Genomic DNA, 144179 nt, shown 5'->3' on the forward strand with positions numbered 1-144179 from the left:
TTATATCCTATTTCACAGATCCAAGACTTAGTTGATTATTACCTGTCAGTTTATGTATGCAGTGCTTTTTGATTTCTTTTTCTGTTTTTTTTGAACTACTCCTCCAAGTGTAAATAGTTCATTGGTTGTTTTATTCAATATTTCTACTCTCCTACTAACTGAATTTTTGCACTCCAACAATATTCTAGGTGGAGCCTTCAAACACATACTTATTTGGTTCACCTTCAAAAGGGCACATCAAAAAGTTCATGGAAAATAGTATTTTTGGTTAAAGAAATTTTGAAATCCATTATTTTTCAAGTAATATGCATTTTCCATTATTTTTTCACCATCCTTAAATGTCTCAATTTGCAGGAAACTTTTGAAGTACTCCATAATTATGAACCTGTCTATGTGGACCTCAGATATCATCCAGTAATAAAGTCTGAAACAATAATTAAATTTTACCATATATAAAGTGCTAATATTAGGCCAAAACTAATACATAAATTTCTCCCTAAGAGGCTAATGCTTTGTCAATATTGGACTTTGCCTTAATGTAGGAGGATCTGTTTGGAAAGTTATTTGCAGTCAGATTGGGGGTATCCAAATAAAAGCATGTTTAAAAATTAGGAAAAAAATCTTAATCTTATTTATTTTAAGAACAATATGATATTTACTGTATAGACTTAAGTTACTTCCATATTATGCATCTCAGAATTATTTAATAAGTGTATTTTGTAGAAATAAATAATAAAAATAGGCCACGTTATTATAAAGCTTATTTCTTTACCGTAGGCTAAGTTCAGTTAACTCAAAAGCCCAATGGCAGGAAACTAGAACATTTATATATCCAACTATTTTCAAAATAGCACTGACAAGCAGATTTTTAGCCAATATAGTCTGCTTGCTTTGCATACTCCATGAAGTCAACATCTGCCTGCCATCCTTAAGACAGCCTCGTGATTCAGTGTTGTTCTCCCTTGGAATCCTCTAACCCAGATCCCATACACGCTGTTGAGAAATGTTGGCTGAGCAGGTAAAGCCCATCACCAGTTCCCCTTCTCTGTGTACTGATGTTGCCCTCCCTGACTGCAGAGCAGCAAGCCTGCACCCAAGCCCCAGCACAGACTTGAGAGACGCCCACACCCTGCTTTCACATTCAAACCAATCAAAGCCCCATCCAAGAAAGTTTGTGCAGGTAACTGCTACTTGTTGGCCTCTGGGTCATACATTTTCCTGTTAGCCTCCAAATTTCTCAAACACCCTTGTATTTTATATTCATGGTCTTATTCCCTGACAAAGTCATTACACTATGCTACAGAATAATGGAATGTTTCTGATGGCTTATCTCTAAGGTTAATGTGAGGATTGAGTTTATAAAAGTAATATATTCAGTAGGCTTTCTAGGACATGTATGCATTTCACGATGGCCACTTGAATTACTATTATTACAGAAATCATCAACTATCCTGTTCTGATGTTTGCCCCAATTTTAGTTTTTCTCAGACCCTGCCCTAGAAGAGACTAAGGAGAGTAAACACAGATAAGACAGGGAAACTCATTCTTCCAAGGGAAGCATGTTCTAGGGTAACTAGTTAAGAAAAAAACCAAGTTCATTAACTAAAACACAGAGTGATTTACCCCAGGAAGTGATAAAGTAGTTTTGCATTCTATGTTTAACCTACATTATGGATTAAGTTTGAACCATGGATAATCTTGGTATTTCTAAGTAAGTTACAGATGGCATTTTGGATCCGTTTCTGAGCCAGAATTTCATTTGTAGTAATAATAATAGTAACAGGGAGTGACTGTTTTGCCTGGCAATTAAGACTCCTGTATCTCTAACCTGAGTATTTGGATTCAACACCTGGCTCTGCCCCCCAACTCCAGCCTCTCGCTGGGTGCCTGCCATACACAGGGCAAGTGTGAATTGTGTTCCTGACCCTGGGCTTCAGCCTCAGCCAAGTGAGAGGAATGAACCAGTAGATGAGAGCTCTCCCTTTCTCTTTGTGTCCCTCTTTCTCTCTCTCTCTCTCTCTCTCTCTCTCTCTGTGTGTGTGTGTGTGTGTGTGCTTGTGTGTGTGTATCTATCTCTCCCTCCTTCTCTGTTTCTGCATCTCAATTAAGAAACAAAAATTGAGGGGCCAGTGCAAGGCTCACTTGGTTAATCCTCCACCTGTGGCGCCAGCATCCCATATGGTCGCCGGGTTCTAGTCCCAGTTGTTCCTCTTCCAGTCCAGCTCTCTGCTGTGGCCTGGGAGGGCAGTGGAGGATGGCACAAGTGTTTGGGCCCCTGTACCCGCATGGGAGACCAGGAGGAAGCACCGGGCTCCTGGCTTCAGATCGGCGCAGTGCGGGCCGTAGTGGCCATTTGGGGAGTGAGCCAACGGAAGGAAGACCTTTCTCTCTGTCTCTCTCACTGTCTATAACTCTACCTGTCAAATAAAAAAAAAAAAAAAAAAAAAAAAAAAACAATAATTGAAGCATATAATAAGGTCATCTCTCAACCTTTTTATTTCAAATTCAATATACAACTACCATCATAGGTGTGAAGTTACAGGCATTTTCCCTTTCAGTGACATTGTTGTCTCTCTCTCACACATACAAACAAACACATACACACACACACACACACACACACACACACACGTCTTTCTTCCCTGAATCACTGTAGCTTCTACATTTAGGAATCACTGTTTTCAGCCAAATCACACTGATGAAGAATGTCAGCTCTCCTAGAACCTGGAACTTGACTTTGAAAAAATCAACAGTTCTGTCAGTTGCCTTGACAGAGACTTTATATTAACTGTCACTTGCATTAAGACTTTTATTCTTGTACTAGATCAATTGCTGAGGGTTTGAAAATATAGGATAATGTAGTTTCCCTTTTAGTGTCAGCTTATCAGTGTCTTCATAGTTTGGAGCAAGACTGATTTTTGGTTAGCAGGGTTTTTTTTTCTATTTTTTTTTTTTTATTTTTTAGACAGGCAGAGGGACAGTGAGAGAGAGAGACAGAGAGAAAGGTCTTCCTTTTGCCATTGGTTCACCCTCCAATGGCTGCCGCGGCTGGCGCACTGTGGCCGGTGCACGGCGCTGATCTGAAGGCAGGAGCCAGGTGCCTCTCCTGGTCTCCCATGGGGTACAGGGCCCAAGTACTTGGGCCATCCTCCACTGCACTCCCTGGCCACAGCAGAGAGCTGGCCTGGAAGAGGGGCAACCAGGACAGAATCCAGCGCCCCGACCAGGGCACCGCAAGGTGGAGGATTAGCCTATTGAGCCGCGGCGCCGGCCTAGCAGGGTTTTTAAAAAGCTTTATTTGAAAGGCAGTGCGTGTGTGTGTGTGTGTGTGTGTGAGAGAGAGAGAGAGGGAGAGAGAGAGAGAATCTTCTACCTGCTGATTCACTCTCCAAATGGCCTCAATACCCGGAGCATGCTCCACAAGGAAGCCAGGAGCCTAAAACTCTGTGAAGGTCTCAGTGTCAGTGGCAGGGACCTAAGTAATTGGGCCATCTTCTGCTGCTGTCTCAGGCACGTTTGTATGGAGCTGGAGTTGAAGCAAACAGAATTGGACCTAAGGTTGTGGCTTAACTTGCTGTGCCACAATGTCTGCCCTTAGGAGATTTTTTAAGATGTTAAAATGTAAATGCTTCTTTTTCACTTTAGTGAAGACATTTTTCCTAAAATAGCATTCAAATAACATTCTTAAAACAAGTGAACTTGGCTTTGCAATCTATGTAAATGTTTCCGAGGAAACACAGGTAGAGTGAGACCATTGATACAGTGAGAAGGTAAAATTGGGTCTTTTAAAACTTTAAAGCATTTTCATTAAGACATTTATACCTCCAATTCCTATGTTTGGTAAGGGAGGTTGCTATAACAGTTTTATTCAACACACCTATTAGTATATTTCCTTAGTGTTTTCATTTCCTTGGGCTGCCATTGAAAGTATAGAGGTGGCCAGTGTCATGGCACAGCAGGTTAGGCAATCATTTGTGATGCCCAGAATCCCATATGAGCACCAGTTGGAGTCCCAGCTGGTCCACTTCCAATCCAGCTCCCTGCAAATTTGCCTGGGAAAGCATCAGAAAATGGCTCAAATACTTGGACCCCTGCCACGCACATGGGGGACCTGGAGGGAGTCTCTGGCTTCTGGCTTCATCCTGTTCCAGCCCAGACCACTGTGGTCATTTGGGGACCGAACTGGTGGACGGAAGAACTTTTCTTACAGTCTCTTCTCTCTTTCACTCTGCCTTTCAGATAGATAAAATCAATCTAAAAAAAAAGAAAAAGAACAATAGTGTTCTTTCTGTTGTAGTGCAGGAGCATTCTGAATTCCAGGTGTCAGGAAGACTGGCTCCTGGGATGCTGAATGGGAACTGTTTCATGCCTCTCTCTGAGCTGCAGGGGAAGACTGGTGGTTCTTGGCATTGGTTGACCTTGCAACTGTCACTCCAATCTCTGCTTCCGTTTACAGGGCTCCCTCTATCTGTGTTTGTATGTATAAATTCTCTTCTTAAAAGGATACTGGGCAACTCTTAAAATAATAATATAGCATTTTAACTGATTATGTCTGTAAAGAAAAGCCATTTTAAAAATAAGATCACATTCTGAAGTGTTGTGTGAATATGAATTTTGTGAGGACACCACACAACTCCTCGTACTCAGACTTTCCATAAAAGAATTTTACAATGTTGATGGTATAATCCTCATGGAACTCAGGGCTCAATTAGTTGATTATGTTATTCTGTTTTCTGAGATATAGTTAATTTTTGTGATTTGCTGTTTCAATTTATAAAATGTAGAATATAATATTCATATCTGTCATAGATTTTAATTAAGGTAGGCAAACTGGAAATTTATAAGTATTTTGGAATAAGGAAGCTCAATAACTTAATTACATTATTAAAATAAGAACAATTCTCATTTCTTCCAACAATCTAAGGTGTGACCTTGGAGAAGTCATGTGCTCACCAAAAAAAAAATGTATGGCTTATTCACAAACTAATGAAACTGAATTACAATTGTACTCTAAATATCATAGTCCATGGGTCACTTTTTTCTTTGTGAATATTTTCTTTTGCCAGCAAAGTAAATTAAAGCAATGACTTTTTATTGCCTTTTGGCTTATATTCTCCAGATACTCACTGTGCTTGCCTCTTCTTAAAATGTTACCAGCACTACTTCATATGTAGAACTTCAGCAACTCCTGAAATCATTGTGTTGGTGGCCCTGGAGTTTTCTGCCTGTGTAGTCTCCAGATTCCTAAATCAGAGATTTCTCTCAGAACGACAAAGTCACGTTCTGTGACTAGTTTATCACATTTGAAAATGGTATAAATTCCTCTGACTCCTTAAAGGACAGCTATTTAATAGGTATAAAATACTATTATGCGGCAATCTCTTTCTTATTGCTTGAAGTACCACTATGTATTAAGTGGACATCTGCATTTGGCTTTTCATTATGACTTCCAGATTATTTCTTTGAGAGGTTAAAACTAATTCAACTCCTATCAGTGGATATGAGTAGTCACAATTGCCTCTGCCCAAGGACACTCATGTAAATCAAATGTTAATTTCATCTCTGCAAGGTGCCATTAAAACAGCAATAAGCTGTCTGCCCACATTTCAGCTTTGTGAAGACAACATGCATTTAAATACTCTTTTATATCCTTGGCCTTCTGCTCACTAGAGAAATTTCCATTCAGTAGCATTTTTGCTGCCAATGTGTGTCCATCTCCTCTTTCTTCAAAGTAATATTCAGTCCTGGGAAAAGTCTTAATTTGTGAACACATACAGTTGTGGTTGGATGTCTATATTCTAAATGCTAATATATTGCATATTCTACTTACAATTGCATTTTAATATACAAAGTCCTTCTATGCTGCAGAGTTCTTTAAGAATGGAATGATCCCTACATGTCACAATAGATGCTTGGAGATTAGATGAAGAGAAAAATGGTAATAAAAATGTTTATTAAATTACAGTTTGGATAAGTAAAAAATTGTTATTCATGGGAGGACCTTTTCAAAGCAGAGTATGTGAAAGAAGTTTCCTGCAAAAGGACACTAACTTTTTAAAGCCTTGCTTAAATAGAGTGTTCAAGTCCAATGCAAGGATAAGGAATCTGGGGAGTCATTTTCAATATCCCTGGCTTCTGCTTCACTGAGCCCCTTGATTGTCTGTATCCTTGAAATTGTTGGTAAAACTTGACACTATTTAAGAAACTGGTAGTGATAATGATCAAGATGATCTGTCCTCTATCAGTGTTTAAATAAAGCTAACTACAGAAATTCTTCCAATATTTCATAAACAATGTCTAGCATTCAAACAAAAATTTTAAGCATGATAGGAGACAGAAAAAAAATGACTGAGGGGAAACTATTTGAAATAGAACCATAAGAAATACAGAGGTGCACTTTATACAACAGCAACTTTGAAATAAAGGTGCTGAATATGTTCAAGAAAACACAGAACAAGATGTAGTATTTCACAATAGGAAAAAGTACTGAATTCATTGCTGAATGTATGGACTTTACGACAGGATAGACAGGAAAACGCAAGTGTACATGAAGTATGTAGAGAAAACATGCTTGAGGGCCAACACTGTGGCACAGAAGGTTAAGTCTTGCCTGTGGAGCCAGTATCCCAAATGGGTGCCAGTTCATGTCCTAGTCCCTCCTGTCCTGATCCAGTTCTCTGCTAACAGCCTGGGAAAGCAGTGGAAGATGGCCTAAGTGCTTGGGCCCCTGCACGCATGTGGAAGATCCAGAAGAAGCTCCTGGCTCCTGGCTGTGGATGGGCTCAGCACTGGCCATTGTGATCATCTGGGGAGTGAACCAGCAGATGGAAGACTTCTCTCTGTCTCTCCTTCTCTCTAGCTGTAATTCTACCTCTCAAATAAATAAATAAATAACGAATCCTTTAAAAATCACTTATTTTCCTGCTATTTTTAATATTCCTGCATAATTTTTCAAGATACACATTTTTTGAGGACCCCTCATTTGATGGTAAAAGTTACTAAGACAGGAGTGAGAAAAATATGTAAATCTCAGAAGTAAACAGAACAGACGTAGAATTCATGGACTAATGTACACACACAACACTCTTACTAAATGTAAATAGAGTGGAAAACTAGGCACATGGTAAGAACTGGCTGAACTGAAGAAAAAGAGAAAATCATAATAGTAGCTAAAAAGAAAAGACAATGAAACTTTAAAGATATGACATGAAAACTGGTTAAGTAGGTATTTCCACAAATCTAAAATGGAGGGAAGTGGCTTATCTTTTAGTGTTCTAAAAGAAGATAACCACTAAAATAGAATCCTGTGTTGAGTGAAACATTCTTTAAAGATCAAGATAAAACTGAAATAGTTCCTGAAAAACAACACATAGGAGAGTTTGTCACTAGCAATTAGTACTGAGGGGACAAGGAAGCAGTTATACTTTAGGTAGAGGGAATATACTTTTTGAAAGATGCATGATAATGCAAAATGAAATCAACCACCTTACAAATGCTCAACAAGAGTATGAATTATCAAAAACACTGATAGAATAAAAGATAATGTAAATATCCTGTGAGGCTTCAAATATGTGGGCCATCAGTTCATTATTTCCTGCTAAAATGAAAATGGTAAACAGATGTAGGAAGTCCTAATATGTTTGCATTGTCTTACATATGGTAAAGTTCTTACTATAAGTAAGGCCCAAACTGATGAGAAATAAAATAAAATTTTATTAATCCAAAAAAGCCATAATGGAAGAAACCAGAAAAAAGAACAACTAGAAGAAACAAAAAACAAATAGAAACAATGATAGTAATGAAATCAATAATTAACAAATTCATCAAATTTGCCAATAAAACAAAAATATTATTAATCTTCTAATATTACGCTACTAATAAAAATTAGATAATTTTGAGATTCAGAATATATTTAATAATAGGAAAGAAAAACATTGATAATATAATCAAAAATGAAAGTTGGTATAATTATACTAACTTAAGATAAGCTAAACATCAAAGGCAAAAGAATAGATAACTCTAATAAAGATTAAAAAGATTGACTCATCTAATACAAATACAACTACAATTACAATTAGAGAGAGTGAGCTGAGAGTATCTGTTGAGGAAAGAACCAGGAGGTTCTAAGCAGGATCTTTAAATTAAATAGCTGTGTTCAATACCTTTAGGGTGGATCAAAGTTCTGGCCAGTCCATGTAGAAGGCCCTAATAGTTACTTGACCAGCTCCCTCCAATCCACACTCAGTATCTCACCGTGCTTGTGGGGCTGGGACTTAAGGCAACTGGAGTGTGACACGTGTTGCCTGTGGAAGGTAAAAACAGCAGGCAAACCAGTCTAATCTTGCTATCATGAGTATTATACCTGCAGGGAAATTACCAAGTAACTTTTATGAAGTAGTATTTTATCTATAAAATGTTCTTAACAGATATCCTTACATAGACATTGCTTATACTAATTAAAACCCAGAATCTGTGGTTTCTTGAAGCATAGCACATTCTGGAAAAAGTCATGGCAATACAGTATAAAATATTTTTCATGAACTGATCCTTATATTATGGGTTAGATTGTACGCAATAGACTTAGTGACTTTGTCTACAGCAGCCCAGAGAGTGCTTGTGCGATGCAGACATGCAGAATTTGGGGAGCTCCCCTCAATGTTCCAGATATCTCTGGCAATTTACATGCTCAAAAATGTTGGTGAAGCTGTATAGTGGCTAAGATCTTTGACTATGAGAATTATGTAATGAAATAATCCATTATGTTAGCTTCTTGCCTTTTACTCATTCCTTCCAGGCATTATTAACACTTGAGATATATTGTTGATTTTATCTGCTCTGTTAGTGAATTTATGTCATTGAAACAAAAGACAGCAACATTGATATCTTTGCTTTTAAAGATTTATTTATCCAAAAAACAGAGTTACCACAACAGAGGGAGAGAGACTGAGAGAGAGACATCCTCCATCTGCTGGTTCATTTCCCAAAATGTAATCAATGGCCAAGGTTGGTCAAGAAGGTTGGTCAGGAGCCAGAACTCCTGGCTCTCCCACATTGGTGGCAGGGTCCAAGGACTTGGGCCATCTTCCTCTCCCTTGCCAGAGAGCTGGATCAGAAGTGGAGTAGCTGGGACTAAAAGTAGCTCTCCATTTGGATGCAGACATCACACCACACAGAACAACAGCATCAATCAGTCTTTGATCTAGAGAGATTGTTATAAAATGGTAAAATTAGGTAGTGTTAAATAGTAGCAGACTTAGTGAGACTTTTGTGCTAAGGAATATGTTCAATGGAGAGGACAATTAATTTCAAATGACCTCTGAACAGAGATGCCAGTGATTTGTATTTGAGAAACTTAAGGTGAATGAGAGATGGGAAAGGCAAGACTTATAGGCAAAGAAGATACAGGAATAAAGCTCATGATATCATAATAAGAATGCTATCTAATTGACTAGTAGGAAAGCCAGGGGGTAGGAGAAGAGAAAACGAGAGTAGGAATGGATGGAGATGAATCCAGGCACACAGAGAACACAGGAGTTTACAGGTTGTGATATGGAGCTTCGTTTTATTCTAGGTGTGAGGCAAAGCTTAGAAAGTTGTCATTTGCTGTCATTTTTTAATGATCTAGCTATTGTATGAAGAAAAAATTGTAAGGCAACAAAGGTAGAATATTCTTAGTAAAGAACTAAAGACATTTTTCAAATAATGAAGATGGTCCCATGTGGTTCCATTGAAAAATATGCTTTAAGGAGACTAGCCAAAATCCTCTAAGGAATTAAATATGAATTCAAGGTCAATTTCTTTAGTTAAGGCTGAGGAAGTGGACAAATGATAAGATTATTAACTGAAATGAGTAGGCTGAGAGGGAAAAAAGTGTTGTAGAGGTGGAACTGAAGGAGGAATCCTAAATTATTAATTGAGATATTAAATTTGAGGTGTCTGACATACAAGAGGAGAACCTGAGTAGGAAGCTGGACATATGTGGCTTCAGTTCAGAGAAGAGTTCTGATCTGAAGACTATGGTACCCAGACCAGGTTCGTTGGCACAGTTACCAATACAAATTGACAAGAGGCCAATTGGCAACCAAAGCAAGATTTACTGGAGACTTATGCTCTAGTGGGTAGAGGTTCCACCACTTGACCCAGAGCAGGGGGGTTTAATAGCTGGGGAGATCTGTCCCTTCCTTCCTGCAGCACAGCACTTCAGTTTGCACTTAGCTCCGAGTTCTGCCCAAGGGGTGTGTCGTTTTTGCAAATGACACACCCAACATGGCGGTTTTGCTCACTACTGCCACCTCTCTGGAAGGTTACTCTGCGCACGTGTGAAGGTTGGGAGAAGTCCCTATGTGGGCAATAAGAGGTCTTTGCCATTAGCATTTGGATGACCCTTGCTCCTGATTGGTTGGGAGCTAGAATGGATAGATAGGTGTTTGGAGGAGGGAGAGGCTTGGATTTCCGAGTCCTGTTTCCATCCTGTCTGGTTTCCACTCCCCACCTCCTTCCCCGAAGATTTTATCCTTATTCTTAAGGACAGCGAACTAGAGGTACTGTCTTCAGCAATGCTTCCTGCTGAGAAGGGACAGGTTTTACCCTAACTCCAGGAGACATAAAGCTTTTGGAATCATCAATGTGTAGATATAATTTAAAGCAACAGGGCTGGATAAAATTTACCAGGAAGGGTGATGAACAAAAGAAGAGTGCCAGAGACTGAGTCCTTGGTCATTCAAATATGAAAAATATAGTAGAAAACAACAGCTAGTCTTAGAAGGACTGACTGTTGCTATAGCTGGAAGACAAATAAGAGCTAATATTTAAGACAGTGCAAAATCAAACATGAGGCGTCTTGCTGAAAATTTAAGGTGAGGACAGGGGATAATTGGATTTTGTAAATTAAAACTTGGTGGATCTTGCATTGAATACTTTTAGAAGAGTGCTGGGGAAAATACCTAATTAGCATACAATGAAGAGTACATGGGAGGGGGCCCGCATTGTGGCATAGTAGGCTAAGCCTCCGCCTGTGGTGCTGGCAATCCATATGTGTGCAGGTTCATGTTCTGGCTGCTCCTCTTCTGATCCAGCTCTCTACTGTGGCCTAGAAAAGCAGTGGAATATGACCCAAGTGCTTGGGCCCCTGCACCTGCGTGGAGACCCAGAAAAAGCTCCTGGCTCCTGGCTTTGGATCAGCCCAGCTCCAGCTGTTGTGGCCCTGGAGAGTGAACCAGTGGATGGAAGACTTTTTTGTCTGTCTCTCCCTCTCTGTATAACTCTACCTCTCAAATATATAAACAAAATCTTTTTTAAAAAGTACATGGGAGATGTTTTGTTATAAAAGACTGCAAGAAAGTGAGGTAGCAGATGAGAGAGCACTGGTATTTGTGATTATTAACGGAAATGATCCAGCAGAATAGAAACTGTTACTAGATTAGAGAAGGCACATGTTAGGAGAGTGAGGGACTTTTCATTAAGACTAATGGGAGGCTGGCGCCGTGGCTCACTAGGTTACTCCTCTGCCTGCGGCACTGGCATCCCATATGGGCACCAGGTTCTAGTCCCAGCTGCTCCTCTTCCAGTCCAGCTCTCTGCTTTGGCCTCGTGTAGTAGTGGAGGACAACCCAAGTCCTTGGGCCCCTGCACCCGTGTGGGAGACCAGGAAGAGACTCCTGGCTCCTGGCTTCGGATCAGCGTAGCTCTGGCCGTTGCGGCCATTTGGAGTGTGAACCAACGAAAGGAAGATCTTTCTCTCTGTCTCTCTCTCTCACTGTTTATAAAATCTACCTGTCAAATAAGTAAATAAATAAATAAATCTTAAAAAAGGCTAATTGGAGTCAGAATCAGTATATGGACAGAATTTGGCTGTGGGGAGAGAAAGAACTGTTGATCAATTTTAAACAACGAAAAAAACTCAGATGTTTCCAAGAAGGAAGAAAAATAAAGTAGATCTCTTATGATCACCTTCATTTTCTAAGATAGTAAATAAAATCACCATTTGGTAAAAGAAAGGAGACACTAGGGGGTTGAGAGCTTCACAAGAGAATAAAAGAACTGAAAAAACTGTTTGGTGACAGTGTTGTGGTACAGCAGATTAAGCCATGGCTTGTGGTGCCCACATCCTATGTCTAAGTGACAGAGTCCCAACTCTTCTGCTTCTGAACCAGCTTCCTGCTAATGGGGCTGCGGAGAATCGTGTAATGGTTCAAGTACATGAGTCCTTGCCACCCACAGGGAAGAACCCGATGGAGTTCCTGGGTCCTGGTTTTGCCCTGGGCCAGTCCTGGCTGGGAGGGCATTGGCGAGTAAAATCATGGGTGGATGTTCTCTCTATTCTCTCTCTCACACTCTCTCTCTCTCCCTCTCCCTCCCCCTCCTCCTCTCTGTCTCTCTCCCCTTTTCTATCACTCTACATTATAAATAAACAAATATTTTCTAAAAGTTCTTTGGTTTGTCTTGTTGTTTCTAAGAGAACCCTCCTAGTTCTGAGAAATAATATGAGATTTGAAGCATAAAATAATATGATCCTTTATTTGCTTAGTCCTCTGAATCCACATCCCGTTTAATAGCTTTAGTGCAGATGGAGAATCTGAGAAAATCTGGTAAAATCATAATTGACTTGGGCCACTAGAGTATAATTGAGAGCACAATGGCCAGCATGCTGTGAAAAATCACTCCAAAGGTTTTCGAGTAAATGTATGTAGAATGATTGACTCTATCTGCCTTGCCTTACTTCTAAGTCTGGCTGCATATGTCACACACAGCTTTTGTGAATTATGGCAATTTTTCTCAGGCAAGAATTTAATAGCTGTAAAAGTTTTCTCCTGAATATTCTAAAGAAGTTCTTTCTCATCTATTTACCTGGTATGAAAGTTGAAGTCTGTCTTAATATGTGGTATCTATTGAATGGGAAGAACACATATTTTCTTTCTCAAATTTATATCATGCTGTATCTTAAAGTCAGTGCTCTTTCATTCATTATCTGCATGGCCACTATAGGGAACTGAGTTTGGGATTCTTGATAATAATCCAGTCTAATATTTTCAGTGTGGACAGTACTTAAATTAAACTGAAAGGTATAAATATACATTGTGGAAATACAGTAAAAACTGGTTGTGAATAATATCCATTTGATTTTTTTACAAATAGATAAATCTCTGGCATATAAAATACTATTACTTAAATTCCAGATGCATAAAGATGTGTGCTTAATTAAAAACATCAAAATATTGTATCACAGTTCACAATGCTTATACCTATACTTATTTTTATATTTTAAGTGTATAGCCCCCAATTACACATATTAGATATGCAGTAGAGACATTCAGTTAGCTACAGTTCACTTTAAAAAGAATAAATACTAATATATTGAATGTACTTTAAAATTCCCATGATCTGGAATAACCTGCATTTTCAGCACCTATTACGTTGAACTTTCCCAACTTTGTTTCACGTTAGCAGGCTGCTACTAGGATCTTCTTGCTGATTTCTACTTAGCTCCAAAAGTACGACTTATGTAAAATGTGAAAATAAAAGCAACTTGCATAGCCACATCTCCTGGTAGGCTCATCCAACTAGTAATTTATTTTTTGCAACATCATCACAGCAATGTTACTTAAAACACAACTGATAATGTAAGAAAAGGTGAGAAATGAAATGGAAGACTGAAAGAAGACTGATTGGCTTTACCTTGACTTCACACGGTGTTTTATTTTCACTCACTTCAGAGTAAAGAAAACTTACCCATCCAGTAGGCAATAAATTTATGTTTAGCATAACCAAGTTCACAGGTGTTAAATTATCCACAAAACGACTCTTGGGAGTAATCCAAACTTAATAAGAATGGACGGGAATGTTATTTTAAAAAGAACATGAAGCCAAACATCTGACATGTATCTTGGATTCAGTTCACAATAATGTGTCAGTGTTTCTCTGCTATTTTTATAGATAGGAAATGTATTTTTGCTTCTATTCTCAGTTCTCTTTCTTTCCCAAAGAAAGCCAAATATTAGGAGAACTGGACTAGTTTTTTTTTTTTTTTTTTTTTGTAACCTCTTTATAAAGACCGAGTTATTTTTAGGCCCTTGCTATTTCTACCATTAAGCCCGTGTGACAAAGCATATTTTGAAAGGGACCTTGGCTGATAAAATGCTTTCACAATGCAAGTAGGTGAGTATTTCTTTATTTCTGGTATAATACAACTATCAAATTTCAAAAACCTCTAGAAATGGCTGCCTGCCAGTCTTCAGTACTCAGTCCCTTAACGTCCCTTGATAGTTAGGGTTTGCTGTCTGCCATTACACTGGGTTCTTGGCCGAGGCCTCTTCCAATTCCTGGGGCTTTGGGAGTCACAGCCTTGGGCTCTGTTGGAGCTCTCGTTGAGCATCTGCCATGCCAGAAAGCTCAGAGTTGCCACAGGCAGCAGTGGATCCCTGCCTAGGCTAGTGTTGTGAGATGCGTGAGATCCAGAGTGCCACAGGGCTGGAGGCACAAACTCTGGTTGCCAAGCTGACAAGTGCAGCTGTTTATTAATTTCTATGACTATCTGTGCTACCAGCACCTTTGTAGCATCAAGTGAAATGCATGGAACCTCTGAGTTACTAAGAGTCAGTTGAGCACTGGAGAAACCAAAATCCTCAGTATCAGGTTTAGAGAAGAACCAGTCCTACACACTAGAGCACAGATGACTATCTTGGTTCCATTACTTCTCATATCAGTTATCGTTACTCAACATGCGTCAAAGATCCAGACATGCTTTATGCATATATTTTGCATTCTGCATAACAACTTATGGATAGCTATAGAAAAACAGTTTAAAAGTTGTGAAATTGAAGGAAAGATACCTTTAAGACATTTGCTTTGTGTCAAGGGTTGTGGGTGAGAGAACTGGAATTGGAACGTAGGTACTTATGACACCATAACTCCTGTGTCATCCTACTTTTCCAGTGACATCAAATGTTTATTCTGACTCCCAGGGATCATTAGAGCAGAGAGGATTTAGGTCTCCACTCTTCTAGAACCTAGGGTGTGGGTTTTTTTAAAGGACCTGGATTAGAATCAGAATTAGTTCTGATCAAATCTTCAGTAATAATTATAACACCATGGATTTGAAGCTTGTATTACTCAGAATTACTTTCTTTTAACTCTTTCACTGAAGTTTTTCTATCAGTGCCTCCACATTGCACTATGGGCCAGGATTAGGCATTAGAAAAATCGATTACTTAAAAGAGGGACTTAGAAAAGGAAGGTGCATTAAAAATAACTGACCAGGGGCCCTAACCACTGATATGAATGAGACCTTTGGAATCAACATTATTTGTGTAATACCGTTCGGCCATTGAGAATATTTATGCATTCAAATATTTGCTACATAAGCCATGGCAAAATTTGCACTAGGAATATATATGGATGTACAATTTTCATTGATAGGCATGTCACATGTCATTGTGTTAACTAGACACATGGCTGAGAAGCCTTATTAAAACACACACACACAAACACACACATACACACACATTCACACACACACACACACACACACAGGGGCAGGCTCAGTTAGGACCCAGGAATGTTTCTTGTTTTCTATTCCATACCACTAGGTAAAGTAGACACAAGTATTTTCAAGAAAGTCTTTTGATTATGGAAGAGCTCACTTCTAAGAATGACAGTTCATCATTTGGTCACTTCTTGGGCTGAATGTTATTATGGTAAAATGATCTTATTTCCCTCTCTCTCTCTCTCTCTCTCTCTCTCTCTTTCTCTCCCTCTTTCTCACTCTGCCTTTCAAATGGATAAAATTAAATGAACACTAAGCTAGGAAAATCATGACTATAATACATATTTATTTGTTTAAAGACCCAACACAAAGGGAGACGCTAAATAAATATATCTTGAGCATACATTCTACCATCTTCAAGAACCAATTGTTAATGTAATAACGGCAGGACATTTTTAAATAAAGGCAAAAGAATGCTTAATGTAAGAATGATCTTTTCTGACAATCCAGAGATCATGTTGCATGCCACTGAAAGGGAAAAAAATATGAGAATAAGACAGCAAAGCCCATGAACTAGACAATCTCTTCTTTGCTCTCCCATACCATGTCATATATAATCATTTCTAATTCCTGTGGATTTCAGATAGATATTCATATCTACTTAAAATCTTTCCTACCCTCTAGTTAACTCTTACCAATACTTACTTGAAGTGTCATTTCTTTGGGAAAGTTATGTCTCCTGTCCCAGGTGCATGAACCTCTCTGTTATACATTCTCAAAGAGCTGAGATCATTCCCTTGCAAGCAAGCCCTCTTCTCAATCTGTAATTGGATGTTCAATGATGTAGTTACTTGATTGTTTCCCTAGGTAGTCAGAGAAAAAGGAACATGTCTATTTACTTCTCCACACTGGATAGCACGTTGTCAATCAACCATCCTTGATTGATTGAATGAATAAATTATAGAATGAAAGTTTAAATCAGATGTCTGTTAAAAATCAAAGAATACCATTCCAATAATATGATATCATTGATATATTTCTGGTTTGTAATAGAATTTTCTCTATTTCATAAATGTTACTATATTCATATTTTTAAAATTTAAGGCATAAAACTTGGTTTTATATTCATATATAGGGAAATGATTAGTATATGTAAACAGTTTAGCATATTCATCATGTCACATATGAACCTTTTATTTATTCACTTATTTATTTGAGAGGAGGTAAAGAGCAGATTTCCCATTCCATTTCAATCAATAGATGTCTACATGGCCGGAGCAGAGGCAGGGATGAAATTGGGAGAGCTCAATCCACATCCCCTACATGGGGCGTGCAAACCCAGTTACTTTGGTCATCACCACTGGCTCACATTCCCAGGGTGTGCATTTGAAGGAAGTTGGAGTCAGGAGATGGAATTGGAGCCCTGAATACCAACCAGCTACTCCAACATGGCACGTGGGCATCTTAACCAACAAATCAATCACTAGAATTGACTCCCACCCTTAGATACCTTGTGTGTGTCTGTGTGTGAGTGTGTGTGTGTGTGTGTGTGTGTAAGGAGGGAGAAATAAGAACACCTAGAACCTACTCTCAGAAAATGCCTAATATACAAAATCATTAACTATAGTCCTGTTATTTTATTTTAGATCTGTAAATTTATTGATTCTATATCATTGTAACTTTGTACATTTTGACCTACATCTCCCCCTTATTCTTCCCTCTCAAGCCTCTAGTAATCACCATTCTATTCCTTACTTCTATGTATTCTAATACAAATATCCGCATTTAAGACAGATTATTAAACATTCATCTTTCAGCGTGTGGCTTATTATCCTTATCATAACATTCATCATTTAATATTCAGAAGAAGTATTATATTTTTCCAACACCCAGGGAATGTTGGTCCTCTTTCCCCAAGTACTTATGTTGTGGGTGACCCCTGGGGTGCTTCTGGCATCCTCTTTTAGAAAAATCCCTGGTGTCAGAATGAAGGACATGCAGGGAAGACCTGATCCAACCCGCAGCTTGAAGCTAATCTATCAAGCAATACAGGGAAGAGAACACTCATCACTTGCTCTCAGAGAATCACTGGAACTTTGGAGTTGTTTATTAAACAAATTTTTTTTTTCCACAAATTGCTGACCGGTAGAGCTATGTATGCTTTCTCTCAAATGTATCACCAAAGGGTCAAAGACATGATTTGGTTTGTAATTATACTAAGTGTATGTGAGTAGTTATTTGCTCATATCTCAGCTGTAGTATTTTACTATATGTAATAGTATGTGTTCTGAAGTTAATTTTTTTAAAATACATTCAAGGGCCGGCGCCGTGGCTAAGTAGGCTAATCCTCCGCCTTGCGGCGCTTGCACACTGGGTTCTATCCCGGTCAGGGCGCCGGATTCTGTCCCGGTTGCCCCTCTTCCAGGCCAGCTCTCTGTTGTGGCCAGGGAGTGCAGTGGAGGATGGCCCAAGTGCTTGGGCCCTGCACCCCATGGGAGACCAGGAGAAGCACCTGACTCCTGCCATCGGATCAGCGCGGTGCGAAGGCCACAGTGCGCCAGCCGCGGCGGCCATTGGAGGGTGCACGGCAAAGGAAGACCTTTCTCTCTGTCTCTCTCTCTCACTGTCTACTCTGCCTGTCAAAAAATAAATAAATAAAATGCATTCAAAAGAGAGAGAGATAAACAGACAGATATTCAGAAAGAGAGCTTTCTATCCACCGGTTCACTCCGCAATTGCCTGAAATAACCAGAGCTGTGCCAGACTGAATCCAGGAGCTTAGACCTGAACACGGGACTCCCACACGGGTACCAGGACCCAGCTGCTTCAGCCATCATCTGCAGCCTCCCAGGGTTTGCTTTGGCGGGAAGCTGGAGAGAGGAGTCAGAGCCTGGAATCAGACCCAGGGTTACTAATGTGGGCACAGGTGTCTCAACCAGCATCTTAACTGCTAGGCCAGACACCTGCCCCTGAACTTGTTTTACAATGAATAACATAAATAGAACAACTAGAAGGGTTTTTAAAAATTTTTTTTAAAAAAGATGTATTTGAGATGCAGAGTGACAGTTTTTGAAAAGTGAGTAAATGGCACTCATTTGTCACTCAAAGTAACTTCAAAAAGAATTTTCCAACCCAATTCTTAAACTGAAGAACAAAAAGAAATAATTGCATTGATAAGCTTTTATAGTTTATTTTTAGTGATTTGATAGGCTTAATGAGAGACTTCTTCAGAATTATTAGTCACTTTGTATTTGATATCTGCTTGATAGCATATATTATTCAACGTTCTGTTAACTTAGATTCTACGTTCTTTAGGCTTTGTATGACAAACATTTCTCTGTACTAATCCAGTTAATTGTTTCTCTGCATAAAATGGAAATTGAATCTAAACCAAAAACTTGCTTATAAAATAGGTTCAGGGGTCTATGACTAGTGCAAAGGTTCACATTTCAACTAACAGTCAAAACAGTTTTGTTAGAAATACCTGCATTCTTTATAGCTGTTGAATTGCCATGACATTATGAAAAAAACATCAGGCCATGTGGATATGAGTGAGAAGACAGTGAAGGGAAAGCCCAGGGACCACATATCCCCCACTCTGCCTTCACTGCAAGGGGACGTGTCCTCCTGCCAGTCCTGGAGTCACTAACTAGGACTCCCTTGCCATCAGCATTCATAAGAAAGTTTGCCTGGGCTAAGGGTCCTTCGGCCGAGACACTTAGGCTCTGTCTACATTGCACAACCTTTTAATGACTTGTTCATTTTTTGTAGCCCTGGCCTTTGGCACGATGGCTAATGGCCACTGTATTGTGCCTTGTGTCTGCCACATTAATGTTTGTCATCAGCAGGGGTTGGATTTGAAAAGGAATTAGAACTCTTTTAATCGTAATGCTTTTGAGGGTATGATAGTCTGATTTTTCTATTATTATCATCAATCTGAGATGAAGAAAAGATTGCATGGAAGTAACATTAGCATTTCCTTCCATAATCAAAGTTCAGTTGTTAGAAAAAGATTTTTAAATTCAAATTGGTACTTAGTGCCCTCTTCACAACTGAGGAATGAGGAAATCAAAACATCAAGAGAGAAACACTGAGTTAGCTATGCTGACATTCTTATGTTCACCTGCAAGAAGGCTGGGGCTTAGGGCCAAGCTACAAGTGTAGTGTGTGGTGGTAAGCACAGGGCAGTTTGGAGGGAGATAAAAGGAAACTGAAATAGTGAATGACTTTCTCAGTCCTTCTGCAAGCATTTTCCATAGTGTCTTCAGGAACTGTACCTGGTATAGATTTCTTTTTGGTTGGTCAGTTCCCCATTGCCATGTATATTGTTGCCAGTAAGCAGTTCATGCACAGTTGAAAGATGTCTGCGAAAGACTTGTCTAAGTGTCTTTACTGTGTCTTCCTTGTCCCTCCATTCCTTTGCTAGAACTCACAGAAATACCACACAGCCTGCATCCTTCCCCTAAGGACAGAATTATTTCCAGCTTTCTCTTCCTCTCTCACCTCTAATGTAGTTTCTTAGAAAACCCTAGTGAGTATACCTACAAATTATCCCCTGAGGAATTATTATTCCTTCCTAGACCTGATTGATCATCTCTTCCTGGGATTGTTAAAATAGAACCCCACTTAATCTCCCTGGCATTTGTTCACTTGTTGCTTCTGCTGTCTAAAATCCACACAGAAATCAGATTATGTATCAAGTATCAAAGTGCACATTGCATCATATGTTTTTGTGCAAGATCTTACAGTTTGTCATATTTTTCTCTGATTAAGGGCCAAAACCCTTATAATGGTCCATATTGTCTCTATGATATGCCCAGAACCCTGAAAGTAGACAAAATTTTGTTTTTTTTCCCCTTTACTGATATATCCATATTGCCCTAATGTGAGCACAAGATAGGCACTCTATAAGTGTCGATCTATGAATAAATGTTTAAGATGCTGATGAGCCCAGATCTGTCCTAAAACGCTGTAACGAGTGGCTAACATTGGAGCATCTCATGGGTGGAGTTGTCTGACTACCTTCATGACCTCTCTTGGGACAAAAATGAAGGAACCCAAAGCATGCACAGTCTGAACATCCATATATTATTAGAGTTAGTGATCCTAGTGCCAATTAAGTCCTATTTTGCTATCTCATTTGAAACACTGAAGACACCTACGTTTGATTTCCAACAGAGATGTAATAGAACCCCTTTCCCCCTCCTTCTCTTTCCCTTCCCCCTCCTCTCTCTCTCCTGCCTTCTTCTTTATTAAATAATCAACTTACAAGATTAAGCTGTGTTACATTTTCCTAAGGAAAGACGTGTATTCACCAGAAACAACTACTTTATTCAATTTATCCAAGCATATTCCAAAGTGAATTTGCTGAGCAAATTTACTATTGCTTTTTGGCTATGAAAATTTTGCATTACTGTGACAAAAGTTGCCTCATGATACCAAACCAAGGAAATGGAATATATTGTAATAGAATTTAATACAATAGGAAATAAATTTATGCTACTATAAATATCACAACATTGTACTATCCCTATATTATTCCTAAGCAGTGAAAGGCAGTGGGGAAATTTAAAAAAAAAAACTGGAAATTATGAAAGTCTTTAGGATATGATGAATTTATTACTATATCAAACAATCTTCCACTTGCTCCCAAACTATATGACTTAAAGGGCAAATGATTACAAGGAAAGAAGTTGAGCATCAGTCATTTCTTTTTTTTATTTTTTTATTTTTTTTTTTTTATTTTTTAAAGATTTATTTATTTGAAAAGCAGAGTTACAGAGAGACAAAGGGATATAAAGATCTTCCATCCACTGGTTCACTCCCCACTGGCTGCAACATCAGGGACTGTGCCAATCCGAAGCCAGGAGCCAGGAGCTTCCTCCAGGCCCCCCACGCAGGTGCAGAAGCCCAAGGACTTGGGCCATCTTCTATCACTTTCCCAGGCCATAGCCGTGAGCTGGATCGAAAGTGGAGCAGCCGGGTCTGAAACCGGCGCCTATAAGGGATGCTGATGCTTCACGCCAGGGTGTTAACTCACTGTGCCACAGCGCCGGCCCCAGATTTATTGAATTTCAAGTCCCACCTGCAGTTGCCTTCACAGGGCTGGAGCAAATGATTTTGTGGTCTGGACATTTCCCACCACTACTAGCATGTGCTGTGCTGCTAAGCTATGATGTTAGGGAGGTTAGGTATATTAAATGCATTTTTTTTTGACAGGCAGAGTGGACAGGGAGAGAGAGAGAGACAGAGAGAAAGGTCTTCCTTTGCCGTTGGTTCACCCTCCAATGGCCACCGCAACCGAAGGCAGGAACCAGGTACTTATCCTGGTCTCCCATGTGGTGCAGGGCCCAAGCACTTGGGCCATCCTCCACTGCCTTCCCGGGCCACAGCAGAGAGCTGGCCTGGAAGAGGGGCAACTGGGACAGAATCCGGCGCCCCGACTGGTACTAGAACCCGGTGTGCTGGCGCCTCAAGGTGGAGGATTAGCCTACTGAGCCACGGCGCTGGCCAAAATGCATATTCAATTCATGATAAGTTCAACTTACCATGGGTTATTGGGACATAACTCCATGGTAGATCAAGGAACATCTGTATAACAAGTGATACATTACAAAAAGGGACAGAATCAGAAGACAAAATCTGACACAATGCCAACAACCGTGCTAGACTCTAGCTCGCCTGCATCAAAAATTGATCTGTCAGTCAAAAACCTTAAGAGTTAGGTGCACAAGTGATTTTTCCTACAGCTCTAGGCAGAGCAGCCACGGTAGGCCAGATCTGGTGCTGGGCACCCCCTGGCTGGGTGACAGGGGTGCGTCTCCTCCAGGTGATGGTGGCAAAGGGAGCTCGCACCACTGTGGCCGTGTGGGCAGCCAGGATTTCATAAGCTGGACCAGGGACTCCACCCAACCAGCCATGTAGTCCCTGTGATACTGGGAACACCTCCTGCCCGTCCTCTCCCATGCTGCATATACTATTAACTGGGCTGAAGCAAAAGGAACAGAGATGGGACTTGAACTTAGGCACTTGGGCATGGGATGTGGGAGTCCCAAGTGGCATCTTAACTGCTAGACCAAATGCCTGCCCTTAAGTTCACCATTTAAAAGTACAAAGTTCAGGTATGTTCAATAAATTTACAGAATTGCTCAACCATCACAACTAACTAACCACAACACATTTTCATCAAACCAAAAAATGATCCCATACCGATGAGCCATCACTCCCCACTCTCTTTTTTTTTTTTTTTTTTTTTTTTTATCTTTTATTTAATGAATATAAATTTCCAAAGTACGTCTCATGGGTTACAATGGCTTTTCCCCCCATACCGTCCCTCCCACCCACCACCCTCCCCTTTCCCACTCCCTCTCCCCTTCCATTCACATCAAGATTCATTTTCGATTATCTTAGTATACAGAAGATCAGCTTAGTATACCTTAAGTAAGGATTTCAACAGTTTGTTCCCACACAGAAACATAAAGTGAAAAATAATGGATGATTTTTTTTAAATAATGATGTAATCAGATCAGACCTATTGTCATGTTTAATCCCAGTGAGAGTCAAGTTGGGAATTGATAGTTTCTTTTTTTTTTTTTTTTTTTTTTTTAACAGAAGATCAGTTTAGTGTACATTAAGTAAAGATTTCAACAGTTTGCACCCCCATAGAAACACAAAGTGAAATATACTGTTTGAGTACTCGTTATAGCATTAAGCCTCAGTGTATAGCACATTAAGGACAGAGATCCTACGTGAGGAGTAAGTGCACAGTGACTCCTGTTGTTGACTTTACAAATTGACACTCCTGTTTATGGCATCAGTAATCTCCCTATGCACCAGTCATGAGTTTCCAAGGCTATGGAAGCCCCTTGAGTTCTCCGACTCTTATCTTGTTTAGACAAGGTCATAGTCAAAGTGGAGGTTCTCTCCTCCCTTCAGAGAAAGGCACCTCCCTCTTTGAAGACCTGTTCTTTCCACTGGGATCTCACTCACAGAGATCTTTTGCCAGAGTGTCTTGGCTTTCCATGCCTGAAATACTCTCATGGGCTTTTCAGCCAGATCCGAGTGCCTTTAGGGCTGATTCTGAGGCCAGAGTGCTATTTAGGACATCCGCCATTCTATGAGTCTGCTGAGTATCTCACTTCCCATGTTGGATCACTCTCCCCTTTATTTATTCTATCGGTTAGTGTTAGCAGATACTAGACTTGTTTATGTGCTCCCTTTGACTCTTCGTCCTTTCATTATGATCAATTGTGAACTGAAATTGATCACTTGGAATAGTGAGATGGCATTGGCACATGCCACCTTGATGGGATTGAATTGGAATCCCCTAGTATGTTTCCAACTCTACCAATTGGGGCAAGTCAGCCCGAGCATGCCCCAAATTATACATCTCTTCCCTCTCTTATTCCCACTTTTATGTTTAACAGGGATCACATTTCAGTTAATTTTCAACACTTAAGAATAACTGTGTGATAATTACAGAATTAAACCAGTCATATTAAGTAGAACAGATAAAAAAAAATACTATGAGGGATAATGTATTAAGTTGTCCATTAGCAGTCAGGGCTATGCTGATCAAGTCACCATTTCTCATAGTGTCCATTTCACTTCAGGAGGTTTCCTTTTTGGTGTTCAGTCAGTTGTCACCGATCAGGGAGAACATATGGTATTTGTCCCTTTGGGACTGGCTTACTTCACTCAGCATGATGTGTTCCAGATTCCTCCATTTTGTTGCAAATGACTGGATTTCGTTGTTTCTTACTGCGGTATAGTATTCTAAAGAATACATATCCCATAATTTCTTTATCCAGTCTACCATTGATGGGCATTTAGGTTGGTTCCAGGTCTTGGCTATTGTGAATTGTGCTGCAATAAACATTAGGGTGCAGACCGCTTTTTTCTTTATCACTTTAAACTCCTTTGGGTAAATTCCAAGGAGTGGGATGGCTGGGTCGAACGGTAGGGTTATATTCAGGTTTCTGAGGAATCTCCAGACTGATTTCCATAGTGGCTTGACCAGTTTGCATTCCCACCAACAGTGGGTTAGTGTCCCTTTTTCCCCACATCCTCGCCAGCATCTGTTGTTGGTAGATTTCTGTATGTGAGCCATTCTAACCGGGGTGAGGTGAAACCTCATTGTGCTTTTGATTTGCATTTCCCTGATTGCTAGTGACCTTGAACATTTTTTCATGTGCCTGTTGGCCATTTGGATTTCCTCTTTTGAAAAATGTCTATTGAAGTCCTTGGCCCATCTCTTAAGTGGGTTGTTGGTTTTGTTTTTGTGGAGTTTCTTGATCTCTTTGTAGATTCTGGTTATTAACCCTTTATCTGTTGCATAGTTTGCAAATATTTTTTCCCATTCTGTTGGTTGTCTCTTCACTCTCCTGACTGTTTCTTTTGCAGTACAGAAACTTCTCAATTTGATGCAATCCCAATAGTTGATTTTGGCTTTGACTGTCTGTGCCTCCCGGGTCTTTTCCAGAAATTCTTTGCCTGTGCCAATATCTTGAAGGGTTTCTCCAATGTTCTCTAATAACTTAATGGTGTCAGGACGTAGATTTAGGTCTTTAATCCACGTTGAGTGGATTTTTGTGTAAGGTGTAAGGTAGGGGTCTTGCTTCATGCTTCTGCACGTGGAAATCCAGTTTTCCCAGCACCATTTATTGAATAGACTGTCCTTGCTCCAGGAATTAGTTTTAGATCCTTGATCAAATATAAGTTGGCTGTAGATGTTTGGATTGATTTCTGGTGTTTCAGTTCTGTTCCATTGGTCTATGCATCTGTTTCTGTACCAGTACCATGCTGTTTTGATTACAACTGCCCTGTAGTATGTCCTGAAATCTGGTATTGTGATGCCTCCGGCTTTGTTTTTGTTGTACAAGATTGCTTTAGCTATTCGAGGTCTCTTGTGCCTCCATATGAATTTCAGCATCATTTTTTCTAGATCTGCGAAGAATGTCTTTGGTATCTTGATTGGGATTGCATTGAATCTATAAATTGCTTTTGGGAGAATGGACATTTTGATGATGTTGATTCTTCCAATCCATGAGCATGGAAGATTTTTCCATTTTTTGGTATCCTCTTCTATTTCTTTCTTTAAGGTTTTGTAATTTTCATCGTAGAGATCTTGAACGTCCTTGGTTAAGTTTATTCCAAGGTATTTGATTGTTTTTGTAGCTATTGTGAATGGGATTGATCTTAGCAGTTCTTTCTCAGTCATGGCATTGCTTGTGTATACAAAGGCTGTTGATTTTTGTGCATTGATTTTATATCCTGCCACTTTGCCAAACTCCTCTATGAGTTCCAATAGTCTCTTAGTAGAGTTCTTTGGATCCTCTAAGTACAGAATCATATCGTCTGCAAAGAGGGATAGTTTGACTTCTTCCTTCTTGATTTGTATTCCTTTGATTTCTTTTTCTTGTCTGATGGCTCTGGCTAAAACTTCCAGAACTATGTTAAATAGCAGTGGTGAGAGTGGGCATCCCTGCCTGGTGCCAGATTTCAGTGGAAATGCTTCCAACTTTTCCCCATTCAATAGGATGCTGGCTGTGGGTTTTTTATAAATTGCTTTGATTATATTGAGGAATGTTCCTTCTATACCCAATTTGCTTAGAGTTTTCATCATGAAAGGGTGTTGAATTTTATCAAATGCTTTCTCTGCATCAATTGAGATAATCATATGGTTTTTCTTCTGCAGTCTGTTAATGTGGTGAATCACATTGATTGATTTGCGAATGTTGAACCATCCCTGCATACCAGGGATGAATCCCACTTGGTCTGGGTGGATGATTTTCCTGATGTGTTGTTGTATTCTATTGGCCAGAATTTTATTGAGGATTTTTGCATCTATGTTCATCAGGGATATTGGTCTGTAATTTTCTTTCAGTGCTGCATCTTTCTCTGGCTTAGGGATTAAGATGATGCTGGCTTCATAGAAAGAATTTGGGAGGATTCCCTCTTCTTCGATTGTTCTGAATAGTTTGAGAAGAAATGGGATTAGTTCTTCTTTAAATGTCTGGTAGAATTCAGCAGTGAATCCATCTGGTCCTGGGCTTTTCTTTGTTGGGAGGGCCTTTATTACTGTTTCAATTTCTGTTTCAGTTATGGGTCTATTTAGGTTTTCGATGTCTTCATGGTTCAATTTTGGTAGATTGCATGTGTCCAGGAATCTATCCATTTCTGATAGGTTTTCCTGTTTGCTGGCATACAGGTCCTTGTAGTAATTTCTGATGATTCTTTTTATTTCTGTGGTGTCTGTTGTTACGTTTCCTTTTTCATCTCTGATTTTATTGATTTGGGTCTTTTCTCTTCTTTTTTTAGTTAGTTGGGCCAATGGGGTGTCAATTTTGTTTATTTTTTCATAAAACCAGCTTCTCGCTTGGCTGATTTTTTGTAATGTTTTTTTGGATTCAATCCTGTTAATTTCTTCTCTGGTTTTAATTATTTCTCTTCTCCTACTAGATTTGGGTTTGGTTTGCTGCAGTTTTTCTAGGTCCTTGAGGTGCGCTGAAAGCTCATTTATTTGGTACCTTTCCAATTTCTTGATATAGGCACCTATTGCTATAAATTTGCCTCTCAATACTGCTTTTGCTGTATCCCATAAGTTTTGATATGTTGTGTTGTTGTCTTCATTTACTTCCAGAAAGTTTTTGATTTCTCTTTTGATTTCTTGAATGACCCAGTGTTCATTCAGGAGCATGTTGTTCAGTCTCCATGTGTTTGCATACTTTCTGGGGTTTCCTGAGTTGCTAATTTCCAGCTTCATCCCGCTGTGGTCTGAGAAGCTGCATGGTATGATTCTAATTCTTTTAAATTTGCTGAGATTTGCTTTATGTCCTAGTATGTGATCAATCCTAGAGAAGGTTCCATGCGCTGCTGAGAAGAATGTGAAGTCTGTAGATGTAGGGTTGAAAGTTCTGTAGATATCTGTTAGATCCATTTGGGCAATAGTGTCAATTAAATCTGCTGTTTCCTTGTTGATCTTCTGTCCGGATGATCTGTCTATTTCTGAGAGTGGAGTATTGAAGTCCCCCAGTACTATTGTATTGGAATCTAAATCTCCCTTTAAGTCCCTTAACATATCTTTTAAATAGACCGGTGCCCTGTAATTAGGTGCATATACATTTATAATAGTTACATCTTCCTGTTGAATTGAACCCTTAATCATTATATAGTGTCCCTCTTTGTCTCTCTTAACAGTTTGTGTATTAAAGTTTATTTTGTCTGATATTAATATGGCTACACCTGCTTTTTTTTGGTTTCTGTTGGCATGGAATATCTTTTTCCAACCTTTCACTTTCAGTCTGCATGCCTCTTTGTTAGAGAGATGTGTTTCTTGTAGGCAACAAATAGTTGGGTTGTGTTCTGTGAGCCAGTCAGCTAAACGGTGTCTTTTAACTGAAGAATTCAGACCATTAATGTTCAATGTGACAATTGATACGTAGTGACTTTGCCCTGCCATTTTCCCGGAAATATTTTCTAGTATATGCTTTGAGCTTCCCATGCTCTTTTACTGGTAGGTGTTCTTCCTTTCCCTTCTTTCATATTGATGGCCGTGTTTCTGTGTTTCTGAGTGTAGCACATCTTTAAGTATCTTTTGCAGGGCCGGACGAGTGGCCACAAAGTCTTTCAATTTCTGTTTGCTATGAAAGGTCTTTATTTCACCTTCATTCACAAATGAGAGCTTGGCAGGATATAATATTCTGGGCTGGCAATTTTTCTCTCTTAGCACCTGTGCTATGTCTCGCCATTCCCTCCTAGCTTGTAGGGTTTCTGATGAGAAGTCAGCTGTGAGTCTGATTGGAGATCCTCTGAGAGTAATCTGACGTTTCTCTCTTGCACATTTTAGGATCTTTTCTTTATGTTTCACTGTGGTAAGTTTAATTACCACGTGTCGTGGTGAGGATCTCTTTTGGTCATGTTTATTGGGGGTTCTATGAGCTTCCTGTACTAGGATATCTCTGTCCTTCTCCAAACCTGGAAAGTTCTCTGCTAGTATCTCACTAAAAAGGCCTTCCAATCCTTTCTCTCTCTCCATGCCTTCAGGAACTCCTAGAACTCGAATGTTGGTTTTTTTAATAGTATCCTGTAGATTCCCAACAATATTTTTCAGGTTTCTAATTTCCTCTTCTTTTCTTTGGTTTGACTGTATGTTTTCCTGTGCTCTATCTTCTAAGTCCGATATTCTCTCTTCTGCTTCACCCATTCTGTTTTTAAGGCTTTCTAATGTGTTTGTCATTTGATCTATTGAGCTCTTCATTTCATTTTGATTTCTCTTGACTATTACACTTTCCTGTTCTACTAGTTTCTGAGTTTCATTTTGACTCTTCCTTAAAATTTCATTTTCACGAGAAAGATTTTCAATCTTGTCCATTAAGGATTTCTGTAGTTCAAGGATTTGCTTTTGAAAACTTCTAAATGTTCTTATCATAAATTTTTTGAAATCCGTATCTTGCATTTCTTCTATCTCATCATCTTCATACTCTTGGCTTGGGGTGTTTTGCTTATTTGGAGGCATCATAGTGTCATCGTTGATCTTGCTCCCTCTATTTCTGTGTTTGTTACTCGGCATACTTAATTCTTCTTGCGTCACTGTGCGCTTTTTTTTTTTCTTTTTTTTTTTTTTTATACTGTGTCAGTGTTGAGTGGACTGCCTGCTGTTGGAGGAGCCTTGGAGGCTTGAGATGGGTGCGGCCTGAGAGCTCTGCCTGGTTCTTCCTGGTTAAGGGTGTGCAAAGGTGACACCCTCAGGTTATGCGTGGTAAATCTCTCTCTTTTTATTTATTTATTTATTTTATTTATTCAGGGGGTAAGTAACACTGCAGGGCAGGGCTGTGCAGAATTGATGGTATTTAGCTTCCAGTCTTTGGCTCCTCTGGACTCCCACTGGGTTGCCTAGGCTACTGAATTGTAGTGACTCAGTTCCTTAACTCTCCCCCACTGATATGTAAATCCAAAGAGGAGGCCTGCTCTTTGTCTCTTGGGAATTCTTCAAGTCTTGCAGCCTTGTAACCTTTGCAAGGTTAGGGGGAAGAGAAACCCGAAGCTTTTTTTTTCCTTCTTTCTGGTAGTGAGTTTGCTGCACTTTCCGGCCCCCCTCTAGATTCTGACCCCCGTTTCCCCACCAATGTCTCGGGTTATTGGGCTCACCTCCCCTTCCAGCGCCGATGTGTGGACTCGGAGCCCTGAGCGTCTCAAGTCTCCCCGCTGTTTTCTGTGTGGCGTGCACTCTCCTTGGAGCACTGTCGCGCAGACCCTGGGGCTTCTGCGGCTGGGTCCCGCGACTTTGCTTCCGTGCGGTGGGCGACCTTGTTCTCCCAGTAGGTCGTCCGATTCACGCCTGCTCCATTCAGAAGGGTTTCCCCTGCAATTTTTGTTTGGTTCTATTTTCTGCGGCTACCGTAACTCCCCTTTTATTAAACTAAATTTTCCCGGACTATCGGTGCGCGCCCTCACTATTCCGCCATCTTGGCTCCGCCTCCATCAGTCATTTCTTAACTTATTTGGACCCAATGTATTGATAAACATACTTTTCTGAGAAATCAAATCAGATAGCAAGGCTAAATATTCCAAGATTGTATCCAAGAAATTAAGTTACTTGTGTGACATCAGTAGCATTCTTTAGAAGTACTGGAACAGAATTATATCTTTACTTACAATTTTTCCAAACCAAATACTAATTCTTGATTAACCAAGAACAGCAACACTTCCTCTAGTATTTGAGTCATGTACTTGTAAGTGCTATGCTATTTTGACCCAAGGGTCCATTCAATCCATTCCTCTTCACTCCATGCAGCTTTTACTTTCTTAGCTATCTGACTTAGGTGGCATTGTCCAACACTTCAGCCGTGATAGCATCAACTATGCACACTCTAGTCTCTTTGAAAGCAAAATCCTCAGAAATTACTTCTCGAATAATATAGTCTGTTATCTCTTTGAATTTAGACATTCACTTTCCTGGATGCTTTCTGCAAGTCACATCTTGGAGATATGTTATTTCCTAGATATAATATGATGAATATCTTTGTATTCCACTTTCCATTTGTCCTGATAGACATGTATGCATGTGAATAACATACTGCCACCAGGTTATTTATGTGTAACTCATTTTACTTTAAACTACTGCTGATTGCTACTTTTGTTTTCTTAGCACATAGGAACTTTCCTTGGCACTACTTTCTCCCACATTCATCATTTCTAATCCACAACCATGGTTCACTATCTCTCCAAGCACTCGAGAAATATGTCTGCATACCTCAGAAGCTCTGCAATCTTACTACATGCAAGTGCCGTCCTTCCTCAGCCAGATAACTTTCAAGCACTAAATCATCTCTTCCATTAGATTTGCCCCCACTCTGCTAACCCCTGCTGAGCAGCCATGATGAATTCATTTTGATGATGTAACTAGGTGAATGTTGCTTAAACCATTTCTGTTGGTTCTAATTATTCATAAACCCTGCTAACCCTGCCCTTCATCTAACTCTGCAGCTTCAGCTGCTAATTCTTCACCCAGAAATGACAAACCTCTTTCCTCTCTCTTTTCCATTTTCTCTTCTACCAATGACCTTTCATTTGTCTCACAGCTAAATATCTTCACCCATCTCTTTTACTCATTCAGTATTATCCTGTTTAATTTTTGATGACTGTCTATACATCATGTGTATAGTATGATGTATATTGGATGTTGGGACAAGCTAAGTGAATGAAATAATCATCCCCCAAATCCTAATGTTGATCTCCCTGTGTATTTAATACTCAGTTTAAAATTTATAATTTCAAATGACCTGTTGACCAAGATCACTTCCTGTTAATCTGTTTTCTCCTAACATGCTGTACTTTTCCCATCATAATACTTAAAATTATTTGTGGATGGAACTATTTATTCCATTTCTTTCAAACAAATTCAAAGCTGGCTGGCTTATTTATGACTAAATATACTGCATCTAGCAGACTGTAGCACATAGTTGGCACTGAGATTTCTTCAAGAATTCAAATGAAAAATATATGGATACAGCTGAAAAAATTATGTCAAGATACATTTACAAGTGATCTGCACATGACATTGCACTTGTCATATTAGTACACCTGGAAAATTCCTGAAAATGTATTTCAGAAACTTAGTAAAAGGTGGAAGCAAGAACTTAACAAAATGTAAATGAATCATTTGTTGCCTGTGTTTTTACACAAGAAGTCATTTACAAGGTATGATTCAATGGAGCAATATTTATAATAATACATCAAAGACATGTTATTCACACAATTTTATACTATACTCTATGTATTTAAAACCACAAATAAGAGAAAATGTGATATTTTCATTTTTTGATCTGACATTTCATTTAGCATAATAATTTCCAGTTGCATCCATTTTGTTGCGATGCCGAAAGACAAAGGAAATGAAATGGGGTGTGAATAGTGAAGACTCTTGGAGTACTAGTAATGCTTTGTTCTCTTTTTTTGAAGATTTATTTATTTTATTTGAAAGGTAGAGTTACAGAGAGTCAGAGAGAGAGAGAGAGAGGGAGAGAGAAAGAAATTCTTCCATTGGCTGGTTCACCACCAGAAATGGCCACAATGGCCAGAGCTGAGCCATTCTGAAACCAGAACACAGGAGCTTCTTCTGGGTCTCCCACGTGGGTGCATGGACCCAAGGACTTGGCTATCTTCCATTAGTTTCTCAGGCCATAGCAGAGACCTGTACTGGAAGTGGAGCAGTTGGGTCTTGAATCAGCACCCATATGGGATGCCAGCACTGCGGGCAGTGGCTTTACCTGCTATGTTACAGCACCAGCCCCAGTAATATTTTGTTCTTAGTTTGAGTATTGACTGAGTGTGATCACAGGACAAAAATTCATTTATCTGTAAACAGGAGTGCATTTCTTGCTGTATATATTGTATTTCAATAAAGTATTTTAAAAATAGTTTCATTGATATATTTGGAAACTAAAAATACATATTCTATAATTAAATTAAACAGTAGATATTTCACTTTCTAATGTTGATTCTGAGAAATAGTAGGGTATGTTTATGTGGACACTCTTGCTATTCCTACCTTCTCGACCATGGTTTCTATTTGTATAAGAAAGTCAGGGATTATAGGATAAACGTTCATGTTCAGCAGTTTCATGGAGTTTAATATGTAGATGTTTATTTAATTTTCTTTAAAGTACAGGAATGTACATTCACATTTATTATCTTAACGATAAATCAATACCAAGCAGTAACTATGGAAATGTAGATTGCAAAATGAAGGATATTTACAAGAACACATGCTTGGCATTGCCAAAAAGCATAAAACTTTTTGTAAATGCATTATCTTTTGAAGAAAGAGGGAACAATATCAGTGTACTATCCACAGGAATCTGAGCCCATCACACTACATTTTTCTTCATTATCACTTTCAAGAAACAGCAGGAGCTTTCCAAAGCCCATATGGAATAGAAAAGAAAGAATGAAGACAACCCGTATATGACACTTCTACATACACGCTGTCAACATGCAGTCTATTTTATTGCATTTTGAAAGGCATACATAGTTACCTTTACATCTCATCAAAACACTGCTTGTTTCCCCAGTAATGCAAATATAGAGCAATGCAGAAAAGGTCGAATTGATATGTCAAGCACTAGATTACATTATGACTTTTTTTACAATTTCAACAAAATGTAGGTCATTTCTTCTTTAATATACAAGTTCTCATTTTTAACATGAAACAAGCTTTGTTTATTTTATTGATTTTTAAAAGATTGATTTATGTATTTGTAAGAGTTATAGAGAGGTAGAGACAGACAGAGAGAAAGGTCTTCCATCCGCTAATTCACTCCCCAAATGGCCGCAACGGATAGGGCTGGACCGATCAGGATCCAGGAGCTTCTTCCAGGTCTCCCATGTGGGTGCAGGGGCCCAAGGACTTGGACATTTTCTACTGCTTTCTCAGGCCATAGCAGTGAGCTGGATTGGAAAGTGGAGCAGCCAGGACTTGAATTGGTGCCCATAAGGGATACTGGCACTGCAGGTGGCAGCTTTACCTGCTACACCAAAGCACCAGGCCCCCTTGGTGTATTATTAATATTAAAAAGCTAAACATTTACTACACAAATAAGAATGAATCCATGAAACTATCACCACATCTATATATTCCCAAACTTTGTCTTGCATAACTGAGACTTCGTAGATTTTGACCATTTGCCCATCACCTTCCCTCCAGCCTCTGTCAACCAACATTCTACCCTCTGCTTCTATGAGTTTTATTATTTTGGATTTCACATAAAAGTGGAGGTGATCCAGTGCTTGTATTTATGTGTGACAGAGTCTCCTTGTTTTTAAAAGCTTAATAATATTCCCTCATGTAATTAAAATATATTTTCTGTATCTATTCTTCTGTCCAGATACACTTAGGTTGTTTCTGTATTTGCTTTTGTGACTAGAAGATATCCCTTCAAGATTTGGATTTTAAATTATTTTGAAAAATATTCAGAAGTGAAATAGTTGCATCCTGGAGAAGATACTTTTTAAAAATTTGTTAAAGTACCTCCTTACTGCTTTCCATAATGGTTGTGCCAGAGTACGTTTCCTGCAATAACATAGCAAGGTTGACTTTTCTCCACATCCTTGCCAGCATTAGTTATTTTTGTCCCTTTGATAATACCAGATGTGAGCTCCATTATTATTTTGAATTTGCATTATGGAAAATGCTGAGTAACTTTTCATGTATCTGTTGATAAGTGTGTACTTCTTTTGAAAATTGTCTATTCAAGCCATATTTCATTTGTATTAGGATTACTTGTGTTTTTGCTTTTGAGTTGTATGAGTACTTTACATATTTTGAATATTAATCTTTTATTAAGTATGTGGCTGGCAGTTACTTTCCATCATTTCATAGGCTGCATTTTACTGATTATTTCCCTTACTATGCAAAAGTGTTTTTTTTGTTAGATTTAATCTCACTTAATTATTTTCTTTTAATTACCTGTGCTTTTGATGTTTTATACAAAAAATCATTCCCAATACTAATTATTTCAATGAGACTTATCTAAAGCTGTGGTTTGAATGTTTTTGTCACCTCTAAAATTCATGTTGAAATTTAATATCTAGTGCAACAATATTAAAGGTATTGTTATAGGAGGTGCTCTACCCTCAGGAATGGGATTCGGCAACCGTACAGAAGGACATGGCAGGGAAAGTACACCCCCTTTTCATCCCTCTATCTTCTCCACCCAGTGAAGATGGATGAGAACAACAAGACAGAGGCTGGAGCAACAATACACCAGCTTGGAAATACAGGCTGAATCCTTACCAGCTACTAAACCTGGGAATCCCTTGACTCCAGCCTTCAGAACAGTGATAAATAAATCTCTATTCTGTTACAAATGCTGCAGACTAAGACATTCCCTATGTTTAATTCTAGTAATTTAGTAGTTTCATGTCTTATACTTATGTCTTTTATCTATTTTGAATTATGTTTGAATAGGATTTAAGATAAAGCCCCATTTTCATTTTTTTGTTTGTGGATATCCAGTTTCCCAATAACATTTATTGAAGAGATAATTCTTTCACTATTTCTATATGTGGTCTTCCTATAGAATATTAGTTTACTACTTACACATAGGTATATTTTTGGACTCTTTATTCTGTTCCGATACTCTGTGTGCCTTTTTATGATAGCACATTATAGCATTTAAACAAGAAAATAGTTTGTGCATTAAAACACAAGTCAGAGAAGTCAACCCTATAAATTCCCTAAATATCAAAATGAAAATAAAAGTATATCATTTAAAATACTCTACATGCATAAATTTGCTAACTCAGATGAAAATGAATCAATTCTTTGGAAGGTCTTATCTTCCAAAATTCACAGAAGAAGAAATGAATAATCCAAATATGCATATAGCTATTAATTAAATTGAATCAATAATAAGAATCTTCTAAAATAAAAATCAGCCAAGATTGACCCCCTAATATAGTCGACTAAATTTTTAAGAAATAGATTGTACCTCATTTCTACAGTCTCTTCAAGAAAATAGAAGCAGAAGGGATACTTCCTAACTCAATCTATGAGGCCAATTTACCCTAATTCCAAAACTAGATTAAGACTTTACATGAAAAGAAAACTAGAGAGAAATAACTGCTATGAATTTGGATTCGGATACCTTTAATCAAAACCTTTATTTTTAAAGATTTACTATTTATTTGAAAGGCAGAGTTACAAAGAAAAAGGGAGATACAAAAAGAGAGGGAAACACACACATACACACACACACAAAGACACACACATGGAGAGAGAGGGAGAGAGAGAAAGAGAGAGAGAGAGAGAGAATGAATCTTCCTTCCATCCACTGGTGCACTTCCCAGATGGCCACAACAGTCAGAGCTGGGCCAGACTGAAGTAGTGGACTGAAACTTTATCCAGGTCACTCCAGTGGTGTCAGTGGCCCAAATACTTGGTCCATCTTCCTGTGCTTTTCCAAGGCGGTTAGCTGAGAGGTAGACTGAAAGTAGAGCAGCCAAGACATGAACCAGCATCACATAAGATGCTGGCACTGTAGGTTGTGGCTTGACCTCCTGTGGGCACCTTAACAAATTCTTAGCAAATTAAATTCAGAAGTATAAAAAAAGAATTATACACCACAACCAAATGGAATTTAGCCCAATTATACAAAGTTGGTTCAACAATTAACATCAATAAATGAGTTCTATCACATTAACAGGCTAAAGAAGAAACATCACATATTCATATCAATGGACACATAAGAAGTAGTTGAGAAAATCCAAGAGCAACTCATGATTTTAAAAAAAAATCTCAGTAAAGTAGGAATAGAAATAAACTTTCTCAATTTGATAGGAAAATTTTCATGAAACAAAAACAGAGCTAATATATTGCTGTAGAAACTTGAAGGTTTTCCACAAAGATCAGGGATAAGGGCTAGATATCAACTCTTAACCACTATTTTTCAACATTGTCTTGGGAGTTTTAGCTTATGCAGTTAGACAGAAAATGTAATGCAAGAAATACAGATGCAAAAGCCAAACAGCCTACAGAATATTGGAAATGAACAAAGAGAGGATTGATACTACCCACATTTATGACTTACTATGAAACTACAGTAACAAAGACCTTATGGTACTGGTGAGACTAGCAAATTTAATCAATTGAACAGAATGGAGAACCCAGAAATAGAGTCACATAAATATAGTTAGTTGATCTTTAGCAAATTAAATGAAAATGATAAAAGGATAGTTTTTCAACAAATGGTGCTGGAAACTCTGAACATTTGCATATAAAAATAAATGTTGCCTTGGGTATTACACTTTTCATAAAATTAATTCAAAATAGATAGCAAGTTTAATATAAATGCAAAACTAAACAGACCAACTAAACTCCCTAATTACTTGTCCAGTAACAGGAGCTAGGAACTCAACCTAGGTCTCCCACATGGGTGGCAAGAACCAAATTACTAGACTCAGCTCTGCTGTCTCACAAGGCCTAAATTAGCAGGAAACTAGAATCAAAGTCAGTGCTAGGGATAGAATCCTGACATTCCAATGTAGGACAGAGCTACCCTCACTGGCACCTAAATCACTGGGCCAAATGATCACCTCACAAGACTACTTTTTAGATATGATACCCAAGAGCTAATGGGTGCAATAAAGAATAAATAGACTGAAATTCACAAAAATTAAAAATTTCTGCTCTCCATCACTGTCAAGAGATTGAAAAGATAATCCATAGAGAAAATATTTGCTAAAATAATTTCTGATAACCTAATGTATCTTAAATATATAAATAAATCTTAAACTCAGACAAAAAACTCAGACAAGAAAATAGTCTGACTTAGAAACGAATCAAAGACCTTCACAGATATCTTACTGAAGAGAACACCCAGATGGCCAAAAGGCACATGAAAATATGTTCCATAGGATATATCAACAGGGAAATATAAACTAAAATAACAACAGGATCCTACTACACCCGTGTTAGAATGACCAAAATCTAGAATGCGGACAACACCAAATCTGGAAGAGGATGTGGAGTAACAGGAATTCATATTAAATCCTTGTAGAAATGCAAGATGGTACACCCATATTTGAAGACAGTTCTGGGGTTTCATACAAAATTAAAATATTCATACCATAGAATCTAGCAAATGCACAGTATGTTGAGAACTTATGTCTACTCCATGTGAATGCTAATAGTACTATTTTTTTTTATAATTAGGGAGACTTGGAAGAAATCAAGTTGTCTTTTAATAAGTGAATGGCTAAATCAACAGTAGTACATACAGACAGTGAAATGTTATTCAGCACTAAACGAAATGAGTTATCAAACCATAAAGAAATACAAAAGAAGCTTAAATGCATATTTAAGTGAAAGAAATAAATCTGAAAAAGCTACATATTCTATGATTCTATGACATTCTAGAAAATACAAAACTATGTACAGAGTGCAAATATCTGTGATTTTAAGGTGTCAGAGGGAAGGAGGGACTTATAGGTGAAACATGGAGGGTTTTAGGCCAGAGCAAACACTATGTGTGACATCATAATGGCAGACCAATAACATTATATGTTCTCCTAAACCCATGAAATGTACACTATTAAGACTGAGTCCACTAGCTATGGATTAAATCTAATGCTGGGTTAATGTGGGTTTGCTAATGATAACAGATGAACCACCCTGGTGCTTAATATTCACTTAATAATGGTAGAATATATGAATATATAGGAACTGATGCATAAAGGAATTCTTTATATCTTTTTGCTTACTTTTTTGTGAACTTGAAACTGTTCTAGTAATTCTCATCAATTTGCTTGAAAAGTTTTAAAACAAAGTTTGACAAAACACAATTTTAATGATTTTGTGACTACTTAAAAATGTATTTTATATGCATGAAATTGATTATCTTTTTATTTGATTATTTTTTTACAACCCTTGCCTACTTTTTCCTGCTGGACTATAGTTTTGCTTTTTTTTTATTTTTTGAACTCTTTATTTATTGGAGTCAATAAGCCTTGGATTATAATGTAAAATAAAATATGTTATCCCCAAAAAGAATAAATAAAATATTAAATTGCAAATAAATAAACTTTGATTGCTTATGCCAAAAAAATTTGTTTCGAAAAATGTGGTCTATTTAAACAAACCATTAAGGAAACAAATTATAAAACCAAAAATAGCTACCTTTAACAACATCTGGCTTTTAAATTTAAATGAAAAATCAGTTAGAAAGTTTTGCTGAACAATGTTTTCCTAGAAAGTGAAAAACAAAAATACTCTTATTAAACTATATATTCATTCCTAAACTAATAGGCTTCAACACTGTGGATAGTTTTTAGTAAAATAACAAATGATACTTTAAAAAATTACACTGATTGCAGAAAATTCAGAATAGATTTTCACAAATAGAAAGAAAACTTACAGATGTGGGCTACATTTCCTATATAATTCACAGCCACTGAAGTGTATTCAAATCAACAATAGGACCTTAGTTCCTCCTGGAATTTGAAGGCTTTTGACCAATGTTTGCATGAGAGAAGATATTATTGGCTTTATTAGTTAATCTTTTTTTCAAAGATTTATTTATTTATTTGAAAGTCAGAGTTATACAGAGAGAGGAGAGGCAGAGATAGAGAGAGAGAGGTCCTCCATCCGATAGTTCACTCCCCAATGGTCGACACTGAGCAGATCTGAAGCCAGGAGCCAGGAGCTTCCTCCAGGTCTCCCACGTGGGTATAGGGGCCCAAGGACTCAGGCCATCTTCCACTGCTTTCCCAGGCCATAGCAGAGAGCTGGACTGGAAGAGGAGCATCCGGGGCTGGAACGGGTGCCCATATGGGATGCTGGCGCTTCAGGCCAGGGCGTTAACCCGCTGTGCCACAGTGCTGGCCCCTAATAATTTTAAATGTAACTAACTGTAATGAAATGCTCCCAGCGCATGAAGCTTGCAGTAGACCTGATTTCCAAAGAGGAGCAACCATATCCACTACCTATTTGCAATGCATTTTTTCCTCCTAATCATAAAGTACTATCTATTTTCCCCACACATGCTTTTGGTCTGTAGAACGTCCATCCTTCCTGATTCACCCAGGAAAGAAGTTTCATGATTCTGATAAAAAATAGAATCAAAGAAGGCAAAATATTTACTAACCTGATTTGATCAACATACGTTGGGTATTTGTATTGGAATGTTGCACGTCAGCTCATAATTATGTACAATTATTATTCAGAAACATTTCAAGTTAAAAGAAAGAAAGGTTAAATGCTTGAAGAGACAGATGATTACTCTGAATGGACTTTATACAATGTTCATATGTGTCTAAATATTAAATGGTGTCCCATAAAGTTGCCCATTTCTGTATCCACTGAAAAATGTTTATATAAATATATGCAAGAATTAGCAGAAATATGATGTGAGGCTTTTGGGACAGGGCTTCCGAGAGGTGTGACGTTTGCCCTTGCTGCTCACAGTGCTCCTTGTGAGATGTGGTTGCTGAGCTGTGAGGAACCATAAGAAACCACGTTAGGAAGTGCACATGGAGGAGGGGGAAGGCTTCAGGCCAACAGCCTCAGCTGAGCTCCCTATGAACAGTTAGCCTGACAGCCTTGTAAATGAGGCCATTCTGGAAATTCCAGACAGCACCATGCCACAGATGATATAGTATGAAGTTAAAGAACAGCCTGGTGTGTACAGAACCCTGAGATATAATTAATGATGGTTGCTGTTTTAATCCTCCAACTTTTGGGATGTATTATTAAGCAGCAATAAATAATTGAAACAATGCACCAGTAAAGATGAGCAAATCCTTTCAAGTAAGTGCCAAAGTCTGAAATTTTGTGTGTGGTTGGAAAAAAACTGTCAGATTTGCCATCACAATACAGATTTTTAAGCTCCAGATTCTCACTTGCTGGCACAGGGAATTTTCAATGAATCATTCTCATCTCGTCATCAATAAACTAGACAGTATAGTATCTTACAGAATACCAAGAATTATCAAGTTAATAGAACTAATATGGAAACAAGTTTAAATCTCAAAGCACTAAACAAACACGAGACGATGTTACTATGTCAATTTTCAATAAAATTCATTATTATCTTGTTATAAATCTTAAATAACCATATATCTATGTAGAACATGAATTTGATTAGAAAGAGTAGTTCAGAGAAAGTTGCAATCGATTTCCACAATGTTTAATTAATAAAATCCTTTTATTTATATTATAATTGGACGAAAAATACCACATTGAACCTGGGCTATTTAAGTATGCTAAGGCTCTTCAGACAAAATCAGGAAATGTCGTTTCAGGTTCACTGAGAACCAGTAAAACTATATTGGACCTCTTGAGACTCCTTCACGTTACATTCACCATGGATTTTTCATTTTGTTATTTTAAAGTTTCAAAGTTTACTTTTTATTATTACCATTAAACTCTCATTAGTTTTCCTGTTTTAATTCATTTTCTTTGTGATACGGGTAATGTAAAGGAATAAGTCAAATAAAGTTCCACTTGGCTTCTAGTTCTTATGAATCTACAGACAAAAATTATCTCCTTGGCAGAAGAGTCTTTGAGAGAATAGTGAAAAAGGGAGCTCTGTGTATTGAAAAGATGTAACTCACTTGCAATCTGAAATTTGCTGTTTGTTTATTCGCTTTCATTGGGGGAAATTCTTATTATTTTGTTTGAATGGTAAGCAGAATACTGAATCATGAAAAGTTAATGAAAAATTTAATAAGCCTTTGCAAAAACCTTCTAACTTCCAGGTTTTTCTACAAAACAAATGATGAAAACAGATAAAAGAAAGACATATATTTTGTGTGTCAGGCTGCATTTCCAAGCATAGAAAAAGTAAGGCTGAGGATCTACCATACTGGGATATCTGTATCCTTTTCATAGTTAGTATAATGCTGGAGCATTTGTAAACTTGTTATGAAGGACCATTAAATTTTATTGCTGAAATTGGAAGGAGGAAAATTACACACATGGGGTCTCTAACAGGTTTTGTGTCTAACAGCTTTGACACTATCCCTCTGATTTTAGTCCCCGCTCCGAGAAGGATCTGTTTGGAGTCTAATGTCACAGCAATTAAATTCCCACAGGAAGCAGCAGCTTTAGGAGATGTGATTAGACTGGCGATACTGATGCTTGTTTTGATTTTGAAAATGCATCATCGATCATGGCTACTGATTTTTAGCAACAGCTCCAGCGGAGGCGAGGTCTGGGCTAAGCTGCTGGCTTTATACTTAACTTTGGGGAAAATGAAGTGTTCCCCAGCCTGTCAAGCTTTTACTCTGATATGTGGCCAGTGCCTTCAGCAGATAATCCCAAACGTGTCAAATAACCTTTATTTCCCAGAGGTCATGTTGATCTTTTTCTTCTCATTCTGACCTCAGCACAGACCTATTCATTTTTACATCTGACATCAGACCATGAGAAAATAGAGTAAGGTTTTTTTTTTTTTTATTTTCCAGGGATAGTTGGGATGACTTTTGTTGTTTGTGATAATAAGCCCTTCTGCTCTTAGAATGTATTTTCTGTGGATGCACACGTATCAGTGTTATCAATAGTTCAAGGCATGACAAAGAAAATTTAAGCACTTTATTTAAGGCAATTGGTTTTTAGAAACAAAGGGAATATTGTTCATTAATAATAGGTAGTCTCCAAGTCACATAAGTTAAGCGTTCCAGGAATGCATCTTTTGTTGGCTCTATTGTATCAATTTCTACTTCTCTATTTCTCCCCATTATCTTTTGGCAAGATTGCAGAGAATGCCAAGACATACTAGAATAATTGCTAAAAATGGGAAAAAAGAAAGCTTGATAGGAAAGAGAAAAACTATGCTAGATAATCAGACACTGTCCTATACATGTTCTCCTAGCTGATAATCAGTGAGCTCATAGTGAAAACAAAAGCTTTTTCTAGCAACCATTTTAAAGGCATTTATTCTCTTATTACCCCAATTCCCTGAATTCCTGAGATATTCTTATGCATTTGAACCTGAAGTTAAATGAGTCCAAGCATACATAATATTGAATGCGTGACTGTTTTATTTGAAAGGCAAAAGAAAGAAAGAGAAAAAGAGAGAGAGAGAGAGCCAAAAAGAGACAGAGACAGAGAACTCCCATCCACGCATTGGCTCCCCCGTGCCCACAATGGCTGGGGCTGGGCTACACAGGAGCTGGGAGCCAGGAATCAATACAGATCTCCCATGTTGCTATCAGGAACCCAATTACTTGACCATCACCATGGTCTCCCACAGTCTGCGTTAGTAGAAATCTGGAGTCAAGAGTCAGAACCAGGAATCAAAGCCAGACAGTCATATGTGACATGTGGGCATCTTAACTGCTATGTTAAATGTAGGCTCTCTGAATGCAGGACTTTTTTTTTATTCAAATAAAATTGCCTTGTATTACATTGTCTCTAAATATTATTCTTCATATATTGAAATTTAATTGACAGAATGACATCATGTACATGCACAAAATGTGAATTATAGAACCAAGTGAATATCTGATCAATTATGTTACTGAAAATCCCCTTCGTCTGAAAAAATAATCAAGCATGTTCTTTTACTTAATCTGACAAATTTGTTTGTTGCTTAACTTAATATTATTTCCAAGTTAATTTGGAAACAGAAACTCAGAGTTAAAAACTCAGAGTTAAAATCTCCCCTTTTGTTTATTTTCATAATAAATAATGTTGGAGAAACCTATATATTTTAGACATTAACCTGTTATCAGATTTATGGTTTGGAAATATTTTCTCCTATTCCATAGATTTTCTCTTAACAATGTTGATTGTTTCCTTTGCTATGCAAAAAACTTTCAATTTAACTCAGTTTTTTTCTATTTTTGCTCTCGTTGCCTGATTTTGGACACATATCAAAATAATTCATTGCCCAGATCAAAGTCGAGATGCTTTTCTTCTATGCTTTATTCTAGAAGATTATTTAGCGCCTCAGGCATTATGATGCAGTCATTTGGGGAGTAGCTACCAGAAGGCAGGTCTCTCTATCTCCCTGTGTCCCTCCTTGTCCCTGTCAATGTTTCTGTCTCTCTGAAGTAAATTAATTATTTAATATTTGGAACTCAAGTTAGTAAAAAGGAAGCAAATAACTTGATGAATACAAATTTCATGAAACAAGACATATAGGTGACTAACAGATACATCAACATGTATTCAACATCATTAATCATCATGGAATTGCAAATGGCAGCTACAATACAATTTCTCCCAACACCTAGCTATTATTAAAAAGACAAAAAGCTAACAGGTGTTGGTGAGGATGTGGAGAAAAAGAAGTACTGTTATATTAATTGGTGGCAACGTAAATGAGTCCAGCCATTATGAGAAATAATATAGAAGATCCTCCAAAAATTAGAAATAGAACTATCATATGAACCAGTAATCCCACTCCTAGGTATATTACCAAAGGAAATGAAATTAGTATGTCAAAGAGATATCTGCACTCCGATGTTCATTACAGCATCATTTACAATAGTCAAAATATGGAATCAACCTAAGTGTTCACTGATGGATAAAAAGGAAACAGAATAAAGTTTCTCTTTCACACATACACACAAACACATCCACAAAACATTGAGTAAAAGTACCAGTTTAAAATAATTCAGCCATTCCTAAAATACTTGTATTTCATTGAAATATATTGTCTTCTTTACGTGAAAACTGCCCCACAAAAACCAAAAAGTATAGTGTCCTTATACATGAGGATAACACAATGATTAAGCATGTATATTCTTGATCAGTACAAATATGGCTTCAATAGTTGGCTCCCCCATTGAGTTTTGCAATTTTGGGAAACATACATAATCTCATTAATCCTCAATTGCCTTAAGTGCAAATGGAGATTATTATACTACTTAGCTCACACAGTTATTTTGAGTATATAATTAGATAACACATGTGAATTACTTTACCTAGTCAAGGAGACATAGTTGGAAATCTGTCAATATTGGTGACTGTCAGGCTAGCTGCTGAAGTGTAATTTGTACAAAACCATAACTTTCAATGTTGCTTATACTTTTGTATGAGCACTAATCCTTAGGCACTCATTCATCAATATTTTCTTGGGTGCCAACTGTAAGTCAGCAATATGCTGGGTACTTAGGGTAATAAGAAATTAAGACAAATGGGGATCCAAGTGTTCCTCACACACATATGTAAGATGACCATGGGGCTTCAGGAGCAAAGTGGCATCATCAGAGACATCTGAAGTGCCCTGGGTCCTCTCAGCCTTCCTAGAGGAAATGATGCCAACCTGTGTCTCAGGGCACAAGGAGATGTGGATCCTGGACACTCACTATAAGGGGAGCTACAACTGTATGGAGGTGTGACTAAAAGTGTGAGGCAGAGAGGAACAGACAACAGCTGAGGAGTTGGCAAGGGTTAGCTTGAATGCCCTATTAATATGCTCTGATGTTGTTTTCTCATTGATGATAGTAGGTGGTAAAGCTCTGTAGTCAAACTTTGCACTTTAAACAGACTGGAAATTATGCTAAGTGAGATAAGCAAGATATAGAAACACAGGACTGCATGTTCTCTCTCATGTTTTGGAAGCTAAAATAAAATTAATCTGAATATAGAATAGTGATTTCTAGAGGCTTGGTAGGTTGAGAAGGAGAACAAAGGGTGGTTGGGGAGTGAGTTCTAAAACACAGTCAGATAGAAGGAATAAGTTGTAGTGTCCCACAGCCCTGGGTGGGATGACAGTTCATCATAACTTAGCATGTATTGTGTGAGGAACTTGGGGGCTTCAAGCAGAAATAAGTTATAAGGAGATAGAAACACTACCCTTGATTTGATCAGTACACATGGTATATCTGCATTGACATACCACACTTTACCCCAGTAATGTGTATAATTGCTACATATTAATGTTTTAAAATATATAACAGGTTCATTCCAGCTACAATGAAATGTATGTATATGTAAGAGTCTCCTAGACAGATTAAGGGTAGGATCTTAATTCTTGTAGCAGAGATGATTTCGGTCAAGTGCCTGAGTCCAACAAAGGGGCAAATGATTATTTGGGGGCCAATTTTACAAGGGAGCCAAAATAGACATCCCCTGTTCACACATGTGCACACTGGGATTGCTCCTCCGAGTCTTCAGATTCTTCTCCTTCAACTCAGACCCTCTCTCAATCACAAGCTGATTGCAATGGAAGACATAAGATGATAGTTCATGGAGCAATGGGAAAGGAATTGGAAAAATAGCATATGCCTTCAGGAGTAAAGACAACTTAGTAATAAAGATTTTGAGTGCTTTTGACAAAATAAATTATTGAAACTCTATTAAAATATTTATATCTTAATGAGAAAAAATTCAATCAATTGAAATTATTGAATTAAGAGATAAAGTTTTTCCTTTCTTGTTCTCTTCTTTTTCTCTTTCTCTTTCTTTTTTTTTCCCTCTCCCTTTTCCTTGCCCCTGACACAAAAATACATATGCTCAATTAGTAGGTACTTTCTATGGGAATACAATGCGAACAAAAATGAAATTAATTTAAAAATAAATGGGACTTCCCAATATAAAGAATAGAATCAGAGGCACATTCCAACAATTAGATTATCACTTATGATATGGGAATCTGCTGTCATTCAGATACAGTAGTAAGTAGACCTCTCGTGAATATAGGAAAAGCATATTAGGAAACAGTCAAGTATTTATTAACAAATAAGACAATTTAATGGTCCAGAAGTGGGGAACCTTTTTCCTGCCAAGGGCTACTTGGGTATTTATCAGATCATTCGTGGATCATACAATATTATCAAACTGAAATCAACTAGCTATAGATCTATTCGATTTCATGCCCTACCTGAGGTTGCCTTGACAAAGCCAGATCCAGTGATTTCCTAGAACGTAGGAGGCCTGCAGGCCAGACTTTCTGCACCCCTGGTACTACAAACATAGGATGACTCACTATGTTCACTACTCCTGTAACTTTTGCAAAATTAACATGGCTCTTTCTGGGCATATGGAGATTCAAATAAAGAAAGAAAACACCAATGGCTGATATAGACTAATGGTGCCTTTTATTTATTGTGTCTTTGTGTGTGTGTGTGTGTGCACACTATTTTGTTTTAAATTGACATTTATGTGATACTATATTCTGTTGTAATAATCTTTATATAATATAGATTATAGTATGCATCACACATAGCAAGGAAGAAAAGAGCAGAGAGACAGACAGGGAGAGGGAGACAGAGAGAACAGACAGAAAATAAAATACGGAAATAACATTTTCCCAGTAAATAGCATTTAATCGTAATGCACATGTTTTCATGTAAGTACTGTATCACAGGGGAAAAAAAATCCGTAAGCTTAAGTACAATTTCAAGATTGTCAGGAGAACTGATTAATTTTGCTCTCATTCCCATTTTCTCAACAATCTTTGTCTTCAGAGTGGATAAATGCAGTGTCACTCTGGGTTCGCTTGGCAATCTTAAAATTGTCACAAGAATGGATTGGGTGCCGTTTCCTCTTCTTGTTACAATCTTTGTCATGAGCTCTCACAGACCTTTTAATGCTTGATATGCTCTCATTCTCATTACATATTCTCATTCCCATAACAAAGATTATAATGAAAGAAGAAAATGTCATAAAATTAATCCATTCTCATAACAGTCTGTAACGAGGGCAGAAAATTGAGCAAAATTAATCTGTTCTCATAACAATCTGAAGATTGTAATGAGAACAGAAAATGGCATGAAATTTATCCTTCTTGTGACAATCTTTAAATTGTAACAGGGCAGGAATGGGATACAAGATTAACAAGCCCTTGGGACAAAGGCTCTAACTAAAACCGAAATCATACAAAATTAATTTGGGTATGTGCCTGTGTGTATGTATGTGCATGTATTTCAGAGAGGCCTGGAAGCCTGAAATTATAATGCCTGCTTCCACTGGAATGTCACGTTACAATCAGTGACTATTTTACATTGCCTTAAAATATTGGAGCCTGACACTTTTGCCAAAATGATGAATTAAACAAATATGAATGTTCACTCTTCAAGTAGACCTTGAGGATAAACTGCTTTAATAAATAGGATAGCAAAGAACGTGGAATTTGTTGTTCAGTTCATTAACAACCTAGTTGCTATGCAATGACTCAGATTTTGAAGTCTTCATTTAAAATGAATGACAGTGTGTGTATCCTAATGCAGAGCCCTGATTGTATGCCCACAGATCTCACATGCTATATACACAGCTACCCTTTGTGTCTGTGCCTGCAACAGCATATCCCATGGTGCCTCATTTCCACCAACATCAGTAGTGAAATATTTAGGCTATTGCTTTACATCAGATTTTGAAATAGCTTAGCTAATGTATATTTTTTTCACTTTAGTCATTTAATAAATTAGATTTGTGGTTGCCTCTCACAAATCTTTATTTTTAATTATCCCCAATTTCTAAAAGGAAACTGGAGTCTGATTACACTTGCATAGGGTTCCTATCCTTTCAAGCAGAACATAAACAGTTATTTATTTGCCCATAGACTTCAATTTTAAATGGTGTGATGAATTAATTTGGGAATTATTTTATTTATTAGGGTACACATATTGGTGTATGGAATGCATTTCAAAATTACTTATTTGGAACTTATATAAAGCATGCATTATAAATGAGTTGCTGAATTTATGGACACTTCATAACAATTATAATTGCTTTCCAGTAGTACAGAGCTTATTACAAGAAAAATGGTAATTTCAATTACTTAAACAGCAGCCCAACATTATATGTATATGTATATGTATATGTATATGTATATATACGGAATTAATATATGTATTTATATATATAGGAGTTAATAATTTCAATAATCTTAAGTGTATCAAAAATTTCCTTTGTATAACATCAAAATGCAAAGCTTCACTTGTATTGCTGTTTTTTCTCCTTCAAGACTCTGTACCTCCCATGACATTTCAGAAAATTGCAAGTATATCAATGAAATTGCAACAAATTATTAGATGCAAACCTATTCTATGATATTTTCCTGATACTTTAAAAGGAAATATCCATTTGAAAAACCTTGCTGTTATATATAATTATTTCACTGGTTGACAATGTGTTATTGAACATCAATTGTCTTAAACATAAAAGATAGTATTTCAAAAAATTGGAGGTATAGTTAGCATGTTTGAATAATAGGCTTATTTTCAGTTACAATTATTAGGGATTTTTTCCTACCTGGAGACTAGTTTTGAATGAGTTGCTTAGCTATATCTTCTACTATTTCTTTTGACAAGAGCAATATACAATTGTAACTATAATTAAGAATGCTTTTTGGATAAAGATAAAATGGAGTCTAATCAAAATAAGAGAATCTGAACATAGCCTTGGCTATGTAGTTTGAGAAATACACAAGACCTGAACTTAAATTGCCACTGATGCTTCAACATACAGAGGAAAGATAAATAGAGTGATTCAGAGCACTTGTGAAAACCTTCAGAAAGTAAACCTTTTGCTTCATGGAAAAATGAGAAATTTGGGAGGTTGCACTTTTCATCATCAACAAAAGCTATTTTTGCAGACCAAAGAAGAAATGAAAAACTTTTCATTTATTTAGCTGCTCCTGGAAAGGTTGTAAAAGGTCCTATCATGAAAGACGTAAAGGAAGAGCTGTTCATAGAAAGCTTCTAAAGAACAAACATCATAAGCACAGACTCATATGGTAGGTGGAATAGTGTAGGAAGGTGCAGGGGGTAAAAGCACCAGGATATGATCCCAGAAAGAGGAGACTCTCCTCTGTACTTTTCCCATTGTTCCCGCCTTTTATACATCTACCTTTAGGCATGTTCCAATTTAATGGATGGTTCGTGAAAATCCATGTTTTTAGAAAACTCGGTGAGTGGAAATTCTCTTAAATTTTAGTGTGAGTAAATAGTACACCATAGACAGCTTTAACACGGATGCTCTTATAATTCTGGTGGAATATATGCTATCTCCAAACTGTGCCCATCATTCAAGTAGGCTACTCCAAAGCCTACTGGCACACTGCTCCAAAGTGTGCTTATCAACATTTGTTGATTGATGCCATCAAAAAATTTTTAAAGATTTATGTCTTAATTTGAAAGGCAGAGTTACGGAAAGAGAGAGGGAAAGACAGGGAGGGAGGGAGGGAAGGAGGGGGGCAAGAGAGAGAGAGAGAGAGAGAGAGAGAGAGAGAAATCAAGAGATCTTCCATCTGTTGGTTTATTCCCCAAATGGCCACAATGGCTGGAGCTAAGCTGATTGGAAGCCAGGAGCCAGGAGATCTTCCACGTTTCCCATGTGGATGCAGTGGTCCTAGTACTTCAGCCATATTCCACTGTTTTCCCAGGCGCGTTAGCAGGAGCTGAATCAGAAGTGGAGCAATGGGGACTCGAACCAGTATCTTGTGATGTTGGCATTGCAGGCAGTGGCTTTATCTGCTGTGCCACAGTGCAGGCCCCAAGAGGCCATCAAATAACAATGTATCTTTATAAGAAATAAAAATAGCCCCTTTATGAAGTTGGCAACATTTAGGTTACAACCTTTTGGGTTGAGGATTTTTATAATATTACATCATCATTAGTAAATATTTCTTGTGCAATATGTGAAGAATGTGTTACGTTGTTAACAGTCATATGAGAATCCCTTTGCAAGGGGGGAAACACAGAGAGACTGTTAGAATCAGGATGACAGTTGAAAGGAGCACTTGAGGTAGGAAATAGGTAGTTAATACCACATGAGAGAACAGAAAGAGTGTTTGTCCTGAGAAAAGGTAGGCGGAGGGTGTAAACCTCCACACAGTGGAAGGCTCAACAAAGGATTGGGGACTTGCTTAAATTGTCTGTATCACGTACGTAAAAAAGTTATTTCCCCTTGTGTCATGTAAAAAGAATCAAATAATTGGAATTTGATATGGGATCTTGAAAATCTGGGTAAAATGATATTGAGTTGCACATAAAAATGTAGAAAAGCTAGCATTACAAGGAAAAATAAAGTAGCATACAGACTGGCATTTATGAGACCTCTAGTAGCTACAGTTAAGCATTTTCCCCATCATATTTATATTTCTCTATTATAAAAATAACTTTTTATTCATAATATCCTTTTTAAAATCTGAACATTTTGAAACTATGTGACTAATCTGTTCTTTACTGTTGTTTTTTTCACAGGTGAAGATTTTCAGAGACATGGCACTTAAAAATTGCTACTTATTAATTTATTTTAAGAATTTGGAAAGGTGGATTTTATGGCATGATGGGAATGGGTGGAGTGTTCAAGCCTCCTAATGGGGAGCCTTGTGGCTGAAATGGACAAACACCAAGGGAAATAGTGGAGGAGGACATTGTAAAGATGACACAGAAGTTGGGAGTGGTAAGGTAGGGTTCTGCAAGTTATCTGAAGAAATTTGTCTTTTCTTCTGCATGAAAGCAGAAGTTCAATTTTGAGTTAAATAATGACAAGTCCTGACTTATGAATCAATACACTCTCTTTGGATGTTGAGTTGAAAATATGCCTAAGGAAATTTGGGTAAAAATAGATGTTAGGAGTCTACCCCTGGTGTTGTATTATGAGAAGTAATGGGATTATACTAAGATGGTACAATGTGGGTGCGGAGAAACAGCCAGGTGTCCTATGTAGTTGGAAGGAAGTGATCAGTCAGGATGGTGTCTTGATGGATCATACATAAATTTAAAGAAGAATTAAGAATTACTCCAAAGTTATTTCCCTGAACAACTGTTTTATTCCTTCCTTCTATTTGTCTAGTCGGCCAACCTTTGCATGTCGACATTTGCTCCCGATTTTGCATTCCTGTGTTATGAAATGATTGCAGTAATCCCAAGTGTCACTCATTCACACAGCAGCAGCCAACACTCGAATAAAGAACAATCATCTCTCGTGTGACTCCACATGTTCTAGAAGATGAAACTTCTAGAAGCTTCTCCCTTAGATGATCCACATTCATTTCTCCCTAGACAGAATTCCTAAGTATATCATTGGCAAGATGAATGTGCTTACCATGGTGTAATTACTTCTTTGAAAGTCGAGTTCTGTTAGCTAAAACAATAAAATAAAATAAAAAGGAATTGAACAAGAAATTATTTGGCCAAACAGCAGTTCCTGTCAGAAGTATCAAACTCTTAGCTTCATTAAAAGTGTAATAATATACATATATTATTGAATATATAATATATATATATTATTCTATCCTTAATAATCTATAACAGCCTAGAATTCAGTTCACAAGGCAGTTTTTATCCATTGGCTCAACTTTTATTGTTTGAAAGTTCAGTAGATCAGAGATAAGGTGAAAAACAGCTGAGTAGCAAAACCCTTTAATTGTGGTTTGAGTATTTTTGCCACTAGAATGTACGAGCATTTTAATTTTTGACCTAAACTGAACTGTCAGCTGAATTTCCAATGGTTAGTGGTTCTTTCCTCACTCTCCTACGACCATATTCTGGCTAAAAAGGAAGCTAAACAAGAGCTGTTCATTTCCACAGTTACCAGTTTCTTTGGATGCGACTGTGATAATGAGAGTTAATTTACAAATCCAAGTTTCCAGCTTTTCAGAACACTTTCTTAATTAAGAAACTCACGTATGGAGATGTGCTTGGTAACTTAAGAGGGAAAACATTAGTTAAGATAGCTAATTGTCTGAGGGAATGTTGAATTTAGCAGTTGAGCAACTCCATCGCACACTGGCTGTAAGCATGGATCCCCGGAGGGAGGCAGCAGTATGGCTCAGGCAGCTAATTTCCTGCCACCCATGCACATGAGGGATCTGAACTGAGTTCCTGGCTTGGCCGTGGCCAGTGGGCATTTGGGGAATGTAACCAGGAAATGGGAGCTCTCTCTGTGTCTTTCCAGTAAGCAAAAGCAAAGAAACAAACAGATGAATTGTTAGTTACCCTAGGGAAACTGATAGCACCAACAGCTAATAGAATCTGAGTTTTGGACATGTGTCAAACATTTTTTTTCAGTAATTTATATGCATTTACTCAATGAATCCTCACACCGACTCAAGATAACATTGCAGAGGGGCTAGGAAAATTTCTCCTAGTCTCACAGATAGTTGACAATAGAAGCAGATTCTCACTGAGCTCCTGTAGTTTATTTCATTCTGCAAATTTAATTTTTATTTTTTTTCTATTTACCAACCACCTTTTATGAGGTACATTTAGGTTTTATGCTCTGTGAATCCCTCAAACAAAATATTTAGAATTTGTTATTAATGTGAAAGCCCTTTACATCATGAAATATAGTTTTATACCTCCTCTCATAATAAAGCCCTATGCAATAGGTTCAAGACAATAAAATGATTTCTGTGCCTTTCTCAGCAACATTAAAGCCATCAAGGGGTTTTAAGTAGTCTAGGTAATTTCCCCAGAAGTAAACTGATGATGTACAACATTGCACTGCTACTGCATTTTAACGGGAAAGCTACAGGTGACAAGCAGTGTCCACCAACATGAGTGGAGAGAAAGTGCTTTGTTTAGGCATAGCAGAAAAATACCACTTTATATGTAACATTTATTTTGCCTTAATGTCAGACATTTTAACAATTGTACCCTGTCACTTCTGACAGCTGTTTCTTATAAGCAAAGCCTGTCTTGAAAACTAATCCTGAGTCCTAATAGCTCTGAGATTTCATATAATGCATTATAAGAGATAAGAAAATAAGCATGGGACTAAAACTAGTGGAAAAAGTCTTAGGATGGCGGTGAGGCCCACTTAAGGGAAAACAAGATCAAGAGGGTCATTTTGATTTGAGGCTCCAGATGTTTTCAGATTCTGCACTAAAACCCAAGGTATAACAAAGAACTCCTTTTTTCTTTATTTCTCTCTCTCTCACCCACCCCATCTCCTTTCTTACTGGTGGAATACAAACTGATTATGGTGCTATAGAGTTTTAAAGTTTTTAGACAGAATAGCGTATTTGCATATATTTGTCCTATCAATCAATAAAATTTATTTTTCTCACAGAATTATATTGAACATTTTGACACAATATTTTCCAGAACTTTCTTTGTAAAAGCAATTAATTAATCATATCAACAAAATAAATATGTGGGCATAAATGAAGAAAATGTTCAATTAATAGTGCAATCTATTCATTCATTTTATGATCTTTTTGAGATAATACAAAGAGTTACTTTCCTCCTATTCATTGATGATTTCTCTGCATTCAGTACATAATTTTCTGTCTCTTTTTCTAGTCTAGGCAGGGTCCAACCCTTTCCTGAGTCTCACCCGTTGGTGGAATACAGCCACAGGTTCCCAAGTACCTGGGCCATCATTAGCTGCCTTTCCAGGTGCATTAGCAGGAAGCTGCATTGGAAGTGGGTTAGCAGAGACTGAAATCAGGCACTCCGATGTGGGGTGTGAGCATCCTAATGCTTAGCCATCTGAAACACAATATCCTTCTGTATTTTACTCTTGACTTGCACAATTTGAAAATTGTACAAAGAGAATGATATGAAACCATGACCAATATTATTAGTTTATTAACTCATTTTTGATGCATAACTGATGGTTTCCAAAGTCTCATGTCTCCAATGCTTCCTTCCTTATTGGTTCCTTCTGGGTAGTTCCTTCCTCTTCCTCACCTAAAAATAGTCATTGGACAGTGGAGGGACCACTTTTGGATTATCTGCTCATATACTCACAAGTCATTCCCACCCCAGGATGTTCCTCTGCTAGAGTTCTTAATGCAAAAGTGAAAAGCGGTGATGAAGATTAAAACCAGAATTCAGTTAACATGTGAGGGTTTTACCCCTTTGCTTCATTTCACAAGCAAACGCAGATATTTTATTGAAGTGTCCCATCAGTTGGTTTACTCCCCAGGTGTCTGCAGTGACCCCTTGTAGGTTTGGAAGCCAGGGCTCTGGAACTCAGTCTCTGTAGTCCTTATGAGCAGCAGGAGCCCAATTAGTTGAGTCATCACTGATGCTTGCAAGGGGCTGCGTAAGACAGTAGCTGGAGGCAGGAATGAAGCCTGATGTTCAACCCCAGGCAGGCACTCGGATGTGGGTCCTGTCTGTGGCTGTTAACACTTTTATTTTTTTCCCTATCTTCCCTTCAACAAAATCAGCACATCTTTTCCCTATTCAGCCATCTTGGTTCATTGGTTGTTGTTAAGCAGTTAAGCTTAACCACAAACAACCCACCTCCACATTCCAAGATACCCAGTGGGGTACTTTTGGGATATTCTCTTAGGCATATCAAGAAAGTGCTCTGCTGTTGCTGATTTCAGAAAAGCATGCTTTTCTTCTTTCTTTAATTTAAGGAAGTGATTAATACATTACATTCTCAGGGTCATAGCAATGCAGGATAATTACTAAAACACAACTCTCATATAAATATATCAATACAAAGAGCACAAACAAAATTTATTTCAAAGATATAGTTCTAAGAATATAATATTTTCTTCCTCCCTTCCAGCCTCCTTCCCTCCCTCTCTCCTCCTTTCTTTCACTTTCTTCTTTGTTTCCTTTTCTCTTTTCTTTCCCATTCTTTTTTCTGTCTCTCTTTCTTCTTTTTTTTTTTTAATTTTTGAGACAGCATATTTTTGTTATACTCAAAGGATTCATGCTCCACTAAATAAAGTGTTCATCAAGAAAAACATGAAAGGATTTAGAATTTTAACAAATAATTTAACAAATCATTTTAACAACATTTAACATCATTTTAACAAATGATCTCTTGAGTTTATCCTTTTTTTCCGTTAATGTTCTGAATTATTAGTCATTAACCATTTGATGGTATACCAAATTTGAAAAAAAGTTACAATATTTGTGTTAATTTCATGAGACTATCTAGTACTCAATTTTCCATTTTTCTAATGTCCTTGTATGGTATTAGTATTGACAGAATGCTTATTACAGGCTGGCACCATGGCTCACTAGGCTAATCCTCCACCTGCGGTGCCGGCTTACCGGATTCTAGTCCCAGTTGGGGCGCCGGATTCTGTCCTGGTTGCCCCTCTTCCAGTCCAGCTCCCTGCTGTGGCCTGGGAGTGCAGTGGAGGGTGGCTCGTGCTTGGGCCCTGCACCCGCATGGGAGACTAAGGAGAAGCACCTGGCTCCTGGCTTTAGATTCCGTGGTGCGCTGGCCACAGTGCCCCAGCCATAGTGGCCATTGGGGGGTGAACCAACGGAAAATGAAGACCTTTCTCTCTCTCTCTCTCTCTCTCTCTCTCTCTCTCTCCCTCTCTCTCCTCCCCCTCCCCTGTCCACTCTGCCTGTCAAAAAAAAAAAAAAAAAAAGAATGCTTATTACATAAAATAGAGGTAAACTGCTGCCTATTTTTCTATTCTATAGATGATTTCTTGGATCATGCAATAATTTCTTCTTTAAATATTTTGAAAAATACATCAGTGAAACCATTCACCTGGTTCTTTGCTCTCTGGCAAAGATTCTACATATGCGTTAAAATTATCTGATGAATGTAGGATAACTCAGATTTTCTATTTATTATTGTCAGAATTGGTAAATGGAATTTGCAAGGAATTTGTCCCTTTCATTAAAATCCTTATGTATTGGCATAAAATTCTATATTATATGCAATAGTATGTAACATTTAATATTCTGTTGTCATATTATATTTATAGTAAATAAATATAATAATGTCTCTACTTTTACTTTTATACCAGTAGTTTATGTTGTCTTCTATGTTCTTTCTCTCTTATGCTGTTATATCAATTTCATTAATGTTTTCAATAAGACAACATTTGTCCTTGCTGAGTTTTCTCTCTTATAAACCTACTTTTTTCTTTGATATTTCTTCCTATTTAATTTTGTAAAATGTTTTATTTATTTATTGTATCTGATAAGAGACAGAGAGAGATCTCCAATCTGCTGCTGCACTCCCCAAATGCCTGCACTATCCTAGCCTGGTTCAGGTTGAAGCCAGGAGGCATGGACTCCATCATAAGTTTCCAATGTGTAGCCAGGAACCAAGCACTGAAATCATCACTTGGTGCTTCCCAGAATGCACTTTAGCAGCAATCTGAAATCAGGGGTGGAACCAGAACTTGAACCCAGCAGTCTTACATGGGATGCAGGCATTCTAACAGCACCTAACTAAACTGGCAAATGCCCAAATCCCTCCTTTTAAAAATTACTCTATCCTCATTTTTACTTTGACTTCCATTGGATGTTATCTTTCTGTCTGAATTAGAAGCTAAGATAATCAATTTTTGAGCTTTTATCTTTTGTAATATATGCCTTTAAAAAAGTTTCCATATGAACAACACTGTAGATACATTATGCAAGTTTTGGTTTATTTTACTATCACTTAGCTTAAAATGTTTTATTTTCTATTTTTTGGAGTGTGGCATAAGCAATTAATTAGAAATAATTCCTTTAATTCAGAATACCTGCTGGGATATATAGTAATAATCATTCATCTGTAAAATTTAACTTAATTTACCAGTAGCAAGAGAATGTATATTATACTTTTTACTTTTTTTTAACTTTATTTAGTAAATATAAATTTCCAAAGTACAGTTAATGGATTACAATGGCTTCCCCCCCATAAATTCCTTCCCACTCGCACCCCTCCCATCTCCCGCTCCCTTTCCCATTGCCTTCACATCAAGATTCATTTTCAATTATCTTTATATGCAGTAGATTGATTTAGGATATATTAAGTAAAGATTTCATCAGTTTGCACCCACACAGAAACACAAAGTGTGAAATACTGTTTCAGTACTAGTTATAGCATTACTTCACATGGGAAAACACATTAAGGACAGATCCCACATGAGAAGTAAGTACACAGTGACTCCTGTTGTTGACTTAACAATTTGACACTCTTGTTTATGGCATCAGTAATCTCCCTAGGCTCTAGTCATGAGTTGCCAAGGCCATGGAAGCCTTTTGAGTTTGCTGACTTCGATCTTATTCTGACAGGGTCATAGTCAGAGTGGAAGTTCTCTCCTCCCTTCAGAGAAAGGTACCTCTTTTTGATGGCTCTGTTCTTTCCACTGGGATCTCACTCACAGAGATCTTTCATTCATTTAGGTTTCTTTTTTTTTTTTTCCTGAGTGTCTTGGCTTTCCATGCCTGAAATACTCTCATGGGCTCTTCAGCCAGATCTGACTGCCTTAAGGGCTGATTCTGAGGTCAGAGTGCTATTTAGGACATCTGCCATTCTCTGAATCTGCTGTGTATCTCGCTTCCCATGTTGGATTGTTCTCTCCCCTTTTTGATTCTATCAGTTAGTATTAGCAGACACTAGTCTTGTTTGTGTGATCTCTTTGACTCTTAGACCTCTCAGTGTGATCAATTGTGAACTGAAATTGATCACTTGGACTAGTGAGATGGCATTGGTACATGGCACCTTGATGGGATTGTATTGGAATCCCCTGGCACGTTTCTAACTCTACCATTTGGGGCAAGTCTGATTGAGCATGTCCCAAATTGTACATCTCCTCCCTCTCTTCTTCCCACTCTTATATTTAACAGGGATCACTTTTCAGTGAAGCAGAAGAGAGAATATCAGACTTAGAAGACAGAGCACAGGAAAGTATACAGTCAAACCAACTAAAATAAGAGGAAATTAGAAATCTAAAAAATACTGTTGGGAATCTACAGGATACTATTAAAAAACCCAACATTCGGGTTCTAGGAGTTCCGGAGTCATGGAGAGGGAGAAAGGATTAGAAGGCCTTTTTAGTGAGATAATAGCAGAAAATTTCCCAGGTTTGGAGAAGGACAGAGACATCCTACTACAGGAAGCTCATAGAACCCCTAATAAACATGTCCAAAAGAGATCCTCACCACGACACGTTGTAATTAAACTCACCGCAGTGAAACATAAAGAAAAGATTCTAAAATGTGCAAGAGAGAAACGTCAGATTACTCTCAGAGGATCTCCAATTAGACTCACAGCAGACTTCTCATCAGAAACCCTACAAGCTAGAAGGGAATGGTGAGACATAGCCCAGGTACTAAGAGAGAAAAACTGCCAGCCCAGAATATTATATCCTGCAAAGCTATCATTTGTGAATGAAAGTGAAATAAAGACCTTTCATAGCAAACAGAAATTGAAAGAATTTGTCGCCACTCGTCCAGCCCTGCAAAAGATGCTTAAAGATGTGTTACACAGAGACACGGTCATCAATATGAAAGAAGGTAAAGGAAGGAAACCTCACAGCAAAAGATCACAGGAAGTTCAAAGCATATATTAGAAAATATCTTTGGCAAATGGCAGGGCAAAGTTACTACTTATCAATAGTCACATTGAACGTTAATGGCCTGAACTGTCCAGCTAAAAGACACAGATTGGCTGATTGGGTTAAGGAACAAAACTCATCTATTTGCTGCTTACAAGAAACACATCTTTCCAACAAAGATGCATACAGACTGAAAGTGAAAGGCTGGAAAAAAATATACCAAGCCAACAGAAATGAAAAAAGATCGGGCGTAGCCATCTTAATATCAGACAACATAAACTTTATTTACTTTTAATTACTAGATTTTTTTACTCTAGTTACAGTAAACTTCAGTAAATTTTTCTCTTTTTTTTAAAGAGAAAGTTGATTTCTGCTAGTGTAGGTTCAATTTTTGATAAGCATCTTTCAGGGTACATCAGTGAATTACATTTTCCAAATCTTTATTACTGATTTTTCTTTTTTATCTTTCTGTTACTTTGTCATTGTTTGTTAACATCTCCATGTAGGATTGCTGATAAGTTCATCTCTTTGTTTCTCTCTCTGTGTTTCTCTCTCTCTTGCCTAAATTCTGCTAATTTCTACATATTTTGTAAATATATGTTTTCATGGTGACCCATGGGATGTGTAGGTCTTACTTCCCATGAACTTCTTGATGTAATGAATATTTTAGCTGATCTTAAATGAAAGTGTTATGAGCTATACCAGTTTTCATTTTTGTAGCAATTTAAAATGTATTTATTTACTTGAAAAGTAGAGTTACAGAGAGGCAGAGGCAGAGAGAAGCAGGAAGTACGTTTTGTTTCCCACATGGGTTGCATGGGAACAAGCCTTTGGAGCATCTTCTGCTACTTTCCCAGGTACATTAGCAGGAAGCTGGACTGGATCAGTCCTGTAGTGGATGGGATTTGAACCAGCACTTTGGTAAGGGATGCCAGCTTAGCCTTTTGCTCCACAATATCAGCCCATCATCAATTCCTTTTTAATTCAATGCTCCTACTCTTTTATCTATTCAATTTATAATTTTTTTCTTTTACCTTTTAATCATATCTATTAATTACTTTGTTAAATTAGATCTTACACTATCGATTGCTTCATTAGTTAACAACTTCCTTAAGACAATGTCAAAACTTTCAGAGATGATTCCTTGATTAAACTCCATTTCCCTCCAACTCCCACTGTATTATTATTATCTCATGTTTTATGTGTTTTAAGTTCCACGATAGATTGTTATTGTTATTTTGATCTGTCTGTATTCATTGTACATATTTATTCACATTTTTGGAAACTTTCACTCTTGCTATTTAAATCTTTTTATCTGAAAAGTTTTACCTCCAGCTTAGAAAGCTACAGGAATTTCAGTATATTTTGCTGTTCAGATCTGTAGACAATTTCATGCAGCCTCTATCTGTCTCGTTCTCTCGTAAAATCTTTTTATTTTGCCTTTTTTTTTAATAATACATTACTGATTATGGTTTATCTTTCAGCACCTTAAACCTATAATTCCATTTTTTTTTGCTTTTTACAGTTTATATTGAGAGAAATTTCCAATAGATTTTTGTTTGCTTTAAATAATTTGTCCTTTTCTACTTTTCAGTAATTTTATTATAATGAACTAATCTGTGATTTTTATATTTATCTAGCTTTATCTTCACTGAGGTACTTGAACCTGTGATTTTATCTTTCATCAATTTTTAGAAAATTCTTATTCATGTTTCTTCAGCATTTCTTCCTGATTCCTCTGCTTGTCTCCTGTTTTTATACTCTGATTTTATATAAAAAATATTTTTAGCTACTCCATGCATATCTTCTCTCCTTCCATTATTTTCCCCTAATGTTTCAGTTTGGATATTTTCCATTGCTCTCACTTCAAAACCACTTATCTTATTTGTTGGGCCTGGATTTCTATGAACTTGTACAAGTACTTAAATCCACTGGGTTGTTGCATCTATGAAATTTACATTGGATTCTTGTTGTTATGGATTCCAAATATATTTTGAACTTCCCTTTTCATCCATTCGGTCATTTTTTACTACATTTAAATATATATAGTAGCCATTGTTATTTGGATATCTTTGCCCACTTAACATAGGGATTCTCTGATTCTACTGTGGGTAACTGATAGCATATTGGTAATTTTTATTAACTCTTATATATTAAATATTATAAAATATTGGATTTGTTATATTTCTACAAATTATTAAATTATCTACTTACCATAACTTATAATTCCTAATAGATTACTTGATACTATACAGATTCTGCTTGCTTCATTTTCTTCAGTGCAGCCCTATTTCAGGTTTTCCTTTATTTCTAAGTTGAAAATAGTACTCCTTACCTGGACGTTTTAGCTCATGGTTCGCATCTTCCTAGATTTTCTACAGGAGGTCCAGGATGCTACCAAAGTCTCTTCATTATGGTTGGGTATGAAGTCTAAGCTCTATCTCCTAGTCTTATATTATTTCTGAAAACCTCCCTGCTTCCCCTGGCCTCCAAGTGGCAATTCTCTGCTAGGTGTGCACTTGGGGTTTGGAAACTATTTCTCTGGGACTTTCCTCTCTCCAGGGCCCTAATCTTCCACATGCCACTTGCCTCAGTAGTTTCATTGTTCAATACCGGTCTCCTCTTGCCCCTTAAGTTATCCCCTGTCTTTCATGGCCATCTTCCCGCCCCTATCTGTATTACAAACATTCTTTTCAAGGAGACAGCTGGTGTGAATCTTCTTTCAAAATTGTACCTTACAGGTGTGGGTAGCAGTTCAGCTTTGGAGCTCTGACAGCTCTCCTGATTCCAGATCCTAGCAGGCAGTGATGATGGCTTAAGTAGCTGAGTTTTTGCACGCATTCGGCAGACCTGGTTGGAGTTCCAGGAGTGTGGCTTTAGCCCTCCCCTACTTGTAGCCATGGTAGGCATTTGCATAGTAAAACCAGCTAATGAGATAACTCTTTCCCCTAGTCTCTCTCCTTGTCTCTGTCCTTCAAATAAATCAGCAAGATTATAAGCTTAAATTGATTATTACCCAGTGTTTAAAAAAAAGTAGCTTTATATAGCATGGACTTTTTATTAAGTATTTTATTATTGTTGCCACTGATATTTTTTGGTTCTGTTTACAGTGGGACAATGAGTCTCAGAAAAGCTTTTTAACGGTCGCCTGAACTGGCATTTGCTGGGTGAAAGTGAAGATGGTTTTTCTTCTTCATTCATGTGGAATTGGTGAGATTCACACATTTTATACAGATTAAAATCTAATAAAAGTTCCTTTCTGTTGGTTGAAGGTATCTGTTGGTTTAAGTGCTTTATTCCTTGTCAAGATGCAAAGACTTGGGGCCGGCATCATGGTGCAACAGATCACATAGCTTCCTGCCCCACCAGCATCCCAAATGGGCATCAGTTCAAGTCCCAGCTGCTCCTCTTCTGATCCAGATCCCTGTGAATGTGCCTGGGAAGGCAGCAGAAGATGGCAAGTACTTGGGCCCCTGACATTCACATGGGAGATCCTGATGAGTTCCAAGCTCCTGGTGTCTGTGGTGTGTGTGTGTGTGTGTGTGTGTGTGTGTCTATCTCTCCCTCACTCTCTGTAAATCTGCTTTTTAAATAAAAATAAAATAGTTCTTTAAAAACGAAGTAAACACTTCAGATACATATGGGTGGGTCAGCCTCTAGGTTTCCCTCTGCTCCTTTGGAATATGGCTTCTTCATTGATTTGTCATTTTAGGTGAGCATCCTTTGCTACTTTCCCCAACCACGGTATAAACATGCGACAAATGTGAATACATGACTGTGGATTTTCCAGAGAGTTAGATTCAAAGTAAACATTCTGTTCAGCTTCTGTCATTTACAATTCTCTGACACTCAGTGAATTCACTAAGATACAGGGCACAAGCATCTTGTAGTTAGCTCCAGTTCATCGGAAAAAAGGTGTGCTTTTTGGTTTCAGTTTTACTACAAAATAATTAAATTTCTATTGTAAATATTTTAAGAGGGACTTGATACAACATTTCTGATTTTAATCAACCTTAAATTTGAGCCTTGGGAATTTCTGAAAAGCACAAAAGCCAAAAAAATTAAAATTTGGACATTAAATATTTTTAAAAAGTGTGCCAATAATAGATGGAATAAATAGAATGTTTTCTTCCAGTTCACTTTTTTTCGTGCTCCAAGAACCGATTTTCTAAATGTATGTTTAGATTAGCAAGCCAACACTGTAGCTGTTACATTTCGACAAGAGAGGTAACAACTGTTAGTAATTAATAGTTTTAAAAAATACATACTTGTTTCATCAACTTGAATTTTGAGAATACATTTATAAGATTGTATACTTTACTTCCATGAAGGATGCATATGCAATTACAAACATATTTATTTTCAAATCATTTACTTGTCTAAAGAGTAATTGTAAAGATTTAAAGAGGATTTTACTATTTTTCATGTTTTAATGATATCACTTATCAAGTATTCAAAGTCCTGTTAAGGTACTATATTATTGTAAGCCCGTTTATTGGGTCTGGAAACCATACGAATCATAGTAAGACTCACTAAAATAGAGAGAAATCTCCCATTCATTTATAAATTTTGGTATAATGGCTCACTTCTCTGAGTGCCTGTTTATAACCTAAATATAGACGTAGAATTATATTGATTATTTTAAAAGTGAGACTCCAAATTAGGGAAACTTCTCTTTTTAGGTAACAGGCAATCTAAAATGTAGGCCAGATGTTGCATTATAATACTCCTATGAAATATGAATCCCTTATTCATGATATAATATTTGCCAAAACAGATGATAAGCAGTTTCCTTTGTGACATGTTTAAGCTCCTCCAACATTTACTGAGGTCTCCAAAATTGGGCTACTGCTCTAAACATGGTTGATTTTGTTGTTGCTTTATTTTTCTGTAATCAGATTATTTTCAAGCAGCACACATAACTGTGGCATAAGATGCTTGTAGAAAACCTGTGCCCCTTGGCTTAGATCTCTAAGCTTCCAAATATCCAGTTTAGAATGGGATGCGGGCTCTTATACTATAATAATGGGAATTTGATGCAAGTTGTCCAAAGGCAGCTTTTGGCAAACACAATAAAGTATTCTTGTCGGTGCTCTGTGGCAGGGAGAATGCTAAGGCTCAATTTCCCATACTTTAGTAGGTGAATTAGTTGATCTAGCCAATCTTTTAGATTGACATTTAGATATGGAAATAATGGCAATACTTTCTGTTTCTATATTTCACTCAATCAGCAATCATAAGACCCACAATGAAATGCTGATAGGCTTCCTTGTGTGTTACACTTTCTACATTTAGAACTTTTTATAAATTTCATGTTAACTCTCTCTCCCTCACACACACACACACACACACACACACGCACATGCACATGCACATGGAAAAAGACATGAAATACAGCACTGAGCTTGTAGGCAAGACCAAGCCCAAGCAGAGAGGCTAAGTGACTTTTAAACTGGGAATGCAAGAAGACTGGAGTGGTGCTGGATGCACACTTATTTATTCTGATTCTAGGTTCAGATTCTCCTAATTACACTGCAGTAACACATCTCCTGCATCACAGCTTTATATTTTGAATAGAATTGAGATAAAAATCTGTGAGCTCCGTATCAGCTAAATTTTCAATCTTGTGAATCTAAGATTGGAAAAAAAATCTACACAGAAAAAAAGGAGAAATAGAGCATAGATACAGAAAAGTGATCAGATGGACAGACAGAATCTTTATTTCTTGGATTTTATGCACTCTTAAATTAAGAGATCCATTTCTTTTGGAGGGCCACTTATAGTCTTGTCCTCAGGTACATGAAGATTTCTTTATGCCTTCAAAAATATTACCTCCTCTGTTATTAATTGTGGATTCTATTCAACCTGAGCAACCACTGGTAGGGGATAAAGACATCACATTCTAAATTTCAGGAGATATCACGCCTTTTCCAAAGACTAGAAACTCCGAGTTGAATCAAGTACAAATGGAATACTCAGGGACACCTACATACTTGGACCTTATTTCTAGAGCTGGAAGCTTGACGAGGGAAGAAAATATTAGAACACTATTCTGTTGAATAGTTCTCATTTATACCTCTTTCAAGTAATCTTCCTGTGTTAGTGGTACTCAGCTAAATATGAATTTAGTATTTGTAGCTCAATTATTTCTCCATGCAGATAGAATAAATGCATGCCAGACACACACACACACACCGAGCACAAATTTGCCTTTTTCATTCTTGTCAGTGCTTTTTGTTTTCACCAAAATGCCCAGGAACACTGTAATCTTTGTGTTATTCCTTTGAATTTTCCATAAGACAGGAAGCATTTTAGAAGGCATTATGTTTTCAGTTAGCAAAATCGTGCCTCAGATAAATCTCATTGGCCATAATGCTGCCACTGAAGAGCATCATGAAGAAATGTGGAGAACTCCTCCAACATCTGCAGCCACAAAGCACAATGGATGTTCTCTAACAATCATTATACTCCAACTTCAGAGCCTACTTCACTTTGAAAACTTTGCTAGCCCCAAAAGTTGGATTCCCTTGAGAACTCTGTCTTTCCTTTCTCTTTTATTTTTAATATCTGGGGATATATCTTTTGCTAGCCAAGCCTTATACCTATTTTACTTGTACTTTTTTCATAGTTTTTCCTGCTTCTTTCATGTTAATGGGTGGAATGTTGGCTTATCAAAATCACTTTGATTCATATGATAGTTTCCTGTAATTTTCTAAGAAAATCCACGTTTAGTTAAAAAAATGCACAATGTAGAGTAAAACCATGCTATGGGACAAACCTCTTGTTTTAGGAACACCAAATTCCTTTGTGACAAGCTGGGGATCTTAGAGATTTCCCCTGTCTTAGCAAACTTAGAGAGTTCGATAGTAGTTTGTGGGAACTGCAGAAAAATCGGACGGTGGAATTAAATGCTAAAATTATATTTGGTAAACTGTTATGGTGATGTGAAAAGTGGGATTTTTGTGTGTGTGGGAGGGTCTTCATTCTTTTGATCTTGAAAAAAATGGAAAATGGAATAGATGTCACCTTTGTAAGAAAACTCCAATGTTTGGGACAGGCATTGTGGCATGGCCCCTAGGGCCACCCTCCTGTGATGGTGGCATCTTATATGGATGCTGGTTCCTGCCCTGGCTGCTCCTCTTTCAATTCAGCTCCCAGCTAACAGCCTGGGGAAAAATCAGCAGAAGATGGCCTAGGGGCTTGGCCCCCTACACACCCCTGGGAGACCTGGATTTAGCTCCTGGCTCCTGACTTCAACCTGGCGACTATGGGGCCATCACAGCCATATTAGGAGTGAACCAGTGAATGAAAGATTTCCCTCTCTCTCTCCCTCTATTCTCTTCCCCTCTCCCCATAACTGTGGCTTTCAAAATACATAAATAAATCTTAAAGTTGTTTGAGTCTTGGTAATATTGATCAATTTGGAACACACCAAATTGGAGAAAGATTGCCAGTTGGAGTCTTCCTTTGTAACAACTGTGATCTTATGTTCTCATCCCCCTAGACAATGAACTGTTGTACAACTCTCACTCACTAACCCCTGGTTGCCTTCTGAGACACATGGCACATTGAGGTTCTCCCAGTACTTGAAGTCCATATATCCATTTGTTCCTTCTTTCTTTCAGCAATGTCAATAGTGGCTTTCTGTCTGAGTGGTCAGTCTGTTTCAGTTTTGCTGTGGCTGGGCATGAAGCCATGACAAACCTTACTACAACCTGCTATAAAGAAACTGTGAACATATTTAAATGATCATCCCTTAGAAAACAGAGTTTAGTTGCTGTGATATTTGCCTACAAGGGGAGTCTAGCCTCTCTTTAAATAGTTAATCTTCCCAAGTTAGCTGCTCTAAGCAGATTGTACTTTTTGGAGAGAAGTGTTAAGTTTGGGAAAGCTAAAGGAGAATTCATGTCCATTGGGAAATAAAGAAAGGTCAGCTGTGGGCAGATTCGTTGTTAAAGTGAGCAAAGATCTAAGCATGGGTTGGGCATGTAGAGAGTTCATTCAGTGCTTGATATTTTATGAAAACAATAATTATAGATTACATTGATCTAGGACTTAACATTTATAAAGGAATTCCATATCCTGTTAGTGATATGGTATGTGCAACAAAAAATGAGCATCCTTCACTTCACTAGTAAGAAACTGAAGTTCGGAATTCAAGACTCTGCTGGTTCTGATACACACTGATATGAAATGAATACAATGAAAAAATAAACACCTGTCATAAATACATTCTTCTAAGAAAAAGAATGCAGCCAGTGTCATTAAAAATATGTATGTTTTCAAGAGCTTTTAAAACAATAATAATGTCAGATTAAAAAACAAACAAGAAGGAAATGTCTGTCTGTCTCAGTATTGCTGCAAATATAGTTTTGTAAAAGTTTGTTTCATATCTTTGTGAAACCAATAGTTAAGAATGTTATACTACTGTAGTTTTAATGATCTGTGACTTGTCTTAAATTTTACTGTATGAGTGAAATGATGATGTTTCCATTCAATTATTTATAGCTTTTGTCTATATTCCCAATAACTAAATTTTTTATTTTTTTTACTTTTTACTTATTAAACTTCTTCTTGAAGAAAATATTAAGCCTTTTCACTATAATGTATATTTAAAATATGCTATCTAAAAAACTAAAAAAATAAGAAAAGGAAAAGGAAAGAGGGAAGGAAGAGGGGGAGGGAAGGAGTGGGGAGAGAGGAAAGGAATATTATTATGTTCTTAGAATTGTATAAAAATGAAAATAAATATACAAATAAAAAGAAGTTAAAAAACTCTTCAGGGATTTTAAAATCATTTGTACCTAATTAAACTTGTCATTTAAAAAAAGATGATTGATTTTAAAAGCAGAGAGAGAGAGAGAGAGAGAGAGAGAGAGAGAATCCTCTTCCTTCTGTTGGTTCACTCCCCAAATGGCTGTAGTGATTGAGAGTGGTCCAGAAAGAAGCCAGAAACCTGGAATTACATCTGAGTATCTCCCATGGGTTTCAGGGTCAGGTGCTTGGACCATTATCCACTGCATTCACAGGTACATTAACATGGAACTGTATCAGAAGTGGAATGGCTGGGACTCAAACCAGCGTTCGAATGGTGGATGCTAGCATCCAAAAAAGTTACTTAATCTGCTGTACCACAACACCAGCCTAGAAACTTACTGTTTTCCATTTTCCTTGAACATTTTGATGTCCTCGCATATTTCTTTAACAATTGATTAGTTGAAATTGACTTAAAATTTTATAAGCTTGTGTTGCTCTTAATTATTAGTCAAGTTTAATGGGTCATTCAAGAACCAAACTCATCCCAGCCCCTAAATGTTCAACTCCTGAGTCAATGCATCACAGACTACTCATTAGCTACATAAGACAATAGCTGTGACATGAAAGTGATGTAAAAATCTCAAACTATCTCAACTTCAAATCTAAATGTAGACATAAAAATTATGTCAGACATGACTAATTATCTGACTTTATAATCATAGTTTATTTTCCTCATTCTATGAAGGGTAGAGAGTTAGAATTATAGTAAACATGCAGAGGCAAGGATACAAATAGTTTTATACTTTTCTTCTAGATTCAAAATTTGACATTTGTTTTCCTCATTTCTCTGTGAAAATATTCTTCTGTGAAGACAATATGCTCATTTACACAGGAGAAAAATTTTAGAGTAGCCGCCTTTCCATAGCCATTGCATTCACCTGCTTACCCAGCCCTTCAGCACACTTTACCAGTTCTACTCCCTGTGCTCATCTATCTCCTGGTCTCTGTCTAGACTGTCCAAGTCTTATTTGAAGTTGCATTCTCTTTTACATCTGGATCCTCATAATAATCTCCTAACATAATTACCTGCAGCTTCTTTTTCTTCTCACCCACTGTTCAAAGTACAACCAAATAGGCACACAGACACATGTTGTATTCTTGTCTTTTTTCACTTTTGTGAACAAAAGTTTTATATATTTATTGGCTACATTGTGACACTTGGATGCAGTGTGTACTGACCAAGTCAGGGTAACCCACCTTTTCCCTTTAGGCATTACTTAACACACTCCCTTCTTAAGAAGCCTCACTTGCTTTCCATTCACTGTATTCATATAACATTCATATTCCTCCATGAGATATATGAAGCTATGCAGAATCTTGTCACAACACACTTTTCCATTTTCAACAATATAAACAAAAAATAAGCTTAATAATCAGCTTATTATATTCAGTTAGGTAGATGATAGGCTGATAGATGATAGATACTTAGATATACAGATAAGGTAGATAGAAAGCTATAGGTTTACGCACAGGGAGAGTTTTGGCTTGTTTAGATGAAATGGTCTTCCTCATCTCTTACCTGACAAAATACTACTCTTCTAGTGCAGCCTGCAAACAGGCCACTTCCTGTGTAAGTATTTTCATAGCCAACTTAAGGACTAGAATCATTGCTTCTGCCTTTGTTTGTAGCTCCTCCAGCTATGAACATTGCTGACCTTTCTCTATTAGTTTTGCAACTGTTTGCAGTATTTGGCTTTATAACACATCTGGGTCTTTCTGGAATCAGATGCCATATCATTTCCATTGGTGCGCCTGTCAGTTCTTGGCATGAATTTGGTCCTCCCTGAATATTTATTTTTGTCTGGAAGGAGGAATAATAAAAAGGAGAGCTCAAATGACCTGTGAAGAAAAGGAAGGAGACAGGGCATGTGAAATGGTATCCTTCACAGTGTAGTAGTTTTTCTTCTCCCACAATACTCATGCCATTTGCAATAAGTCCCATCACTCATGGTTTGTTATTACTGAGGTCCTCATGGAAGAATTATTGTTCCGTTTCTGGCTACTTTTTGCAGCATTTATACTTCATTATTTCCCACGGGTATCAGTGTTCTTCATTTTTTTTTTTCATTCTCCTTTTTTCTTCAGTAGTATGTATGATGAAGGGCCAAGGCCAAGTAATCAACTTCACTTCTTTTGATAAAACAGAAAACATCCCAGGCTTGAGCTGATGGCTTATTTTACAGACAAAAGCGTCTCTCCATATTTTGTGCAGAAAGCTCCACAACATGTCAGCACAACGTGGTAGGATATGCCAATTGACAAAATGCCAAACTTCATAATGGGAAAATAAGAAAAGGATCAAAATTCTTTTCACCTAAGAAATTGCTATTAGTTCAAGTAGCACTTCACTAGTGAAATGAGTACGCCTTGCAGCAGAAGTTTCGTCCTCCAGGGCTGCAACTCCTAACATCTCCTGATGTCATTTGTTCCTGTCTGTTCCAAGTCTCATTTCCTAGACAGGAGGATTCTATTTGGATTACGTTCCTTTTATATTTTTTTTTCTAATCATGAAATGAGGTGCTGGGTGGATCATAGAGGGTTTTTCCTACCTGCGAATTCTTCCTTACTTAATGTGAAGTAAATTTAGCTTACATACAGAGATTTCTTTTGTTCTGCCACTCAGTTTTACTCTACCAGAGTATATTGCAGTGTCACAGAACTGAGAGAAAATGCACACAGACATAGGGATATGGGGAGACAAAATAAGGGAAGTTGGCAGGTGATCATGAACCTTGAAGTTATGTCATCAGGGATGAAATGTAAAATAAAGCAAATTAGCTTATCCCTATGAAAGAAAAGGCATGAGTAAAATATTCTGAGTTGAGAAAGACATTATAACCCTTATGGTACAAAGGATAAGGTTTCTGATAATTTTTTACTAAGAAAAAGTGGGGTAAAAATATATACCTACTTCCATGGTAGTAAAATCTAGTATGTTCTAAAAGACAAAGTCAAGATTGCACCCCATATAATATGTGGCTAGATCCCACAGCACGTCCCCTCAACACAATTCATACAGCTGAAAAGCAACAGTTTCTCATTTAACTCTGACGAATTTACCTTCTGAAAATAAAGTACAATGAGTTAAACTTGAATTTCAGATGAAAAATAACTTTAAGTGCAGTATTCCCCATGCAATAGACTAAGGCATTTACCATTTACCAATAAATCTCATTTAAATCAGTGTTCGAGATCTTATCTAGCCATTCGTTTTTAGGGTACTATAAGCCTCTTTGACACAGGCATAGATGCTGTGCTGTTGTAAGTGCAAGAATTAATATAAGGTGAGTGAAGCATACCAGACATACCAGGCAAAGAAGGTCCTTAGCAATAATACCCAGGGATCTCCAGCTGGAAGGAAATATTGACAATCACAGCTTGTTCTTCTAGAGCCCCAGGATATTAGAGCTGGAAAAACTCATACAAGGCAGATCACTGTTGGATACATGCTTACCTCAAGACTCTGCAATGACACAGCTAAGCCTCTGCGTTGAAGAGTTCTTTTAGAGGAATCAGAAGACATATTCAAGGGTATGTGTTGCATCATTGTTTGCAAGGGTGAAAAAGTGCAGACACCAGGAGAAAAGTAAATACTAATAGTCTATTTTCATTTTTTAAAATATGAGGGCAGTGTCCTGTGATTTATGTGTGAGATCAGTAGTCTGGGTTCAAATACCACTTCTTCCACTTACCACCTGTGTAGCTCAGAGCAAGTTAACTCCTCTGTGGTCCATTTTGGTTATCTGTAAAATAAAAGTCACAAAACAAAAATATAATCTAATATATAAATAAAGCAGCACAAAATATAAAACAAAGTTAATAAAAAGTTCCCCCAGAAGAATTTTGTGAGGACACAGTGAATTAATTCATAGAAAATATTGAATAACGTGATTGACACATAGAAGCTCTCCATAGGTATTAACTGCTATCATTGAAATGCTACAGAGGAGTAAAGCAAATCAACAGAAAGTTATGGACAATTATATAGATTTTATGTAAAATGAAGGACAGATAAAGAAATTGTATAAATTATTGGATGCTTATATATCTAATGAATACTTGAAAGCAAATAAATATCTAATTATGAAGTTAGATATTCATGAGAAGAGAGGGGAGACTTGTCTAGGAAATAGAATAAAAGTTATTTATAAGTTGTAATTATTTTATTTAAAAAACATAAAGACAAATCACATAATATTAATGTTCATGCCAAAGTTTTTTATCTTTTCATGTCACTTTGGACATTAAACCCAATTCTACTATATATATATATATATATAGTATATATACATTATATATAATATATAATATATATTATTTTTCATTAGAGGGGTAATCTACTTTTAGACATTTTGTAAGCTTATATTTAAAATTTTGTTGACATTTTTAAAGACTTATGTATTCATTTGAAAGGCAGAGGGAGAGAGAGATCGATCCTCCATTCCTCGGTTCACATCTCAAATGGCTGCAACAATTTGGGCTGGGCCAGTCCAAAGTCAGGGTCCAGGAACTCCATCCAGATCTCCCAAATGTGTGGCTACGTGGGCCATCTCATGCAGCTAACTCAGGCACATTAGTGGGTTGGAGGCAGAGCAGCCGAACTCGAAACCACACTCTGATATGGGATGCCAGTGTTGTTGGTAGTGGCTTAGCTCATTATGCCACAACATTGTCCCCTTTTGTTAAAATTTTAGGAGTAGTAAGATTTGAACATGTTATTTTTTTTTCTGTTCTAGCCAACTTATTACCAGAGTTTTCATATGACCTCAGGCGATCAAAAGTAGGGCACATAATTCCACACATAGTGAGGATGACACTTTTTGGTTTGACTAGTACTTGGGGTTAGGGTCTTTCTGACATGTGGTACTTGAGTCTAAGAGCAATAGCACATGAAGACCTGTTTCAAAACAAAACAAAAAGGAGTAAACTCTATTCCCTATTCATAATTTAACCAAATGTTAATTTTAGTCTATAGGGTTCATTCTAAAATAGGTGCTTCTGATATTGGAGAAAATGTGCTGGTTAGTGAAAATATCTCACATGTAAAACAATCCATATTTGTACTATATTCATCCATAAAATTCAAAGAATGAAACTTATTCATTAAAACTAATCGGAAAAATTTAAAAAGATCAAAAAACAAAAATAGAGAAAAAAGAAATGTCTGTGTGTGTCAGTATTGCTGCAAATATAATTCTGTGAAACTTTGTTTCAAACTTTTGTCAAACCAATGGTTAAGGACGTTAGGCAACTATCCTATTTATCAGCATATATGGGTTCATAACCATAAAGTGTAAGGCTGCCAACCATGTAGATGTATCATATTTCATATTCTAAACCCATGTCATCTTCCAAAGGCAATAATAGGAGGTAATTGTGGAGAGCATCTAAATCTGTAGTATTAGGATGAGAATTGCTCTTATTGTTTGAGAATGAAAAAAGATGTAAATGTGCAATTTCATGATTAGTTTTGAATATTGATGATAGAAGAAAATTTAATAACGCAATGAGTAATGGGCAATGTTTTCTCAAATGCATTATTTTCAGTGCTTTTCAAAAAAATCATATCAAAGTGAATTAAACTTCTGGAATGGGAAAAGTCCCAAGAAGTATTGAAAAGATAAACACATATTATTGTACTGTATTTGTCTCCTTGAACTCTCAAATTCCGACTATTTCATTGAATAAAATTACTGGATATATCATTTAAATGTTTCTTCTAAGTTTAACATGTAATGAAAAAATATTTGGTGTTCTCTTGCAATATTTTGCCCAAAATATTTTGAAGAAATTTTAAGTTCTTAGTTGTAAATGATTTAATTTGCTCATATATGGCAAAACATATTTTTATGTGACTGGTGTAAATATATAGTTAAGTATAGGTGACACATGATATGAGCTAAATAGCATATTTATTTTAAAAATAAAATAATTGTGCTTTATTCTGTGCATACATTTTAAACATTTTATATAAATGAAAATACTTCATCCTGCCAGAAAATGATATGAAATGGAAGATTAATTAAATTATTTATGTCAACTATTTTTAGGAATTAAATTAATCTCATACCTAATTACTACCTTGTTTTGCTGAAAAATAGAATTAAACTTTATTCTGATAAATTACTTATTTTCAATTTAAGCATTCAATATTAAAATATTAAGCACAAAGATTAAGATAAAATATTAGTGCATGCATTTTTAATTTGAAGAAAATAAATAACAATCAATCACTTTATTTTGCTCCCTATATCTTGTCAAGAAAAGTAGCTTCTTGTAATTCTGTTGAACAAAAACAGAACTCAGTTATTTTTCATTTATATGAAGTTCTTTATTGATTATAAGTGTAAAGTGAAGTTATAGACAATTGTCCTAAAAAACAGACATTAAACTATAACACGCAAAATAAACTAAGAATCACTTTGGCGGAAAAGAACTAATTGCTAGACACTTTGATCCTAAGTGTTCTTTACAATATCCTTAAGTGTTTCTAAGTTTTCATTTAAAAAGTCAAGCATCTTTACTCAGTTAAAAGTAGGTGGAGAATAAAAAGTAAAATTTTCCCATCATTAGCTGGGACATTTAAACTACTTAAAAGTATCATTGGGGCTGGTACTCTGGCATAGCAGGTAAAGCTGCCGCTTGCAGTGCTGGCATCCTTTATGGGCGCCAGTTTGAGTCCCGGCTGCTACACTTCTGATCCAGCTCTCTGCTGATGGCCCACGTCCTTCGATCCCTGCACTTGCATGGGAGACCCAGAAGAGGTTCCTGGCTCCTGGCTTCGTACTGGCAGAGCTCTGGCTACTGCAGTCATCTAGGAAGTAAACCAACAGATGGAAGACCATCTTCTCTTTCTCTCTCTCTTTATGTAACTGATTCTCAAATAAATAAAAAAAAATTTAAAAAGTAAAGTAAATATGAGCAAAAATTAACATTAAAAGTATGACCATAAATTATCTTTCCCTCTTAGTCATCTTCACAGCACTAGCACGTCTGTTTTTACCACCTTATATATCTTCAGTAGCCAATCGAGAGCTGGAAGGCAGTCAGTAAATGCTAATGAGTGAAGAAGTTATGCACATCAGAGTTTCTTAATTTTATTTATGTTCAAATTTGGACACAAAAATGTTTTTAAATTTAGATAGACAAGAGAAAGAAGAATACTTTTTTTAGTCCTCATATACTTCTTGGGAGATTAGTTGCATGTAGTCCTGGACAATTTTAACGTTTCTCACTATATGAAAATATATTTTATATTGGTGGTCTCTTTTGCATATTGAAATTGTAAAACATGCCACAGTTGAGGGTTTCTTTAATAAATGCTTGCTGAAGAACTGTTATCACATAATTAAATGAAATTATAGCATAGGCTAATAAGAATATCCATTTAATTACAATTCAAATGCATTCCAATAATGAAACATACCTGTGCCTAGTGCCTATGCTTAGGCATGGAGTGTCCATTGTCACTCTATGACAGCTCTGAGAATTATTGAGCTTGATGAATTAAATTTCCTAATATATGTTGTCCATTAATAAAAAAAGAGAGAAATGCATCTCTTTTGATATAATTTCTGGATTATTCATTCAGTTCAGGACAGACATAAAAAGAAAATACACAAGAAATAAAATATTTTGTTTGTTTCCTTCAACAAACATTCAACACAATCAAAATATAATCTAGAAAGTGAATTTCAACTTAAAAATGCAATTTATACTGTTGTTATATCTAACTTATCCCTAATTTATTGTTCCTTTTAACAGAATTTGATTTTTTACTGAAATCTCAGAAACTATATTTACAGTCATTTTTGTGATAATAACCCATAACTGTGATCTACAAAGAAAAATTATGAGTTAATGAAAAAATATTTTGGATAATGAGTCTTCACCATGATCAGGGTGTAATTTATTATCTTTACATTAATTTCAGGAATTCTAAATGTAGATTTTAAATACAGTCTCAGTTTGATTTAGTAGATCTCACATATATACATATCCCCAAATTCAAAGCATTCTAAAACAATCCTTTTGAAATTTTATTCTTAATACCTGCACACCAAAGTGTGGGAAAAATTGGAACAGAGTTAGGATGGCTCTGTCATCAATCGGGTCTTTTACATAATGGTCAGTACAGAAACCATTCTCAAATAAATGGAGGAATAACTTCTCCACTGCAAACCTCATGTGACCTGAGATCCTAAAGGCTGCCCTTCACAAGTCATGCAAATAAACAGAAATCAGCAGGCAATTTTAAATGAGAAAATTCAAGTAAATATTGCCATCAAAGTGATGTATGCTGGACACTTGTAAACGTCTGTGTTAAATCTGAACTTTCAGAAAGGATCTTTTCATTCAATCACACCAAGAGTGTTTTCTGAGCTTGCCAGGTGGTTGTTGGTTTTGAACATCCATTTTATTTCTGTCTCACATCCATTTGGCGTTAAATGAACAATATTTTCTACTACACTAATATATCAAAGCTATTGATTCTTTCAAAGTGAATAACATAAATGTTTCACCTCAAAGCATTTTAATACATACATAATATGTCTGGGTCTCCACGGCATGAATAAATGGTGATCTTTATGCCGCTGTTGTTCCAATATTCCTCTCTCTTCGCAATTAGGTTCCATTCCAGAGAGGGCTTCCGTGAGTGTGTGTGGCAAGTGCACACAATTAAAGTCAGGGCCACCTCCCTGTCATCCAAAGGAAAGAGAGATACATTAAAACTAACAAAACGATAAAAGGGGCCTGAAATTGAAGCAGTTTAAAAAATGACAGTTTAATGAAAGCGGTGTAGAAATACTATCACTCTGATGGGAAACATGTGTCCTCCACACATCTCGAATGATGGGAGGTTGTGAGGCTCTAAAGCGATGTGTTGCCAGCCTATGGTTATAACAACAGCAGGTCAGGCACAGCCTGTCTCTTTAATATCATAGTTACGACTGTCCAAACAGATACCGTTCCAACGGATACTTTGTCTTCAGCATGGCTTTAAAGTCCATTTCTTTTCACTGCCTGTTGGGCTTTTTCAACGGAGAGTGGAAATCACACCACTGAACTATAAGGAGAATTTTTTTTAAATCCATTACTGAGAGTTGTTGGTATTTTGCTCAGCAGAAAAGTGTACATGTGTTACAATTTTAGTTATTATCATAGTCAATGAGACATGTCCTATAACTTTGCTTGAAGGTTTTATTAAATTACAGTTGCAATCAACAGCTTATGATTTCTTTTGTTTTTATCTTAGCAGCCTTAGCCACTCACCACTAAAGTGTGTACATCAGATAAGGGAAAAAAATTACATGGACAGGTAAATATTTAGAACAGCAATGTATTAAGCATCACCACTGTGAGGTGAAAAGTTTAATGTGTTTCTCCTTAGAATATGAATTATTATGGCGGACTTTCATAGATGAGAAGAGAAATTTTATTTATGTGCCAAATTGACAATAAGCAAGCAGTTTAGTCTTATGACATAAATTTGGAAAAAAAAAAAAAAGCTAATCCATTTAAAATTTTTTTTTCCTGTGTCCTTTCCTTTGTTCACAGTTTTGGAATGGAACTCTGAAGGTAAAATCTAAAATATGGAGTAAAAAATTTCCCTGGAGATTAAAAGAATTAATGTTTTCTTAGCTACATAGATGTTATTCAGTCATGGTGGATGTTTCATTATGCATGCGTTTACAATAAATAGAAATGCTAGTTCTTCAACATGTTTTTCTCTCCACTTTGTTCCACTGAAGGAAATGTTTGCCCACATTTTTCTCCCTAGGATTTTTTTTTCAAGTATATCATGGTAATTTGAATTGTTCAATCAGTTTTGTCCACCCCATATCCAGCACTGTGTTCCATGAAGTGTTCACAAACAGAGGGACAGGATTGGGGAAGGCAAGTACAGGTAAGTATGGCCACTGTGTTCAAAAGTATTCATTTCGCTATCTGTGTCTGCATTTCACCACTTTTTTATTCCTTTAAGATTTATTTGAAAGTAAGTGCTACAGAGAGGAACACACACACATACACATACACACACACAGAGATGGAGATGGAGAGAGAGGGAGAAGGTGAGGGAGAGGGAGAGGAAGGAGACAGAGAGAGATAGAATCTTTATAATCTACTGATTAACTCTCTCAGATGGCAGGAATGACCAAGACTAAATAAGAAGCCAAGAGCTTCATCTGAGTTTCCTCGTGGGTGGCAGGGGTCCAAACACTTGGGCCATCCTCAGCTGCTTTTCCCAGGCCATTAGCAGGGAGCTGGATCAGAAGTGGAGCAGCCAGGACAGGAACCAGAGTCCATATGAATGTACCTGTGGCAGGTGCAGGCAGTGGCTTTACCTGCTGTGCCACAGTGCTGCCTCCCTCACTAAAGTTTCTTTTAATGCAGTGTGAGAATTGATATCCTAATTTGCATGGTTTTAGTGTATTAGTCTCTAATCCACACCCCGGTGTTACAGCAGTAGTGGCTTTTCCATGCAGGTTCAGGAGAACTGACATGTTGCCTTCCTCACAGACTGCAGACTGCACCAATTTCTTCTGTTTTTCTCCTGAGACTATGCTGATTAAAATTTTAGTTCAGAGGTGAAAACACTTGATTTTTCTAATTTTTTTTTATTTATTTGAAAGAGTTACACAGAGAGGGAAGGAGAGGCAGAGAGAGAAAAAAGAGTAATCCTTCATCCGCTGGTTCCCTCCCCAAGTGGCTGCAATGGCTGGAGTTGTACCAGTCTGAAGCCAGAAGCCAGGAGCTTCCTCCAGGTCTTCTGACACAGGTGCAGGGGCCCAAGCACTTGGGCCATTTTCTGCTGCTTTCTCAGGCCATAGCAGAGAGCTGGATCGGAAGTGGATCAGCTGGGACCCGAATGAGCTTTACCCGCTACACCACAGCGTTGGTCAGATTTTTCTACCTTATATATATTAAAGAGCTATGTATTTGGATTATTGGATGAAATAGAGGCTATTTGGATGCTTCTTAATTTTTATATTACATGTTAAATTTTTAAAAATTTGCTTATGTACTTTTTTATGTCTGGTAATGATCCAAGTGTGAAAAAATTTCAAATCAACACATTTTAATTAATTTTTTTAATCTTAACCATACATATATTTTCTAAAACCAACTTAACTTATAATGGAATTACAAATTGCCCTTCTTATTTAAGGAAGGAATTAAATATAAAAATCAGTAATAATTATTTCTGACACATATTATTAAATCTAATTTTTATATAGTACTTAGCATTTCCATTGACATTTGACTTTTTTTTTGGGAAGCTTGACCAGATGTTAAGTAAATTTGGTAGCATTCTAATATCTTGCCTGTAGGCCAAAGCAATAGTGTTTGTTGTTGCAAATAAAATGGATTTTGGGGAGTATATCATATGTTGAATTTATCAAATAAGCTATTATTTTTATAAAGCTTTATTTAAATATAAATGCTAAAACTGGCTAATAAATGATATTATATTTATGCCATTTCAATCTGATAATATTAAATAAAATGCCACTAATCCATCTCTGCTTCAGTTATGTTAACACTGAAATTCATTTCTCTTGCATTTCTGGATAAAATCCTGTACCCTTTACTCTGTTGGCAAAATGATGTGAGACTCTACCATTTAGAATTCCCTTTTATATAATCAAGACTCTTAACCTGAAAGGAATTTAGAATATTTTCTTTCATCCCCCCAAGACCCTAGATTTCTACTTTTCACTGTCTTCTTTCCATTGACTATAAAATAGGGAAATATTTTACACAAATTCCTGTCTTGACATAGATACAGTGTGGTATGAATGTGTTGCTTTCATTCTAATTCACTGGTTTAGAATCCTAGGTCTCTCTACGGCATGGGTGCAAGTCGTGATTCATAGTGGGTGCTCATTAACTATTTTCCTCCATTTTACTTCTCTTCCTTTATTTGGAGAGTTAAGACATAGCTTTATGGGGTTCACATATTTAAAAAAAAAAGATTATGGCAATGTGATTTTGCCACCATCATTGTAAAAGGTACAAACGTGATAGCTCTAATGTTCACTAGAACATTATAAGCAAACAGAAGTACCATTCGCCAATTCTGATTTTTTTTCTGTAAGCCAAAAATTTGGTTAATATTTGAGGCTTTAGCCACCTAACAAAGTTACTATAACAATCTATTTCTTAAGATTATCATGATATTAACTTTCACAGTGTTGTCTGAGTCTACTAAGTAAGTAATTTCCATATGTGTATTATTCTTTGAGTCTAGGGACGAGATGCCCAATGGAGCATCCCTGGCTTAATTGAGGGAGATTAAGACAGTGAATATCACATAGCTCATTGCCAATCTGGAATCACTTACACCCATCAATAATTTACAGTAAATACACATGGCAAAATCCCTCCACATGAGATTCCAAAAGCAGCAGCTCTCATAACCTTGAGTTGCCTTGAAAGTCCTCCCCAAAGCAAAGCCTGTTGAGAAGATCCAGGCAAGGAGAGAACGCTAGGCCTTTGAAAGGCAATAACAACAGCTGCAAGGAATTTTAATTTGTTTAAATTAGTGCTTAAATCTGTCATGATCATGATTAAAAACCAACTTAAAAATAATTTCTGCATCAAATTTCACAGCAAATAATCCTATCCTGAACTGTCCATCTGAAGAAAAGTGGAAACAGAAATTAAATAAAAAATACTGATGAGAATAGCTTTCATTGCAGTTAGACCTTACAAAAGGCACTTTGTCACTGACATATGTTTTTTAATGCATCACTCACCATTGGGGAACAGAAACCCTGGTTTAAATTTGCAGGACTTCCTCTATTTCTCTTTTTATATAGATTCTTTAGAAACAGAACTATGATGGCACAGAGAGCTTGATGCTGCTCTTTTTGCTCTTTCAATAATTTATTTAAAAATATCCATTAGTGGAAAATAAACAAACAGGCTTTCCTTCTCCCTATCCATCTTCTTTAAACAGTAAAAGCAACTTAACCTGGAAATTTTAGTAACCTGGAAGAGAGTTTAATCAATGATTGGAGTAAAACTCACATTTCGTATCAGAAAAATGTTGTCTTATTAAACTATTCTCTTTATATATTTTTACAATTATTATTCTTAGAGTTTTATTTCTACCTTGGAAAAATGCTATGGATGTAGTGCATATTAAATAACCATTTGTTATGTCGTAATTCCAGATTTCTGTTGCTGTTCTAAATTTATGTATCATTAATTTTTTTTCCAAAATATATAGTTTAAGTTCATTTTAAGGCTTGAATTATTTGATTTTTGGTCAACTTTATCAACTTTTGTATAATATTAAGGGCCAAAATATCTCACAGAAAATACGTAATGAAATGCTGGTAAGCGATTTGGTGGCAGCAGAACCTTTGTGTTCATGAAAGTCGGACTTTGCCTAGTAAAATGTTTATGTAATGATAAATGTCTTTTTAAAATTTATTTATTTGAAAGTCAGAGTTACACAGAGAAAAGAGAGTCAGAGAGAGGATAGAGAGAGAGAGAAATCTTCCATCAGCTGGTTCACTCCTCAACTGGCCACAAGGGCTGGAGCTGCGCCAATCTGAAGCCAGGAGCCAGGAGCCTCCTCCGCGTCTCCTACGTGGTGCAGGGACCCAAGGTCTAGGGCAACCCTCTGCTGCTTTCCCAGGCCACAGCACAGAGCTTGGATGGGAAGTGGAACAGCCAGGACCAGAACCAGCGCCCATTTGGGATGCTGGTACTTCAGGCCAGGGCATTAACCCGTTGTGCCACAGCACTGGCCCCAAACATAAATGTCTTAACAGGCAAGATGGACCATTATTGAAAATGTGACTATTTTCTAATAATTGATTTTACCTATTAATTCGTCAAATATTGTATTTAATAATTGTTAACACTTTTTTGTTTGTTTTTAAGACAAGTCACACTTTGACAAAGGAGAATTTTTTTTGTTACATACAAGGAGCCTGAGAGGGAGTGCAGAGTTCAAGGGGCTGTATCTCCTTTCAGTTACTCAACCTCAAAAGCACTGGACTCAATCAGGACAGCACCAAGTCATGTCTATCACAGAGAATTGATTTCATCTCTAAATAAGTGTATTTGTTTCAGCATTTCTTTTTTTTTTTTTACTTTTTTTTACTTTTATTTAATAAATATAAATTTCCAAAGTACAAATTTTGGATTATAGCAGCTTTTTCCCCCATAACCACCCTCCCACCCACAACCATCCCATCTCCCTCTTCCTATCCCATCCCATTCACATCAAAATTCATTTTCAAATATCTTTATAAACAGAGGATCAATTTAGTATATACTAAGTAAAGATTTCAACAGTTTGCACCCACACAGAAACACAAAGTATAAAGTACTGTTTGAGTACTAGTTATACCGTTAATTCACCTAGTACAACACATTAAGGACAGAGATTCTACATGAGGAGTAAGTGCACAGTGACTCCTGTTGTTGTTTAACAATTGACACTCTTATTGATGGCGTCAGTAATCACCCAAGGCTCTTGTCATGAGCTGCTAAGGCTATGGAAGCCTTTTGAGTTTGCCAACTTCAATCTTATTTAGACAATATCATAGTCAAAGTGGAAGTTCTCTCCTCCCTTCAGAGAAAGGTATCTCCTTATTTGATGGCCTATTCTTTGCGCTGGAATCTCACTCACAGAGATCTTTCATTTAGTTTTTTGTTTGTTTGTTTGTTTTTTGGCCAGATTGTCTTGGCTTTCCATGCCTGAAATACTCTCATGGGCTTTTTAGCCATATCTGAATGCCTTAAGGGATGATTCTGAGGCCAGAGTGCTATTTAGGACATCTGCCATTCTATGAGTCTGCTGTGTATCCTGCTTCCCATGTTCAATTGTTCTCTCCTTTTTAATTTTATCGGTTAGTATTAGCAGACACTAGTCTTGTTTATGTGATCCCTTTGACTCTTAATCCTATCATTATGATCGAACTGAAACTGATCACTTTGATAGTGAGATGGCATTGGTACATGTACCAATGTTTCAGCATTTCTGCGAGTATTCTATAAGTGTTCCTCAATTATTTCAGTGCCAAAAAATTTATGCTTCTCATTTGATCTGTTTCCAAAATCAATTGGGGCCTACCTCTCTGTAAAGGAAAGAGAGCAAGGGCAAGAGACCTGAAGGCAGTCAGACAGAGAGAGTGAAAGGGTGGGAAAGCATATGTGGTCTAATCTAGACTGGGCATCGTTTATTTTATGTGATAGGATGCAAAAACCATCATAGCAATATAATCATAAACCTCATCTAGAAATATTTTAATGAATGATGTAATTAAAATATTTGTGGGCCCACAACTTTATCTTTCCTCCATAGATTAAAAAATATTTGAAAACATTATCTTTAATAATGGACCACATAACTGTATGTCACCTAAACATCACTTTCCTAACAAGGGATCTTACAAAATCTTCTTTGTTTTGGCAATGGTTTGTTTTTGTTATTTGTCAATTTATATACGTAACTTTATCAAGAAGATTTTTGGATTTAAATCAAATTGAGATCATTTTCTTATTTAATGATGTGTATGTCAAAAAAGATTTTTTTATTTTTAAATAATCATAAATTCATAAATTTGGGACTATTTTAAAACACATGTTTAAGTATTTGCACTTGAGGTGCACTATAATTTATTCCTTACATGAGATTTCAGAATATAATGAGTGTCGAAAGCAATGAATATTTATTATTTACAGAGCACTTTTTATTTAGTCCAAGAATTCTCCTGAAAATGGTAATGAATTCTCATTTGAAAGATGAGAAAACCAATGCTCAGGAAGAATGTCACCCAGAAAGCTAGTGACAATCTGACAACTGAACCAAGAAGCACTAACAGCCCACACTCTTAGTAGCATGAACACATTGCTATTCAATTCCAGGCATTGGGATACACTTGGAATCTTTCCCCAAATCTAGCCACTGTTTAGACTCGCATCCTTTTTCTCTCATAGAAAGTCTCTGTGCCAGATAAAGCATTATGCAGCACTAATTTTGTGTCTACAGCTATAACTTCACAGATACCTCAATTCTTCATGGAAATATTCTTCAGTCTTCCCAGTCTTACAAATGTTTGCTTCTAATCAGTATTTGGTAAAATATGCAACAAGGGTGTTACGGTTATTACTTTCAAGTCAATAAAATATGTATCACACACTTTCTAGCAAAATATCAAAATTACCACAACTTGATCTAAGAACTAACTGCTTTTCTACATTTGCATTTAAAAGTAATTATATACACACTTTTCTAACAAATGGCACAGAATCCATAAAGACTACAGAATGATATAGAAAACATATGCTAATAATGGACAGGAGAGCATATACTGTATGAAATTTGTTGCATCTATTGAAAATAGATAGGTTTATAGAAAACCTACATGTAAAACTACAAAAATTAATTAAGTCAATTAGTCAATGTTTTCTAACTTGGATTGTGCTTCTGTTGTTGCATGTAAACCTTATGACCCAAACTCAAGTTTGTGCATTTTCTCTGATGCTTTTCTGGGAGTTTTTAAGTCATGTGTTTTACTTGTAAGCCTGCAATCACTAGTATTTCATGATTGTGAAAGTTGTAAAGTAGCTGTCTAGCCTCATTTATTGCATGCGGATGTCCAACTGTTCCCCTTCATGTTTTGTGTAGACTCTTGATCTTAGTAACAGCTCTGTTGACTATATATATTCAGGTCTCTTTCTGGGCATTGTATTCTGTGCACTGCTTATGCATCAATTTTTGACCTGTTGTGGTCAACATTTTATTCAGTGTAACGTTGTAATAGCATTTGAAGTCAGGTGGTGTGTGACACCCAAATTTGTTCTTTCTCAGCCTTGTTTTGGATATGCTAATTATTTTGCATTTCCAAATGCACTTAAAAGTTACTTTGTCACAGCTACAGATTTACTGAGATATTCTTTGGGATGGCATCAAATCTACAGATTAAGTTGGAAAAACCTGAAGTCTTAACAACATCGAGTCCTTAAATTCATGAGCATGAACATCGTGCCTGTATTTACACTCTTTTATTTAACTTCAGCATTGTTTTCAGTAATTAGGTGAATGCTAGGTTAAAAATGAGGAAATATAAATAAGTTGTATGCTTAGTAACATGTCACTATCTGTTTATTAACTCTGGTAAATATACCACTGGTGTGTAAGAAGTTAATAATAGAGGAAAATGCATGGGAAATATGGGAGCCCTCTGTATCCTCTCTGACAGTTTTCCATATATCTAAAATGACCATAAAACAAAATTGACAAAAACAAGGGCTCAGTTCAGATAACTGGTTTAATATTCTATAAGTTGTGAAAGTTGTTACATTTATATATGTATTATTCAAAATGACTTTACTATTATAGTTTATAATTGTAAGCTGCACAATTATTATTCCTTGTTCCGAAGTGGCAATGAAATTATATATAATGAAAAGTTTTATAGCACTAATCTACTATGTGATAATATTAAATCCCAACGAAGCATTGACCCATTACCCTTGAAATAGAAAAAAATTGAAAATGTACCAGGAATGATTTACAAGGCAGAAACATTTAAATCAATTACTAGGTGATAATTGACCAATCAGCTTTTTCTACTTTATTTTTTAAAGCATAACTTCCATCTATATTCTACAAGTTGTCATCAATAACACATCAGAGTCAATTCGTTAAATATAATAGATGCAAAATGTCAAAGGCATGTGAAAAATACTCAATGTCTTTATCAGTGAGCTGCAAATTGAAACCACAAGAAGTCATCACCACCCACCAATGAGAATGGTTGTTGTAAAAAGCATGAATGATAAAAATGCTGACAAGATGGGGAGAAAATGGAACTCTGTACATTTTTGGTGGGAATGTAAATTAGTTCTGTAATTTTAGACCATACTATGGTGGTTCCACGAAGCTAACAGTAGAGTTACCATATGATCCAACAGTGGGAAGACAGTTTCTGGGGGAAAAAAAAACTGCTTCCCCAATAAGCAATTAACTTGAACTTTTATAACAAAGGCTAGGGGAGTGTCCAGGATATAGCAGATGAGGAATGTCAGGGTTATTCCTGCTCATTCATCTTTGGGTTGGACCAAATCCCTCTGAGTGCAGGGATTGTTGGCTCGCTTGCCAAGAGAAAGCAAGAAGCTGATGATCAACCCGGCAGGCTTTCCTGTGGGCTCACCATCAGCAAAAGGGATTAGTATTGTGGGAAGAGATTCCATGGACTGTATCTCCAAAGGGAGCTGGACAGGGGTTTTTATGACACTGGGGAGATGTGATTGGGCCCTCTCAATATTCGGCTCATCCCTCTTCAGACACAGCGTTTTGATTTGCACCCGTTCTGTGTTCTGTGCTAGTCAGGAGGGTCTGCTGTTTTTGTACAGAACACATTCAAAGTGGCAATGTGTGGCCATGACTGGCCCCTGAGGAAGCTCATGTCTCTGTTAACACTGAGCGTGTGTGTGGTTGGGCAAATTCCTAATAGGGCGGTGGAGGTCTTTTGGGACTAGGGTGTGGATGGTGTGGACATACCTTGCTCCTGATTGCTTTGGAGGTGGAGAGAGATGCATGTTCTGCTGGGAGAAAGATATATTCAGGGTGGGAAGGGCTTGATTTTGTTAATCCTATTGTTATCCTGTCTCACCACTTCTGGGTATATACCCAAAGAAATTGAAATCAGTATGTGGAAGAGATAGCTGTACTCTCATGTTCATTTCAACAACATTCACAGTAACCAAGATTTGGAAGCAGCCTAAATATCCATGAATGGATAAAGAAAATGAGGTATATACATGATGAAATACTACACAGTACTTAAAAAGTAACAACATGAATGGAACTGGAGGACATTATGTTGAATGAATAATTTAGGCACAGAAAGACAAATCCTGCATCATCACACCTGTATGTGAAATCTAGAAAAGTTTGTTTCATAGAACTAGAGCATAGGATGATGGTTACCAGGGGCTTGGTAGGAGCAGGAAGGATGGGGAACAGAATGTTGATCAAAGGGTCCTCTTTGTGTATGTGCACAATCTCCCTGCCCCTCTCACACAAGAAGACTTGTGTTTGGATTGAGGGCCCATTTGGACAATCAAAGAAAATTTACCAACTCGATATCCATGACCATATCTGCAAAGTCTGTTCCTCCTTATCAGAAAACATTTACAGGTCCCAGGGATTATGAGCTGATATCTTTGCCTGGTGTTACTCAGCCTACTGTGGAAGGGAAGAAGGACTGTGTTCATTGTGCACTCACAGTGTAGGATGTAGCAAAAAGGAGCAGAAAATCTGAACAGGTTCTAATAAGTACTCTCTGGAGGTTGTTTTCCAAAAGGTGTTCCAAGAAAGCTGATCTTGCAAAATTGTACACATAGGGATCTGGTCCATCCCAAACATGGAATGAGCAGGAAGCAACCCGCCATTCCTCATCTGCTGTATCCTGGACACTCCGCTAGCTCTTACTATGAATGTCCAGGCATATTGCTTCTTGGGGAAGCAGGTTTTTTGTTTGTTTGTTTCAGAAACTATCTTCCCACTGTATTCTTTACTTGTCACCAGTAAATAAAAACTTTACTAAGTTACTCATGCTTGAGGTGGATTAATGGTTAAGGGACTTGGGATGTTGGCATCCTATGCACATTGTTTGGGTTCAAGTCCCAGCGGTGCTCCCAATTCCAGCCCCTTGCTAGTGTATACCTTGCCAGGCAGTGGCTGATGGCTTTAGTATTTGAGTCCTTGCCTGCCATGTATAAGAACTAGATTGATTTCTTGGCTCCTGGCTTTGAACTCACTCAGTCTTGTCTATGGCAGGCCTCTGAGGAGTGAACCAGTAGATGGGTGATATCTGATTTTCAAAGAACAAAAAAATGAATAAATACTAAAGATGTGCTAGTGGATCTATAGTGTTACCCAGTGAAAAATGGAATTTGCAAAAATTCTAAAAATACGCTTTTGATTTTTTCCTACTTCTTAAAGCAAAAATGTGCTTTCACTGAATTTCAACACAAGATTTTTTATACTATCTAGGAAATAAACATGATTTGCCTTTATGTATTCTGTGGCATGATTGGTTTACAGGTATGACTAATCACACTTGACAAATCTGGAACACTGGAGAAATGTTGAGTCTTAAGAATGAAAAGTCACAGGCAAAAATTAGCTTCATTTAATGTGCACATAACTGGGTGGGGGGAGGAGGCATATATCTGGGACATCCAGAAAGTCAACAAAAACATTTCAGCAAATGCAGGATAGATCATTCTTGGCCTTTGTGCTCCTAAGAAGGTTACAAGCTTGGACAGTAGCAAAGAATGAGCTTGTGTGTTTTTGGAAAGGAGAGAAGGAGGGAAGGAGGTTAGGCGACAATGTGCTTAGTAACAAATGGGTATTAGTTTATAAGTCAGATAAATAATTGAATCACAGACTCACTGAATAATGCCACAGAGACCTCACAGCTCACCTAATCAAACTATTTCTTTTTTATATAAGGATTTGACTCTAGAGATATGAAAACTTATATAATATCACTTAATATTTAACAGGAGAGCAGAATTTGAAACCCAGGTTTTGTCATCTTATTTTTATTCAGAAATAAATAGAAAATGGCTCTGAGAGTTTGCATCATTTACATTATATCAAATAACTGGTGCTACTTCAAAGTCCTAACAATCAAGACTCTGAAAACAACCGTCTGGCCTATTACATCCTTCCCCTGTGCCACTATATTTAGATGTATTTACTTTTGTGTTCCTATCCTCAAGTCATTGTATTGCAATTGCTCTATTTATTCAACTGTTTTTCTTTCATGACTGAACATTTGATATTATTTTACTCATTTCTTAACCTTTAGAACTTGAGTAGCATTTAGATTTTCTCTTGTCTCTCCTCTTCCCTCATTTACAGATACACCGTTCTATGAATACCATAGCTAAAAATTGAGACACTGTTTTCACAACTTTTCCAATCTCAGAATGGCTGCTATCTGAAAAACTCAGCTTTCCCATAGGGAACCAGGAGCAATGATGCGCAGATAGAACTTTGAAATCAAATATACACATGTGTGCATGCACACAAGAATATTACAGCTATCTGTATGTCTATGTACATATTCATATATATATGCATTAATAAATATATGAGTTTCTTAACAATAATTAGGAGATAGGCCAGTGCCACGGCTCATTTGGCTAATCTTCCGCCTGTGGTGCCAGTGCACCGGGTTCTATTCCCAGTCGGGGCGCTGGATTCTGTCCCAGTTGCTCCTCTTCTAGTCCAGCTCCCTGCTGTGGACCAGGAAGGCAGTGGAGGATGGGCAAAGTGCCTGGGCCCTGCACCCACATGGGAGACCAGGAGGAAGCTCCTGGCTCCTGGCTTCGGATCAGCGCAGCAGCAGCCATAGTGGCCATTAGAGGAGTGAACCAATGGAAGGAAGACCTTTCTCTCTGTCTCTGTCTCTCTCACTGTCTAACTACCTGTCCAAAAAAATAATAATAATAATAATAATAATTAGGAGAGGAGCCAAAAAAACCAATTGTTGGGATGTTGTTATATGCCGCAGTTAAAACACCACTTGGGATGCTCACAGCTCATGTCAGAGTGTCTGGGTTTAAATCCTATCTCTGCTTCCAATTCCTGACCTGGGAAGCAGCAGATGATAACTCAAGCAGTTGGGTCCCTGCCACCCATGTGACTGGCCTGGACTGAATTCCTGACTCCTGGCTAAATGTTGATCCAACCATGGCTGTTGCAGGCATTGGGGAAATGAAGCAGTAGGTGGGAGACCTCTCTCTCTCTCTCTCTCTCTCTCTTTGCCCAATTCATATACAGTAAATTTTAACAATCACAATTGAAAAGTTTTGAAGGTAATGAGGCTCTAACGCAAAAATGAAAGAGACAAAGCAAATAATAAATTAGGAAACTGCGCTGCTTATATACCTATTCTCTGGCTTTCTTTTGCTGCTGAAAGTAACTCTCACAAGCTGAGATACTGAAAATAAAATTAATTTATTATCTTAACTATCTGGAGCAGTAAATCTGAAGAGTCTCACTTTAAAATCAAGGTTGCAGCAGGACTGTGCACCTGGCTTAAGGCCCCTGTGGAGGATCCTTCTTCTCACCTTGTGAAGCTTCTTTAAGACCTGTCGCTCCCCGTCTTCGTGGAGGAACAACACAGGACCCTGCGCTGTTCTTTTGTCTGCTTGGCCCTCCCCGGGTTTGCTGCTGGTTCTTCCCGGGTTGGCTACTGACCCTTCCACCTCCGTGGAAGGGCGGTTTCCCCTGCCACTTTCCCCACTTCCGCGGGGGAGCGGCACACCGCCGGCCGGCTCTCTCAGGGGCTGCACAGGTGTTCCTTCAGACAGATGTTCCTGGTGCATGTTGTCTCTCTCCTCCTTTATAGTCCTCTTCCGCCAATCCCAACTCTGCTACCCACACGCCGAGTACACTGCTCTCCTCCAATCAGGAGCAGGTCCTGCTGTTTATTGGTTGAACTGGAGGCAGCTGTGTAGAAGCTGTTTTTACTCCTCTCCCAGCGCCATATTGTGGGAGAGCAGATGCATAGAATAAGTCTTAATTCCAGTAACAGTCTAGTCCGAGTTGCTCCCAGTTGCTCCCCACAAAGACCTGCACACTGCTTGGCTCTCAGTGTCTGCCATCATGAAGCTCGCAATGATCAGCTGAGTGTGGTCCGTGTTACATTCTTATGACACTGACACTTTTCTCTGTGTCTAATTCTGCTTTTAAAAATCTCTGTGACTACACTGGGTGAATGAATAAACCAGTACATTTTGAAATCATTTGTTGAGCTACTAACTTCCATCTATACTTTAATTCCTCTTTGCCATGTAGCAAAATCTATTTATAAGTTTTGATTATTTTGATGTAAGCATTCTTGGGTTCCTTTTTCTGTGAAATGCCTTAAATTCTTGGAACTTACCCCCAATAATAATGGTGGTCATTTATCTTAATGCACTCAGGATCATGAAAGAGTGAAGAGTATATTGTGATAATGATGATTTCCAAGATGCTTCTGGCTTCTGAAAGTCATTTAATGTTGACACTATGTCTCTGAGAGACTGTAAATACAATTAATTCTTTGGTAACTATGAATTAAAAAGGAATTAGCTTACATTTGTGGATGACAGATCATTGTATAAAATACATTGCAATACTTAGAGAAATATTTATAAATCTATACTCTCAAGTACTTAACCCATAATTTAAAAAAGAATTACTGTTTACTCATTGAGAAGATTTTTAAATTAAAATTTAGACAGAGAAAGAACTCTAATCAATTATACATCTGATCCACAAATCACAGTCACTAATGCTTTATGGTCAGATTTAGTAATAACAATTAATATTTTCCTTTGCCTGTGCATCTCTTACCTTCCTAAAGGGTATCACTTACATACTTGGGTGTGTTTCAAGATCATTTGTTTTAAATTTAAAAAGATTGGATATCTCAAAGGATACACATTTGACTCTCATTAAGTTTTGACACCAAAATATACAGAGAAATTATAAAAATCATAATTTGTCAAATAGCTTTGATAAACCAATGCTTTTTAAATTTAAAAACAGTAGCTGTACAGTTTAAGAAATATTATGTAAATTTTCTCATTTATTAATTTGTTGATATTAATACATTTATCAAATTTTTAGAGATTTAAAATATTTTTTCTGATTCCTGCCAATTAATAAATACTTAAAGCGGGAATAAACTTTAATATAAAGTAGTTTTTGCTAGTTTCTAAGATATTATTAATCATGGAATAATTCCCTACAATATTCTTGTAGAAAAAAAAGACAGGAGAATTGGTATATATTAGCATATTTTTATTATTTTAATCTACTTTTTGCTGACTGAAACCTACTGAAATTGGGATGATGCTATTTAATGAGCTATTTATGATAAAACAACCATTCTACAGTTCAGGTAAAAGGTGTGCTTACAATAACTTCATGAACGTTACAATTCTTGCTAATGCATCAAGTCAAAATAATTTTTCATTAAAGAATATACAACACTCATATGAAGCAACCTGAATCTATTAGAAATTAATGTTACCAGGGCTGGCGCTGTGGCTCAGTGGGTTAACGCCCTGGCCTGAAGCGGCAGCATCCCATATGTGTGTTGGTTCAAGATCCAGCTGCTCTACTTCCGACCTAGCTCTCTTCTATGGGCCTGGGAAAGCAGTGCAAGATGGCCCAAGTCCTTGGGCACCTGCACCCATGTAGGAGACCTGGAAGAACCTCCTGGCTCCTGGCTTTAGACCAGTGCAGTTCCAGCCATTGCGGCCATCTGGGGAGTGAACCAGCAGATGGAAGGCAACTCTCTCTCTCTCTGCCTTTCCTCTCTTTGTGTAACTCTGACTTTCAAATAAATAAATAAATAAATCTTTAAAAAAATTAATGTCACCAGACAAACTTCTTTTCATACTAGTCTCACTTTTTTAACTCTTTAGATATTATCCCAAAAGCTTAAAACATTTTTATAATCATGGCATTTGAAAACTAAATATTCATCTTTTTTAATAAAATAATCTTAATACTAGATCTTTGATCAATGATTTATTAGGACTGCATTAGTCTATAAAGTATAATTTATCTTAAATTAAAATGCTTCTTTATTTGACAAGACAATACAATGTTCTATGTCATGCCATGAATTATATGAGTATACTTGTCAGTATAAATTTTCTGGCAATGGCAATACAGAATAGTATCATTCATTTTATTGCTAGAGAGCATCATCGTTTCTTATTCACACTAACACAGCATTTCCATTACTTCTTGCAAAAGCCTTGGCAATGCTTCAAAATGAGTGTTATTACAAAATATTCTATTACAGCATGGTAAATATATGACTTACTTTTCCATTATGTTCACAGCTCTCCAAAGAGGACTTTACTTTGATTATGCTGATCTACTGCCAAGTGAGAAAAACTAACTTCTGGATTTTTGCCTTTCTCAAAGAATGAATGATTTTTTTCTTTTTTTATTATTAATAACAGGAGAAGAGATTTCATGGATTCTATAGGTACAGTTCCAAGATGACAATCACACTTCCTTCCCTCCCCCTTCACTTCCATTTCCCTCTCCCTCTCCTCTCTTCTTTAACATTTTTTTTTCCTGGAAGCCCTCTCACTCACCAGATTGCATTGTCATATCACAACTTTTCTTACTGACTACTTTTTCTTTTCATTTCAGCACTTGAATCAACTGCCTAGACACATGGTGACATGTGAAAGATAAGTAATCTCTATTAAATATTTGAGTAAAAAATTGTATGTTCATTCACTGTTAATTACCGACTCATTTTTAATTATTGATAATTCATAAAAGTAACTAATTACTTTTTTAATTCTCAATGAGATTCATAAAGGTTACTTCAGTTACAAACAAGTTTACACTCTTACTAACAATAGTAACAATGCAGATTATCCAGCAAGTGCTTGTTAATGCTCACCCATGCACAATATCTATGGAAGTCAAAAAATACAGTGTTGAAGATTTTTCCTAAACTCCATGAAAAATGTCATCAATTCTGCAAAAAGAAGGCTCACAGCAGAGGTCTTGTCTACAGGAATCAGTACAGATAACTGCACCAAAAAAGAATGACAGTGGAGAACTTCACATTATTAATATTGTGTATGTTTTATCTTTGCTGAGTTTTTAATGGATCTATCCAAGTACACAAAATATATTATAATAGATATGCAAATGGTTGTTTATATGAAGAGAACTGAGTCACAAAATTTAAACAAGGATTAAGAAAGTATTTGAGTACCTATATTTCATGCAAGAATCAGAACATCTGTGATACTTATCTCTCAGATTTGCTAAGGAAATATTAACTCACTTATTGATAGCTTATAATTCGCCAAGTTCTCCTGTTAATGCTCCACAGATAAATGTTTCATAGATCATATTATCAAAGCAATTGCATGCAACTGATATCAATTAATTGACTGTCTTTAACATATGATCAGAAAAAAGGCAAAAATTTTAACTTGATATGGAGGCTACCATGTGGCTATTCTGACCAGATGAGTCTCTTTTTTTTTTCTTTTAAGATTTATTTATTTGAAAGTCAGAGTTACAGAGAAGGAAAGAGAAGAGAGAGAGATCTTCCATCTGCTGGCTCACTCTCCAAATGGCTTCACTCCCCAGATGGCCTCAATGGCTGCTGCTGCAGTGATCCGAAGCCAGGTGCCAGGAGTTTCTTCAGGGTCTCCCATGCAGGTGCAGGGGCCATATGGGATGCCTGCACCACAGGTGACAGCTTTACCCACTACACCGCAATGGCGTCCCCTCAGACAAATCTTTTTAAAATAATTATACTGCTTTCCTGAACTATAGTCAAATAGAAAGCTATTTTACTTTGGGTTCAAATTCTTTCAGTACGTATTTTTTGTTGCTGTTGTTACTGCTTTTCAGGGTATTTTGATTTTTGAAAAAGAAATTCTTTTTTTTTTTTTTTTTTTTTTTTTTGACAGGCACAGTGGACAGTGAGAGAGAGAGACAGAGAGAAAGGTCTTCCTTTGCCGTTGGTTCACCCTCCAATGGCCGCCGCGGCCGGCGTGCTGCGGCCGGCGCACCGTGCTGATCCGAAGCCAGGAGCCAGGTGCTTCTCCTGGTCTCCCATGCCTGTGCAAGGCCCAGGCACTTGGGCCATCTTCCACTGCACTCCCTGGCCACAGCAGAGAGCTGGCCTGGAAGAAGAGCAACCAGGACAGAATCAGGCGCCCTGACAGGGACTAGAACCTAGGGTGCCAGCGCCGCAGGCAGAAGATTAGCTTATTGAGCCGCGGCACCTGCTAAAAAAGAAATTCTTGATGGCTTTTCTTTTTTTCAGCAATCGCTTGTGTTTTTTTGTTTGTTTGTTTGTTTGGAAGATAACATTTATCTAGACTTTCCTTTTCCTTTTTCACTCACTGCATTCCTGGAAGAATAAATTCTCTTCAGCAAGGTTATCAAAGATTAAGAAAAATTGTCAGCAGTACTATATGCCTTAAACAGGTGAAGATTTTACTTTTCTATGAAGATTTCAAGCACACATTCAAGTTCTGGAAACATTCAATTTGTTAATTTATGTCAGGTCTTTTCAGTTTGCAACTTCCACTTTGAAGCCTTATTCTTACAAAAGATACATTTCTTTATTTAAAAGGGAGAGAGAGATTGAGAGAGAGAGAGAGAGAGAGAGAGAGAGAGAGAACTTGTATCTTCTGATTCATCCCAGGCTGAAGCCAGGAGCCAGCAGACAATAGCAGTCAAACCTTATTATTTGAGTCTCTGGATCTCTTCCCTGCTACTATTCCTCTTCTCAGAGTTGCAGAAGCCAAGCCACCACAGTAATCTTAATCTAGTTTTAAAATGGATTTCTTAACTCCTTGCCTATCATGCAGTTACACTCATTTTCTACCTATTCAACTCACCCACAGTCTGATTTCAGTAAGAAAAATACACACACCTGCATATTAATATGGTAGTCACTTTCATTTCTCTATCCAACATAAATGTACATTTTCTCATGAATTCAACTTCACATCATCTATGGAAAATGGAATTAGGAGATAAAATTTTTGTAGTGCAAAAAATGCTAAAATCCATGCACGTAAAGGGCCTTTAAAGAATTCATGGAAAATGTCTATTAGGAAGAAATTGCACATGGATTTCAAAATCCAGCCTCTGCAAGATGGGGAGTGAACTGTCCATGCCTTCCACCACAATCCTAGGAAGATCACAGGGTGTTCATCCAAGACGTAGATCAGGTAGTAGCTGAGCCTTGCCTAGGCCTGGCCTATCTGGAGTGTATACAGCAGACATACACACTACACTCAACACAGTTTCCCATGCCAGTCTTTCTCTGTTTCTTTCCTATAACTAGTACTCTTTCTCTTGAGTTGTGCAGAGTTAAAAATTTCCCTCTATTTCAAATTATTCTGTCTGTCTCTCCTAAGATAAACCATATAAGGATTAAATCTAAGAATAAAATTCGGATCAAAATGTACTTAATGGTTTTGTGTTGCTTTCAAAATGAAACAGAAACAGTATACGCATTTCTTTAAAAGTACCTCTCAATCTTGCCCCAATCTACTTGTATAGTAATTCCCAAATAAGTGTACTATTCCACTGTAGCTGATTGATTCACCACCACATTTATGCTGCTTTTGTTGGTGCCACTTTCCATGCCTGCAGCAGATGCGTATGCCAGTGTCTGCTCCTGGAAGAATGATCTTCCACAAATTATTCCCTGTTCACCTTTTGTTCTTTAAATATTATAACTGAACTTTTCTACTTTTGACATTGATCTTCTAAGTATCTAGTTAAATCCTTTATATGATATTACTGCTAGTTTTCTAACTATTTGCATACACATCACATGTTTCTACAGTACAAAGCAGACACTATGCTATGTTTTAGTTGCATTTTGTCGGCGTTAAATGATTTTTAAAAGATTTGTTTTATGGTACCAGCACTGAGAGGTAGCAGGTAAAGCCGCCGCCTGTGACACCGGCATCCCATATGGGTGCCTGTTTGAGTCCCAGGTGCTACACTTCTGATGAAGTTCTTGGGCCTCTGCATCCACGTTGGAGACCTGGAAGAAGCTCTTGGCTCCTGGCTGCCGACTAGCCCAGCTCTGGTCATTGCAGCCATTTAGGGAGTGAACCAAAAGATGGACATTCTCTCTCTCTCCCTCTCCTTCTCTAATTCTGCCTTTCAAATAAAATAAAGGCAGAGTGAGGGGGAGAGAAAAAGAAAGAGTGGGAAATCTTCCAACTTCCCATCCTTTGGTTCACTCCCCCAGCTGCTTGCAACAGTGAGGGCTAGGCTGAAAGGCATGAACTCCATCTGGGTCTGCCGTGTCAGTGCAGGGGCTCAAGTAAATGGGTCCTCTTTCACTGCCTTCCAGGTCCATTGGCGGGGAGCTGGATCGGAAGCAGGGACTCAACCTGGTGATCAGTTACAGGGTGTTGGCCTTGTAGGCAGCAGCTTAACTTGCCACACCACATCGCCAGCCCCTCCATTCTGCTACTAATTCATAGACTACCATGAAAAACGATGTGCTAAGTGAATGGCCAGCGATGTATCATTGAGAATTCAGGCAACATTTGCCACATTTGTTAGTTGCACACTTTCTTAATACCTAGAAGAGTCTGACAGAGCAATTCAAGGTATGCTCTTACTAACTTGCTATGTTACAGCCAGTCTTGCTTGGCGATCACTAATAATTTATCCACTTTTCTTCATCACTCCTCTTCATCCAAGGGAAATACGAACAAAAATATTGCGTGACTGTCTACCTAGCTACCTGACGCACGGTGCTATGAAACTAGAATGTTGCTGGGCTGAAGGCAAGCGTGTGCAGCAAGTGCTTAACCGACTCACACTGCACCTTACTGAGAAATCCCAGCGCTTATTTCCATGCCTCAAAGTCAAAAGAAAATCCCAGGAATTTGACATGGAAAACCAGAAGGAGAGAGGGAAAAGGATATGCTACTGATAGGTTACCTCTCTGGGAAGCTAGGAGTCTATGATGATGAAGAACTGCTCAGGAGCCACTGGAAAATTCACTTGAGAATGCTCTCCCTAACAGATGACGCAGGCCTTGGAACGTCCACCTGCAGGTTCACGTCCTTCATGGGATGGAGAGCACATTGTGTGCCTTAACACCCGCAGAGCTCTAGGGGCAGGCTGAGCGAGCGCTCAGGCGTTTCAGCAGCTAAAGGCCAAAAACCCGGAGGAGTGGCAGGTTGTGCTGGGAACGCTATCTGTGGACAATCATGGGAATCATTGCTATGTAATAATGCAAGTCAGGGTGTCTCAAGCAGACGCTCTGTGGTTACTACTAGTGTGGTAATCTGTTCAAAAGGCCTTCTACATAGTTTTGAGAGTCCCTAAAACATGTTTTACATGATTTTCCATATCTGCTAGAATCTATTTTCTTTTAAAATCCAAAGCTAAGCCTGTCGTATATTACCACGATGACTAATAGGTTCTTCTATATTTAGGAAGCGTTTGGTCACTTTAGCTGCCCGCCTGGTAATAGATCCCTGTGTGAAGCACTCCTGGTTTATTCCTGGGATGATGAAGAACTATTGCTGACCCTGCTCATGTTTCTACGAGGTGTCATAGAATTTTCAGCAATCACCATGGGCAACTGTACTAGCCATAGACTTGTAACTGGTGGTGCCTACCAAGTATTACATTTATATTCCCTTTAGAACAGAATGAAAATGGATAAGCGTTTCTGCTTGTCCCTTAAAATTGCTCTTCCCTGCATAGATATCAACCCAGGATTGTTTTCAAAATGTTAGGAATGGTTGTTCCAAGAACTAATGGATTTTTTGTTGTTTTGTTCACTTTTCCAGGCATGCAGAAAAACAGCTAGTGTATTTTAAGCACTGTTTTTTGGAGGAACAAATGACTATATGACTATCTTTTTTAAACTACGTTTGTTTTTTATTTTTACTAATATAAAGAGAACAGATTTCATGTATTTCATAGGTATAAATCTAAGAACTAATCATACTTCCCTCCCTCCACTCTTTCCCTTAACCCTGCTCCTTTATTTTTTGCTTTTTTTCTTTAATTTTTGCAAAAACATAATTTCTATCCACTCTATAATCACAGGCTTAATGTACCATTCACCATAATATACAACAAGTTGAAAAGTAGAAAGAGGACAGTTCCATTCTGACTCTCGTACACAATTTTTAGTTAAGCAGCTCTTTTCCTTTTTTAACTCACATCTCTCTTTGTCCTGTGAGACTGAGATAAAAACCCATGCAGGGGGTCGTCGGAGAGATTCTGCAGAGAGGGTAAGGAGGGGCAGCCATGGAAAGGCAGAAGGAGGCATTTTGGTGTTGATAGGGTCATTCTGAATCTTCACCATAATGGGAGACTCCTGAAGTGGGAGGAACACATGAGGTCTCCATTAAGCTTTTACACCTGTACATGAACTGCAATTATCTCAAAATGTTTAACTTAAAAAATTGTGACTTTATTAAACATTATAACAATTTAAAATTGTGTCACTATGGTAATGACTTTTAATGGAAATAACTAAAAATTAACATCATTAAAATTATTCTTGTAAAATTTCTGGATGATATTGAATTTGTTTGTAATAAAAATACATTATCATGGGGCCGGCAATGTGGTGTAGCGGGTAAAGTCACCGGCTGCAGTGCCAGCATCCATATGCGCACCAGTTCTAGTTCCGGCTGCTCCACTTCTGATTCAGTTCTCTGCTGTGGTCTGGGAAAGCAGTGGAGGATGACCCAAGTCCTTGGGCCCTGCACCATGTGGGAGACCCGGAAGAAGCTCCTGGCTCCTGGCTTTGGATCGGCGAAGCTCTGGCTGTTGCGGCCAGTTGGTGAGTGAACCAGCAGATGGAAGACCTCTCTCTCTCCCTCTCTCTCTGCCTCACCTTCTTACTCTGTGTAACTCTTTCAAATACATAAATAAATAAATGTTAAAAAAAAGAGAAAAAATACACTCTAATTTGTTGGGATTACTTGTAACAGAAAGGGTCTTCTCTCCTGTTGAGGTTCCTTATTTCCTGTTTTTTCATTAAAATATAGCTTTAATGTAAATTATGTGACCCCTATGTTAGTCTTTCTATATGATTTCTTTGGTCAGTGAATATTTCAGTTTCTCAGTGTGTATATAAATATCAATATAAATATTAATATCAATATCACTTCAAATTTTTATTCCTTTGTTGTTCTATTTTAAATCCAAGGCAAGATAGATAACACTGTTACTATTCTAGGATATACTTATGTTTTAATTTAATTAACAATGTTCAAATGCATGCTTTCCTTTTTATTTTTTTAAGAACAGAGATTTCTCTTCTTTAAAAAAATTACTTGAGAGGTTGTGTTTCAGACAGAGAGAGGGAAAGACAGAGAGTGGTCTTCCATTCCCTGGTTCATTCCCCAAATGGCTGCAACACGTGGAGCTGGGCTGATCCAAAGCCAGGAGCCAGGAACTTCTTCCAGGTCTCCCACACTTGGGCCATCCTCCACTGCTTTCCCAGGCCATGAAAGAGAAGTAGACTGGAAGGGGAACAGCCAGGACTTGAACTAGCACCCATATGAAATGCCAGCAGGCTTAGCCTGCTATACCAGAGCTGGCCCCAAATGCATGGTTTTGTTATAACAGTATTTGACCACTGGAATGGCTTCCAGGCTTCACTGGTCCCTTTGGGAAAATGTGAGAATGGGAATGGTTGGCCTCTGTTGACCCTCTGAGTCCCAGAGCTGTGATTCTGAGGTTCACTTCTTGGATAATTTCGCAAGCACATGAGTCTTCCCACAATGGAGTTGAGGCAGCCAAACTGCACAGAACCTATTGGAACCACATGAAAGTGGAATGAAATACCCTTGGATGAGAATAATTTTAATAGAGTGGGAAACACATTTCTAAAACCTCTCATAGACCAAGGTGCTGGAACTGTCTGAATTGTAGGTTTATCTGTGATAACCTTGCAGCAATCACTCTGGGTTATGGCATGGTATTTGTATTTCCATAAAGAATTCAAAAGCACATCCCAGAATTGCATATTTTACCCTTTTGTATGTATGTATGTATTCACACACCCAAATATGAAAAGGGAAACATTCCTTAAAGTTTGACTATATATTTTTTTTTTAAATTTTTTGACAGGCAGAGTGGACAGTGAGAGAGAGACAGAGAGAAAGGTCTTCCCTTGCCATTGCTTCACCCTCCAATGGCCGCCGCGGCCGGAGCGCTGCGGCCGGCACACCGTGCTGATCCGAAGCCAGGAGCCAGGAGCCAGGTGCTTCTCCTGGTCTCCCATGGAGTGCAGGGCTCAAGCACTTGGGCCATCCTCCACTGCCTTCCTGGTCCACAGCAGAGAGCTAGCCTGGAAGAGGGGCAACTGGGAAAGAATCCGGCGCCCCGACCGGGACTAGAACCCGGTGTGCTGGCGCCGCAAGGGGGAGGATTAGCCTAGTGAGCCGCGGCGCTGGCCTATATTTTGTTTTTAAGGCTAAGCATTTTCACCATTGCATGTAGAAAGTAAAGGAACCATGAAAAACAATGTCTTTGCTTAGACTCAAGAAAAGAATCATTTTATGATGGGGAAAAAGAGGCAAAGGCACATTTTGAAGCAAATTCTGAGGTTCTCATTCATATTCCTTAAGTGTAAATCCCTCGGCCACTTTGTCCACTGAAAATGATTGTGAAGTTCTATTTGGTGTCCAACTGTTTCAGATTACGTCCTTTCCATGTCAGTTCTTACCTGCGTACATGACTTCTTTTTAAAAATATATCCCTATTTTTCAGTGTGGCTCATGCCCTTTGCCTGTTTAGAAAGCTTCCTTTATGTAACTAGCCAAGTTCTACTCTCCCCTGTTCAACCATGTTTAAGAATAACAAGATAGAATAAGGCTTCTTCTCTGGGTTTAGATATTGATTTTTTTTTCTGCCAAGAACGCTATTTATTCCAGATATACCACCCTTAGAATAACTTCCTCCTTAGACAATGATCATCTACAAGACATAGAGATCAATATCAATTAGCCTCAATTGAGAAGTGAAGAGCCAATCAGTAGCTTGGAATTATAAACAAATTGTAGTGGCCTGTCTAAACCTTTGAGGGTAATAAGATTGAAGAAATTGAGGATGAAAAATGTAAGTGAATTTTATTATTTACTCACACCCATTTTTATTCTTGATTAAAATTACTCTTGTGCATGTATGTACTTAGGTCTGGGGATGATCAGAAATGCTTGAAGAAGCATATCAACTGCAGTCCTGGAAACATCACAGTTTATGATCTGAAAAGTGAAAAGCTGGCATTTTCTAAATAACCTAACATTGTAAACATGATAGCATCACTAAGCACTCTTAAGCAAAGGGAATAATTTCTTGTTTAATTTTGCCTTTAAGGAACCATGTTTTTATAGAAAGTCTCACTCTGTGAGGGGAAGGTGGTACAAAGAATAAATAATCACATCATGTGTCCAAAAATATTTTATGTAAAACACTTCTATTGCCATAAAATATTTCTAAGTTCCTGGACATCATTTTATTGGTCAAATTGAAATTAAATTTTAAGCAGTAAAACTTTGTAATAGAAGGGACATTGACACGAAAAGTAATTCTAAATAAAAACAAATTCTTTAAAAATTATTTTTATTACATTGAAATAGGTAAAGCTGAAAATGCAGCTTGATTTAGGTTTTATTTAATTAAAAAGTTTACTGGATGTCAACTATTACAAACTCAGATTCTCTGGCAATATGGAGCTGTTTACAAATTATTCATTGAATTCAACAGGAAAATATTCAACTTTTTCTTCTTTTAAGACTATTCAAAGTGGTAGTGCAATTTGAGAAAGCATCCTGATTTCATGAACTTAGAGCACCTACTTATGGAGCAGATTAATTACAGAAGACAAGAGGTAACACTTTCCGGATGTGAAGCTGTAGGTAGTCTAACCACATTCACAGCTGAAAATTAATATTATCTAGAACTCATACTGATGTAATCATGTTGAACTTGCTACTCAAAGCATGGTGCAAAGGATTTGCATATTTTCCTTAATAGATGATACAGGAAAACCTTGTTAATCATCTTGGAATTTAGTGTATTCAATGTATATATTTATGACAGGAAATGCCCTGAGTTAAAAAATTGTTTTGAACATTTTATTTTTCTTAGGCAAATATAACATTTAGCAGATTCTTGTGTCTTTTGGGCCACTTCCAGAATTCTTCATTTTGTTAAAATTTCTATCACTCAACAAAATAGCCACCTGTCATGGTCCTTAATCATATTAAACATGTCTATAATATTCTCAGTAGCAGCAACAGGTGTCCCCTATGATCAACTGATTTAATGTTGACTTCTCTGCATAGAGTGTCCCACATCTTCCTGTCTTCCAAAACAACACTCTGAATAAGTGTAGGGTCATGAAGAGAAATTGCTGTGGTGCCACAGATGCTATTTTCTCTTTCTTGCTTCCTTCATGAAGCGTGACATGAGTTTCATTTCATTGACAGGCAGATGCAACCAGAACTAATATAGAATGTTGCTACATTAAAGAGTTACCTAACTAATCAACTACACTGTATTTCTTGATTTATATTTATTTGTTTATGAAATATGGACACTACTCTGGTAGTCACCAAGAATAATATAGATAGTATAGTTACATATGCTTCAGTTCTTCCTGGGCCAATAATCTTTCCCAAGACCTATATTTGAATTTACAATCTTTCCTGGATGGCATTTGATAGACTCATAAAGTCTACATATTCAAATAATCTACATTATTTACAGCAATTATTTTCCTGAAAGAAAAAGGTTGAAATTGTTAGGTCTTGTCCAATATATCAGTTGGTGAGTGGATAAATAAATGGTGGTGCCTTTCAATAGTAAGATATAATTTGGGGCTAAAAAGAAATAAGCTATCTGAGAACCTCAAATACGTATAACTAAGTGAAACAGGCCAGTCTGAAAAGAAAGCTATGGTGACAGTGACAAAGTCACTGGTTTTCAGGGTCAGAAGAAAGGAAACATGAATTGGATGGAGCTTAGGCTTTTGAGGACAGGAAATCACTCTGTGTAATACTATCATGGAGGCTGCATGTCATTAAACATTTGTCCAAGACCCTAAGATACACATAGAACACTGAGGGTAAACTGATGTAAACTATAGACTTTTGAGTGGCAATGATGTGTCAGATGTAGATGGATACATAGATACACAGATGGCTATGTAGCAAATGTAGTAATCTCCTGGGGGATGTTGCTGACAAGACTGCATGTGTAGGGGAGGAAGGGATAGGAGAAACTTCTGCACTTTCCTTTCAGTTTTGCTGTGAATCTAAAACCAATCTCAAATCAAGTCCCAGTCTTACAAATGCAAAAGTCCTTTGTGCTTTCTTCAGACTAGCCTTAGCTCTTGTGTGCTGAGAACCCTCGGTACGTTTGAAGGTAGATGCAAACCAGAAACTACACACCCCTATCTGATTTCTCACAGGTGCTCTCTCACACACATGGCCATTTTCTTGGAGTTCAGGAACAGTCAAGGAGAATGACTACCAAATGGGGACTCGAAAATAAAATTGGCTTTGAACTATTACTTGCCTTCTTTCATGTCTACTATCTTCTTTCATGTCCTAATGTTGTCATTGCCACAGAGGAAAAACAGAAGTATCTCCGTGTAAGTCTGAAATACGACTTCAAGGCAAAGAACTAAAATTTAAATTAGATCAATAAAAGGAAAGACACCTTGAACAAGGTCACTTAGATTTGATTAAATGTATTAAATTGTTTAACACTATTTTGTGAAATTTATTGAAGTTGTTCCTTTGATCACTGCCCTTAAAAAGTTAAAAATATATCATGAATAGTTTCAATGAAATAATATTAAGATAAGAAGGCAGAAAAACTTTCAAGTCTAATCGGTCACTACTAAACCTGGCTCTCTCTGGTGGTAAATAACCAGTTCTTATATGTTCTGATATAGCTTCCATGTGAAAAATTCTTTGATTTTTTAATAACCAAAAAGGGGAATTATCATATTGGAAGACAAAAGCAACCATTGCCCCCAGAATGCAACCCTCCTTTCCGAATATTTCTTAATTTTTTTTCTTAATTTGTTTCACTCTAATTACTGGCTTTGTTAACCTTCTAATTGTTTATCACTTGAATTACTGATATATTTCTTTATTAAATAATCATATTTCAGTTTTTACTCTTTACTTTCACTCTAGCCACTGTCACATTGTTAGCATGATCTTTTTCATATTCAGATATTACTCAGCTGAACAATCTCAGTGGCTTACTACAGCCTTTTGCTAAAATCCTTGGAATTGGGGCTGGTGCTGTGGCATAGTGGGTTAGGCCACTGCCTTCTGTACTGGCATCCCATATGGGTGCCAGTTCAAGTACTGGCTACTCCAATTCCAATCCAGCTCTCTGATAATGTGCCTGGGAAGGCAGCAGAGGATGGCCCAAGTCCTTGGCCCCTCCACCCATGTGTGAGACCTGTAAGATCCTGGCTTCTGATCTGATCAGCTCTGGCCATTGTGGCTATTTAGAGAGTGAACCAGCAGCTGGTTGGCCTCTCTCTCTCATTTTCTCTCTCTCTCTCTACTGGTCTCTGTCTTTTTGCCTCTCTGTAACTCTGCTTTTCAAATAAATAGATAAATCTTAAAAAAAAAAAAAAACTTGGGGTCATTAGAAGATTTCCATGAGTTTGGTTATGCCTTTGCCAATATCTTCCTTTGCACTCCATGACTTAATGATGAACATTCAAAGATTGTCTAATAATGAGAGTTAATATTTGGCTCCTTCTCCTTGGTGTCCTCCTAGTTCCAAGAATATTTTTTTCCTTTCCTTGTCCTAGAGAATTCCTCTTCATCCTTTATAACTCAGAGATGTCAGGAAACATGTCCATCATTATAGTTATCAAATGTTTCTCTTATTAAAGCCACAAGGAACCTGAATTTTACCTCTTTACTGTTGTTTGTTTGAAGTACTGTTCAACTGAAATAATTTTAGTCTAATTCTGTCTCTGTATTTAAGTGATAAAATTTGGCTTAAAGCAGATCCCATGCATAGTAAAATGTACCTTTGCTTCTTGTGTGAACAATTTGCAACTATTACATAAGACTATTCCCTGGTAACCAAGCAACTGAAACTCAGCCATTCACTTCCAGGCTTCAGCCAATCACTGACTGCCAACTGATCTGACTAGGCTGATAAAAGGCAAATACTGACTGTAGCCCAGCAGGTTGCTTCTGTATGTCACTTTATTTTCTTCTGACTATAAATATAACTGCAAGCTATCACATAGTCTGCATATGTGATAGGATAACTCATTTTGAACAATTTCCAGTCTATAATACTGCCCATTCCTAGAAATTTTTTTCTTCATGTAAACTTTGATGCCTTTGAATGGTTTTGACATAGTCTTCACAATCCAAAGTAGAGTTTCCAGCTACCGTAGGGGTGTGGAATGACCACATGAAGTACTTGCAAGGGCCCCTGAGCCAGATGATCTTTTGCAGCAATCAGAAGGTATACTTAGGTCCTCTCACAACCAGAGGTCCACTCTGTGTGTTGAGCACCATGAGTTTATTTGAACAACCATTTTTCTTTCTTTCCTTTTCTTTTTCTTCTTTTTATTTTTTTTTCTTTACTGAATTGAATTGACTTGAGAGACTGAATGGGGTTCAGAGTCAAATTGGATTTGACATGAACTGGATTGGATCCAGTTAAGGAACTTGAGTAGAATTTTTATCCTTTTTTTTTTTTTTTTTGGCTTTGGAATTGATGTCTTGTGTTGTAAGAGGGTGCATGACCTTGAAATTCACAGTGATGAACAAGTCACTGACAAGACTGAAACTGGATCCACAGTCACATTGAATCCAAAAGTTAAATGGATTCAGACAGGAAATCACAGGTTCATCTGTATCCAACGAGTCTAGAACTATGAAACTTCAGATAACTTCATAGGTAGAAATTGTGAACCCAGAACTTGTGCTTTTCTAGAAAAATGGCCAACATTATTAAAAAACTTATAATTGTAGTAGCCACAGTGGCCAAATTTTAACATGGATAATATTTCTTATTTGTAAGGTAATTTAGAAAGGGAATGCCACAAGAACAATGGGATGGATTTTTTTTTAATTGGCATATGGAGGCTTTTATAAGGCTAAATGTTTAAAAATCATCTCCTTATAAAAAGTCACCAAAACATGCCTTTGCACATACAATATCTGCAGAAACCAAGATGACCTGCTTATACAATTGTAAGGCAGAACCAAAGAATCTGAAACTAAGAAGAGATATCCGTTGTTGAAAAATGCCAGGCCGGCCGGCGCCATGGCTTAATAGGCTAATCCTCCGCCTGCGGCACCGGCACACCGGGTTCTAGTCCCGGTCGGGGCGCCGGATTCCGTCCCAGTTGCTCCTCTTCCAGGCCAGCTCTCTGCTCTGGCCCGGGAGTGCAGTGGAGGATGGCCTAAGTGCTTTGGCTCTGCACCCGCATGGGAGACCAGGAGAAGCACCTGGCTCCTGGCTTCGAATCAGCGTGGTTCCACTGGCTGCAGCAAGCCGGCCGCAGCGGCCATTGGGGGTGAACCAATGGAAAAAGGAAGACCTTCCTCTCTGTCTCTCTCTCTCACTGTGCACTCTGCCTGTCAAAAAATTTTAAAAAAAGCCAGGCCAGGAGCCAAGATGGCGGAATAGTGAGGGCGCGCACCGATAGTCCGGGAAAATTTAGTTTAATAAAGGGGGAGTTACGGTAGCCTCAGAAAAAAGAACCAGGAAAATATTGCAGAGGAAACTCTTCTGGATTGAGTGGCCGTGAATCAGAGGACCTACTGGGAGAACAAGGTCGCCCACCGCGCAGAAGCCGAGCCGCGGGACCGAGCTGCGCAAGCCGCAGGCTCTGCGTGCCAGTGTTCGAAGGGGAGTGTGTGCCACACAGACAACAGCGGGGAGACTTGGGACATCCAGGGCTCCGAGTCCACACATCGGCGCTGGAAGGGGAGCAGACCTGCGTGGAGAGCGTGGGAGCCCACAGTTCGGGACACCAGCGGCAGACTCAACACACCAGCGCTGGAACGCGAGGTGAGCCGAACCTCAATAGCCCGAGACACCGGCAGGCAAGTGGAGAGAGGAGACTAGAGGGAACGACCCTGGGGGGGGGGGACTTCACCAGGCTAACTGGAAGAGAGAGAGAGGAAAAAAAAAAAAAAGGTGACTGGTACGGACACGGGTTTCTCTCTCTCCGCTCACCTCTCAAGGGCGAGCAAGACAAAGAGCAGGCGCCATCTTGGACATACGTCATAAGCAGAGCGACCTCAGGTCTGCACCGGCCCTGAGCCTAGCAGAAAAACCTGACTCTGGGTGGGGCGAATTAACAGGAGATTAGGACCTAGTAAATTTGTGGTGCTACTGAACTGAGACTGTGAAAAGAGATGGTGGGGGAGAGAACTCACGGAATTCACGTGAGCACTCTCCAGAGACGCTACAATTCCGTAACTTTGGCAACCCAGTGGGAGACTGAAGGAGAATTTGAGCCCACTCTGAGGGCCGAACAGATTCCCTGTGTGGTCCTTGGGAAAGAGCTTCTGATCTCTGGCTCCTGTGGGTATATCATTTGCCTGCTAACTACCTCCAACTTCATTCAGCTGTGCAGAATAACTTCCCTTTTGAATCAAAAAAAAAAAAAAAAAGAAAGAGAGAGAAAGAGAGAGAGGTTTACCATGCCTAACCTGGGAGTGTCACCTTTGGCACACCAAACAGAGCTCTCAGGCCACACCCATCTCAAGCCCTAAGGCTCCATCAAAAACAGATAGTCCACTTAATCTAGAGTCACAGTATAACAAGAAAAAGCACCACAGTGAAGAAACCAAATATCTCCAATATGCCAAATAACAAACGCAAAAACCAAGGTAATAAAAACAAGGAAGTCACCATGAAGCCCTCAAATGAAAAAGACACCCCAATTCAAGATTATGAGGTGATGACATAGAAGAAATGCAAGAAGCAGATCTCAAAAAATTGATAAGAACATTAAGAAGTTCTCAAAAACAAATTCTTGAACTACAGAAATCCTTAATGGACAAGATAGAAAATCTCTCTCATGAAAATGAAATATTAAGGAGGAATCAAAATGAAACGAAACAACGAGTACAACAGGAAACTGGGATAGTGACTGAAGTGAAGAATTCAATAGATCAAATGAAAAACACAATAGAGAGCCTTACAAACAGAATGGGTGAAGCAGAAGAGAGAATATCGGACTTAGAAGACAGAGAACAGGAAAGGATACAGTCAGACCAAAGAAAAGAAGAGGAAATTAGGAATCTAAAACATATTGTCGGGAATCTTCAGGATACTATTAAAAAACCCAACATTCGGGTTCTAGGAGTTCCTGAAGGCATGGAGAGGGAGAAAGGATTAGAAGGCCTTTTTAGTGAGATATTAGCAGAAAATTTCCCAGGTTTGGAGAAGGACAGAGAAATCCTAGTACAGGAAGCCCACAGAACCCCTAATAAACACGACCAAAAGAGATCCTCACCACGACACGTTGTAATTAAACTCTCCACAGTGAAACATAAAGAAAAGATCCTAAAATGTGCAAGAGAGAAACATCAGATTACTCTCAGAGGATCTCCAATCAGACTCACAGCTGACTTCTCATCAGAAACTCTACAAGCTAGGAGGGAATGGCGAGATATAGCCCAGGTACTAAGAGAGAAAAACTGCCAGCCCAGAATATTATATCCTGCAAAGCTATCATTTGTGAATGAAGGTGAAATAAAGACTTTTCATAGCAAACAGAAATTGAAAGAATTTGTTGCCACTCGTCCAGCCCTGCAAAAGATGCTTAACGATGTGTTACACACAGAAACACAGAAACACGGTCATCAATATGAAAGAAGGTAAAGGAAGGAAACCAAGGAAGGAAAGCTCACAGCAAAAGATCACAGGGAATTCAAAGCATATATTAGAACTTATCTTTGGCAAATGGCAGGGCAAAGTTACCACTTATCATTAGTCACATTGAACGTGAATGGCCTGAACTGTCCACTTAAAAGACACCGATTGGCTGATTGGGTTAAGGAACAGAACCCATCTATTTGCTGCTTACAAGAAACACATCTTTCCAACAAAGATCCATAGAGACTGAAAGTGAAAGGCTGGAAACAGATATACCATGCCAACAGAAATGAAAAAAGAGCGGGCGTAGCCATCTTAATTTCAGACAACATAAACTTTACCACAAAAACCGTTAAGAGAGACAAAGAGGGACACTACATAATGATTAAGGGATCAATTCAACAGGAAGATATAACAATTATCAATGTATATGCACCTAACTACAGGGCACTGGTTTATCTAAAAGATTTGTTAACGGACTTAAAGGGAGACTTAGACCCCAATACAATAGTACTGGGGGACTTCAATACTCCACTCTCAGAAATAGACAGATCAATAGGACAGAAGATCAACAAGGATACAGTCGATTTAAACGACACTATAGACCAAATGGATCTAACAGATATATACAGAACTTTCAATCCTACAGCTAAAGATTTTACATTCTTCTCAGCAGTACATGGAACCTTCTCTAGGATTGACCACATACTAGGCCATAAAGCAAGTCTCAGCAAATTCAAAAGAATTAGAATCATACCATGCAGCTTCTCAGACCACAGCGGAATGAAGCTGCAAATTAGCAACTCAGGAATCCCTAGAGCATATGCAAACACATGGAGATTGAACAACATGCTCCTGAATGAAAAATGGGTCATAGAAGAAATCAAAAGAGAAATCAAAAACTTTCTGGAAGTAAATGACGATAACAGCATAACATACCAAAACTTATGGGACGCAGCAAAAGCAGTGTTAAGAGGAAAGTTTATATCAATAGGTGCCTACATCAAGAAATTGGAAAGGCACCAAATAGATGAGCTTTCAATTCACCTCAAGGATCTAGAAAACCTAGAGCAAACCAGACCCAAATCTAGTAGGAGAAGAGAAATAATTAAAATCAGAGAAGAAATCAACAGGATTGAATCAAGAAAAACATTCCAAAAAATCAGCCAAACGAGGAGCTGGTTTTTTGAAAAAATAAACAAAATTGACACCCCATTGGCCCAACTAACTAAAAAAAGAAGAGAAAAGACCCAAATCCATAAAATCAGAGATGAAAAAGGAAACGTAACAACAGACACCACAGAAATAAAAAGAATCATCAGAAATTACTACAAGAACTTGTATGCCAGCAAACAGGGAAACCTATCAGAAATGGATAGATTCCTGGACACATGCAACCTACCTAAATTGAACCAGGAAGACATCGAAAACCTAAACAGACCCATAACTGAGACAGAAATTGAAACAGTAATAAAGGCCCTCCCAACAAAGAAAAGCCCAGGACCAGATGGATTCACTGCTGAATTCTACCAGACATTTAAAGAAGAATTAACTCCAATTCTTCTCAAACTATTCAGAACAATTGAAGAAGAGGGAATCCTCCCAAATTCTTTCTATGAAGCCAGCATCACCTTAATTCCTAAGCCGGAAAAAGATGCAGCACTGAAAGAGAATTACAGACCAATATCCCTGATGAACATAGATGCAAAAATCCTCAATAAAATTCTCGCCAATAGAATGCAACAACACATCAGAAAGATCATCCACCCAGACCAAGTGAGATTTATCCCAGGTATGCAGGGATGGTTTAATGTGCACAAGACAATCAATGTGATACACCACATTAACAGACTGCAGAAGAAAAACCATATGATTATCTCAATAGATGCCGAGAAAGCATTTGATAAAATACAACACCCGTTCATGATGAAAACTCTAAGCAAACTGGGTTTGGAAGGAACATTCCTCAATACAATCAAAGCAATCTATGAAAAACCCACAGCCAACATCCTATTGAATGGGGAAAAGTTGGAAGCATTTCCACTGAGATCTGGGACCAGACAGGGATGTCCACTCTCACCACTGCTATTCAATATAGTTCTGGAGGTTCTAGCCAGAGCTATTAGGCAAGAAAAAGAAATTAAAGGGATACAAATTGGGAAGGAAGAACTCAAACTATCCCTCTTTGCAGATGACATGATTCTTTATTTAGGGGACCCAAAGAACTCTACTAAGAGACTATTGGAACTCATAGAAGAGTTTGGCAAAGTAGCAGGGTATAAAATCAATGCACAAAAATCAACAGCCTTTGTATACACAGACAATGCCATGGCTGAGGAAGATCTTCTAAGATCAATCCCATTCACAATAGCTACAAAAACAATCAAATACCTTGGAATAAACTTAACCAAGGACGTTAAAGATCTCTACGATAAAAATTACAAAACCTCAAAGAAAGAAATAGAAGAGGATACCAAGAAATGGAAAAATTTTCCATGCTCATGGATTGGAAGAATCAATATCATCAAAATGTCCATTCTCCCAAAAGCAATTTATAAATTCAATGCAATACCAATCAAGATACCGAAGACCTTCTTCTCAGATCTGGAAAAATGGTGCTGAAATTTATATGGAGGCACAAGAGACCTCGAATAGCTAAAGCAATCTTGTACAACCAAAACAAAGCCGGAGGCATCACAATACCAGATTTCAGGACATACTACAGGGCAGTTGTAATCAAAACAGCATGGTACTGGTACAGAAACAGATGGATAGACCAATGGAACAGAATTGAAACACCAGAAATCAATCCAAACATCTACAGCCAACTTATATTTGATCAAGGATCTAAAACCAATTCCTGGAGCAAGGACAGTCTATTCAATAAATGGTGCTGGGAAAACTGGATTTCCACGTGCAGAAGCATGAAGCAAGACCCCTACCTTACGCCTTACACAAAAATCCACTCAACATGGATTAAAGACCTAAATCTACGACCTGACACCATCAAGTTACTAGAGAACATTGCAGAAACCCTTCAAGATATTGGCACAGGCAAAGAGTTTCTGGAAAAGACCCGGGAGGCACAGGCAGTCAAAGCCAAAATTAACTATTGGGATTGCATCAAATTGAGAAGTTTCTGTACTGCAAAAGAAACAGTCAGGAGCGTGAAGAGACAACCGACAGAATGGGAAAAAATATTTGCAAACTATGCAACAGATAAAGGGTTAATAACCAGAATCTACAAAGAGATCAAGAAACTCCACAAAAACAAAACCAACAACCCACTTAAGAGATGGGCCAAGGACCTCAATAGACATTTTTCTTTTTTCTTTTTTTTTTAAACTTTTATTTAATGAATATAAATTTCCAAAGTACAACTTATGGATTACAATGGCTTCCCCCCCATACCGTCCTTCCCACCCACAACCCTCCCCTTTCCCACTCCCTCTCCCCTTCCATTCACATCAAGATTCATGTTTCTGTGTGGGAGCAAACTGTTGAAATCCTTACTTAATGTATACTAAGCTGATCTTCTGTATATCAAGATAATTGAAAATGAATCTTGATGTGAATGGAAGGGGAGAGGGAGTGGGAAAGGGGAGGGTTGTGGGTGGGAGGAACGGTATGTGGGGGAAGCCATTTTAATCCATAAATCGTACTTTGGAAATTTATATTCATTAAATAAAAGTTAAAAAAAAAGCCAGGCCAAAGGAAAACAAATTGTCCACTTTAGCATTAACTGTACTTTCCCATAGAAGGAAGCTCTTGAAGGCTTCACTCCTTGGGAAGTATTCAACCAGTTAGTGCTTTCTGATTTTATTTTTCTCTCTCTCTTCTTACTGACTCTGTTGCTCCATGAAAGCCTCTCAAGAGGTGAATTTAGGAGGCAGGAGCAAAGTTTCTGGAAAGACTTAGAGAACTGACTGAAGCTTTTCTTTTACAACCCTTGTTCCTAGTACTTTCTTGTCTTCATGATCATTGCCATTCCCCAAAACTCTCTCATGGTAAGAATTGCGGAGAAGCTTTGAAATACAATCCCTAATTCCTAGAATATTTCTGCAAAAAATTGATTGGTCTATTGCATATTCTTATAGACAAAAGAAAGAAGGACCAGTTGTAATTTGCAAAGTTGGTTTAGAATCATTGTTTGGGACCATTTTGAGCAAAAAAAATGTTGAAAGGAGAATGTCCTACAGGACCTGAAGCAGTATCAACCTGTATCCTGCAATAAGACCTAATAGCTGAGACATAGTCAAGTGTCTAAAATTAGTAGCAAGAGAAGACTTAATGGTGGAGATCTTAGTCTTAGTTAGTGTTAAGAAGAGTTTTCTTGCAGGTCCTATGTGCTGGTGAAAGCCCAGTGAGTTGCAGGCAAATTCAGCATCTTTCTGTTAGTAGACTGACATCTTAAGTAGTTTTGCTTTTGTCTTCTTTCAAGCTCTAAGATGCTGAAATTTTCTTTACCAGCTACTGCAGTAACTATTGCAAATGTATTTCCACAGCCCAAAGTATTACATTTCGGCAATCAGGTCTATAACTATTGGGAAACACAGGTTCATCACTTCTAAAGGAGTCAGAGGAAAGCCTGTGCCCTCATTAATAGAGCCCAGCTGAGGATACAATCACAATTAGTGTCCCACATGTTGATTTATAAGTCATTCCACTTGGCAATTGTGAATTAATCAATTTTCTGTGTGTGGCTGTCATGTCAAAATCTTAATAAGGAGCCATAAGGCAGGTAGCTATGCTGTTACAGTTCCACATCACAGCAAAAACCTTATTTTTGTTTAAGGGGTTTGTTCTTTGTTCTGGTCATTCCATCTTGACTGAGCCTTTGCCAACACCCTTCTTTTCTGTTTAAACAGTGATAATATTTGAGGATTTGAATAAAAGTATGTTTTTGAGGCTCCCTGCTAATGTGTCTGGGAAAACTGAAGAATATGGCCCAAGTTCTTAGGCCCCAGCCATCCATGTGGGAGGCTCAGATGTGGATTCAGTCTACTGGCTTCTGCATGGCCCAGCCCTGGCTGTTGCAGCCATTTGAGGAGTGAACCAGCAGATGGAAGATCTCTCTGTCTCTGTTTATCTCCATCTCTCTCTGTAATTCTGCCTTTCAAATAAATAAATAAATACATCTTAAGAAATGTTTAAAACTAGGACATGCTTAATTGGACTTGCCCCAAATGGTAGAGTTAGAAACATGCGAGGGAATCCCAATTCAATTCCATCAAGGTGGAATGTACCAATGCCATCTCACTAGTCAAAGTGATCAGTTTCAGTTCACGATTGGTCACACTGATAGGTCTAAGAGTCAAAGGGATCACATAAACAAGACTAGTGTCTGCTAATACTAACTGATAGAATTAAAAAGGAGAGAATGATCCAACATGGGAAGCAGGATACACAGCAGACTCATAGAATGGCAGGTGTCCTAAACAGCACTCTGGCCTCAGAATCAGCCCTTAAGGCACTCGAATCCGGCTAAAAAGCCCATGAAAGTACTTTTGGCATGGAAAGCCAAGACACTCTAGCCAAAAAAAAAAAAAAAAAAAAAAAAAAAAAGCTAAATGAAAGATCTTTGTGATGAGAGCTCAGTGGAAAGAGTGGGCCATCAAAGAAGGAGGTACCTTTCTCTGCAGGGAAGAGAGAACTTCCACTTTGACTATGATATTGTCTAAATAAGATTGGAGTTGGCAAACTCAAAAGGCTTCCATAGCCTTAGCAACTCATGACAAGAGCCTAGGGTGATTACTGACATCATAAAAAAGAGTGTCAAATTGTTAAGTCAACAACAGGAGTCACTGTGCACTTACTCCCCATGTAGGATCTCTGTCCTTAATGTGTTGTCCAATGTGAATTAATGCTATAACTAGTACTCAGACAGTACTTTACACTTTGTGTTTCTGTGTGGGTGCAAACTGTTGAAATCTTTCCTTAGTATATACCAAATTGATCTTCTGTATATAAAGATAATTCAAAATGAATCTTGATATGAATGAAATCGGAGAGGGAGTGGGAGATGGGAGAGTTGTGGATAGGAGGGAAGTCGTGGGGTGAAAAAGCCACTGTAATCCAAAATCTGTACTTGGGAAATTTGTATTTATTAAATAAAATTTAAAAAAACCATTCACAAGAAAAGCAATGTGGATCAAGATATTCTTTAATAAATTAGTGAATTTGTATTATTATACTTGGTAGCTAAGATTTAAGAATATAGGTTATAAGATCTGTTTCCATCTTATGTTTATGTATCTGTTTATGTCTCTCTGTCCGATCTACAAGTGTGATATGTGATAATTTTCCATCTCTTATCATTTTGACAAATTGAATTAACATTCTATTTAATTGATTTATCCAAGTACAATACTCTCAAATATTTAAGAACTCATTCAAAATTTTTCAATTTATTTGAGTAATATTTAATAATAAGAATGTTGTTGTTTTGATATGTTTAGATACAGTTTTAGAATTTTCAACATTATACATAATACAGGGAAATGACATAGGTTAGTTGGTAAAATACTTTTTCATGTTGTAGAATATGTTATTGTAAAATGATCTGTGATAATTGCTAGCTGTTAATGTCTCAAATTTCATGAATAACCAGATGTAATTAAAGAACAAGGGAGTTAAGTATATATAAGTAAGATAAAGTTTCCACACGATACACCCATCCTATTTAAATTATTTCAATATTCTTATTTCTAATAATAAAAAATTGAAGCTAAGTGTAATTTTACAAGCAATAATTTAATTCTTTAGCTTGGCTAAAGCTTAACTGAGTAAAGAGAAAATTTTTCTACTTTGGCAGTTTCATATCATAGAAGGACTGGATCTTCTGGAGGTGACAATAGAGAAAGACTTGCCTGTGCTAGCCTGCATCTTCCCTATATATTTCCTTTAGAGAGACTCCAGATCTCTATGACTTGTGTCATCAGACTCTGAAGTTGAATGTCTTTCTAGGACAGAATACTTTGCAGCATACTATGTCTTTCTCATCATACTCCAAATAGAGACTGTGACCCAGAAAATGTATTTTTCGTTTAAATTTCTTTGTTGCATGGTATTGTGCTGTGCTCATACTTTAAGTATCCATATGCAGTTATCCTGGTGCATTTGATGGTCTCATTACAGTTGAAGTAAAATAGACAAAGCATCTCACTAATTTGAAAATGTGAAATGGAAGATTCTGTAATCAAACAGATTCATGGTAATGGACTGTGGAAGTGGGTATCTTTGCTTTGTGCCCATGGTTTGATGAATCTCTTAAGATTTGAGTGGATGATCAAAAGAAGTAAATTATAAAATGAATCAAAAAAAAAACCAAATAAATAAAATAAACTGAACCAATTTTGACCTCTATCTGTCTGTACTTGGGTGATGAAGTTTGGCCCAAAGCTGCTTCCCTGCATAGTCAAGCATATACTAAGTTGATGTAAAAAGAGATTGTAATTTTTTGTTTTTGACAGGCAGAGTGGACAGTGAGAGAGAGAGAGAGACAGAGAGAAAGGTCTTCCTTTTCCGTTGGTTCACCCCTCAATGGCCGCTGTGGCCGGCCCGCTGCAGCCGGCCCCCTGCAGCCAGCGGAACCACGCTGATCCGAAGCCAAGAGCCAGGTGCTTCTCCTGGTTTCCCATGCGGGTGCAGGGCCCCAGGACTTGGGCCATCCTCCACTGCACTCCCCGGCCACAGCAGAGAGCTGGAAGAGTAGCAACTGGGAAAGAATCTGGCATACCAATCGGAACTAGAACCCGGTGTGCCGGTGCCACAGGTGGAGGATTAGCCTAGTGAGCCATGGTGCTGGCCAAGGGATTGTAATTGAATGCAAGAGTTTACCCAATCTTCAAATCAGCCGATCATCACAACAGTTGAACTTTAGCCAACAACAGGCTGACAACTGATCAGACAATGCCTGAGGAAGGGAAAGGACTTATTGCAGCATGCACTATAAGACAGGTGATGACTACAGCCAATCACGTTGTTCCTATACTTCCCTTCTAATCCCTGTGGCTGTAAGTCTACCTGTGGTGAGGTGACACATTCTGGATCATCTTTAGAATGTTCTCCAGTTCTTGAACCTTTTATTCTTCTGTAAGTCAACTTTGCTAAATTTACCTGTCTTCAGTTTCTCTTTTAACAGCACCCACCGTGCCTCAGGGCTTAGTATAATATTCAGCTTATAGTTGTCACTTATCAAAAGATAAAAATCCACTGAGATCAACTTCATCAAGATAAGTGTCATGTGTATTTCATTCTTAGTGAATTTCTCATATATGTTTATTGCCTGGCACTTACAGGTGTTCATTAATACTTACCGAGAGAATACACAAATGAATGAGTGAACACACTTTTATTTATGCCATTATTATATAGTTTTTAGATCTCTATTTTAGGAATCTCTGTGCTCAAACACTTTTCCAATGTATTTTAAAATTTAATCCATACCATGCAGAATATCTAAATTAAATATTCTGTAGTTTGAATAGTATGGTTATTTTAAATAGATATAAGATTTGTATGCCCAGCAAATGTTAATTATAGTAGCAGTAAACATTTATAACTATAACTCATAGTAATTATTAAATTAGAACTCTTTTCTGTCACAACTGGTTGCACACCAATATCTTTACTATATATTGCTATCATCAGGTGAATGCAGACATAAAGTGTATCTGACTTCTTTGTACCTATTTTCCATGTTTCACATTTATTTGAAATTATAAAACAGAACTTATTACTGCATATCAACAGAGACACCAAATTCTCTGGAGCCATGTAACCCAAATGCCCCTAAGGGTAATTTAAAGTTAATTATTAATTTGAGGCTGGGGGTCGGCACTGTGGCTTAGCAGGTAAAGCTGCCACCTGCAGTGCTGGCATCCCATATGGGTGCCGGTTCAAGTCCTGGCTGCTCCACTTCCCATACAGCTCTCTGTTATGGGCTGGAAAAGCAGTGGAAGATGGTTCAAGTGCCTTGGCCCCTTCTTCTGTGTGGGAGACCTAGAAGAAGCTCCTGGCTCCTGGCTTTAGATCGGTGCAGTTCAGGCTGTTGTAGCCATCTGGGGTAATGAACCAAAGGATAGAAGATTCTCTCTCTCTCTCTCTCTCTCTCTCTCTCTCTCTCTCTTTCTCTCTCTGTCTCCCCTCCTCCCTCTTTGTAACTCTGCCTTTCAAATAAATAACTAAATCTTAAAAATAGTTTTAGGCTTATTTATACAACTTAATACTAAAATACAGTTTCTTTGACACCATACAATTTTATGCTTCTGCTTCTCAGTTGGCAGTATTACATTATTAAATTTAGAATTTCAATGTTTTAAAATATTAAACAGTGCAATAGGATATAAAATGAATAATCAGGCCAAATTTAACAATTAAATATTCTGAAGGCAAACAATTATTTTGAATGTCCGAATCTTTGCAAAAGAGTTGAGTAGTTGAGAGAATCTGTAGTAACTAACCGTAGACTATTTGTCAACTCTCTTTATCATCTTCCTGGCTATTTTCTACAAGCAAATGTAGCATGAGGCAGACTTGAACTACACAATTATTCCAATTAGCCTTAGATGACATCAGTTCTCTACTTCCCTCATTAGTGTATTTCAGCACAATTCTTATTCACAGAAGACTGTGAGACTTAAGCCTAAAGCAATCATTAATTCTTTATTGTTAACAATATGAGTCAACCATGGCTCAAAAAAGAAATAAATAATCCTAGGACATGGTGAGTTCTAACCTGGGAGAGATTATATTTTTCTACTATATTAATGTTGTGAGCATGAGATTTTGAAGTTAGTGATGGATAATGCGAAATGAGATTGTGGTAGACCATGGAAAGGGCAGAATACAGCTCAGAACAGACCAAGCAGAACTGAGAGGTGGAAGCAGGCATGTGTATTTGCGACCTGAATGAAGCCACACTTAGATGCAGAGTTACCTTTTAGCTGTAGCCTCTGCTTGTCCATAGTTACTCATTTTGACTTTGGCCAGTTAAGGTTGGATTTTGTTTCACTTGCAACTAGAATTGTCTTCCAACATCTAAATAATAAGAAATTTTGCTTAGTAACATTTCTATGAGATTTCCTTCATCCTATTACAGCTAAGTACTAAGCATGTAGCTTTATATCTGAAGGGATTTTTTATTCCAGGTTTATTTAAGGACTGTGTTATTATTGTGTTTGTCTATCCATCTTCCCTGTTGGAAATCATTGCACCTATTTCACAGAGAAGAAAATTGAGGTTAGAATGGTTCAGTAATTTATCATGTAGCTATAATTGATGGAACCAAGATACTAAATCACAAGGTGTAAACCCAGAAAGAATTTTAAATGCTCATCAATCTGCTGCAAGTCTTCACAATGTAAATCCTAATGAGAGAGCAGTATAGAACACAGGCAGAGGCTCTGGATATGTGAGAGGTAGAAGCTTTCGCCAGATCATTTCTATTATGAATAGCTTCAGGCTGACTCTGAAGGCTCAGGTCTGTTTTAGAGAAATAAGAAAGCTGTTTAGGAAGACAATGTTGGAAACTACTTTCTCTCTCTCTGAATGGAGTGTAATAACCAATCCAATGCTTTCTGGTTGGAGACCAGAAAAGAACTTCCTAGCATTCCTAAAACAACCCGGAACCTTCTGTAACTCTTTAGAGCCAGGGTTTTCACAGCCTTCCCATCATGCCCCTCTCAAGAGGTGCAGCCAGGCATGGCATCAGAGTGCTGCCTCTCTGAGTGGATGTGGACAGATTACCATGGTATATTCCTAACACAGTGTTCACTAAACATTGCTTCATAGAAAATAAAACCTTTTCATTAATGAAAAGATTTCAGGAACTTGGGAAATGTATAAAATTCCTTCTTGTTTTAAAATACATGAATTAAAGGTTCTGGGTTGTACCTTTGCAATACTGATTTAGTGCAATTTTTCCAAAGTGAATTTTACAATGTTTTTTCTGTGCAACACTGATTAGCATTTTATACTAAGGAACAACAGTACAAATATTCTCTTCAGTATCAAACTGTAATCCTATTAAAGCACTTTTTTATTTCCAGATAATTATTTCTTAATATAATCACAAACTCACACTCAGATAAGCTAAAGCATAAAAGCAAGTGTGACATCACATTTTAGCATTTGTATTATTTTCTGCTACAAAGGGCATTTGACAGCATTTGAAAAGACTCGTATATTCCATCAAATTAAATTTATTACCACATGCTTATACAAAATATCAGTATTTATATTAATATATTTAAAGGCTATGTAGTTGTCTTCCCCAGTATCTAATACAGAGACATGCACACTTGTTTATCATAATGTGGATGTCTGGGAAGTTATCCATCCTTCTGACAAAATAGCCTCCATTCAGAGTTCCAAGTTTTCTGAACAGCAAGAACACTGAATACATGTAATTAGAACAGTGTGAAAAGCTAAGCTCAATTATACTCCTCAGTGTGAGTTATATGCACCTTCCAGGTTTCATTTTTATGAGCTCCATTCTGTTCAGCTACTGTATCAAAAGAGGATTAAAACCTGAAAGATATCGAGAGCAGAACAGACCTGTGCTGAGGGAGTTCTCTGAGCACTAGCACTTGAGAATATTTGGCCCTGATAAAAACGATTGTCAGATTTTCTCCGAACACTGAGCTTGGGAGTAATGGAAACCTGCGTTTACTTCTAATTTGGGGGAGGGAGAGAGGCAAGACAAGATAACCAGGATGGGCTTTTCTATTTGAATTTGCTTTAATTCTGGCCAATTAAATTATACATCCTGTGCCTTGTCTGTCATTGTTTCACACACAAAGATGGGAAATGTTAAAGATGCTATGAGAAAATCTTGTATTTTCTAATAATAATTGTGAAATCAAAATATGGTGTGTTTTTATTAATCTGCTGTAAATGGTATTGTAAAAATGCACGTATCGCCTAGAAAGCTGTGCTTACAATCATCTCGCTCTCCATTTCAAAAGGGTCAGTTTTGATCCTTGAGGGTATGCAAGGGCACACTGCCTCTATTAATGAAATAAAACCTACATTTTTCTGATGTGTAACACTGGAGGGAGAATTTCCAGAAATGAAGTAGCAGGAACAAGTGGCACTGCCTCTTACTCTGAAATAACTTCCCTGGAGGACTTTCATTCGTTTTCTCTGTCATTAACAAGCAGACTGTCTGGGACGCACAACTCAACTCTGCCTGCCTGCCTCGTAGTGCACAAAATCTGCTTTGTTTAGCAGACGAACCCTGATTTCATTTTTAAATGAAAAAGAAAAACATGGGCATTATCCACATATAGACGTGGGCATTTCACGAAATTTGTGGAAAACAGAATTTTTGGTGAGAAAAGATGTTGGTGCAAAAAAGTCTTCCCTAATACGTGGGAAATTCATATCATGAAAAACTATGCAGGCATTTCTTATTTCCCATCACAATCAACTTAATTCCACTTTCCATAAACTTTTTGAAGTCCCTTTGTATCAACAAAGTAGTGGAGCTTCCAAAATGGAGTTGCCAAACTTACTGTGTCAAGTTTATTCTTGGGTACATAAATACCACCCAGATTCACTTGTTCTCTTTAAACACTTAAGGGTTTGGCTTGAGCTGTGACATGGATTTGCAGTCATTTTGGCCAGGTCCTTGTCTTTCAAATCCAAGCCTATGTTCATAGGTATGATAGTATTCTGAGAAATACAATTATAAACCACTTTTAGCTATTAGGACACAGTCGTGATTATGGAAGATATTTAGTTATTGGTCTCAAACGTTTTTCTCCTTGCCCCCACCCTATGAGAGTAACCCTTAGCCCACCAGGGTTGTGGCCATGTGACTTTGTCAAGGCAGGCATGTAAGAATGGAGGTGATATTTGTGCCATTTCTAATATCTTAAGGTAATAAAAACCTTTTTTTAAGCCACCCTTGTTTGTGTATTTCATTTGAAAAGCCGAGAGAGAAGGAGGGAAGGAGAGAGAGAGAGAGATCTTTTATCTGCGGGTTCATGCCTCACATGACAGCAGCAGCCAGGATTTAGCCAGGTAGCATCCAGGAGCCTACAACTCAACCTAGATGCCCTGTGCGCATGACAGTGACTCAGTTAGTTGAGTCATCACCACTGCCTCCAAGGTCAGCAAGAGCAGGAAACTGGACACGCCTCAATCACAGACTCCAGCATGGAATGCAGATATGCCAAGAGGCAGCTTAACCTGCTGAGCCAGTGCCCACCTCCCTCTAGGATTTTTTTTTCCCTCTAGCAATAAGATTGTTCCACAGATCTTGACACGAGAGTGAAAAATGTGCAGCTGACCCATGACCCACTTGCAGCTGGAGGTAGGAGAATGAAACAAATGTGGGCAAAATTTGGGGAAGTGTTTGTTATCACAGCTTATCTTAATCTAGTCAGCACAACAATCAAGAGGGAGGAAGGCTGTTTCCACTTTGGAGGATGGGCTCAGACTTGCATGGTGTCATTTATTCTTTATTTAAGACATTTCTGTGCTGCTTCTTCATCATCACGTTGATGTAATAACCATAGCTTTCTTCTGTACCAGATAAGAACGGCAGAGCAATAAATGAGGAAAGAAAACACCCATTACATTCCAAAATTCTGCATAAGCATTTAGTCAGTCAACTGAATAATGGCGGTTCCAAATACCATCTTTGGGTACAAGGTAACAAATTGACTTCACAATCGATTCATTAACGTTTTGTACGTGGTAGGCAAAACATCCACTGAAGAACTAACTAGGCATTTGGGGGAGTGGCAGCTGAGTGGCAGGACTGCAAAGCCCACTCACTGTCCTGATGGCTCAGTGAGGCACCGCATTGTCCTCACTCACAGGCGGGCCAGGCTTCCCACTGGTCTAGCTGATTGCTCTCTGCTAGCTGATGCAGATGCAACAGAGAATTGATACAGCTTCCTGCTTGCAGTGAAAGCCTGCCTGTGGTTACTGGGCATGCCCAGCTCTGACAGACGATTTTAATCTTCTCTATGTGATAAGAGAGAGGCAAGGACAGCAGTAAGGAGATAGTGGTTTCACCACAGGGATTGGATCCAGAATTCCGAAAACTCAGGACAAATATAATTCAACTCGGTTTAACTTCTACCATCAACCCTTATCACCAGCGTGAATCAGGCTTGTCCCGGCCTTCCAGCACCTTTCAGATCCAATCCCTCTGATGAATGAATGGATCCTCCTTCAGGTTGACAGGCCTTACTCTAAGGACTTCCTCCCAGCATTCTAACTCCTCAAGTCACACACACATGGGCACACTCCTTCCCAAGCCGCTCTGCTTATTTTCAGTATGGGATTGCAAAGTAAATTATCTTAAAGACGTTTCTGCTCTAGCATAAACAAAAATCGTGTTTCTTTTTTTAAAGACAGAATTATTTAGATTATAGAACAGAAAGAAAGGAAGATTTGGGCAGACATAAGTTGCAGTTGTTTCATGCTAAAATTCTACAGTTGCAATAAAAAATAAAGGATATCTTCTTAAACAATATAATAAATCCTCAACATAATGTATTACCTGTTTTCTGTAATTGTCTGTCAAATTTATTGACGTTTACTCCATATACACATCAACTAAAATAAGAGTTAAAGAAAAAATAGGAATATTGGCAGCTGCTGAATATTCCACTAGGTTAAATTTTTGAAGCTGGAGAAAAAAAAAAAAGAAAAACGTGATTTTTTATTTTATCATCAGGATAATAGTATATTGGAGACTTTAGGAAAAGTCTGTGTGATTTGTCAGTAACTGTAGATCTCTTCAAAACTGGAACAGTTTCTAACAAAAGCAAGAATGCAGCACGATAACTCAGTCTCAAGTGCAATGCTTTGCTTAGTGTTTATTGATTGATTAACGTTTGCTGATTTTCTTTAAATAAAACCAAAATATTGCTCTCATCAAAATTTAATACACTCTACAAAGAAAGCATAGTTTAAAAGATGAATTGTGTCTAGAATTATTCTACTGTTTGTCACATTAGAAAAAAACCAGCACCAAGTATTATATTGTAATCTGTCCTCTTTCAAAAATTATATTCAGCTAATATACTTTTGCTTTTTAATTTAGAACATACCTTTAGTACATCATACTAAATATGTTTCCTTTCCTCTAATTATACTTGTAAAAACACAAGATATATATTTGTATTTAGATCACTAACATTTATAAATTACATTAAATATTATATTCAATTTTTATAATTAGGACATAAGAAATAAAAAGTGATTCTATTCAATAATATACACCAAGAAAATTCATACTATACTAGAAAAATATGTACTTAATTTCAGACTTTATAAAGCTTAACATATATAGACATATTAGTTGCTCTGAAAGAATGATAAGGTTTTCTCAGATCATTAAATAAAACTGATAATTTAATTAACATGGAGCGTATTGTAGCAAAATACAGATTTATGAATCCAATAATCCTTAATAAATCAATTTCCCCATTCATGTAGCTCTGCGTGTCTGTGTGTGCTTGCGAGTGAGTGCAGGTGCTCTGAGACAGAGGAACAGATTTCTGGAGAAGCCAGCTCAGGAAGCTGCAGGTTCTTCCAGCTTTTTATTTATGTTTACTTGTCTTAAGGGGGCAGCAAAGGCACACAAAGCCTGTGATAGTATTAAATCCATCTGCTGTGTCCCCAGCTAAAATTAAATGCAAGCATTTATGTGATAATAAAAGTGAAAGACAACGCGGTGATGTTTCTCATTTCAGGTCTTTATGAAAACAAAGTCCAATGTTTTACTAGGATGGCACCTTTTTCTGGCATTTATTAAAGTTACACCAATTTCCCACGCATTGAAGTATGTGCTGTGTGTCAGGTATGAAGTGATTGTTGCTACTGTGAACCAGGCTGTGTCAGAATGTTTTCAGAAGCATAACTCATCTACAATTGCTTTCTTTAGTCATTACTAAAGGCTAAGGGATGTAATAAGTTTTTTTAAAAAAAGGATGCAAATATCATGTCTGATTTTCTGTGAGGCACAAGGTTCTACTCCTGACATGCTGGTTCATGACTTAAATACAACTTGGTTGATTTAACAATTTGATTCTCGAATACCTTTCAGTATTTGGTAATTTTTAGAGATTCTGCTCAATGTGAAGTCAAACACGTTTTCCCGTGCTTTGACAGCAGAAGTTGTAAAGCAATCTACACTCTTTCAAACACACGATCTTTGCCATTGGAAAATTATCAAAACTTCTTGAAGTCACTGAGGTGCTATTTGTACTAGCCTATAACTTTAAAGAATGCATTAGCACAAATGCAAATTTAAATAAAAATTGTAAGTCAATCAAATTGATTCAAATATCAAGATTAGAAATGTATAAAATTCAAGCAAATGTCTCTAAGAATATATAATGTACCTATAAAATACGTGCATATATATATACTTACATAGACGTATTTCAAAGTAATGAGTAAAAGCTTAAGCCACAAGCCAGTATTTCAGTCATCAAACATTGTTTGTATGTAGCTCTACCAATGTTTATGTTCTACCTTATAAACTCTCACCAGATTAGAAGCAACGAATTTAAAATTGTAGGCAGGCATATAGAGACATTTGAAATTACATAACATACACTATGTGTGGAATCAAAGAAGATGTTAAAAATCACAACATATAGAGACTTCAAAAAATTCTGAGCTATATATAGTGTAAGAACAGCTTTAGAAGCCTAATTCATGGCTAAAAGCTTAATTTATAATAGAACATTGTGGAACAAGTGAAATAAAAGACCCATATGTTGTTGTCTTCTAGAAAAGCTTAAATTATGTTCAAACTATTGATAATAAAGCACTAAATAAATATCCAGATGCTATTTATAACTTTAAAATTATAAATACCCAAATTTATAATAATGGTGAAAAAATTAAATAGTATTTGCTGTCAAAATGTGTTATATTATGTGATCTTTTTAAGGTATTTTTAAGTAAATTGTTAAAGATATAATGACTAAATGTGCAGAAAATGAAATAACATATTCCATATAATAGCCTTTTTGGAGATTTATATATATATATGTGTGTGTGTGTGTGTGTGTGTGTATAAAACATTTAAAATCCGGTGTAATAGAAATTTTATTTTGTGGATTGCTTACAAAAATATTTGGTGGGAGAATATTACACAAAGGGTTCAGAGAATGTGGCTTGTTCTGGGTTTTCATAAAATGATATTAATGAATAGAACTTAAGAAACATTGATATGCTTTCCCTTGTCCAATCATGATACTCAATTTTTGTTCTTTCAACACATTTTTTATTAAACACCCAATATATGTATCTGTATAAACTGAATGCTATTCAAGGTCATGGGAATATAGTATGGAGAAACATAGACCTCCATCTACTTAGAATTATTGATGGAGGCCAAGAGCAAGTAGGTAGTTGGTAGTTGAAGCAGAGTGGAGGGGGAGCTTTGGTACAGGAGCCACAGGGAGCTGCCGAATGGCACAGCGGAGCAAGGGGAACTAGGGAGAGGTGCCTGAGAAACTAGGGGCTGAGAAGCAGTGCTTGAGTAAAGGTGGAGGATTAAGAGGATGTGCAGATAAAAAGGAAGCAGGGTGAACAAGAAAGAACATTCTTGTGAGGCAAACCAAGGCAGGAAACGGAATGACTAGAAAACGAAATAAAGACTATCTACCTCTAACAAGGCAAGAAGAAAGTAAGGATGAAATAGGGCGAGAGTCCATTAAATCTTAATAATACTTTTGGACTCTATCCAAAGGCAAATGGGGGACTATAAATATTTATATGCGTGGAAAGATATGAAATTGAACTTGGCCATTCTGTTTGTACAGTACGAAGTGGCTGAGAGGAAGGCTTCCATGCAGCAAGGAGACCCATTATACTGAAAGAAATATTGCAGCAATTTGGGTCAAAGTCTGGGGGAGACTGAATGAAGAAAAAAGATGCAGGATTTGAAAAGTGCAGGATTTGAAACTGAAGACCAACTTTAACCAAAGAAGGGAGACTTGACTCACCTTAGGGTGACCTGACTAAACTGAGTATCATTCTCTATGAAGGCAGGGATAGCTCTGGGATCTGGGGACCCCAAAAGGTTCTCCCACCCTGTGAGATGGTAGCTGAACAGCCTGCTAGATTTGTTTTCTACTTTTTTTTTTTTTTTTAATTGAAGGCTGGCTCTTTAATGCCGGAGAACAGAGGTTAAGTCAGGGATTCTTTTTTTCTAGCTGCTGTTACCTTCACAGGCAGATTCAGCGAAGCCAGCTGGCCTTGTGCAAGCCTTTTTGCAGTCCTTCACCGGCTATCAGAGAACTGCAGAATTCTCAGTTGAGCACATAAAGAGCAAACTCGGTGAAAAGATGTGACTGATCCCTTCGACTGGTGCTGCCAACTACGCCACCTCAGCTACACATGACGGAAAGTCTTCTCCGACTTACTGCATACTGATGGCAGCAACCTCGGACAAAGAGCTCTGTAGAAGGGTACACACAGAACTAGCACTTCCTGAATTTCAGTGTTGAATTTTGTTTTTGGTAAAATTTACTTACTGACCCCAGAATAACTCCTCTGTGGAAACATGGGGCCAGAGACAGTCACATAATCCAAAAAGTGCAGCACTCAGTTACATTGACTTAGCTGCATATTTACAGTCACTGTGCGTTTGCTGTAGTTGAAGACCATTTAGTTGGAGCTGAGTTGCTTTTTTCTATTATTTTTATGACATGAAGTATTTTTCTAAGATATCTGGTATCTTTAAAACTAGGACTGAAATGAGTTATAAAAATTCAACATATCTCATGTATTTTAGGCATGGAAAGCCAAGACACTCTGGCAAAAAAAAAAAAAAAAAAAAAAACAACTAAATGAAAGATCTCTGTGAGTGAGATCCCAGTGGAAAGAATGGGGCCATCAAAGAAGGAGGTAGCTTCCTCTGAAGGGAGGAGAGAACTTCCACTTTGACTATGACCCTGTCGGAATAAGATCGAAGTCGGCTAACTCAAAAGGCTTCCATAGTCTTGGCAACTCATGACTAGAGCCTAGGGAGAATACTGACGCCATAAACAAGAGTGTCAAATTGTTAAGTCAACAACAGGAGTCACTGTGTACTTACTTCTCATATGGGATCTGTCCTTAATGTGTTGTCCCATGTGAAGTAATGCTATAACTAGTACTGAAACAGTATTTTACACTTTGTGTTTCTGTGTGGGTGCAAACTGATGAAATCTTTACTTAATATATACTGAATCGATCTACTGCATATAAAGTTAGTTGAAAATAAATCTGGGCTCCTGGTCTCAGCCTTTTCCTGCACAGGCTGTTGTGGGCATTTGAGAGTGAACCAGTGGTTGGAAGATCTCTGTCTCTCCATCTTTCAAATAAGTATATTAAAAAAAAAAAAGACAGATCAGATGGAGAAACAGCAAGACAGGGAGACAGAGTGAAAGAACGACACAGAGATTCGTGAACTGGTCTCTGCTCGTGTGACTGACTCTCAAAGGAGCTACTGCAGAAGAGAAGGTGGGGATGAGCAGCAGGGAACTCACCCAGGTGAGCCCTGGGGTTTCTGAAGCTGAAGACGCTATCGATGATGTCATCATTGCTGAGTTATCCTAACCTGCACAGAGGATTAGAAGAACCCATGGGGAAAAGGACAAATGAGTGCTTTCACTGCATGCGGAGATTCTGGGATGAAAGTTGTGATCACTTTGAATAGACGGGTTTGTTGAATAGACGGGTTTGCGTTCTCAAGGTATCAGGTGCTGCAGAGTGATGCAGACCAGATGTGTGTGCTGCAGGGAGGGTATCAGATGCTGTTCCGCTGGATGTGGTCAATAAGAACACACTGAACTTCGACTTCTTCCGCTACTTTTGAAGTAACTATGTTATTTCCATTAATGCAACCCTTGCTTTTTTTAAAAAAAATATGATCAACAGAGAATTATATATTTCTAATGAAAAGTAAATTTCCCAAGTTCTTATGAGATTGTGTGTCTGCTTATTTATATTGGTTCAATCAATAATAATAATGACTTCAGGAAAAAGTATGGATATAATAATTATTTTTAAAAATCTATCTGCTTCACCTTTATCATTTTCCCATGACATCATCCTGTGTATTTAATTCACAGACAATAATTTGCATTCAAAAATTGAAATGAATTTAAATTAGTAGTTTTATGAAGAGCTTGGTAATCCTATAATTAAATTATACTTTAAATGATGTTTGATGACATGCAATAATATTCTTGATAGCTTCTATGTAAACAATTTAAGTTAAAAACATATTTTCTTTAAAAAGAAGTATATTTTATATGTATAAATGATGATAGAGAGATAAAATTCAAAAACTACATGCCACAGTGTTAATTTTACTTATCTCTGGATGGTAAAGTTAGGAGATTTGGGTAAAGTTTTACTTCTTTTTATGTAACAGCGATGTATAAATTAGGCACAATGAAATTTATATGATAAAAGTTTATTTTTCCATATGAAATGAATGTTACTTTTTGGAAAGGATATAAGGAACTTTCTAAAAGGTGTCGGTTCCTGCTATCTTCTTTGAGGATTAAATTACCACATTACTCAAGCTTCATAGATTTGTAAATGACTACATAAAAATATAAACTATATACTACTAAAAGCAGAAATTTTTTTTTGAAAAAAGTCACACTTTAATCTCTTCACTACGATTTCCTGCCAATAAGATGAAAGCAGATCATGTCCATAGGTTTGTACACAATAGAGCATTTTCCAGGCTGTCAGAGATGGATTTTTAAGGTACCTCTGACCACTAGTTATCTTAAATAAGAGTTGCATTATTCTTAGCTTCCCAAATCCTTTGATCTTTCTTTATGATGGGATGAAGAAGAAGCTAACAATGTTTCCATTCAAGAACTTTTTGGAAAAAGCACCTTAGCTAATATTCCCCTTTTTTAGTTACCTGAAAAAGTTTCAACCTAAAAAAGTATTTTGCTTAGTAGAAATATTTTTATCATTTCAGATGTGAATATACGTATATACATATACATACATATGCATATATATGTATAATCCAATGAATTTTTCTTAAGGAGCTATGCATTTATGTTTCATAGTTGAAGAAAGTGAAAATTATCAGTTAAATAAATTTTACTTTACTAAAATAAAATCTTTACAGTAATTATAAATAAAATTTATCTTAAGAAAAAAAAAGAAAACCAGCAGGAAACCAGTTGTAAAATGTGAGACGAAATTGAGACACTGTATAGAGGGCACTCAAAAAATAAAAGAAAAAGATAAGTCTGTGAGAGATTTAACTAACCAGAGACTTAACTATGTTTAAGATTTGGCACAAACGCATCACCAATTATTCACCATGGTCAATCCACTAGCCCCATGAGGACACAATTTTAATGTGCCTTTTAAAAGATGAAAGATACATTGAGACATTTTGTCCCTTTGATCTTCACCTGACTGCCAGAGTTCCGGGCAGGGCTGCAGGGCCCCAGTATTTCTGGCACTCTTCTACTTTTTCCATCAATCCATGTTGTCTGTGAAGCTTACGGCTGGGACAAGTACAGCTCTGCGGGAAGCACATCTGTGTATACAAGTGATTTTCATAATAATCATTCTGGAAATGCTTGTGCTTAATTAAAAAACATTCAAAATACAGACATATTTTAAGAGTCTGCTTTGATGCATTCTGTCATGAATACTATGAAGAGTATTAGAATGTTCAGGTCTTGATCTGTTCTATGTTAATAATGGTCATAGATAGCATAGTTATTTGTCATAAAGTTGTTTTGTGCACATAATATATGTCAGATACCTCTTTAAATCAATATTTCATGAATAGAGAGAGAAGGAAAAGTTCATAAGTCAGATAAGGCATTTCTTGGATCATACATTTTGATAGGTACCTCTCCTTGTACTGGGGCTTGGCAGATCCCTCTCACTTTTCTTCCCACTGTCAGCATTGTATGTGTAGTGTAGTGTAGTATTTGATAGTACAATACAATACAGACTGCTGTGGTATAAAGTATACCTTTAGTCCTTTCAGAATAATTCAGTAGTTTGCTTATATTCTTATACTAGTAATGACTAACTCTCTGTATTTTTTTGCTATAAAACATTTTACTTTGTGTGATGTCCATTTAGTATTTCCTCCTGTTGACTCGCTAGGTGATTTTCAGGGTGAAATAGGCATTACTAGCAGGGGAACCTGGAAACAATGCCAGAGACAAGGAAGCAAATTGTTAACTTCTAACTGCTTCAGATACAAATATGGGATAAATCCCCATCTTGTTTTTATAGAGGAAGTTCAAAAAATCACTCAGTTAACTTTATTAAGTCTTAAAGAAGTCATGAATATAAATAAATGAATGATTCAGGGGAGGAAATGATCCCACTGATCACTGATTTTTTTAAAGATCATTAGCGTTATTTCTAGAGATGAGTTGGAAATGTGTTATTTTGAGAATATTTCAAACAACAAGTATCACTGTTCAGTGGGAACCACCATTGGTTTAATTTAAGTAGTTTTTTTTTTTTTTTTTTCCCAGACTTCCCTTATTAAAAGCCTATTCCCTTTCAATAAAAAATTTGGAAAAGATTTCCTTAACCCGCATATGAGTGACATGGAGAAACAAGCTGTATGGCATTCATGATAATTTCAGGTAGATTACGAGTGATATGATAATTAATTTCATCTAATCCAAAAAGTGGGTTTTACGCAAAATATACCTCCTAGCCATGTAAACAGACTGATCTATTCAGCATTTCATTAAGTTTCTCAGGAGAGAAATAAAACAGATTCCATGCTTATTCCATGCTTATGGAAACTGTAGAGGTTTATCAACTAAAAAGCAATTTTAGTTGATAGGTTGAATGACAGAATCAGAATAAAATAATTTAATTGGCTAAAATTACATGTTACTCATACCTCAAAGTGAAGTTCAACTGAAGAAGTTATTTTTCAACAAACAGAAATTAAGTAAAATATCAAAAGAGGTAAAACATATGATTTTTAAAAAGGCAGGTGTGCAGAAACCTGTAATATATCTGAAAAAAATTGCTTTGAAACAATTGTTACATAATCCAAGTATAGCAGGACAAACTTACGATTAGTTCCATCATGGCTTCCATGCAAATGAACTTGAACTCAAACAACAAAAGGACGATATCGAGTAAAAACCTTTTAAGGATGTTAAGCACAGAAAAGATTGTATTCACCACAACACCCATTTTTTTTTTTTTTTTTTTTGACAGGCAGAGTGGACAGTGAGAGAGAGAGAGACAGAGAGAAAGGTCTTCCTTTGCTGTTGGTTCACCCTCCAATGGCCGCCGCGGCCGGCGCGCTGCGGCTAGCGCACCGCGCTGATCCGATGGCAGGAGCCAGGAGCCAGGTGCTTTTCCTGGTCTCCCATGGGGTGCAGGGCCCAAGCACTTGGGCCATCCTCCACTGCACTCCCTGGCCACAGCAGAGAGCTGGCCTGGAAGAGGGGCAACCGGGACAGAATCCGGCGCCCCGACTGGGACTAGAACCTGGTGTGCCGGCGCCGCTAGGCGGAGGATTAGCCTAGTGAGCTGCGGCGCCGGCCCCACAACACCCATTTGTGATAGCAGCTTTCTTGTAGAGACCTTTTTTCTTCTGCTCCAAAATTCACTGTCCCATCTAAACATCATTAGCCAGCTCTTAGCTTTCTTCCTGATAACCTCTTTGACCTCTTTTATATCTTTGCTCTGATATCACAATATTAGAGAAGATTCACTAATGCTCATCATTATCTGCTTGTTCATTGCATTTATCACTTCTAACATTTTTCATTTATCCTCATTAAAATATAAGCTCCATAATTGTTTATTGAATGAAAGCTTGTTAAATCATCTACTCCAAAAGTTTCATAGCCTTTTCCTGAAAAACTTGTTCACCCTTGTGTTTACCCTGTAAACATTTCATCACTCTTTTAGATAAGATTTTCATCAGGCTTCTTTTTCCCTAAGTTTTCCTTTATTTCACATGTCCCTCAAAGTATTAGTCACTCACAAATGGTAGAGAAGTGACAGATTGTCATAGAAGAAAAAAATATTTTTCTCCTTTGTTTTATCAAAATCTTTTCCTTCTTCCTCTACTTCCTTAAACTTGCTAGACAGATCTTAATTTTTTCCTGTTTGAAAATTTCATATTTTCCACTGATACTTATAAGAAAATGACACACTGAGTTTACATTTAAGCATTAAGAGGCTTGTAATACAAGCGTATTACAAACATTTGGATACTTGTTAATTTTTATGTAGTTTGTATTGTTCAAAACATTCTTACAAATTGCTTTCAGTTTAAGGCACTATACTGGAAGAGTTATATCTACATCAGAAACTATTAAAATTAGTTTTGTTAAATCTAATATAAATAATGATGAAATGGAATACAGATAATCTTTTTTTTTAAATTTTTTTACAGGCAGAGTGGATAGTGAGAGAGAGAGAGACAGAGAGAAAGGTCTTCCTTTTTGCCATTGGTTGACCCTCCAATGGCCGCCACGGCCGGCACACTGCGGCCTGCGCACCGCGCTGATCCGATGGCAGGAGCCAGGTGCTTCTCCTGGTCTCCCATGGGGTGCAGGGCCCAAGGACTTGGGCCATCCTCCACTGCACTCCCTGGCCACAGCAGAGAGCTGGCCTGGAAGAGGGGCAACTGGGACAGAATCCGGCGCCCCGACTGGGACTGGAACCCGGTGTGCCGGCGCCGCAAGGTGGAGGATTAGCCTAGTGAGCCGCGGCACCGGCCACAGATAATCTTGATGACTATTATGACTAGTTGTATGTCAGCAGTCACTCCAAATCTCAGACTTAAAAAGATGAAAATTGAATAGGTTTGTGAATTAATAGTTAATAGCTAAAATTGATTTGAGCTATATCTGGAATATTTACATATTAATGTAACATTGTTTCTTCTTTAATACAAAGTAGTGAGTCTGGAATATTGAGCTAAATTTTTTTAGGCATATGCGCTTTTAATTTAGATATTATATTTATATGTGGCTCAAGAGGTATCTAACATAAATCCAACAGCAGAATAAAAAGCTTCAGGAGAGATGAGAATTTGAAGTATTAACATTCCCAATTATGCCTCCCTTTTCTAAATATTAGCTTTCATATGTTTTCTTGTGTATTGGGTTAAGTTGCTACATTATTCAACCCACATGAATTTACAGACACTAAGCACCCACTTCTTCTCATTTCATGTATTATAGATGTAGCAGCACAGAGAAACTAATCAATGATTTTGCTGCTCCCAGTTTCAGAGAAGGAAGTGGCTAGTTCACTTGGATTTAATTAATTATGGTAAAAGATACTGAGAACCACTAAATAAATAAGACTATCAATTAAAAGGTTTATACAGGGGCCAGAACTGCAGTTCAGTGGGTTAAAGCTGCTGCCTGTAGCTCCAGCATCCTATATGGGCACTGGTTCAAGTTCTGGCTGCTCTACTTCCCATCCAGTTCCCTGAACCTGGGAAAGTAGCGGAGGAGTGCTTGGGTCCCTGCATCCACGTGGGAAACCTGGAAGAAGCTCCTGGCTCCTGGCTTCAGCCCCACCCAGACTTGGTTGCTCAGACATTTGGAGAGTGAACCAGCATTTAGAAGATCCCTTTCTCTCTCTGTCTTTCTCTCTCTATTTAACTCTACCTTTCAAACAAACAAATAAATAAATAAATCTTTTTAAAAATACATTACATTTTTATACAAATAAGACTATCAATTGAAGACTATTATTAGCGGGTGAGCCAGCAAGGCACCCCAAATTGCTCCCAGACCCTAGACTTCTGTCTTCTAATATACAAGGATGTTAATGTATTATTTGCATAAATTTAGAATAGTATGCAAAATAAATTTAATGAATTTCCTAATTTCATCTTCCTCTGAAGGCAAATATGGTTATATGGAGAAAACCATGAGAAAGAGTGATGAAATGTTAAGAGAGTAATTTCTTCATTCAACCTAATCCCTTTCAGACCTCTCTAGGGGCAAGAAAGTGCCAAGAGAGCCACAGAGTCAGCCAGCACCTGTGCATGACTATGACACCGACTACTAAAAGCCTTCTCTGCCTTACCCTCCCCTGCATACTTTATCCAATGATGGTGGTGGGCATTAATGGTGAACTTACTAAAGCCATCAGGAATATAATAGATCTGGGTAGTGCCTAGATGTATATTAACATTCTGCAATAGTAAGTTCTGCTGTCCAGAACTTAAATCCTTTTCATGATACACCTACCTGTTCTTTGCTCAGTTTTATGTTAAAGGCCATCCCAGTTAGACCTACTGTTAGGTTGGGCCACCAATATGAAAAGAGGATCATGATAATGACTGACATGGAAATTCCTGGCAATTGTGATGGCTCAAGTATAAAGAAGATTTAATTTGAGGTGTAAAATAAATATAATTGCTCTGGTAAGTTAGTTGGATGGAGTGGGGTGCAAGTAGCGAGTTATTTTTTTCTCACCACCACTCTAGCACCTCTCCTTTTGGTGGCATCTGTCGCCCCCCGTCTTCGTGGAGGAACGACACAGGACCCTGCGCTGTTCTTTTGTCTGCTCGGCCCTCCCCAGGTTTGCTGCTGGTTCTTCCCGGGTTGGCTACCGTCCCTTCCACCTCCGTGGAAGGGCGGTTCCCCCTAGCCACTTTCCCCACTTCCGCGGGGGAGCGGCACACCGCCGGCCGGCTCTCTCTGGGGCTGCACAGGTGTTCCTTCAGATAGATGTTCCCTTTAGATGTTCCTGGTGCATGTCGTCTCTCTCCTCCTTTATAGTCCTCTTCCACCAATCCCAACTCTGCTACCCACATGCCGAGTACGCTGCTCTCCTCCAATCAGGAGCAGCTCCTGCAGCTTGTCAAGTTGGTGAAAGGCAGCTGGGTAGAAGCTGTTTGCTCCTCTCCCAGCGCCATATTGTGGGAGAGCAGATGCATAGAATAAGTCTTAATTCCAGTAACTTAGTCTAGTCCGAGTTGCTCCCAGTTGCTCCCCACAGGCATCCTCTGTGCTCCCTGGAAAGTACTTTAGGAAAGACATTGGGTTTATCCAACCATTTCCAGGCCTTGAACAAACCCCCAGATACCACAGTCACTCTTTTCTCAAACCACTGTGTATGCATACAGTGGCTGCTGAAGTCAACTCCCCTTAGCTTTACAGCAGTCTATAGAATGCCAAGGAATTGTTGTGAGCCAGTTATTAAAACACTGGTAACTTGAAATTGCCCATGATGAGTGTCAAACACTGCAAATCAGAATCTGTTTACTTGGTTCCTGGATATCTGATTTGCCATAATCACCAAAGGACATGTAAGACTCTCCAAAGCAGTTTTAAAGAAACCCGACTTCATTTAAAGCGACACAGACATCTCCTCCCCAAGAAGGAAGCCTAGTCCATTCGCAACTGTTATTAGAGTAACCCAATTTCTTCTATATTGAAATTTCGTAGTAATATCTCTCCCCCTCCCCACTTTCTTTTTGCCCTCTTTAAAATCTGTCTTGAATGTTTCTAGTGTTGATTGATGATACATTGTTCCCAGGATAACTTTTTGTATTGATCTTTCCAAGGCCTTCAGCATCCGTCTCTAGAATTTAGAACTACGTGGTATAGAAGAATTTCCCTTGCTCCTAAGACCACAAAAAGTGCTCTATTTAGGGCCAGCGCCGTGGCTCACTAGGCTAATCCTCCACCTGCAGCGCTGGCACCCTGGGTTCTAGTCCCGGTTGGGGCGCCGGATTCTGTCCCGGTTGCTCCTCTTCCAGTCCAGCTCTCTGCTGTGGCCAGGGAAGGCAGTGGAGGATGGCCCTGTACCTGCATGGGAGACCAGGAGGAAGCACCTAAGTCCTGGGAGCGTGCCACTTGGGGGGTGAGCCAACGGAAAAAGGAAGACTTTTCTCTGTCTCTCTTTCTCACTGTCTAACTCTGCCTGTCAAAAAATAAATTAATCAATTAATTGGTTAAATTAAATTTAAATAGTGCCCTATTTAAAACCCTTGGATACAAAAATTTGTGGAGCTGCTTTCATTATAACTATGTTGTATTTTGGACCCAAGATGTACTCAACTCACAGATGTCTACCACAAGAACTTCCCATGTGATCCAATTTCTCTAGACACCACAGTATTTCCTTGATCTCCTTATAAAACATTTTAATTGATTTGATTTCAGACTTTCTATCAAGTGGATTTTGTATCTTCCCAACATTTCTCAATATTTTCATTAATCATACCATATCTCCCACTAATTACCAACACCAATGTGTAAACTCATCCATCTTCTCTTCTTAGCTTCCTGGTAGAACAGAGAAATACTATGTGTACTCCAACATAAAGTCAATCCCACTCTTTCTTTGTCATGGGTCTCTCTGTTGCAATCCCCCAAAACTGTAACAAATTCTGCATTTGTTGGGCTCCTACCCAGTTCTGCCCATATTAGGGAGGTAATATGGATTGTAATCACATTGGCCTTCTACAAATTTCCTAACTTGCTATATTTCATTAAAAGCAAGATGACACCTCTTTTTCAAACTCTGAAATCACTATATACTTTATAATGAAGAGTATATCACAAGTTTATTTTTCCTAAAGTAATGTGATGTTTTAAAAATTCAATGTACTGTGGAATAAATAAAAATATTATTTCTGACATATTTTCCAGGAAACATGAAACCTTTTTCCTCATTCCTCTCTCTTAACTAGTTCTTATACATTTCACAATTCAACTTAGCTGCATTTCGTCCCAAATATCTTAATTACTTTGGTAATAAATATGAGTAATTACATTAAATTAATTAATTTAGACTTCTGAAGTACATTGTGACATGCAAATAGGTACATAGTACGCTAGAGAGAACCCAGGAGAAAAAGCAGAAATGGATTCAGTCTAGCAACACCAAGTGTGCAAACTCGGATGTGTCTCATCCATCTCATTGGAAGTTGGCTCATAGAAGTTCCTCACTTTTCAAAGGGCAAAAACAACTGAGAGGCTCACCAAGGACACTTAGCAAATGTATGATGGAGTAAATAACTAGATAAGAGATAGCCAAATGTTTTCTTTGAAGAGGCAGTCAGCAAATATTTTAGGAATTGCAGTTCATGAAGCCTTTGTCGCCTCTACCCAGTTTATCTTTGGTAAAGTGAAGGTAGCCATGGACAGTCTGAAAATGCATAAGCATGGCTCCACTGCAACACTGTCTTAATGAAAATAAGTGGTACATTGAATTTGCATCATGGAATACAGTTTGTCAAAACCTGATTTACAGTATAAGAAAGAATAACTGCATCCTACCTGATACAAAGGCAATAGCGTGTCTCACAGAGTACAGTAAAGAGGACTGGACAAAAAAGGCAAGAGTGGAGAAGGCAAGATGACAGAATGTAGCATTTGTTTTTGTGTCAGCTTCCTGGATGGTTGTTCAAACATATATAACAATTAAGTAAATTTTCAACATTAATTCCTAGAGTAGGTAATTTCTTTTTTTCAGACTAAAATTTTACATACAGTTTCATACTTTATATATAAATTCATATTTCAATATTGAAACTTTTAAAAATGGGTAAAGTCTCCCATTAACATAACAGAAAAATATTTCAAACTAATTTAAAAAGCAGAAAGCTTGGCAAAAGAAAGGAAAAGGGGAAAAATGCTTTAAAGATAGTCATATTTGTTTCACATCAAAATTAAACTAAATTCTCATTATAGAGACTTCCTTTTCCTCTTCAATTCCACTCCAGTGTGGTTCCTCTACTTTCTTTCTGCATGTCCTAGCTCGTATGTAGGTGGAATAAGATTCTGTTTCCAGGAATGAAATCAGGAGCAGCTCACCTGGCTATTAAGGTAGGGAATGAATAAATAAGACAAGTTTTCTTGTTCTGTTTCCCTGATAAAACAATTCTAGGAACTGTGTCCTCAGCCTTGACTCACTTGAAAGATTAAGTGATGAAATAAAGAGAGGGCAGTAAAATTTCTGATAGACAAAGTTTTCATGCATGCGTAACAGATGAAGCCAAAGAAGAAAATATAAGAACCAATCTCGGAAAACGTGAAGCACCTGAGTTTTGCACTGAGAAGCAGTGTTTCGCAGCGGAATGAATACAGATCCCACCTGCTAGGCTGGTGTTGACTTCCCGCGTTATAGGTTGTGTCAAAGACAATCTACAGGCGAGGCCGTCTGCCCGCAGAAGGTCACGGAGTCCGCCATGCTGACTCGGCGCAGAGGCATTCATCACAGCACACAGGTTTCTTCCACGACAAACAGAGCTTCCTCAGGCGTGAGAAGAAACCTGGCATTTTCAGCTACCTGTGGGCTGCTGCCTTTTGAAGCCAGGAAGGACATCTGTAGAAGCTGGCTGCCTGCATGCAGACCACGCGAAATGCCAAGGAGAGTGATTTATGTTCCATTCTCAGAACTGAAAGAGGAAATACACCCAGATTTTAGCAATGAAAGGTCAGGACAGTGAAACATTTTCATTATAATCCCCCCCCCCAAAAAAAGAAACAGAGAAAAACATAATTATTTCTGCAATCTACAAATTTCCACTTTATGTTGTACTTGTGTCTCTAAGTCCCAAATCATGATAGCAATTTAAATGTAATATCACTTATTTTTTTTTGAAACATGAATGACAGTGCTTCAATTTTTTTTCTCCAGGGTAAAGCAGCGGAGTGCATTCCCTTATTCCGTCTGTATTATGTAGCAGTGCTAATTACAGAAAGTAGTTTTTAAGCAGGTGATTAGAATGCAGTCAGGACACAAAGCTCAGGTAACCACTGGACATAAGAATCACAAAACTTTAAAGTTGAAAAGAGCATTAAGGTTGTTCAGGAAATGATCTTTTTTAGAAATGTGTGGACTTGTTCCTGAGAAGTCAGATTAATTGCTGAAATTTCCCATGGAGAAAATCAAAAGCAATTATGAGTAACTGAAAAAATTGACTTTTTCCATACTGCTCCTAATTTTCATAACACTTTCTAACGTACACATTGGAATTGGGCAGTGAATGGCTAGTTTCTAGTCCATCTTGTTGTATTTGGAAAACAGCATGGTTTCCTTATTTGTTCATATACTTTAGAATGATGTTTTAATTGTCAGTGGCCCCATGCTAACTCAATGAAAGTGAATCAGGATGGGCGAGACATGGACACTATTCTTTGAAAGAGGAACTTCCAGAGCTTTAGTCATGTTCTCAAACATTATCTGCCAAATTTGGTCATTTGAATGACTTTTGTGCTTATCATTCTATGTTTGCCATTTCTGTGCACATTTTCAAGAATGAGGAGAAGTTCTGCCTTGCTAGGGCAGTGTCTAATGGACAGAACAACACATATGATCACAGACATGATTGCATTTTAGTTTTTAAATGGGTGCTTCCTGTAACTGCAACAGCAAAGAAAAAAGTCAACAGAATGATATCTAAATCACATTCTCTGCTTCAAGTAGATTCCAACAATTTGTTTTTCCCTGAATAGGTAGGAAAATAAAAACATAATTGCTATGATTTGTCCTAATTCCAACAATGGAATGATCAGAATCTAATTTAAATTTAATTCAGTTCAGGCATGATGTACTCATTTATAATTTTTAAATAAAAATAGAAGCTATTTTACATCAATTATTTTTTATTATTAAACTTGCTACATGTCTCATTACCTTATTTAGCAAAGTGCATCCAACATGCAAATGGTTTTAACATTTTTCCAGATGAAATGAAAGGAAAAGAAATAAATACATTGAAATAAAAACAAGCACAGAATATTGCACTTGTATTTCATAACTGTAAGTCCCATAATCTTATTTGATAATGATTTTATTGTTAAATTTCAGTAACTAGAACTACAAACAAATGACTGATCCCCCAATATTCCTTTAGGTACTCTGCAAGCAGAGCACTTTTACAGCCAATGATGCATGCATGTTTCTTACTGTGCATGCAGAAGATCTGGTGCTTCTCATCAAAACACTAAATAATACATTTTTGAGACAGAGGCAAGTTTATAATGGCAGAATGAGCATTAATTGAAAAAGCAACAAAAGATTTTTGATAGAATTGTGGGGACAGCAATTTATGTATTTTTTAGGCTCCAGGTTTCTTGTATTTTATTTGAGAGACTTGCATTATCTTGCAGGTTTTGTCCAGTTCTAACATGTATTTTAGGATTTACTACACTGGTTTCTCCTGCTACTACTCTCATGTTTTCTTGTGGTTCACCCAACACGCCCTCAAATTGAATTTATACCACTGAACTGACAACATTTTCATTGTAAGAACTGGCGTTATGTTGCAGTAGGTTAATCTGTCTACTGTGATGGGGCAACCCATATCAGAGCACCAATTCAACTCCCAGTTGCTCCCCTTCAGATCCAGCTCTCTGCTAATGCACCTGGGAAAGCTAATGTGCCTGTGAAAGAAGCGGAAGACAGCTCAAGTACTTGGTCCCCTGTCATCCACATAGGAGTCCTGGATGTGATCCCAGGTTCCTGGCTTCAGCTAGGTCCATGCTCAGTTGTCGCAGCCATTGGGGAATGAAACAGCAGATGGAATATCTCTCCTTGTCTCTCACTGTCTCTGTCACACTACCTTTCTAATAAATAAATCTTAAAAATCACAAAACAAAAATGAACCAAAAAATCATTTTCCTTGTTAGTAACAGTGGATCTAAAAATGGTCATAAGATAGAATTCTGTCACAAATCTAATAATAATAAAGGCAAATTACTAAAAAGAGAGAAGTGTGCAACCACAAAAGACCAAAAATGAGAACCATACTGAATTATTTCTTGACTTCAAGTGATATATTATAAAAAGAGGGAGAAAGAGGAAAAGAAGCTACCTCTTCTCTCCCAAAACCTTTCTAAGAAATTGTCAAAATGGAAAAAGAAAAGATAAAATAAAATAATTTTCAAACTGGAAGTATTAGAAAGTTTAAAATTAGATTGTACAATAACAGATGAATAATATAAGAATAAAGATAGAAATTCTAAGAAAGGATAAAAGGGGAATTCTTCAAATCAAAACAGTTGTAAGACAAAAGAAGAATAGAGTCCATCAGTAGACTAGACATGGCTAAGAAAAGACTTAGATGAAGATAGATCAACAAGGACTTTCCAAATTGAAATGCAAGCAAATAAAAAATGGAACAGAGCTTAAAAAAAACCTATGAAATCATATTCAAAGTAGTAACCTACAGGCAATTATAAAACAAGGAGAACAACAGGAAAGAATAAAACACATATTTAAAATTTATGAGAATTTCCCAATATTAATAATAGACATTAAGTAACTAATGGTGAGAACTCAGAGAATATCAAGCTGTATATTTGCAAAATAAACTAACCCAACAACTAATAACTTAAACCTAGGTTTATAATATTCAAACCATAAATAAAAATAAGTGCATAAATAAAAAGCAAAATGAAATGAAAATCTAGAAAGAGATTAAGTGATAAGGGTGGATATTTTTACCCACAAAGTTATAGGACACAAATTACAATAGAAACTATGTGCACAAGAAGAGAGAGAACAAAAATTTAAAAACACTGAAAGAGAAATTGTGGGGAGCAACTCGGACTAGACTAAGTTACTGGAATTAAGACTTATTCTATGCATCTGCTCTCCCACAATATGGCACTGGGAGAGGAGTAAACAGCTTCTACCCAGCTGCCTCCAGTTCAACCAATAAACTGTAGGACCTGCTCCTGATTGGAGGAGAGCAGCGTACTCGGCGTGTGGGTAGCAGAGTTGGGATTGGTGGAAGAGGACTATAAAGGAGGAGAGAGACAACATGCACCAGGAACACCTGAGGAACATCTAGCAGCCCACGAGAGAGCCGGCCAGCGGTGTGCCGCTCCCTCCGCGGAAATGGGGAAAGTGGCAGGGGGAACCGCCCTTCCACAGAGGTGGAAGGGTCGGTAGCCAACCCGGGAAGAACCAGCAGCAAACCTGGGAAGGGCCGAGCAGACAAAAGAACAGCACAGGGTTCAGTGTCGTTCCTCCACGAAGAGGGGGAGCGACATAATGGTGCCGTGACTCGGATAGGAAACCTAGGCAGGGTTTAGTGTCGTTCCTCCACGAAGAAGGGGAGCGATAGAAATCATCTTAACACTGTAGAATTCTGTGTTTAAGGATGCTATTTTTCAAAATTCAAAAAGAAATAGATACTTTCTCAAATAAAAAAATTCATTGATAGTTAACCTATCTTGGAAGAAATGGTAAAAGAAGTTCTTCATGAAAAATGAAAATGATACAGATCAGAATCTTGGATTTGTGGAAAGATAGACAAGAAAAAGGATAGATAACAGTGTATTTTATACTTAAAAATTTAGTAAAATGTAGATTTTACACTAAGTGCTCCAATCACTGTGGGGAGCAGCTCGGACTAGACTGTTACTGGAATTAGGACTTATTCTATGCACCTGCTCTCCCACAATATGGCGCTGGGAGAGAAGAAAACAGCTTCTACACAGCTGCCTCCAGTTCAACCAATAAACTGTAGGACTTGCTCCTGATTGGAGGAGAGCAGCGTACTCAGCGTGTGGGCAGCCGAGTTGGGATTGGCAGAGGAGGACTATAAAGGAGGAGAGAGACGGCATGCACCAGGAACATCTAAGGGGAACATCTAAGGGGAACACCTGTGCAGCCCCCGAGAGAGCCGGCCGGCGGTGTGCCGCTCCCCTGCGGAAGTGGGGAATGTGGCCAGGGGGAACCGCCCTTCCACGGAGGTGGAAGGGACAGTAGCCAACCCGGGAAGAACCAGCAGCAAACCCGGGGAGGGCCGAGCAGACGAAAGAACAGCGCAGGGTCCTGTGTCGTTCCTCCACGAAGAGGGGGAGCAACGAATCACAATAGTACAAAACAAAAATGAAAGGTGTCAGAGGAAGAATAAAGGTAAAATGTTTTGTCTAAATCTGTTAATGGATGAAATATGAATGTTCGCTTAAAATACTAATACTAATAGCATATTGGATAATGCAGCATAAAGTCAGAGAAATGAGTGACACAAACAGGATGAGGGAGAAGTTGGAAGTCCTTTGCCTTCAATTGTAATAGTGGATATAAAAAAAGAAAAAGAAAAAGGAAAAAAGTGGATGCATCCATTTCTACTTTTTGTTCTATAACTCTTTTTTCCAAAAAACCTTCTTGTCTAAAAGAACTGAAAATACAATTGAACTGAACACCACTCATCAATTGTATCTAACTTACAGGTATAGAGTGCTTCATCCTGTAACAATAGATCACACAGTCTTCTGAAACACATTCATAACACACACCAAGATAAGCAGGTGCCTGGGCATAA

The sequence above is a fragment of the Oryctolagus cuniculus genome, chromosome 14 (genome assembly GCF_051225735.1).
Source record: "Oryctolagus cuniculus isolate XC-2025 breed Fujian yellow rabbit chromosome 14, ASM5122573v1, whole genome shotgun sequence".
NCBI classification, from domain to species: Eukaryota; Metazoa; Chordata; class Mammalia; order Lagomorpha; family Leporidae; genus Oryctolagus; species Oryctolagus cuniculus.